The sequence below is a fragment of the Corvus kubaryi genome, unplaced genomic scaffold (genome assembly GCF_017639235.1).
Source record: "Corvus kubaryi isolate FWS band 111438036 unplaced genomic scaffold, C.kubaryi_AGA036_p1.0 37385, whole genome shotgun sequence".
NCBI classification, from domain to species: Eukaryota; Metazoa; Chordata; class Aves; order Passeriformes; family Corvidae; genus Corvus; species Corvus kubaryi.
The window spans coordinates 11,405,637-11,538,720 of NW_024581127.1; the positions used below are offsets into that span (position 1 = coordinate 11,405,637).

At 39.6% G+C, this 133,084-nt stretch overlaps 3 protein-coding genes across 5 annotated transcripts in view; 1 reads left to right on the forward strand and 2 right to left on the reverse strand.

The window, feature by feature from the left end:
• The first annotated feature begins 22,021 nt into the window (after window positions 1–22,021).
• On the forward strand, window positions 22,022–80,005 carry NECAB1 (N-terminal EF-hand calcium binding protein 1). 2 transcript variants are annotated; one of them, XM_042036403.1, is made up of 13 exons: window positions 22,022–22,425; window positions 25,587–25,611; window positions 34,607–34,715; window positions 47,458–47,483; window positions 49,811–49,908; window positions 62,492–62,574; window positions 64,461–64,573; window positions 67,907–67,983; window positions 72,130–72,183; window positions 73,603–73,715; window positions 75,521–75,598; window positions 76,660–76,751; window positions 79,637–80,005. In XM_042036403.1, the coding sequence occupies exons 1-13, from the start codon at window positions 22,216–22,218 to the stop codon at window positions 79,663–79,665; spliced, it is 1,107 nt and encodes a 368-aa protein (XP_041892337.1). In that variant the 5' UTR covers window positions 22,022–22,215; the 3' UTR covers window positions 79,666–80,005. The 2 variants fall into 2 exon arrangements, with proteins under 2 accessions (XP_041892337.1, XP_041892336.1); XM_042036402.1 differs by having other exon boundaries at window positions 22,025–22,425; window positions 62,438–62,574.
• A 4,363-nt stretch (window positions 80,006–84,368) lies between these two features.
• Window positions 84,369–94,652, reverse strand: CUNH8orf88 (chromosome unknown C8orf88 homolog). Its single transcript, XM_042036453.1, has 6 exons — window positions 94,571–94,652; window positions 92,446–92,551; window positions 91,564–91,640; window positions 89,860–89,944; window positions 86,302–86,408; window positions 84,369–84,633 (listed from the first exon to the last, which is right to left on the reverse strand). The coding sequence occupies exons 2-6, from the start codon at window positions 92,531–92,533 to the stop codon at window positions 84,595–84,597; spliced, it is 396 nt and encodes a 131-aa protein (XP_041892387.1). The 5' UTR covers window positions 92,534–92,551; window positions 94,571–94,652; the 3' UTR covers window positions 84,369–84,594.
• Window positions 94,653–109,339: 14,687 nt separating this feature from the next.
• Window positions 109,340–133,084, reverse strand: part of PIP4P2 (phosphatidylinositol-4,5-bisphosphate 4-phosphatase 2) — a 24,366-nt gene continuing 621 nt past the window's right edge. The window contains exons 1-7 of one of the 2 annotated variants that reach the window (XM_042036025.1): window positions 130,561–130,709; window positions 127,269–127,417; window positions 125,759–125,865; window positions 123,919–124,042; window positions 118,078–118,130; window positions 112,066–112,156; window positions 109,340–110,941 (exon numbers count right to left, since the gene is read on the reverse strand). In XM_042036025.1, the coding sequence (XP_041891959.1) occupies window positions 110,798–110,941; window positions 112,066–112,156; window positions 118,078–118,130; window positions 123,919–124,042; window positions 125,759–125,865; window positions 127,269–127,417; window positions 130,561–130,624 (732 nt within the window). In that variant the 5' untranslated portion in view covers window positions 130,625–130,709 and the 3' untranslated portion in view covers window positions 109,340–110,797. Of the gene's footprint in view, window positions 110,942–112,065; window positions 112,157–118,077; window positions 118,131–123,918; window positions 124,043–125,758; window positions 125,866–127,268; window positions 127,418–130,560; window positions 130,710–133,084 lie in introns of those variants that run through there. The other variant, XM_042036024.1, reaches the window with a different exon arrangement.

The window sequence follows — 133,084 nt, forward strand, 5'->3', positions numbered from 1 at the left end:
GAGGAGAGGAGAGGAGAGGAGAGGAGAGGAGAGGAGAGGAGAGGCATGAGCGTCAGGAGAAAGCCACATTGAGGGAAGCCAACCAGCCTGTTTCTAGCAGACCTTTGCTTTTAGAGGAACTCAGGACACGAGTAGACTTTCTGACTCTTCCTCCTTGCTGACATATATGGCCAGTACTGCATTAAGTCCTATCCTTTAAGATACAGATTATCACATAAACATGATTCTCCATTTTCATATTTTTTTGAATTAAATTTAAACATACACTGTACTAGCACAGCTAGTGTTGCTACCACAGTGGTTATCTTTTATTTCCTATATTTCTGCAGCAACACAAATCAAAATTAAAAGAATGAACATGACTCTAAGACAGAAGAGCCCCCTATAAAGGAAATAATCTCATCAGGCTTCTGAACTGAACTAAACAGTCCTGTTTAAGTGCAGAGGAGACCAAAATTAGTATGTGCGAGAGAGCCTGCTTATGCAGCCTCAGAAAAGGGGAGCTGCAGCAAAGGGATTATTCCTGGTGCTTACTTCAGGTATCACTTTTCAGCCTATGTAACCAAAAAATAAAATAAAAAAGAAAAAATAAAGAAAATAAGGACTGTATCATCATTTAGGTTTTATTTAAGGAATGAGAAGGGTTAAAAATAAAACAGGAAATTCTTCTTCTCTTTTTTTTTATTTCCTGAGCATTTATTAGGTAGCCAACACAGGCCAGCTCCTGGAAGAACACTTGTTTAACAATTGGACAAAAATCAAAAGATACATTTGAAGGCCATCTCTTTGGCAGCTCTCTTCAGCATGCAGTAAGGCTCCTTTAAAAATGTTACAGGGCAGTGAATCTAAAGATGCCATGTATCTTTTAGAAGAGATTTAAAGTGAAACTAATCTGCTTAGGGCCATCATGACCCCACAATAATGTATATTGTCTGTCCTCATCTCATGTTCAGAATACCAGCATGACAATCAGATTTTCCCAGAGAGCATATTATTAATCTTTGCCCTTTAGAATAAACTTTTGGTTTTAGCTGTATTGTATACAATATGAGCCCAGGATCCTGTCAAATACTCATCCTTTATGGAACTCCTACAGCCCAGCAACATGGGAGTGGGAGTCTCTTCTGAGACTGAAAAGATGTCCATTGTGATTTCCTTTAGCTCAGGAGAAGGAAAATGCTAATAACTCCAGAGAAAGAAATCCTGAACAGATTACAGGACCCTGCACTGCAGGACCCTGCAGGGACCAGCTCTGTGCTGGTTTCAGTCATGCTGTTGGATGGATGCACACACTGCAGCAGGTGAGACTCCCTCCCACTTGGCTCTGCGGGTGGAGCTCCATCAGTTCCTGAATTAGGCCACGTTCCCTCTTGGGAAAAACGTCAGGAATTAGCAACTCTAATTGCATTATCCAGAGAGATTTTGGCCATGGTGAGCAGACATAGTCATGAGCGAGACCTTGATAAAAACTATCAGTCTTTTGCCCATCTCCAGATACTTCTTAGAAAGTTTACCCACTCTAAGTAGCTATAATTTAGCAGAATTATAGCTTTGTATAGGCTGTGTAGCCTTACACAGCCAGCTTTAGGGCCAGGGACTGAAGGGAAAGGCAACAGGAATACTTAGAGCTGGAGAGCCTAAGAGAAAGAGCAGTGCAAATACAGCCATCCAATAAAAGAAGTGCTTGTGTTTATCTAGATTCTCTTGCCATTTATATTTAAAATAATCTGATTAGTTCAGGTTATTCAGCACCTGGAATGTTCCCTTTGCTGCTAGCCAAAAATAAATTATTAAGCTTTATTCTTTGTGCTAGAGAGCATTGGAAAGGGAAACCACGGAGAAAAAGACAAGAGAGTAGGCTTTTCTCTATCGGGAAATACTCAGAATACTCAGCAATGTGTTTATAATTTCTAAGTACACCTGAAGTCTACAAGAGATCAGAATTTCTGGCCCACAAACATGAGAGACTTCAGGAGCTGCTCAGTCAAAAATGATGGGAAGAACAGGTCTCACAGAAGTGCCAAAAGGTGAGGATGGCTGCACCCTGGTCATATCCTTAGCAAGGGAGAAAATGAATATTTCTGTAATTTTGCCCCTGATTAAGTATGTAGTCCTAAGGGAAATAGAGTGTCTTAATGATGTTTCCCTGCTCACAGAAGATGTTTCCATGCATAGTTCTGTTCATATTCACTGCTATGCTAGCAAATGTGCATCAAATGCCTTTCCACTAATGCTTTTTTTTTCAAAACCTCTGCCAAACCATCCAATCCATGGGTTTTTTCAGTGTTGATGGACAGTTTAAGAGACTATAAACTGTAGTTCCTGCAAGATACACACAAAAGCAAAGTGAAGAGAGGAATAAAAATCTCTTGCCTGCTTTGATGGCGAAACTGTCCATACAACAAGGAAGTATAAATTCTTTTGTTATTTTCTTTTAAGTTTCTACAGCTGCCAAATTCATCCTCTGCTAAATTTCAGTATTTCAAAAATGCAATGACTAAACTCCAAGGGGTTTTGCTGATGAATTGAAGTTCCATCCCTCTAGTTCTGAAGCTAACTTTTCCAAACCAGCATATGCAGCCCTTTTTGTATCTGGGTGTAGAAGTTCTCCCAGTCTCAACCTCAGACCTGTCTTCTGTATGTAATGATCTTTCTTCATGTTCCCTTCCTTGTCCAATCAAGAACCACTTTCATCCTTCAAATTAAAGATGGACATGTTAATTAGTACTAGTTAGATTAATATGTATCTTATAGTTAGACAAAGGACTTGTCAGTGGAACCTGGGAAGGAAGGGGGAAGGAAGAAAAGGAAAGGAGAAGAAAGAGTTTATTTATGGAAACCATTTCATAGGCACCAAGGATACCTCTGATTGCTATTTCTGAAGTACAAAACCAAAGCAAAGACTTGCATTTAGACCTATAAGTCTGACTGAAACCAGTGCAGCTGCCAAATCATTCAGCCATCTTAGGAAAATTTCACTAGGCAGTACTCTCCATTATACTGTTGTTTCCTCATGGGAGTTACATTACTCAGGAAAGTGAGCAGAAGGAAAGGGTCACTGAGTTAAGGAGAGAGAAAATCTCCAGTAAGAGGGAGAACTCAGTTCTCACTAATACAATTAACTGATATATAATTATAATGAATAAATAGTTACCATCTTGATAATTAGGTGATTGTCTAAACCTATGGCTGTAGTGTAAATGGAGATGTGCTAACCCAACTGAATTTTGTGCAAGTATCATCAGCAACTAATCATACCCTTCTTCTCTATAGGTTTGCTTGAATTTGCTTATTTTGGAAACAAAGCAAAGCTTTAACCTCATTTGTTAAAAATGTATAGGCAGCAGAACTAGCCAGTGTTTTACTCTGTCCCATGACCTACTAGTAAAGTTCCCAGAATCAGCAGATTGCCAGGTGCAGAAGTTTTGACTGGTGGCAGTATACATGACAGAAGTGACTCGTGGGTTGTAAGATTAATAATGAACCAACTAGCCCTGATGTATGTCCCAGTAATGTCTTCCAGTGGTACATATTTACCATTTTACACCAGCACATTTCTGTGAGGTGTCCTGAAGGTCACCAACATTAAACATAAGACAACACAGTCAGGTTCAGTCATCGTTTACAACACTATAGATCTAGACTGACATCAGTGTTAAGACATCAGCAAGAGAGAGAGAGATCAAGAGCACTTGGTTTTCTTCCAGAAAGACACAGAACAAAAAACATATTACCTTTCCCACAAAATTTTACTTAGGCAGAAGTGATGGAAGTATGTAGGTACTAATTCATAATCCTTGGAATTAATTTCTAAATATTACTATTGTATCCACTGAGACTCTCAAATTACCTTTGTTATAACATCATTCCAATTAGAATTTGTAGGGAAGTTCTGACTCCTTGAAAGTTTTGCTCGTTCTGAATGGGAACAAAATCAACATTTTATAGTTTCTTAAGAGACAGTTTCTAGAGGAGATGCTGTTTCAGGAAATTTGAAATGCATTACCCTAAGATAATTAACTAGTAAAGAGGTTTGAGTTTCAATCATGAAACAATTTATTCTGAAAAGGATCCAAATTAATCACACTGACATTGTTAAAATGCTTTTCAATTATTTTCATCCTAGAATTTCATGAAAAGCAATGCATTTTTCAGATAGTTCAGTTTTTAATGAAGCTTCATTTCCCAAATGAGAAATTTTCCTACAGGAAATTTCTTACCTTTTTAACTTTATCCTTTGTTTTCTATACTCTGTTCATCTGACACAGTTGTACAAATGCTGGACAGACACTTGTACCACTACCACTACCACAGTTTCTAGGTGTGAGTCTCTTACTCCATCTTTCAGAACAAAAATGTATTACAAGACAGACATTACAGCTGCATGTATATGGCATTTTATAGATGGAAGATTGTCAAACTGTTAAATATTGATACCAAACTATACTGGTAAATGCTATAAATTTACAGCACACCCCAGCTTTAATCTAGTTTTTCATGTTAGAAGTGAGTGCTGGCTAAATGAGGCCCTTCTGCTTTTAAAGAGGTGATCAGAGAGAAATGAGTAGATTAGGAAAAGAAGCTTATCTAAAAAATTAGGAGGGAGGAGTAAGGCCTGAAGTTGAAAAATACATAGACAGTATCTCAATTAACAAGAAAAAGCTTTCCAAAGAATGAATGTACTTGAAGCATGGTAAAAATATTAATTGGTTCTCTTGAGGTTAATAGGGAATTAGAGAGAGGATGGAATCGCATTGCAGACCTGTTGTGTAATTTCCCGGCCTGCTCTTGCAATTGAAGTGGATGGAGATTTGCTTCAGCTGGAAGCCCATTTTCACAAACACAAGGAAAAGAACTAAGAAATAATGCTCAGCTTTCAGGACAGGCAGGACACAGCAGGGCCAAAGGGAGTTGAAGCAAAAGATTTGTGGGTGGGAAACTGTCAGAGGTAACCACTGACAAATATTTGTCAGGCTGTTTTTTGGTTCATTCTAAAGCAACAAATGTTCTGAAGGACAGGGAAAAAAATTGTAAAACAAATACCAATACAAGAATCAAGGCTTATTGCCAGAGATTACCGACTTTTATTACTGAGCACACCGATGAAAATCTGACCTTTGGCAAGGAGACGTAATTAGGCAGTGTGCACACTACAGGCAGTGTGGCTTTCCCCCTGAAGGACAGCATGAGAAGCAGCAGCAGCTGAAGTGCTCTGGGGTTATAATGGAAAGACCAGCACATTCTGGGCATGTGTCACCTGTGTAGCAAAAAATGCCCTTTGTCCTGGAGAGAAGAAGAGGGTGCATACCCTCTGTGCAGCTCGGGAACCTCAGCAGGTCGGTGAGGCATGTAAGATCTGGCTACAGCCTCTCCAGTAGGTCCTGGGGCTTCTGCAGGTGCACCTTTGCCCTTACTCTAGACAGTCCAGAGCTGGCAGAGGAGTTATTCCCAGGCTGCAACGGGCAGTGGTAATGCTCCTTTACTAAGGGCTGCTTTAGTGTCTTTGAACTGTCTTACACATAACTTGCTTCCTTTTCAAGTGAGATCCACCTGATAAATATTTTTGTTTACCGTTCAACTGCCTTATGTTCCTCATTGTTGGCAACACAAAGCAAGAAAGGATGGTAAATCTTAGCTGTTAATTAAGGGTATGCTGAGAGTCAAGGACTCTGCCATAAATACACATTTTATTGCCACATGCAAGAAGCAGGGAACACAGTGCAGACTGTTTGAGTGTGAGCTACAAAACAGGAAGGGAGAATTTATATGTCATTCACCAGCTATCCTTAAATTCAGCACAGATTTTCCTCTAGTGCATGCCACCTCCCAGGCAGACTCCTGTTTTCCATTTCTGTCTGCTGAGCAGATAGGCAGGATAGCCACAACCAGGATGGACTATCCAATGCTTTGCAAAGTGCAAATCTAGAAGGTTTGTGGGAAGGAAGCTGGCATGGCAATAACATGACTGCAGAGGCAACTGAAGGGAGAGACTCCTGTGGACCAAGACCCTGGGGCTACGAGGATCTTGTCTGTTATAGATAAAAGAGACATCAGCTGGGCTCCTGTGAGTATTTACAAGAATAATAATAGAAGGGGAAAAATACATCTGCTACATATCTTTGTAAACTTTTTTATCTCTACAAAGGTTTCAGACATTAAAACCTCGCTCAGTCAAGAAACTGGAATTGCCTAAGAATAATCATATTGCCAAATCAAAGATCTGAGAAAAGACAAATGGGGAGATTATTAAATCTGCCATATTTGTAATTTTTTATGCATGGTATCCATCACAGGATTTCATCTTATATTCATCAAAATTAAAGCTCCCTCCTTGTAATCGCTTCTGAAAATAAATCACTTTCAACCTGAAAAAATGAAATCAGGAGCTAACTGTTGGGGAAGATGAAACAGGAAAGCCTTATAAATATGATTGCCTGACAAAAGATTTTGGGAATATGAAAACTACAGGCAACATTGAAATGAAAGCCACTTTTGAAATACCAAGTCTTAGTTACTGAACGACTGGAAAACAATGGTATGGCCAACTGAAGGTAATCCCCTCTTGATTGAACAATACCCTCTGCTTGCAGGCAGGTCCAAGGGTCAGAGCAGACCCTACTAGCTCAGCAGAAGGGGTCCAAAGAGTAGTTTTTAGAAGTTAAGATGTAACACTCTATGGTAATATAAGAACTCTTATAGGCTGTATGCAAATGCTATAGGATTTGTATCTTGTATTAGATTGGTTAGTGACAATTAGAATATTCAGTACAGAAGATGATTTATTGTATTGTAACCAGGACTTCACCATTCCATTCTATTCTCATCACTTCTTCTTCACTCTCTTTGCTCTCGCTCTCTCTTTCTCTTACCTGCTTACTCTCTTGCTCTCTTGGGCCTGCTCAGAGCTGCCAGCTGCAGCTCTGAGCAGTGCCCCTATACCCACGCCCTTTGCAATAAACCGCATGTTCCAAGATCTGACTATAGAGATCTCCGTCCGTCCCGACCGTCCGTCCGAACCACCACAAAGCTCTTACAGCTAACAGCTTTGAGTTATTAAAGATGCTGCAGTTAAACACAGAGTGCTATTCAGCAGACAGGAGTGTTCAACAGACTGTGCCAGCTTCTGCAAACACTGCCCATGTCTCTCTCTCTCTCTCTGTAAGCACTTTTCCCGCTTTAATTTGTGGTTTGTAGAAATTGATAGCCCATTAGTAGGTATCTTAAGTCATCGTCCTGTTAATAGCTTCCACGGTTTAATCAAATATACAGCAAACACTACTAACCCTTGTTAATTCCCAAATTCTTATCCATGAGAAAGGCTTAGTGTGGGCAATGCTCTTTGTGCAGATGGAGTTTGCACATGTTTGCGTTTTATTTCTGCCGCGCTCATTTAACCTGTTCACGCCCTTTGAATTGTAGGAATTGAAATACAAAATGGAGGGAAAGAAAATAAGATGAACCTGATGTGGCTGGTAAACGTCTTTCCATGCACCACAGCTTTCTAAAGACTAAACAAAATTGCTGAATGTCATCAGAGGGAAATAGGAAACTAGCTTTGCACAGCTTTAAATTTCTTGTTTTAATGACTTGTTAGGCAAGATTCAGAATTTCTGATGTGTTCCATGTCAGAAACTCAGCGGCAACTTCAAAGCAAATAAAACAAAAAAGTTATGTTATTCAAACCACCTTCATGCTGTTTCATCATATGACAATTTTTATTTTTATTTAAATATGATAAGTTCAAAATGAGTTAAAATTAATATAAGCATCATGTTTATTCTCCAAAATATAAATAATAGATGTATAAACTCTGTTTTCTAAAAAAGTAACATACATTTTCTGTCCCTTTTACATGTTAAAGTAGAGTATTTGTCAATGTCATCTTAATGTTTTACAACTTTTGTCAAGTCATTATTCACAAATATATTTGATGGTTTACTTGTTTAGTTCTGAGCAAACACTTTTATGTGGGAAGTTGGAAAGATTATTCAAACATTATTATTCTATTCAACTAATTCTGGTTGAGAGCCAGCAGAAGGCACATTTGCTGAAAATATACTGTTCTAGCACTTTAATTCAGAGAGGCTGGAGAAAATTACCTAGAGCTTTGGCTAGATAGTATTAGGCCATAATGTGAAAAATAAAATCTAAAATAAAGGAGGAGTATTTGTCTCATGGCAGCTTTTTGTCCAAAGGGGAGACCAGAGCATGCCTGCAGCCTGGGTCATTTGGCTAAAAGGTGAAAACCTTTTGGATTTTGTATTCTTTTTACAGCAAAATTGCACCAGATGAGAAGTGAAAAATAGCAGATCCATGAAAGTTAAGACAAAAGTCAGCTACTGAAAATAAAAACCTTAGAGCCATGTGCTATTCAGAGACTCCATAGAAGGGCCCACTGCAGGCAAAGCACTTGCCCCTATGGCCGGAGGGCAGCCCGTGGCTGTGCCCAAGCTGCCCAGCTGGGCAGGGGAGAGCCCTAGTTCTAGACCCTCTGCATGAGCTATTCCTGTCCTGACTTCTCCAGAGCAGCAGCATTTCCTAAGGCTGTAGCTTGTGCTGTACCTGATCTGTAGATTAATGGAGTTCAGCAACCTCAGCTGTTAATCTCCCGCTTTTCAGGAACATGATATGTATACTTATTTACACTTGCATTGCCACTCATGAATGCATAAGCAACTGTGAAGGGAACAAAAATAAAAATAAAAAATGAGACTCATGGGAACTCTGATTTCTAATTAGAAACACTGCACATCTCTTATAATTTTGGCTCACAGAAGTTAATAGAAAATGAGATCAAAGGCAGCATATGTTTACCAATGGTAGATCATGCCAGACCAAGCTTCTTTGATGTGCTGAGAGATTTGAATAGGAAATGCAGATCTCATCCATCTGAACTTCAGGAAAACATTTAATGTGCTGTCACTTGGGACCATATCTGCTAGATAAATGGTAAAGGAACTCATAAGAGAAATGGAAAAATGCATGAAGTTTGGAACAAGACAGATGACAAACTGATTCTGTTGAAAAGAAAATTGCTATACTGGAAGGAAATTAGTAGTAGAGATTCTTGTGGGTTTGTGGTGGGTTAGTCATCTTCTGTAACAGCACTTACACTGTTCCTTCCCCTTCAATTCCATAGATTCCTGAGGGATTTTCTGACCAGGTGCTCCAGAGCTGCACAGCAAATGAATGCAATACTGCCTTGGACTCTGAGCTGTGTTACCCAGCCCGTGGGAGGGCTGTGTTACCCAGCCAGTGCTGCAGGGCAGTTCCCTTCCTCCTGGGGAAATCCTCCCCTGGCCTGCAACTGTATGCTCCAGGGAGGGCTTCAGTACCTAGCAAGTGCAGGGAAGGGGGTGACTCCTACTTTCCTTGAGCATGGACACTTTCAGAAGAATTTTCAGGGCTGCACTAACACCACAAAACCTTCCGGACTCAAGTCCAATTGACAGCACTGCCAGGTCATCTTTCAACTCATTAAGAAAATAGGTTACTGTGCTGGGCAGAAACAATCAACACAGAGCTTTCATCCCTACTTTAAAATGTTATTTTTAATTGATGTTGGCATGATGTGACAAAGCAGAAGGCTGTGGTATCATTCAGGAGGATCTAGGGAACTTTAGGGCATGGAGTCAAAGCAGTGTAATGATCTTTCATCAAATATGTTGTAAGATCCTTCCCCTTGGACTTGCAATGAGATTTGTGTTACAGACTGAGAGTGCATCATCTGGGGAGATGATAAACCAGGGATTTATTTTCAAAGAAACAAAAGCACCTAGAAAGTATTGTCTGAGCTCCTGGAGCAGGTCCAGCGGAGGATGAAGATGATGAGGGGATGGGAGCACCTCACTTAGGAGGAAAGGCCTGTTCAGCCTTGAGAAGAGACAACTTAGAGGGGACCTCATCAATGTCTATCAGTCTCTGAAGGGAGGCTGTCAAGAGGATGGAGCCAGGCTCTTCTCAGTGGTGCCAAGCAATTGGACAAGAAGCAAAAGGCAGAAACTGATGCACAGGAAATTCCACTGGAGTATGAAGAAGAAATTCTTTACTGTGCAGGTGACCTTTCACCGGAATAGATTGTCCAGGAAGGTTGTGAATCTCCCTAATGGAGATATTCAAGAACCATCTGGACACAATCTGGTGCCATGTGCTTGAGCAGGGAGGTTGGACCAGGTGACCTGTTACAGTGGGGATTCTGTAACACGATGTATCAAACAAGGAGACCCGTGGAAAAGAAATATCTATGGACTGATTCTTGATAGATGTTTCAGAAATGTTTATTTCTCCAGCCGCATGGCCGGGGTCTGCCGAGGAACTGCTCAATCACGGGACCCGAGGGTCCTTGCCCGCACAGGGGAACACAAAACAACCAATGGGGAACGAGGCTGACCAGGGGCAGGGAGACCCAGTGTCTCCCCCCAGGGCCCCTCTCCCAGGGCTACATGGCAGGGGGGAAGGGACCCCGACATTTCACCCGTTTATTTTTAACAAAAGAGATTTAAAACTTAACATTGAAAACAACTGGATAAACATAACAAGAACAGTTTCAAAACAAAACAAGCCACCCTCCTGAGTCTTTAAATGTCCAAACAGATTCTCTGGAACATCTTAAGGCTGACAGAAGGGAGACAGGACTCTCCGGGCATGCTTTGTGGCAAAACTGATGCAGGAGAGGGTTTAATTTCTTCCCTCCCCCTTTTCATCCCCCCCTCAGCATCGGAGAGGAGTTGTAGGGAAAGGGAATTGTATAGGGAAGCCATGGGGTGAAAAATGGATTAGGAATAAACTGGGGGTAATAGGACACAGTGCAAAAGGGAAAGGTGGGACCGGGAAAGGGAGACTGTAGGGGGTGCCTACAATGGAGACTTTGTCTAACATGACTATGATTTTTAGCATATATACTGCCTTTTACAGAAACACCACCAGGCCCAGTGACCTCCGCTGCCTGCAACCCTTTTCTACCTTGTACAATTTTGAATTCCACCACCTCTCCATCTCCCAAGCTTGGGATGCATTTTTCAGGGTTATTCTTTTTAATAGCAGTTCTATGAACGAATGTGTCTTACTGGTTGTCACATCTTGTTATAAAACCATAATTTTATTTAACATTATACCATTTTACTATTCCTAAAACCTTAGCTACGGTGATCTTTCCCTTTTTCCTAATGGCTGCTGTTTTCTGTCTTGCTCTGCTTTTGCTTTCTCTTTCGCTTTCAGTCGCTCCCGTGTTGGAATTGTTGGGGCTGCTCGTGGCTGCGTGCTCTTCCCGGGATCGCATTCGGGGCCACGTGGGCCAGGCCGGGCTGCTCAGCTCTCTGCGCTCCACTGCTTCTGCTCTCAGCTGCGCTGCCACTTCTCTCGGCCGGGCGTTCACGGGGCTCTCTCCACCACGCGCTGCATTGGGCCAGGCAGGCTCCCGCCACGCCTCGCTCTGCTGCCGACGCTGCAGCTCGCGTGGCTCTGCCCGTGCATGGGAACTGCCTCGCTACTTCTCGCAGAGCACCCGGTGCACGTGGCTGAGGCTGCACAGTCCCTGAGGCAGGCTTCCCTTCGCCAAGACACAGCTGACATTGCTCAACAGTCTCGGTAATTAAATAATATTCACGAAAATATTCTTCCATCGGCATGTATTTTGACTCAGAAATTAACTGTGTCCAAACAGTGTTCCAAAAGTCTTTGGTAAGAATCAAATCCCAAGAAATGTAGAAAAAGTTCTTAAACAACCATGCCAGGAAGTGTTTCAGTTTCTTTTGAGCTTGAATTAAGCTAAAATTTACAAATTGTTGTTCGAGAATCTTTTCAAGTTTAAGATAAATGTCCATATGCGGCTCTGAGAGCCAAGAGTCTTTCCAAGGTTCCTCCATAGTTTAGATATGGAATAGCAAAACAAAAACAAGAAGAGGAATCCAAAGTTTCTAGGGTTTACTCACACATCAGTTGCTTAGGGATCGGGGATCATTCTGCTCACAAGTCCACCATTTGTTACAGTGGGGATTCTGTAACATGATGTATGAAACCAGGAGTCCCATGGAAAAGAAATATCTATGGACCGATTCTTGATAGATGTTTCAGAGATGTTTATTTCTCCAGCCGCATGGCCGGGGCTGTGATGAGGAACTGCTCAATCACAGGACCCGAGGGTCCTTGCCCACGCAGGGGAACACAAAACAACCAGTGGGGAACGAGGCTGAGCAGGGGCAGGGAAACCCCGTGCCTCCCCTCAGAGCCCCTCTCCCAGGGCTACATGGCAGGGGGGAAGGGACCCCGACAGCGACCCACTGTAGTACCTTCCCACCTGACACATTCTGTGATTCTGCACTAATTTTAGAAAAGAGGACGGATATGTAATGACGTTTTCCTTGTGACCCCTTTCTGAAAGGTGGCATAAAACCCTTGTTCCTTGCTTTGAAAAAGAGGAGCAAATGAGTATCAGTGCACAGAAGCAGACATGATGAGGGAACTAAGTGACACCTTCTTTTAATGAGAGAAACACTAAAAAGTTTAACTTAATTAGCTCAGCAGAATCAAAGCTGAAGGAAGAAACAATTATTCTCTGTAAAGCTATCAAGACAAAACCTCTGGGAAGGAAAAGGACTTTTAGCTGACACAGCAAGACATGAAAATAACCTGGCCATGAATATGTTTGGGCTGGAAAACGGGGGGAAATAACTACCAGGAAGCAGGGTTGTCTCCCAGTAAAGGCAAGAAAAAGCATATGCAATTTTAGGACAGCAGCTACTAAGAATGTGGAAGGACCACCTTGAACACCACCATTCTGCAGCATGAAAAACAAAACGTGTAGTCAAAAGGCATTTCTAGTTTGCAGCTGGACATATAGAAGCCAAAGGGATACCAAACTGCATGGCAGTTAAGTAAAACCACTTCTTCTCTCAATGGGATACACTGCTTTCAAAGAAGTATGTTAATGCTGGGATTAAAAGGGCAGTCCTACATCAGAACAAGCAATTCCTTGGCTCTGGGGTTATAAGTGAACTTGGAATCATACCTATCTGGCCCTTTTTGGATCCATCTGCTCCTGCTCCTAAAAGCAAAGAACAAAAAGAATGGCAAGAAGAGCACCAAGCCCACAATGAGGAACTTCAGCCAACATTCAAATCCACAGGTGAATCTGATTGCAATGGCGGAGGGTTGGTTATAAATTCTCTGTGTTGGAAAAAATGCAGGACCTTAGAGAAAAGCTTACATATAGTTTTGCTATGAATTATTGAAACTCCAGGTAGGAAATGATTGCAATTTGAAGACAAAAAGATCACTGGACATTAACACAATGGCATCCTGACATGCTTTGCTCTCTGTGCCTGCCAAACCAGTAGCCTGCAGACTTGAAGCTTTGCTTTGGGCATGTGTCTGTCTGTGAGACATCCTCTCCTTAACAGAGCAATTGGACCACTGCTTAGGGGGGTGCCACTTGAGCCATCCCCCCTTGGCTGTGGCTGATGACAAGCTGTTGCACTTCTGATTAATTTCCAAAGTAGAAAACATTACAAGCTTTGTGCAGACCACAAGATGGCACAGATGTAGTAGCTATATAGGACGGCATAAGGCAGCCCAGCATGAACAGATTAGAAATAAAAATCAACGTAGAGTATAAAATCAATTTGGCATTGGAGGGGAGTGAAAAATATCTTATTTTGGTGAAAAAACTCTAATTTCTACTCGAAGGACAGTGTTCTCTGAGCCTATAAACAACGACAATGCCGAAATCTTTTATTTACATTTAACAACTGCTTATATATTTAGAATGAAATAACTGAAAGCAGAAATTACTTTTGAACAAGGTAATCAGTTTTTTCTGAGATCTAACAGAGTCCTGTGATTTTAGATTCTTTTCAGTCAAATGGTACAATCATTATGAAACAGCTTTCTAGTGCATATTTTTTTTAAGCTGGAAAATTCTTTAATTCCAACAAACACTGTCTATCCTACAGACAATTCCATTTGCAACAATTTTCAATCTTTGAAGAGCAAAAGAGTTTGAGAACAATCCCTAATTAGATGTCAGATACCAATGACCTTTTGAAAATAGCCTCTTTATGAACCAACCACAAGGCAATGAATGCACTCCATGATACAATAAAGTTAGTGATATGGATTTATAGGTTTCAGATTCACTGAAAGCATGTCACAAGGGACTGGATGGTGCAGCTATACTGTCTCCAGGATATTTGCTTTTATTATCCCTTAACTACTGAGGACATTATTTGAGGTAAAGAGAAGCAGTCATATATCAAGAACTATGCAGGGAGGAGGAATTTCATTATATCTCTATTATGTATTTTTTAAACAGAAATTAGAAGATTTATATAATTCACCAGTGAGTTTTGCCATTTGTCTTGCAGCTGTTAAGCATCTAGCAAAACAGACTGATATTCCATGATTAATATTTCTAGGAATGTCTGCAATAAAAATATTTACTTTCTATTTACTTATGTGCTGCCATGTTTGTCAATAATTGTCACAGATGTCAGGGATTTGGAGAGGCCACTTAATGGCAGAATAATCAAAATATAAACATAAAGTCATCTAAATACTGATATATGTCCACCAGAAATATCTAGCTCTAGTCATCTAATCTATATCCAAAAAGAAGGAAAATAATAACTTCATTATTCAGGTCTGTAGAAAATCAAAATTATTCCTGATTAGCATTCAGATGAAAAACTGACTTTTCCAAATTTGCTACACTTCATCTAGGAAAACTGTTCTCTGACTTGGACAGTGAGGAGACTCACAGAACTGTATTTTTTTAAATGAGATCTGAAACTTTAATTAACAATTTTTTATTTGAGTTGACAGCCTTCCTTACGTAAGTAACTAGGAAATGCCTGTGACTGTCCTTGCTATGCCTGGGGTAATATTTATAAGGACTATCCTAGTAAGTAAGAATTTAAGTCACTGACATTCACTAATAATCATGGATACAATTTTCAAAGCAGCCTGAGGGATTTGAATACATAATGTTCTTCCTCCTCTAATTCTTTCCATACTTCTCTCATTATCACCCACTGTAATATAGTACCTGCTTCAGGACTCAATTCTTCAAATGTAGAATGCAGTTTCAGGAAGCCTGTAATCATGGGGGGACTCATTCTTCAGATTAAAATCTTTCCCAGAGAAGGAGTCCACACTTAGAGCTCTGTAGGAAAAAGAAGAAAAGGAAGTGGAAGAGGACAAGGAAATGGAAAAAGGAAAAGAAAAATGAAAAGAAACTGAAAAAGAAATGGGAAAGGGAAAGGGAAAAAAGGAGAGAAGAAATGGTGATTCATTCCCACAGCTCTCATGGTAACTGAAATGAAAAGAGTAAACTTCTTATCTCATACTGTTAGATCCTGTACTCACACCAAGTAGCATTGCTCCAGAGCTCAACAGACTGGCACCAAAGAATACAATCATTCTTTTGCTTTTATTGATATAACTCAGCATGGAAACAGATCAAGAAAATGTATAAACTGTCTGTTTATTTTTTAAATTGAGGGTAATAAAGAGTCTTTAAATTTTCTGAGAGTATACATACCCCATGTAGAAAACTCAATCTTGCAATTCCCATTGATTTTAAAGTGATTTGTACAATCAGTCTCTGAAGGCAAAACCTCTCACAGTAAAATACATAAAATGTCCCTTTGTTTTATTGCATCCTTTGATGATTGTGTTTTGGCTTTTGTAGAGCATACACATCCTAAAATCTTGTTTTCAGTTCCCTGTTTGTGTTGCAGTGAGTGACCATATTCAGAAATCATATGCATATCTGTAGAATTTCATTTTCCTGTCCCTATCTTTATAGGAAAATGCACTGATGAGCCTTCTCTTCTCCAGGCTGGACAGTCACAGCTCTTTCAGCCTCTCCAGGCCAGCTGGAGGCCAGTCACTAAGTGGTGCAGCACAGGGACCGATACTGGGACCAGTACTGCATAACGTCTTCATTAATGACAAGGATGATGGGACAGGGTGCACTCAGCAAGTTTGCAGATAATTTGTGGATCCAGGGGCTTCTAGGCATACCAGTGCTACTAAGTTCTTTGTCTAGGACCCTACAGAGTATGGCCAGGAATTTAACCTGGTTGTCTTCGGGTTGGAGTAGCACTGGGGCATTGAACCAGCCCCCACAGGTCTGGCACCAGGATAACAGCAGCATTAGTGGGATATATCCGTCCAAATCACTTACTGCTAGTCTCAATCTCAAATCCCATCTGTAAGCAGAAGTTCTCTGGGAGTATTTTAGGCAGAATTTCTCCAAAGAAGCACAATGTTCAGAAGCAGGCCAAAACTTTGACATTCGTTCCCAGAAATTATTTTAGTTTCCCGTACAGGGTTGGATAGAAATTTGGATAGAAATTTCTCCAAAGCTATGCTCTGTTTGGATTGAGGCTTTTAGTTCTGTCAATTAGCAGAAATGATTCTTTATTTCAAGTAGGCATCTATTAATTCTTATATTAAATATTGAATTATTAATTGTATTAATTATTGTTAAAATCAATAACAGATAAAATCACATCTGTCCCTCCTTTTTTTTACATTCCTTTGCATTATTCTCCTTAGCCTAGGGCTGGACATGATAACAGCTGGAGAGCAGACAGTGCTTGGCACTGAATTCTCTGGCCATATAAAATTGCTACAGACTTTTTTTAAAATAGATGGTGCCCTAATTTGCTCTTTCTGCAAGAATTCAGTTCCCCCCAAAGATCTGCAGAAAGCAAAACAGAGTCTCATCTACAGTTGTAGCAATATGATGAAAACATCAGCCAAAAAGGCCTTGAAGAGCCCTTGGCTTTCCTTGAGGTAAGAAGTACCAGGAGATGTTCCACGAGGCTGTGAGCATTGCCCAACTGGGGAGAGGGTTTTGTCTGCAGATTCTGAGCCGTCAACAAGGCTGCAAGAGATGAAATCACTGAATTGGTGTAAGCCAGGAGGTCGTTTCAGACAGCAGAATTTCAACAACTGCCAAGGACTTTCAAACTGAAAAGCAAAGAAAAGAGCTGGAATAATCCCATGAGGTACTGTTTCATGGGAGATGTATATCTGAGAATCAGCCTGGGAAAGGTGGAGAGAAAATTCTTCATTTCACTAACCCATTGGAATAATACAATTTTTCTTTTAAAAAAATTCTCAAATCCAGCTACAGAAATGAGTTTGAGATACTCTTCCCAGTAAATAAATGATCATCCAATGATCCCAGTAAATATATGATCATCCAATAAAAAATGATCTTTTTATTGGATTCATGTAATTAAATCCCAGATGAATAGAAAGGACAATGGCCTACACCTAGAAAAATATTTGGCCACCTAAAGCAGAGCCAAGGCGCTGAAGCTTTGCCAAAGTCAAACCCCTGACTCCATGTCACAGGTCTCAGACACTGTCCCAGATTGTACTGTCTATTATATGTGTCTGTGTGCTCATTTCTGGCCCAGGTGTGAGGCACAAGGCCTTTGGCCTTTTTCTTAGTGGCAGTCACAGTAACAAAATATGTTATGTATAGGTTGCCATTGGCAGCAGGGCACATAGTCATGGAAGAAACTGTAGTTATTTACACACTCCAACAAGCCTCAAGCCTTTGAATAAATAAACCAAACTCCTAAAAGTACTCTGTGGCTAATAGCCCCTTCTGAGCCCTTATAGACAGAGCCCTTAATTCCCTTAAGACTGGAATTAACTCTTTGGGGGAGAGTCTTCCCCATCTTCAGCTGTGTGGGAAACTCTTCTCCCAGGTTTGATAAACAGTTGGTGACTAAAGCTTTGCAGTACAAATGATCCCCCCTCTTAGGGGGAACGGAGCAGGGGTATATGGACTGCTCAGGACCATTGCTTGTATCTGAGCCTCACAGGTACTGTGAACTGAAACTCTCTGGGTTTAATCCAAATTAAATATGTGTCATGGTTTAGGAATGGTACTTTGCAGTTTAGTGACCCCTCCGAGACTCTCCAAAACTCCACACCTGCTCCCCTTTCCCCTTCCCGATTCAGTGGGATGACATTGAGAATTGGAGGCACAAAAGGCAAAAATCACGGGTTAAGAAGTTGTTACTGGAAAAAGAAATAAGAAAAATGAACGGTAACAGCAACAATACTAATGACAGAGGGTATAAGAAAAGAAGTGATTCACATGGGGAAAAAAAACCCAATAATAGAAAACACCGTGTTTTCTCGGAAGGAATTCCGTCTCCCTGGATGAGTGTCCCTTTCTCCTGCCCCCAGCAATGACATGAGGTGGTTTAGAATAACTTCCGTGCCCTAGCCATGTCCCCCTCCCAGCGACTGCAAAAAATTAACCCTGTCCTGGCCAGAACAAGGACATTATGAAATCATTTTAGCTGTAGACAAACAATAGCAGTTTTCTTCTACCTTTTTTCCTGGGAATGTTGCAAATACAAAGACTAAAAGTACAAAATTTTCACTGTGCTTTCGCATTGTTTTGCTTCTGACCCTTATGCTTTGATCTTTTCCTTTATTCTTTTTCTTAGACCTTATAAATAGATATCTGCCTTATCCATCCAGTCTCACAGCAGGCTTTCTCTCAACATGAGCCATAGTCTCTGCTGGATGCCCCTTTACACTCCCTCCTCCCCCTCGGCCAGGGGGTGCAAACCCAGCCTCAATAAAGCACCCTGCTGCCTCCACAAATGGCCAATTGTTTTGAGTCATTAACCACTAACATTTCAGTCTCTCACAACTGCTTTGCACTTATTTTCCTAGTGATTTAGGAAAAATGTCCAACACATGCAGACTGCATTCAGGCTCACCTTGTCAAATTTCCCGCGCTTTCACGTGTCGGAGGAAATCACTTTCAGGGATGGGACTATGCAACTACACAAATTTATTGTTTAAAATAACAAACGCATCAGTCGAGGCGTGAGATTTCACAACACCTCTGAGTAATGGCGACTAGTCACAAGATTTAGGGTTACATCGTAATTTATAACTTTCTAATCCAATAGGCACTTAAAACGACACTTTGTTTTAGATTAATGACCTATCACCTGTGGCACTTCCCACTGCAATGTAGCCATGTCTTGACCAATAACTTCTCATGTCATGTACACACAGATGTCTCTCTTATACCATCTACATTCTTAACTTAAACTATATAAAATCACACTACTATAATTTAAAACCCTCCACCAGAACACCCAGTGTACAATTTTACTTATAATTATAGGAACACAACCTTGTAATCCTTTTGCTTAAGATCTATAAATCTCTGTCAATTAAGCCAGACCTAGTCTCTTCCAGGGTTGTAAATCAAAGCCTCCTTTAATTGCAGGAGTTTCTACTCCTCTGTCTCCCACACACCTGCTGATGTTCATCCCCGCTGTCTACACTGGCTTGCCATTGAACTGCCCTGTGGCTCCAGTATGGCCTGTGTCTTGCTTTCCTTTCCACCACCAAGTGGATATGGGACCAGAGGGAAAGGAGGAGGGCAGGAAAGGCATGGGAGCAGACTCAGGCCTTGTCCCAGAAGGGATCACAATGAGGGTAAAGTGAACTCCCAGAGCTGGGAACCTTGAGGTGATTTTCATCTGATGAACTATACGTAGCCACACACTCTGGTACAGGTGGATGGCCTAATGGTTTTCCAGGAACATCAACATTCCTTTTGGGATTTTTACATCTACCCTTGCTGTCACTGGCACAGTTACCATATGGTTATAGAGGAGGACTCACTTTTTCATCATCAGAGTCCAATTCCTAGAAACACAAAGCTGTAAAGATACTGGGTCGTCACTTGGGTCAGATTAGTCCATGTGTGAGACACAAAGTGATGGGAAAATAAAGGTGGCCTCTTGCTTCCTCTGTTACTGCTCATATTACAAGCCATGGCCACAAACATACTAAATCTGAATTTTCTCTGTTTTTACTTTATGACCAAGAAAAGTTATGAGGGAGCTACTACAGGGGCAGCATTTGAGTACCCAGACCAGGGGCTGGTTTGGGGTTGGCCTACAGAGCTCCAGACCAGATGCTCAAACCATGACAAAACAACAGGTTTTGAAAGCTTCATGGAGGGGACTGTGTAATGGTAACTCAGCCCTTTGGATACGTACCAGTCAGCTCCTGCAGTGAAGAAAAAAAAGACCATAAAGCAGATCCATTCCCTTAGCCAAGTGCAAATAGTACTGCTCTTCTGCTGGAAAGGTTATATTGTGGCATAAGCACTACAAAGTGTTTTTCCTGTCAGTTAGAGGCCACACACATAGAGTGTGGAATCATGGAGTGGTTTAGTAACTTGATTAGACAGCTTGCATTTCCTTGGTAAAAAGGAACTTTTGCTGTTTGTCTATCTCTGCATCGATGGCTCTTGTAGCACATCACAGTCCATTGCACAGTAAGTGGAAGGTAGCTCTTGCTGCCAGCTTTCATTTGTTTTTCCTAGATCAGAGGGCAAAGTCATTACACACTGGCTGACCACTTCACTTCACATGAGCCAAGATGCTGGTAAAGTTGCTGATTTCTAAATAAAAGTTTAAAGATTTGACACACGGAAGGAAAAAAGCAGGCTCTTTTAGGTTTTATCCTCAGACACACACAGAACAACTTTTATTTCTTGTGATAGATGGTGAGCAGCACAGGTCTGTGGCTGCAGAGGGGAGCATGTCACGGAGTGCTGACCTTTGCTAACCTCACCTGGGCGGGTCACAAAGCCATCATCCTCCCATTGAGGCAGAACCTGTACTCCCACACCACAGGGCACTCCTCCCCTCACACACAGCTGCATTCCCCTCTCCTCACATCTTCTTGCTCAGAGACAGAGGGAGATCATTGGATGAATATGGGACCTAGTAAGATTCAGAGCTCTGGTCCTGCTTGTGGTGTTAAAATTGAGATATTACTTCAGGTAGTATTAAAGTGGTATAAAAATGATCATCAGTAAGTTTCACATATACTCTACTCACAATTCCTCATATAATAAACGTTCTATGAGACATTTTTGATTCTTATGTTTAATTTTTACCCTAAAAATACCAAGATGGCACAATTTTTTTTCTTACAATTTTGAAGGAAGATTTCTCTAGCCAAACAAAATATTCTTAGTGCATGTTAAGGCCAATCAAAAGGGAAAGGTACTGGTTCTTCATCAAAAGTTGTTTTATTCCAAGATAGAAATTAGTCAAAAAAGATCAACTTGTAAATGATTCATGTTGTTGTTATAAAAGTTAACAAAAATAAGCCCCTCTATAGTCTAAAGAAACTTTTTCTTATTTCCACTCACCCTCCTGGCTCTTGAGACAATCTTTGAAATTTTTTCTTCTTTTGTCTCTCTGTAAAAAAATATATTCCCATAGTTCCATCATAAAAATCAGATTAAATAAAAGCCGTTCAGCATTATTAAAAAGCAAAAATAGCCTGAGATGATCTTTCCATCTCTTTTTCAAGCCATCTTTATGACTTGACATAAAAATTGCTCACCCTGTGAAATGCCTTGTCTTTGCAATTGGGCAATTCTCTCCCCCCTCTCTCAGGTTTCCCTCTGAAATGTGGAAAGGGAGGTGAGAGAAGCAGGAACTCCCAAGTCACACCACGGCTGAGGCTTTTCATCCATGAAGTTGTTTTAAAACAAAAACTTCACTCTAATATTTGTTAAGAAGCATAGTATCATACACAGTAGTCAATAAATGTAGTATGTAATATATAACACCATTGTATTATATGATGCATAATTGCAATGCCACCTGCTTGGAGTGTGTGGTGGGAGCACAAAGTAAAAGCCCCTGTTACACCATGTCCGTGCAATAACTTCTTGGCACGGGTTTGAAATAGCATGGAGTGGGTTCCCCCCAGAACTGCTTTCCCTCTCCCTCACCCCAAAACCCTCTTCCTCTCCTGCCCTCATCCCGCCGAGCCCGGTCCTGCCCCATCCCACAGCTTGCTCCCTTGCAGGAACACCAGTTCTGCCCTCGATTTTTGGCCGGGCCACTTGGAGGGATATGTTATATTCAAGCATCTTACTCTCCAGCCCGATGGCTTTTGCAGAGCGCGCAGCTGCCGGCGGTCCCCGCACCGCAGCGTGGAAGCGCAGAGCCGCCCCATCAGCCCTTCGCTCTGGGGTCGTGTGGCTTTCTTGAGAAAGACCTCCCCAAACGTGACCGTGCCGAAGGGGAAGGCAGACAAGCCGACGGTGCAAACGTGGCCTGACAGCCTGCGAGACCCAAGTTTCTTTCACGGAGAGAAAGCGAGTGTCGCCACGAGCACGCTTTAGGGATGCAACAGGGTGTGTGTCCCTGCCGCCCCCGCGCAGGGAGCAGCAGCCGCGGCCGCCCCTGCTCCTGCCCTTCCTGGGGCGGGTTCCCGGGGGCAGGCGGGGCGGCTCGGCCCCCGGAGGAGCCCCGGCCCCGGGCAGGCGCTGCGGGCGGTGCTTCAGGCGGGCGGATGGCGGCGGAACGGGGAGCGGGGCTGCGCATCTTCCGCGATGTGAGTACGCGGCACCCCGGCACGGAACGCGTGCTTCCGCACAGGGCACCTGCGAGCGTCCGGGGAGGGGGCACCTGGTTTGTTATGTTTTGCCTTTTTCTCTTGTCTTTTTTTCTCTCCATCCTTCTTTTTTTCCCCTTTTATTTCCTCTTTTCTTCTTCCTTTATTTTTTTTCTTGAGCTGTTATCTCCTCCCTCTGTGGAAGGGGCTGAAGCCCAGTGAGACTGTGGCTCTTTCCCCTTTCCCCGTCCTTATCCCTTCCTTTTCCCCTTTCCCTTTTCCTTTCCCCTTCCCCTTTTGCTTCTAATGGCTGCTTGTTTGAGGGAAGCAGGTTAGTGTTTGGGGGTGGCTAGGAGAAGTTCTGGGTGAAAAGTCACCTTTCCAAATAAGTTGCTTCAAATTGTATCGTTTTAATTGGGATGGGGGAGGGGAGGCGCTTTTCACTGCAATTTCTCACCCTATAAAAGTTGTGGGGTTTTTTCACAAACCGTGCAGGCTCTTCCGATCCCATTAGACCCTGATGAATTTGAGGTGCCCGAGATCAATGTGCAGAGAATCCTGAGCCCCTCGGCCCTTTGAGGGTGAGCCCAGGGATGTGCCTTGATGTGCATCTGGTCATGCAACTCCCCAGGGGTGCTGTGCTGGACTCTCACCAAGGGCTCAGCATCTCGCAGGATGCAGCTGTAAAGTTTTTTTGTCTAAACTCGCACAGCACAGAGCATTTCTTTATTCCAAGGCAAATCCTGGTAAAAGCCAAACTCCCACCCAAAGATTTTCAAAGAATCCCCTGACCTTGGTGAGACCTACAAATCTTGAGACCAGCTCTACTACCAACTCTGATCTGCTTCAGAGCAGCTCCTGTATTCATCTGCTCATCTCCTGATTGCTCTAGCTTCCATAAGAAATCATTTAAATAAGAATTTTTGTTGAATTCTATTCTATTTCAATTCAAGTGTATACTGAAAATGCAGATTTTTTTTTTTTTTTTTTTTTTTGTCTCAGAGATACCACTTATAAGAGAAACAGGAGAATTACAGTCATAGATCACAAAAACAGAAGAGAACTCTAAGTTGCCAGGAAAGAGCTAAAAAACATTAAATGGAGCCAACTCCCCAGTTTAACTCAGCACACTGGGTTAGGAAACTGCACATGGTCAGATTATCTGATAAACTGAAAATTTTTTATTTTACTAGAGTAAAAAAAAAAAATTCAAAATAAAATTGTTTCATTTTCAGCATTTTCTTAAACCAGCATCAGGTTCATATTTATAGGAACAAACCTGTGAATAGGAGGGAGGGAGGCTGTTTCTGTGTTTCTCCTCTTATATCTGGAGGAAAACCTTAGATTCAAACCATGTCTGCCTGCTTCAAAGCAGGGACTGGACCCTGGGGCCCTGCCTGCAGTGAGTACGTTCATCTCACAGATATTTTAGATATTTGGGGTTTGTAGGTGTATGATTACCCCTCAGTGAAGTACCCCCACCTATATAAAAACTTCCCTTTAAATTACCAGGCAGCAAGAGGTTTGTTGTAAGGCTGCACAGAAAGGGCAGGCACTGAGGTCCTGATCCCACTGGGGAATAGAATTTTAGAATAATAAAATGGCTTGGGTTGGACAGGACCTTAAAGATCATCTAGTTCAAACACCCTGCCATGGGCAGGGACACCTTCCACTAGAACATGTTGCTCAGAGCTTCCTCCAACCTGGCCTTGAACACTGCCATCCACAGCCTCCCTGGGCCACCTGTACCAGTGCCTCAGCACCCATACAGTAAAGATTTTTTTCCTAACATCTAATCTAAACCTACTCTCTTTCAGTTTGAAGCCATTCCCCATTGTCCTGTCACTACATGCTCTTACAAATAATCTCTCTCCAGAGAGGGAGACCTAATGAGAGTGATATATGATTGCTAAAGCAACCTCCTCCCTGGTCTTTTGTCAGAGTCCCTCTCAAGTGTCTAAAGGATTTTAATATTTCCTGGTTTGGGGGGTGGTGATGGTGTAATGAATTAAAACAAAGTAATACAAACTTTAAATAATAAATAATAAAAATAATAAATACATAAAATAATTTTAAAATCAAAATTTTAAAACTACTTATGCAGAAACTTTTGCCACTCTTGACCCATATTTATGGGGCATTTCAATTTGATTGAAACTCCACTGCCACAGCCCTTCAAAAATCCAATCCTTATACTGAAAATTTGGAGTATGATTTATTTAAATAGGGAGGGAAATTGTCATCTTGTTAAGTATATTTCATGCTTCATGTGCTGTAAACTTGGTCCAATGCAAAGTTCTGCTTAGAGACCATCTGTGAAGTCCTGGATGTGGGTCACAACTCTGCTGGTTCCCTGCCAACCCCACCCTACAGAAAACAGTCATGAAGATGCTCCAACAGAGCTTGGCACTTGGATCCATCTTATCTGGTTTCACTCCTAGGAGCAGAGCAGTTGTGGCATGTGCTGGAGAAGCTGTTTAAATGCTACTAACATTTTAATAAACCAGAGAATGTTTCCATTGCTGTCAGATCTCAAAAATGTATGTGCCCATTTCGAAACACTTTACTGGATATTCACAGCAGCAATAGAAACTGTATTTGGAAGATTTGCTTTCTTCCTTTTCCTACATTTGTTGCAGCATTGCCTGGATGACTCCCCATTGCTGAAGCAGCCTGTGACACCAAGTCTGATCCCTTCATCCCACCCAGCTCCTCTCCTGACTTACCCTTTGCTTCCTCCACCTACATAAACCACGAGTCTTTCTCACCATCTCAGATGCTCAGCACATCCTCCCAGCCATCACTCTTGCTCTGCTTCTCTAGGCCACTTCTCTCAACCCTGAATCCAGTACCATAGAAGCCATACAGTCTCAGGCTTTGGGCCTGAACATCTTCCTTATAATCCATAAAAAAATCTAGAAAATAAAGCTGGTTCTTGTTATGGTCTTGGGTTTTAGTGCACACAGCAAAGGAGGAGCTCAAAAAAGCTCTGAGGGAAGGATGGAGACACATTAAGAACTTTAAAATTTTATGCAGCTTTGTGAAAATGTGATGTAAAGCTCAAACTATAAATGTGCACTATAAAGAGCATTGTTTGTTTTTAACCCATACAAGAAAAAATAAAAATTGATTATGTTCTCTCTGTCTCTCTTTTTATTTAGATATTAAGAAGAGCAGACAAGAATGGTAAGATTGCTCTCATGTCTTGTCCCCTCCCTTTGGAAAAAAGAATGCATCATTGATTCAGAATTTTAAGTCATGCTTTAAACATCCTGACAGAAAAACCAGCCATCCCTCATTTAATGTTTTCTGCAGGTTCAGTGCCATGTATTATGTTGTGCTCTGATCCTCCCTTCTTTAAGTACAGATCTTATGCTTTCAAAATTTGACATGTGTGTTTGATTTGCACTTTGGGTGCCTGTGGGTGTTTTCTTAGTGACACTGACTCAAGAAGGTTTGAAATACTTGTTAGTAGCTCCATCTTACTACTTTTTAAAAACACCTTAGACTACATCCAGAAATCAGACTTGTTTTTGTATTTGTTCAATGTCAATGGGAATAATTAACCCTTGAATTCAACTCATATATTTATAGCACAGAAGTCATAAGTTTTTTATTAACAAGAGAAGCATTGAACAGGGTCAAACACCCAGATCAGACAGGTTTAACCCTGACAAGTGATTCCCAGTCCAGTAAATCCTCAGAAAATAGATATCGTGTGCATTCAATAAAGAGAAGGCAAATGGATACCATTGAGAAAATCAGCGATAATAGCTTACAAGAGAAGAACTCTTGGACAGCAAGTGGTTACTGCACAGTTTGGGGGTGTAACTGAGCACGTTGAATAACTGTTTACTGTGGCTAAGAGAGAAATCTCACCTCCACAGTCCACTTCTGGTTGCTACTGCTGCCCCAGCTCACGTGCAGCAACTGGCACTTCCCACAAGACCATGGTAGGCTCCTTCTGAGAGCTCAGCAGCCACAGAATCCATCACTGTGAAAGTATTCTGTTAGTGTTTTCTTTGTTATCTCACTCAGTCAGCTTGCCAGTGGCTTGTATGGGCAGTGATGGTGCAAGCTGAATTCCAAGGTGGCATGGGGAGGAGAAGGACCTCCCCTTCAGTGGTGCATCTCTAGCTTAGTTAGCTGCCAACCACAGCCAAGCTCTGCTGGCATCCCTCTCAGAGCTTCTCATGGTGTTTGGGATAATGTGTGTATCTGCCCTGAAGACTGATGAGGGTCAGGGTGCAGGGTACCAAGCAGGACTCACCATCCCCCTGGAGTCAAAAAGGGACTCTACAGCTCTGTGTCCCTGCCCTGGACTTTGGGCTCAGGCTGTCCCTGGCCTGGTGGATCCACAGCACTTCAGTGGTTAGGAACACTTCCAGTCCTCATTTGAGTTTTCCCACAGCTCATGACTACACTGCTATGAAAATAGGGGGAACAGCTCACACAGTGACAAACTTGCTTGTTCCAGAACAATCCAAAACCATATCTGCCCCAGAGACTTTGGTCACTGGTATTCTTACCTGTATATGGTTTCTTTACAACATATTATTGGCAGAAAAGTGGCTAAGTTCAGTCACTTCAGTTCTATTAATTTAAGTCCATGAACTTGAATTATTTCAGCTCTTAGGCCTTAATTGTGTTTGCTCAACCATCAATTGCCTATGGGACTTCTACTTTGCTAATCTAGTACTGCACATGCTTGTGCCACATTGATAGGGAGATTTGTTTCAAGGCTGTAAAGTTAAGCACATTTTCAGAAAGGTTATTGGATATGTGAACACTTACTGAACATGTTTACACTGTTGTCAACATAGATTATTAGCTTTGGTTAATGACTGGTCTACTTACACTTTCCGTGTCACCTTTCTGTGCTACAGGAAACCAAGTATTGGCTTTCAATAACAAATAGTACACTACTGTCCATGACATAGCCCTGTTAAATTCTCAAATATACTTTTAATAGAACTTTCTCTGCTGTGTTCATTCCTTTTGTGAGATTAAAATACCTTCACAGAAAACGTCATCAAAAACTTTACCAGATTCTTGCTAGACAGCAAGGAAAAATTATATTAAAAAAAATGGATCAAGCAGATAAATAGGAGTATTGTATAAGGTAGCATTTTTACTATGAATTAGTGGACTGTGGGACTTCAGGTAAGCCTTCCACAGCAGCGGAAGACCACTATTCTTGCAAAGGTAATATAAAATGAGAGATCAAAAGAGCCAAGAAAAGCCACTGAACTGCTTGTACTAAAAGATGCTACAATAATTTATGACATCTGTGTTTAATTAAGACAGTTCTTTAGCAAACAGTCATGTGAAAGAAGTCATACAAATGGCTTCTTTCTTTGCCAGCCCAGGTATACAATTTGCCAGCCCACATACATCATTCTCTTACTGTCCTGTTTCTGGAAATATCAGCTGTGCAGAGATTCCATGAGAGGATCTGCTTCATAAACTCTAATTCTTATTTCATGGCTGTGCAGCTCTGCTTTTGGTGGAGCAGATCCATACTCCTCCCATAACTGAAAAGGTCATTTGATTTTTTTAAAGGGAGAACAAGGCATAGGGAAGGATTTTTAAGAACTATATGGTTCATAATATTGAAAAAAACGAAAGAAAATCCTGAGGGGAAAAAAGCAATTTCATAAAGGTGAGATGCTGCACATTGGCATTTTTGGAAAGGAGAAGTTTCAGGTCTGTATGTCAAAATGAAATTTTGGTCAGGTTTATTTTATAAAGCTCCATGTTCTCAAAGGAAAGCATGTGGATTTCACACAGAAGTAATTTGGAAAAGCTCCAGCTAAAAAGAAAAATAATTTGTTTAATTTCTGTTGCTATTTAAAACAAAATGAAATTCATTAAATTCCTCCTGAAAAGTAAAATCTTGTGCCTAGCCTGCAAGGGAGGGAGTGAAGAAAAATGGGAAACTGGAACTGCCAAATGAAGTCTTTCCTAACCAAAAAAAATTGTTACTTCCCTCATCTCACAGGCAACAGTGGTTGCCTCACATATGTGCGAATGCAGCACCTGTATGTGCTTGTCTGCATGAGGTGTATCTTTTATCTCCTGATATGCCAGGAGGGACGTGGGGCACCCCATCAGCCTTGCAGTGGCCTGCAGTCAGGTGAAATGACATCAGTTGTTGGTGAATATCACCCAGGGGCCTCTTCTGACCATGCAGCTGTGACATGTGCCCAGTTAGAATTGCCTCCTGCCAGAATCCCCTCCTCTTAGCACAGAAATGGAATTTCAAATACAAACTGCATTGCAGAAACCCAATCACAAAGAGTCTGACTGTCAAAATGGATGGGAAAAAAAAGTAATAATCTGAGAATGCAACTGTTGATCTTGCAAGAGTAAGAGTCTTCCTTCAGCAGGGTGCCTCAACACCGATGGTTCAACACAGACAAAGACAAGGAGCACCACAATATAACTAGAGAACAGTGCCCTGCCTTTGCTGGCATTATGGTAGGGATCATTTCTCTTCCCGTCCCTCTGGGGAAGACCACTGCCTTTGCCTTTTACCAGAGTCTGTCTATCATCTCCAGCTCTGGAAACATGGCATTTGAGACTCCCCTTGGCACTTTTCAGTGTGGAAACATCCATCCAGTCAGACCCGGAGGGAGTGACTCCTAGCCCTGTCCCCCAGGAGGAGGACCTCTCAGCTGTCTCTCTCCTCCACAGAATTCAAACTGGTATTTGATTATGGCCCTGTTCCAAACTTAACAGCTCCTGCCCCCAAGATCTTGGATACCTCTAAGCCCTGAGGAGGGCAACTCTAATATGACAGGTTTAGAAAAGATGGTTTGTATATAGATGCTGTCATTGATTTGCAAATACAAGTCAGCTGTTGTGATAAAGCACTGATTATAACATATGTCTTAAACATTCTTAAAGCTCCTAAGAGAAAGATATTTGAAAACATCATTGGTAATATCTGCTACAGAAGCAGACATTTTCAAAAAAACCTGAAAAGCCTGAACTGTAAGGAACACTGTAAACAGTATGCTGCAGGCAGTCAGGAATGACTGCAAACAAATGAGGGAAAATTTTAAAAACTGACTAAACAAAAGAAGACTAAAGCTCCATAGATTGACAAACCTGACTATCAAACAAGCAGCTGACTTGCAACAGAATCTTATTAATGTCAGAATCACTGCATTTTTGTCTGGTTTAATTTTTTTTCTCTGGCATTTCAAACAAGCTCTCAGTGAAATCTTCCCCCCCCCCCCCCGCCACCCTCTCCCCATATATCTTTTTTTAAATGTATTTGAACAAGAATCTGTAAAATGAAAAATAGTCAGATGAGACTAATTTTGCATTCTGTCATATGCCTTCATGTACTACCCCTGATGTCCATGATACAGAGCAGGGACACCAGACTTTTAAATGTAGAATTCTGAAACTGTATAAAATACTGTGAAAATACATGCAGTATGTTGATTACAATAATCTGAGGATTTCAGCCCAGCTCTAAAACCATGCTAACATTGGCCCAACAAAAAACTGTGGGTCATAAATAAAGGATTCTTTAAAATAAGGCAAGTGCAGCAGTAGCACCCTGTCCCTTTAACTGGTGTCAGTGACCAAAGGGATTGATTCACAGATCATATGCTTTTGAGTGGCCCGACAAGATTTCCACAGAATAACCAAAAAAGCCACTAAACTGCACCTATATGGTCATCAGGAGGAAATCTTGCAATTCCTACTCCAGAGTCAGTTTTGCAGAGATCAGAACAGGTGTTTTCCTATTCATTATTTATTGTCAGTGCCATTGCAGGATAAACACTGACTTTGCAGGCAAGTCTTCTACCATCTGTGTCAGCTCCTGAGTCTGTAGGTGAGCTCTGGAAGGTTGACAGCTGCTTCACTGCAGCAGTCCTCAGACTGTGACTTCTTAGTGGCTCTAGCTTGGATACCAGAGTGCTAGTTCATACCATGCCAGAGGACTAAGGGAATATGCCTCTGAGATGCAGGGAAAGCACCTTGGGAAAGGGAGCTCTTGAATCTTCCCTAAAGAGAGCCATCAGCGTTGGCCTGCAGGCTCTCAAGATTGCCACGTAGTGATTAATTTTTTTTTCCATGAAAGATGCTGGAGTTGTGCCAAAGCAAGGAATGCCAAGTCCCTGATTTCAGCATTTTTTATCTAGGCCAGTATCTCCTAACCTGGGGCTATAACATCCTGATATCTCATGAGGTCTTCATCTAGCCCAGAGACTGCCCCAGAAGCTCCGCTCAGTGGCAGCTGCATCAATGCACGGGCTCTCCCCTCCATAGGGACTGGCCAGACAGGTCACAGCATGACAGGGTGACCTGGCTCTTGGGGTGGCCTTCTGGAGAAAAACAGCAATGTGCAGGAATCCCTTGGAGAAGCTCTATGCACTGTGATACCCAGGTCTGAGTGGTCCAAAGTGAGCATGTTTGAGCTGTAGATTTACTGAATGTCTTTGCATAACATATTTTCTGAACAGAAGCCAGAGGACAGAAATTCTCTGAACTGTAGCATCCCTGATTTAAGCTCCCAAGTTCCTCAATAAATGGATTAGTAAGGCAAAACCCTTGCAGTGCATCCCATGAACTCTTACCACACTGCTGTTTGCTTCCTGACCATCTGGATCCACTGCAGACACCACCCTGACTCCTGTTTCAGAGCCCAGGCTCTGCCTGGGGTGGGATTCCCCATCCCACCCCCCTGGGTCCTTCAAGCATTGCAGTGCTGGACCCTGTACTCCAGATCCCCAAAAATATTTCTATAGAGATAACATAAACCCTTTCCCTGTTAGCCTTGGAATCACTTGGTTACTCGTGTGAAGCTTTTCCAGCATAACAGATGGAATAATGGCTCAAAATCCTTATTTCTGATTATATCAACATGCAGTACAGATCAGAGTCAATAAAAGCTTAGTGCATTTGCCCGCACTCTAAATCTTCACCTATGTCTGTACTTTTTCTGATGCAGCCCCTTACGACTGGGACCTAGAGGATATTATTAGCATGCTTGCTTTGGCACACTGAAATTTGTTATTTTGGCAGATCTTTCTTGATCTGATTCCAGCCTATGTGCCATGTGCCAATAAGTCATGTGGGTTTCATTTTTTTGCATCTGGTTCAGTCCACCTATGTCTGTTGTGATGTGTCTATCCATTTTCTCTGTGTATGTGGCAGTATCTTACAGCACTCAAGTAATCTGATCCAAACCTTTTACAGCAAGGGTGGACTGTCAGTTCCTTCCAAAGGACAAGTCCCACAGCAGGCCCCCAGGAGCTGGTGGGCTGGGAGGAGGACCCACGTTTGCACTGCCTTCCCACTGTCTTTGCTTCAGCCACGCAGGCGGCTGTGGCTCAAGTGAGGCACTTGAAGGCTTTAAGATCTTCAAAGGCAGATGGTTCTCAAAAAGCCATAAAGGGCTGTCACAACACCCATGAGAGATTTAGAAACTGAGCTCCCATCAAGAGTTGTGAGGGCCTGGATGGGTCTGTGTTTTGGCCCTTGGCTTTCCCATGGCTGTGGGCTTGGCTTTCCAAATCACATCCTTCTAAGGTGAAGCTCAGGATGAGCTTTAGCCAAGTGTGGTTTTCTCCTCTGATTGCCATAAACTCTTGCATGTGGCTCTTCCAAGTGCCCTAGGGCTGCCATATGAGCTCCATCTGCTGTGGCTCCTGCTATGAAAAGACTGCTTTTTAACTGCTAAGAATGGCTCACAATCCTAACAGGATTCCCAAAATAGGGGTCAGTGGAAGTTGTCCTCTAGCATTTGCTGGGATCTCTGTGAGACATCCTTCTTCTCTACATCGCTCTGACTTCCTTCACTGGCTGTAGTCTCACCATTTGCCATTGTCTTTGTGCATGCAGACTCCAAGTACGTCTGTGCCCTTGTCCATTATTCTCTTGATACCTTTTGAAACCACCTTTCGACTCAGAGAGTGTGGGCTACTTTCCTCTGTCTGATGTGCTGTTCTCTACTGAGGTAATCAGCTATCCAAAGCATGTCCTGGAGATTACTAGCGCTTCTGCAGCAGTCTGGCTGGGAGATATCACTTGGGCATTTTTTACACAGAAAAACATCTATTCAATAGACAGGTGAATTTTACTGAAATAAATGTGAGAATGCAATTGTAAACTGAAAGAAGACTCCTGTAAACCACTGTGTGAATCTATTTCTAAATTTGCAAGTGCAACGTGGGGAGATTCATTTTATTGTTTATATTTTTGTCTGCCAGCTGGGAGACAAAGGAGAACAGCGCCTGTTTATGAAGCAACCCTTCTTTTGAAAAATGTCAGAGAAAATAGACAAAAGCAAGCAAGTCTTGCAAAACAGCTTCTTAAATAAAATTGCCAAGGCAGATACAGCTGAAGGCTGATTTCTCTGATGGATGCATAGCTTCAGAGAAGTTTGCCTTTCATGACTCATCCTTCCCCTGTCACTTTGCCAGTGGAAGGATCTCTAATAGAGGTTTCTGCTCAGCTACTCTGTAGCACTTAAGCCAGATAGTGTTTATCTGGGCACTCCAAGGGCCTGAAAGTGTGCCCAGGGCAGTGGTGTAGAGGACACATGACACATCCTTTAAAATTCTATTCTTGACACTTGGGGAAAAAAGAACTGGCTAGGCAAATGTGTCTTCAAGCTAACAGCACCGGGAGCACTTGTTCAGTGTTGGGTCTGAGCTTCATCTGAGCACTGAGGAAGCACAAGGGTGGCCACCAGCGGCTGAGCCCTCGCCAGCTGCTGTGGCAAAACAGTTACACTCACACAAAATCAGATAAATGCCTTGGATAATCAGAGGTTTTCTTAGTAAAGGTAACTGTATGAAGTCTGTAAGTACCAAATGGATTCAAAAGTCCTTGTGTCTTGCCAGCAACAAGCTCAGTGATTCGTCACTCAATGTCAATAACATTCAGAATGTTACTGAGAATAAATAGCAATGAACCAAAAGGCAGTGTCTTCTCTTGGATAATAAAAATCTAAAGAAAATAGCTAAAGTACCCAATCTGTTGTTGGATCAGGGATTTTCTGGATTGAGGGAAAGCCAATGATCCTGAAGGACCGAAAAAGACTTGTTTCAGATTTTGTGTCATATTCCAGGCTGTTCTGTGGGTAAACTCATATGTTTATCTCAGGAAAGTTGCCAAAAGTCACTAGTTTCTTTAGTATGTGTATAACTTGCATGCAAGTCACCCTTCCCAGCAAATGATAAAGCTGCAGAGGTGGTTTGATTAAGCAATTGATTGTATTTGTAAGAGGCAAAGGAAGCATAGCTGTGAGAACACACACCTCAACACACTCAGTATTTGATATTCCTTCTCTGTAACCACAGCCAAATGGCAAATGTATTTAGACCCTCAGCTAGGTAATCATTGCAGTTTTGTGCCATCTTGGTTTCTGGCTCTTGTAGATCTTGACATTTTATTTTGATTGTAATGATTATCATCTCCAGCTACAATCTGTCTTTTCATATTAAACATTTCAAATTTGTTTTGTTGAAGCAGACATTTAATTTGTACAATTTTGAAACCTCTTCAAGATATCTGAGCCATATATTCAAATCAAAAAAATTATGAAATAGTAACAAATAAAAGAAGAAGGAAACTTCTCAGCTCTACTCTTCAAATCTGCCTGCTGTAGTACAGCATGTAGTCACAGGATTTAGATACTGTGTTTATAATAGATTCTTCACCACTTTGAAATTAAGCCATAATACACTGTAGATTAGTCTGATGCTTAGGACATATTAGTCTTATCCTCTACAGTTGTTTAGTGCCCTATGAGGCATTCAGTACGTTACTGACGGAAGAGGAAGGAACATGTGAACTGAAATCAGTGCTACCCAAAAAAGAGTTATGAAGTGTTAGGCTATAAAAATATTCTTTATGCTTCATGCAAAGGCTCAATCAATTTAGATAAATTATACTTAAATGTACTTAAATATACTTAAATATACTTAAATACACTTAAATATACTTAAATACAATTTAATCTTTCAAATTTCTTCTAAATAACAGGAAAATGTGAATATTTGAATTTTGTTTCCTGATTATCACCCTTGCATTTAAAATGTAAAGTTTCTACATTTAAGCTGAAGACCTAGAGGTTTTTAATACTTTCCTCTGCTACTGCATGAAGTAAACAAGAAAAAACATGAATGACATTAAGGCAATTTCATTGTTTCAGATGATGGAAAACTGTCCTTTGATGAATTCAAAGCTTACTTTGCTGACGGAGTTCTGAGTGGAGAAGAACTGCATGACCTTTTTCACACCATTGATACACACAATACTGAGTAAGTGCCCCCTTCTAACAACTCCAGTGCCTCTCTCTGTATCTGAGAATGGAAAACAGACATCAGGCTGATTTTAGGAAACAAGTTTATGTAGGAAGCTGCTTGAGGGAAGCCAGGCTGTGTCATATGGCTATAAACTGTACAAGTGAAGTGTTTTGAAAGCTCATTGAAATATTTGCATGTTCCAATAAACGTGATTTGGGTACTGAGAACAAGGGGTGGAAATTGGATGCCTTCTGTATTCCCCCACCATGGAAAGAAAAGGAGCTGGGGCCTCCTTCAGGCTTAAAGATGAATTTCTCAATTCTCAATCCCACCGAGTCATACTGAGATGAATACTTGGAGCAGATGTTGAAAAGGAAATAAAATAAATGAAGCAACTATATATAGTAAAGAGCTGAAAAAGCCATCCTCTCTGGTGGCATGGTACTTGTGCTGGGTGCTGTCCCTTGGGATATTCCTGTTATGGTTGGGTTTAACAATGCCACGGGGAAAATAAGCTGACATGATGTTCAGCAAGGAGAAGTGCAGAGTCCTGCTTCTGGGGAGGAACAACCCCAAACTTTTGTGGAAAATGGAATCAAGTTAAATGTAGTTTCATAGTAGAATTCACAAGATTTTAGAGTTTGTGCCAAAATAATGTCCTGAAGTAAGCAGAAGAAATGGTACTTATCTATTGGACTTGTGGGGAATGAAAAATATTACAGTCTTCATAAGACGATCACAGGATAGGGTGATGGAGATGAGGAGGTGGTGGAGTCACCACCCTGGAGGTATTTGGGGGATTTGGTAGTTTCGGATTAACAGTTGGACTTGATGGTTTTAGAGGTCTTTTCTAGCCCAAAAAATTGCATGATTCTATGGTTCCATGCACTAATATATCCTGGGGCCCACCCAGCTAGAAAGCAGCTTGGCAGAAAAAGATATTGGGTGAACACCAACTTGAACATGAGCTAACAATGTGCCCCAGTCGCCACAAAGGTCAATGAATGGTATGAATGACCCAGAGTAAAAAACCTCATTTGAGCCAGACTCATTTGAACAGCTTTGGACTTCCTCCTATGTACCACATATCTGCATAAGTGGTTTTATTTTACCATAATTCCATTTGGTCTGCAAGCATCCTGAGAAAGGCAGAAATTCTTGATACTAAGCAAGATTTCTAAGAAAAAAGTCAGATGGTCTACATCTATTTTTCCTTTCTTTTTATTTGTAAAGCTTTTTAATTTGTAAAATATTTTGCTTTTTATTATTAGTATTTGTACACCATTTTCTCTTGAACAGAGACTATATAGATCTGAAAAATATGTAGAAAAGTGAAGATAACATTATGTTTTTCCTCCTGGTAGAAAGGCACACCTGAAGAATTGGTGTAATTGTTGAAGGCTTCTGCTATTAACTGAAAATAGGCAATTAAACTGTCCTAGCAGACATCTGAGAGATCATTCTCACTGTCCAGAAAAAGCCTGGCAAAAACCTGGGCACAAAACACGCAGAATACATACCAAAGGGTCCAGTTTTCATGTATTTCAAGGAATGGAGCAAGTGGAAAATTAAGACAAGCTACTAAATGACCTTTTTCAACCAGAAGAAAGGGTGTTGATGGATTAGCATTTATTACAGGAGGAGGACCTAGATACAGACAAGAAAATGTACTTGAAACTTGGATTTAAAACAGCAAGAAAAAGCTTTTTGAGTGTTTTTTCATGAAGTCTTTAACTGATAAAATGCTTTAGGGTGACTTCGCAGCTGAAAAGTATTCTACAAGGCTTGATCTTTAGCAGAGGCAAATACATTTTAAAGGCTTTCCCTTAGCCCCTCTGTAAGCTTTTGAGGAACCTGTCAGCAAGATGTCACATGCCAAATATCAGATGGATATAGCAAAGAAAGACAGCTTGGACAGTATAATATGATTTCCTTGTTAGCATAGCTTTCAGAAAAAAATCACATGGAGCAGATATAATGAGGCAAAACCTTTACTCACTGGCATTTCCTGAAAAGGGCAGGTTATGTAAAATGTCTCAAATTAATGAGCTAGCTAAGAAAAATAGCAAAATGTTCATTGAACCTTGGGAAGTGTTTTAATGTAAGCATTAGGAGAATCATGTATGTATCAAACAACCCCCGAACCATCTATTCTGAGATTTTTCACTTCCAAATTATCCGAGGGAATTAATGAAAATTATGCAAGTCAGAAGTAGTTTATGGCTGGTTTTTAGGAGGGGAGGGTGAAGAATTCTGCTCACTTTTGTAGCTAGTAGGAGGAGACTTGCACAGGTTGTCTCTCTTATCCAATTAAAATGTAGACACTGTCAAACTCTGGGCAAATCTTTTATCTTCTCTCTGCTTCACTTCAATATTTACAAATTGCAGACTGTAATTCCCTATCCCAGAAATATTTTGTAAGCATTGAGATTATGCAGTGATTTACACCACACGTAAATGCCTAGGACAGATGTCTAGAGAAGCATGTCATGATGCCTTAGTTCATTTCTTGGAGTATCTCAAGATTTCATAACCAGCTTGTCACAAGAGCAGACTTTGGGTTGTTTCCACCTGCATTAAATCTCTGCCAGCATTCAAAACCTCACTGTCTGTGTGCACAAGTCTTTGTACTTTAAAGCCTGAAGATAAAAAAGGAGATGTGGCCTTGGGGTGATAGCCATGGACCACAAACTCAGGAGATTTGAATTCCCTTCTCAGCTATGCTGCAGCAATCTTTCAATAAAATATTAAAAGCATGAAAGACTTACTCTGGTTTAACACTTTTAAGGGAACTAAATTAAACAGGTATTAAACTCTGCTATTACACAGGCCCTAATGTCAGTCATGTTGAAGAGAGATTTACATTATTAACTTTTAAAAGACCAATCCAAGCTAACGCAACGTGCTTGTCACAAAGCAGACAGGCTGTGGAAGGTTGCTAAAATGAGTAATTACCATTTCCAATGTGATAACAGGGAAAATAACAGAGGGTTTCACTTCCCAGTAATTCAGGTTGTGTCTGCCTGACTACGATCTGCACCCTGGTATTTGAAGCAGTCAGGTGTTCTCTTTTTACGAAGTAAAAGAAGAGTCCATTAGTGCATAATCAGCAGGAAAAACAGATGAGTAAGAATCAGTTACTGCCACATAAAGTTTCCAAAACATAGGTTGAAGAGTTTGTTATGGCAGGATGTATTTAAATGCACAACTTGTCTAGACCCTAAAGAACATGTTATTCATTCAGAGCAGATCATTGCTTTTACTGAAAATTTGCATTGCTAAGGGTATTTCCTCAGGACATAATTTGGACATATATTTTGCAGTTCATGAAGGTACTTACATGTATACTATTTTTTCATTCTATTTTAAAAAAATCTACATTTCCTTTTTGTATCATTTGAAATATTTATATTAGATATTAATTTTCTCTGTTTCTGAATTTTGAGTTCTTTTACTCAGAGTTTGGATTACAATGCAGGAGACACCAGGCTTTTCTTTACTGATGTTTGTTATTTCTCATCTTTAGCACAGCTGCACAGGGTGTGCTTTCTAGTTGGCAGGGTGGAAAATGGCCCAAGTTCTAATGTCCAAGGCCATTTAAAGTCCAAATCAAGCAATTATGAAATACCAAGTAATACGTTTTTACTTATAATCCAATAACTAACCTTTCATGATCTGCACTGTGGGTTTTTTTGACCCAATATGAGAACACTCAGATTTGTGAAGAAGAAGGAGAAAAGATGAAGTACAAATCCACACTCAAAATCCTCCATATTGTTACACTTATATATATAATTATATCCCAGAAACCTAAATTCTCTAAACCCAGGGTTCCAACAATTAAATAAATACCACTAAAGACACAGTGTACAAATTGATTGCCTAAATTTTTTAACTTATTTTCCCTTTTCCTTTGGGTACAGCCAGAAACAAATGCATAAGACAACCAAATTAGGTGAAGTAGTGTATCCATGCAAAAAGTAATTTATTTTTCCATCTTTTAGTAGTGCTGTGATGTTTTACCTTTCTCGAAGATAAGCTTTGATTAGGCCATACAATGAGCATTCCTGACATGTTATTAGTATAAGGTGACTGCTTCAGGGGGGTAGCAGTTAACCATTCTTCTCTAAGTGAAGTTTCCAGTATCATCATTACTTCAGAGTGAAACTGAAAGCCAATTAGGCATTTGACTGCCACTGAGAGTCGCTTCTATTTGTGCTTTCCAGGATCTTGTGAAAAATTTGAGCAATCCTTATTCAAACACATACCATTAAATGGTATAAAGAAGTAGTTGTGGGGGGCCCACACTCAGATGCCCTCACTCTGCCAGTGTAAGGAAAGGCTTTGCGTTGATGCAGCAATAATCAGGTCTGGGCTGTTAGAGCCACATCTCCAGGTTCTTGTTTCCTAGCATACATTTGCTTCTATTGCAAAGCAGTGTGTTGCATTTAAAGACTCTTAAAAAAACCCCAACCAAACAAGTGTAAGCAAGAAATCAAGAGCAGTGACTTAAGCTTCAACCTGGAGTTTGTACAGTGATACTCCTCCCCTTATTCATAATGGTTTAAATGTTTTGCAGATAGCCCCAATGTAAACACACTATAAGCATCTGAGAAACATCTTAAGCTCTTTTTAAGTTATCAGGAGGCCAAGGTAGATGCCCACAGTTTCTTGAGTAGGAGCCAGGCCTCCAGAGTTAGAGTTAGACCAACGTACGTGCATGTCTGTGAGCAGGAGAGGGGCAAGGGGAAGAGCTTATCTTTGTGGGCTGATTTGACATGTGTTTGACATGACATCCATGTTATACTTCTGTACTGTCAGTTTGGACCTGGTCAGTACTTGTCCTAACACTTCAAAAACTCTCAAAGCACTCTATTTGAAATCTGAGTTAACCTTTTTGGAGGTTTGTGAGGGTGAAGGAAAGCTAGTGTGGTTCCTCACCCCTCTCTCCTCCCCCAGTCTCAGCTCCAAGCTATACAGTGCTCAGTGAAGCTCTGCAGGGCTGATGGGCACAATGGGAAGGGTGTTGGAGCAAATGCGAGTGCTGCAAAGGCACCAGAAGTCTTTCTTTGTGCTGACAAGGAGAATCATGGAGGACATGGTCTGCAGGTTGCAGTAATTTTGGAGCTGAAGTAATTTTAGAGCTGAAGACCCACATACTCTGCTGTCTCAGAGCATTCTCTTCATTAACTGATAACAAAACATCTCGCATGCAAAACAGTGTTGAAGCACAGTTGAGGTAGCTCTGCAGAAATACAGCTGTTTTGTTTACATGTGTTACTGCCTGAATAATTGTAATGAAAGTAGAGAAAGGTATAAGAAGCACAGCTCTTTTTATACATGAAGAGAAATGTGCAGGAAAAGTTTGAAATTAGTGGTTTAACAGGTGATGGCTGTTGCAACTCATTTCTTTGGTAAATTGTCTCCTATTTAATTTTAATGTCAACTCTGATGAGCTCGTGTTTCAGCAGAGCAAGAATCCTTGGCATGGTTAATGGTTTAGTGAATAAGTCTTAGCAAAAGTCATTGCAAATATAATAAACCTCTTTTTTACTCTTATCCTTTACCCTTCCCTCCCCCCAGTCATGACTTCCATAGAAATTGTTTTAGCATAATGGCATCCTCCGGGAAAAGGTGTCAGAAGATAATGAGAATATTTGGCAAAGTTACAACTAGGAGATATACAGAAGGTCTCAAGGGGATTTAGTCTGCAGCACTGCTGGAGAGTCTGCGATAAATGCTTCACTGATTACTGACTCACAGGAGTCTGTGGGGAATCAGACTTGTTTTTCTCACTTTACTCATTGGCAAAATGAAGTCCTCAGTCAGGACCCTTGTTACAAGGTAGGAGGGGTGCTAGAACTATTGAGGACCTGGGGCACAAGCAACCTCCCAAAGGTAGGGAGATCCCATTCAACCTTTGTGTGTGGCATAAGTTAAACTGAGCACAAGCCAGAGATGAGCTTGGTGAGGAGCTGAGAGCCTCAGCCACGTGCTGCACTGAGCTTATGCTGGGCATTTGGGAGAGTGTGTCATGCTGCATGCACAGCAGATGTAGGGGTGGGATGTGACACTATGGAGACACATCTACACTTGCAAACGTGTGTGTCAGCAGGGTGTCTAAGGCTCCCTCGTGGCCAGGGAAGTCACTGGCACCTAAGACATGATACTGTTCGCATGGGCTTCAGCTCAGTTGCCCAGGCATTAGGCATTTAAGATGCTCACACTTGAAAATCAGCCCAAGGTGGAAAGGAGAAGTAGTTGGGACATGGGTAGTGGAAGAAATGCTAGAGCATTTGAACCAACACTCGATGCCTGTGTTATATCAAATTCCTTCTCAGTCTCCTAGCTGGTCCATTAAACCCTCTGAGTTCCACTGAAAACACTGGGACTCCTTTGCCTGGCATGGGAGGTTGGACACCCGGCGCACACATGGACATCTACATTTAGGACTCACCCCAAAGCAAATAAACCTTCCTCCCACCTGCCCAGGTCTTCATTAGCAGAGCCCTAGTTCCTCCCGTGGGTCAAAAGAGAAGTGGTGAGATCATCTGCCCTAGCAGCAAACTCCAAAAGGTGACAGTTGGATGTTGAGAGTAAGAGGCTGGTTAGCAATCCTTGCAGTTGTGAGAACCCTTGAGCCTGGAGCCCAGTACAGCACACTGAAACTAAAATGAAAGGCATGTTTATATGGACCACAATGCTTCCTTCAAGGTTCTGCTTGTAAACATAATAATAAGTCCTCAGTAGTTTAAGGGTACTCTAAATGTACTAATTATCTCTGCCTTGGATGGTTTCCTTTTGTTTTAGTTGGAAGGCATATTTCAGCCTCATGCTATTGCTGATCTTTCACAGTTCAATACAAGTACACAGAAAAAACTAATTAACTTCTAAGTACAACAAGAAAAATAAAAAAATATTAAGAACAATATGAGATACAGACAGGATCTTTAGTTAGGTGAACTGCAGGTGAGTAAATTTTCTTTTTAAAAGGAATTTTTGAATGCAAAAATTGCAAGAGTAAAATAATATATTGGGGTTTGACCATTTTAAAAAAACTGGTTCTTTTAGATAAAATGAGAAGTTCAGGCACATGGTGCAGCATTGGCATCAGAAAGGTGTGCTTGCTAATATTTAAACATGCAATTGCAGCTATTGGCTTTAACTCTCAGATTTTTCAAGACCATAGCTATGGAAATCAGCTTGGAAATGAAGCACAGAGACAAAGGCAAGATACTGGTCAGAGTGAGATGATTACACATTTTTGTATTTCACGACTGATCAAAATGAATTCACAAAGAATGATTTACAAAATCCTGATGCTATCAGATCCTCTGGTCAGACAGACAAGCTGAAAATAGAATTTTTCTTGGAAGTTTTCCATATGAGTGGTTCTTTTTAATGGGAAATTCAGCTTTTTGCAGAAAAAAATGACAATCCCTCTCAGCAAAAAGATCAAATGGTAATGACTATTTTCATTTCCATTTTCATTTCATTACCATCAAATGGTAATGACTATTTTCATTTCACTTAACTAAATGGAGCTGATTTAAAGTGCTTCATTTCAGTTCTGCCGTAGATAACGTCAGCTCCCCTGCGGTAAGCTCGTTGCTTAATGGTAGGTGCAGTTTGGAGGTCTAGTCACTTCCATAAGGCGAGTTTCCCAGAGAACCACAAGAGTTTTAGTACCACTCAAAAACCATCTAGAGAGGTTTTACCATGACATCAGATAGCTCTGAGGGTTCTCAGATGAATCCCATCAGGCCCCACAGATTTGTAGGGATCCAGCTGAAGCAGCAGATCATGCACAATTTCAGGGTCGACCGGGAGTCAAATGTTCTTGCAGCCATGGTCCTCCAGCTCAGGACACTGGGACCTTCTTAGTCCATCATCCATGTTGAAGACAGAGGCAAAGAAAGCCTTAAATACCTCTGCCTTGTCCATGTCCCTGTCTGTGAAGTGCCCATCCTCATCCTGTAACAGGCTGTTGTTATTTCTGTGCTGCCTTTTGCCAATAATACATTTAAAGTACCTTTTAATTTTTCCACACATTTCTGGGCAGCTTCAACTCCAGTTAACCTTTGGCTGCATGAGTTCTCTCCCTACACTGGCAAGCTGCATCTCTCTATTCTTCCCATGTCCCTTGACCTTGCTAACACTAGGCATACATCTTCCTTTTCCAAAAGAAGATGCCTGTTCAGCAAAGCCAACCTTCTCCCTCATTTGCTTGATTTCTGACATTTTGGAATTGCCTGCTCCTGTGCATTTCCAAGGAGTGTAAGAAACCAAAGTAAACATTTTATTTTGTCTAAGAATAAATAATTTAATATCAGGTTTAAAAAAACCCCAACATTTTGTGACAAAACCAGAAATTGAAACATTATTGTCTCCTACGTGGTGAAAACTCTGAAATTTGCTCCCTGTGGCAGAAGAGCCACCATGATGCTGCATCTCATCACCTCATTTGGGTTTATGTCATTCAGACTCTGCGAAAAATCATAGCTCTGCAGCCCTTGTATATTGCTCTACAAATTTTAGCGTACACAACAAGTTTTAATAGAATTATTAAGCCTCTTTTAGAAACACAAAGGCTGTTATAGCTGGGATGATTAAAGTGACTTGTCAGCTATGTAGTCATCGCATCCCTGTGAATCACTGCTGAATGCAAAGGACTAGAGAGTTGTTTTTTCAGATGAGTTCTTAGTCAGGAAAAAAAACCTTTTAGTCTCTCCTTCAGTCCTGCCACAGGCAGAGCAGTAAGTTATGATTCTGAAGTTATCATTTAGCCTGGAACTAACTAGATAATTATTTAGTGAAGCAAAATATGGGATATTAAAAGATCTGTAACCCCGCTGCCCAAGTCAGAGCCCAGAGAGCCAAGCTGGCTGCTGCCTTTGAGAGCCTAGAGGGTGCACAGTCTAGGTGGATCTGGGATTGAAGAGCAGCAGTGTCCTTGGGGCAGCAGGAAGTTTGCCTCCCCAGGGACAGAAGCTTTGCCCCACTTCTTCCGCCTCTTCCTCCTCTCCCTGTTCTGTGACAAGAGGCCAACGCCTGGGCCTCTTGCAGCACTGCATCCTAGTGGAAGAAGTTTTGCCTCCACTGGTAAGCAACCTTGAACAAACCTAAACAAAAAGGTGTTGTTTGCTGTTGCAAAGGAGCTGTGAGGCAGAAAATCCTTGAAATGGAAGTGCGCACATAGGACTCCTTTGCAAAACAGCCTCTGTACTGTTGGAGCACTTATCTTATTTTGGTGACTTACAGTGAGATGGTACACAGGCTTTCTTGTTGCAAAGAGCTTACGGCTTTTTGGCTGAGATTGTCCATGCATGCCTATTCAGTTACTCTTGCATAGTTTAAGTAACACCTAATTCCTTTTACTCACAAATTATATGCTTCTACTTAACAGTAGGCGATATTAGCTTCAGACTTCCACCCCTAAAACCAATTTTAGCAAAAAGACATGCAAATTGGACTGAAAAGAGAGTTAGATCAAGCTTCTAAAATAAATCCTTCTCATATCTGAGAATGAAGAAAGATCTGAAGAAGAAAATGTTATCCTTGTCCAGCTGTAAGTCACGGCAATGATTTTCCTAAATTCAGTTAGTTCATAAAGTCTTTCTTATAGTATTGGATTCTTCAATAAAGTAACTGCTTTATATTCCAGATTTCATACTCTGTAAGATCTCATTTCCTCTTCTTATGGTCCAGGGAAAATACATAGATCATCTGCTGGTTCCTTTGCCTAGAGGTGCCTTTTGTACTGTGGAACAGTATGTGCCAGTCAGTGGATGGATCCATGGATCCACAGCAGTGGATGAGTGGAATGGCTTTAACCTTCCCTCCTCCCTGGCTTCCCCCAGCCCACGGCTAACTGTAGTGGGCAGAACAAGAGCACAGCTGCTTTGTAATTCTACATTTTGGACCACTTCCAGAGGTACCACAAATAAGCACTTTTGCCACAGTTCATTCAAGTGAATGTGCTTATTTTCCTGTCACTGACCAATGCTTATGATCAACTTTTCAGTGATCAGGACTGCTCAGTGTAATAATCCTTTAGAAATAGCTCATGTTTTTAGGTAGAGAACATTTTAGACAAAGACAGGTAGAAGAACTGCATCTAGCAGTCAGAAAGCAAATTGAGAATTATCACGCTGACATGATGTGAATGCATTTGCCTCACCCTATGCTTTGGTTGCTTATAGTTAGTGGAGGGCTGGTGCCTGGATGTGAGTCATCCAGCAAATATTGTTAATAACATGTTCAGTGTTGCCAGATTATGGGTCTAAGCAGAAGCATCCTTGGCATATGTACCCACTGAAACAGGTGCCTGCTGTAAACCTGAGTACTGAGTTACGGATACAGCCCTCTGGTGTGCACCTCACTCCTGTACCAATAAATTCTTGCCAAACTTCTTTAATTATTTCTGTAGCATCTTGCAGGGAGCTCAGAATTGTTTGTATGCAGCAAAAGAATTCCTAGGTTTATTCACAACTGTGTTTGAAGCCACATGTCATTATTTCCGGGAGAATGAAATAATCACTGACACAAAATTATAGCTTCCCTGCCTAGAACAGCATCCCCTTCAAACAGGATGCCAAGAACAATGAGACCTCCAAGGGTATTTATAACAGAAGGAAATACTGAGTATGCTACACAGAAATCCATGTTCTTTATGTCTTTATGTTCTTTATGTCTTTTCTGTGTTTTTTCACAGGCTTGCTGCACAAAATGTTTTGGATAATATTTTCTGGTTATTCAGGTGTCCAATTCTAACTGAAAATGAATTCAGCAGCTGAATACTTTTCCATTTTCACTGGTAGTCCATTTTCAGCTGTGTCACTCCTGTCAATAGGACAAACAGCATGCTGAAAACAGGGATGCTGAAAGCCTCTGAGCCCCTCCCTATGTCACTAACATGGTGTTTAGGATGTTGCAAAAGAACAGGGACCAGAAGGGATTGAAATATAAAATTTGAAAAGAGAGCATGAATTTGACTGGTTAACAGTGTGAAAGGCTGTTTTAAACACAGTTATCAAGCTGTGCATTAAATAATGCAGAAATGTATTTTACATTAAGTCATTAGGACAGATGATGTGAAGGAGCAGAAAATGTAGGGATGATGAAAAAAGAGTAGGCATTATAACAGCAAACTCCTGTCATTTAACCTCATCATATTCTGTCAAGGCTCTTTGACTCAGGCAATTTTCCAGCTTTCAGGGTTTCAGATTGCATTTAAGAGATGAACATCTGGACTGTTCCAAAATTGACTGCTGAACGGCAGAAGTGTTGGTCAGACACACTTGACCATAGATGCCATAGTGATCTGTGGTAAACAGCCTTAAGGAGCTGCAGACACTTTTTCCCACCACACACTTTGTTTACCTAAGAGTTAAGTTTCACAGCTTCAGCACCAGTTCATACAGACTCTGAATTCCTTTATACCTGCCACCAAGGTCATTGGAAAAGTCAGGTGCAAGTCTCATTTGCAGCCATCTAACTTGGCCTGTTTGAATGCAGGTAAGATCACCTTCAATTAATAAATGTTGTGTGAAAATCTCATTTACATTATCAATTAAAAGTGTTCAGAAGTTCTTATAGCCCTGAGTATGCAAGTCTGTGATACTCCAAGATCCTGCAATTTCTATCAGGTTCTCTCCCTTGTGAAATAAAAGCCAGATGTGTGGAAGTTAGCAGTGAAGAAAGTGATTTTAAGATAGCACTGTGTCATCATTTTATTAAAAGGTCAATTAAAAAATCCCTTTAAAAAGATAAGTGAAAAAATACTCAGTGCAATCAGCCGTTCAATATTCACCCCTCAGCAAGATTCAAAGAGGACATTCATGCTTTTAAGTTTCTTTAATAATCTGTTTCTTTTCCTTCTCAGAAGAAAGGCAGTATGCTAACTTTCAGTAATGAGCTGTAGGTCAAATTTTTTCCTCTTTTAACTATTAAGGCCTTACTTATGAGAGAAAATATCACTCCAAAGTTGATCAAGATGAAATCTGCTTCCAGTGAACAGGTTTAACTGAATAGAGTACTTCCCTGCATTTATGAATTTATATAATGTTGACATGGGAATATGACAGTACATCTATACTTTTCACATCACTAATTTTGCCAAAGTTAGTAGTGGTGAAATGGTCTTACATGGCCAGAAAGTCTTAGGAATTATGTGTGCTGACAGGCTATGTCTGGTTCTATCCTCCTTCTGTGTTCTTTCCCATAGAACACTATGGCACAGCAAAGATTGCAGACAGGAGAAAGTTATTGGGTTTCTTCTTCTTTAGCAAGGAAGGTCAAGATCTCTGAGCCTTGCTGTCCAGCATGACAGCCACAGAAGAGGAATACAGGCAGAAAGGTGGAGAAAAAAACCCCAAACCAAACATTTCTGGTGTTTAGATGGATTCCTGCCAGAACTGGGGCCAAATGTGTAAGGCCTGAGGAACAGTGACTGCATCATGATGCACAAAGGCTGAATTTCAAAGTGGGTTTGCAGTGAGTAGGAAGGTGCCAGTGGCAACGTGACCAGGAAGGGAGGCTGCACCTGCAGCCAGCTTTGGAAAGGCTGCAGCCTTCTGCCCCAAGGCAGCATAGCAAGGCCAGCAAGAGCCAGGCACTTGCATCTCCTGCTGCAGCCCAGGCAGGGGGGCTTCATATCCCAGTCAGGCTAATATTTGAGTTGCACTATTTACCAATGCAACAACAACAAAAAAACCATTACTAACCTCACTAACCTTCTATACTCTTATCTTTCCAGCAATCTTGACACAGAAGAGCTCTGTGGTAAGTTCTTTTTTGGGAAAGAACATAATCTATGCCTGCAGCAGCCCTGTACAAATAAACATGCCATGTGATTATTTTTTTCTGTTTAATCTTTGTAGCTCAAACAGAAAATAATTTCCACTCAGAGAACTCCTGGGAAAATGCAGATGGCTCATAATCTTTTCAGACTCTGTCATCCCCTATGTGCAGAATTTATTTCAAAAATATTTTTCCTAGTCAGTATTTCACACTCTCTGAGATTCAAGATCTGTTCTGACATAAAGATAGATAGATAGATAGATAGATAGATAGATGCTTGTATTTTATTTCCCTTTTGTGTGAGATATTTTTTCTAGTTAGTTTCTCCCTTTAACGCTTGTCATATACCCCACTAAAAGAAAATTCATTACTTTCCTCCTACTTGAGCCAGGGAGAACAGCAAGTTTGACAAGTTCTATGATCCTTTGTCACAATAAAACTCCTGCAAGGCCTAGATTTTGGCCCAATTACCTATTTCTGGACCTCATTCCAGGCTGTGAGTCATTTCCCCGACACCCTGTTTGCTCTCCAGCTTATCTTACAGCACCTGATTTAGGAGTGCTTCTTGCACCAGAAAACAATTTACAGAGAAAGGTTTCTGCAGGTTCTCACAAAAATGTCAGAAAAAAAAATCATACTTGTCAGCACCAGCCAGTTTCTGAGGGAAAGATGGTAGACTGATAAGTTTTCCAGTGGTCAACACTGTTGAAGAACTTTAAAAGCTGAAAATACCGTCGAGTTGAATACCTGCTCAGTTTCTCACCCACAGGGTGACATGGCCAAGAACCCACTAAAATACACCTCACCCTGTGGCTTATAAATATATGACAAGAGACTCATCTGAAGTGAACTGGGCTGTGACAACTTCTGGTGGTTGAGCATCTGGCCAAAATTGTATAAACCTGGCTGAGGAAGAGAGGTGGTTTTGTTCCACAAGGGATTTACTGCAGTTGATGTTGCACTGGAGGCATACAGGCTTGCTGGGCTGAGGGGGGTGTCCATCTGTTTACTGACTCTGTTTACTGCCTGTTTTGATTGAATACAGGCTGTTTCAAGTGCCTTTTAAATCTTTTAAATGTTGCCACTAGGGTGTTTCTCATCTGTGAATCTGATACTGAGTCTACTCAACGTATGTTTAAGCTTGTGATTATACAGCTCTTTCTGAGTTATATCAGTTCATCTCAGAAATTAAGCTACAAACCATCCAGGGTACTAATTCACAATACGTTTTAATTCTAAATAATTTCATTCAACCTCTCAGCAATATCAGGTCATGTTGCAGTGTTCCCGGTAACTTACATTTTCATGATTCCCCTGAGAAGCTCATGCTGACCTTTTAAAAGCCCCAAAGTGTTGCTATTCATTATTTCAAAAAGCTCCTATGTAATCTTGTTCTTCCTGTCTGCCGTTTAGATGTTGATTTTCGTGCTCTTCCAGGTGATCTGATGTCTAAATGCCTTGTTTAACACAGTGTCTAAGCTTTACCATAATTTTATTTAGTTATTTTTCACACTTTTTCCTTCCTGTGCTTCCCTCTACTGTACTTCACCACATCAACCAAATGGGAACTCGGGTCATGATTTCCCAGGTTTGCTTCCTCCTCTTGCTGTAATCCCTTGGCCTTTACATCAGTTCTTTCTGTTAAAAAGTCCTCTGCTTTGAGAAGCTACACAAGGACATCCTGCAATTTGTTATCTCCACGATTTTCATTAAAATTTCATTTGCATGCATCATATTTGTTGAAAATATCACAGCTCCTGGGACTAGAAGCTTATCTGGCCAACTCATGGTCTCTTCATTTTTCAGAAACAACTGGCCTCAACCAACCCCACCTCACAACAGCCCCCACTTGCTATTATCTCCTCTAAGGGCTTTACCAGAATTATTAATTTTCGTATCAATATAATCAAATTCACCACACACGTATGAAAACTTCATTTCCTGATTATAATTGTAGACTATTAGACTGAAAATTTAGTTTACAAAGAAGATGTAGATATTTTGGAAATAAGTTTGCATCAGCTGTCAAATTGATATGTCACATTTTTTATGAATTTGGCAGCTCATTTATTGAAAGAAAATGTTTTGAAATACTGATTTTGGTATTTTAAGTATGCCAGGAATTATTTTGCGGAGAAAGAATACAAAATTTAAAAAGAAAATGATCCTTTTCATTGTAACTCCTTTTCATTTTGTATTTAGATACCTAATAATGCCGTAACTTAGTTCCGACTTGATAAAGCTGATATTTGATGAAATATTGATTTTCAGGTCATTTGTAGGTGATGTGGGGTTTTGTCTTCTTTTAGATTATTTTTCAAAGCACCTAGGAGAATATGAAAATGTTCTAGCTGTCTTGGAAGACTTAAACATAACCATACTGAAGGCAATGGACAAAACAAAGAAAGTAAGTAAAAACTGTGAAATTTTCTTTACATTGTATATTTTGTTTGTTTGGAGTATTTCCAGTAGTTTTCTTATCTGAATTTACTAATTCATATTTAAGTTCTTCCAAATATACATGTTTGTAGCAGAATCCAGTAAGAAAAAGCTTGTCAAAATGATTGTATATGAAATCTTTAAAGACCTATCTGCAAACTATTACAGTTTGGATATAGCCAAATTTGTCTTTGTGAATGGTCTGAAGAATGTTCTTTGCATTGTTGTACAAAGAGGGTTCTACGACCCCTGCCAAGTCTGGGTAAGTATTAGCACCAACATTTGGAAATAGACCAAATTTGAAAAATTAATGTTGTGGGTTGAGTGAAACCTCCTGACCAAAGAAGAAGATTTCATTTCCCATTGAGGCATTTTAAACAAAAGCAGTGGTCACACAGCCTGCCAAGAGGAAGGGTTGGGGCTGTTTTCCACCAGCACAGCTAGGGGACCTTTACCTGGAGGGAAAGAAGATCAGTTTCTCTCCATCACGTACCTGACTGGGAATGTGGCCATGCTGCAGGACATGCTAGGCAGCCAATCCACCTGGCTCTCCATTCATTGTGGTCATAGCTGCTCCTGTGGTCAGACCACACCCCAGCTACCTGTCTGACTAAAAGTGTATCAATACATTGGGTGATCCGCTCCTCTTCCTTGGGTGAACAGTTAAATATCCCGTGCAAGGTGGAACAGCTTCAAAAGGTGAGGGAAAGCACAAACCAGGGAAGTGAACCCAGATCCTCCAAACCCAGCCACAGATCCACACCAGGCTAGTCATCAAGAACAGAAATTTCAGCCAAAATTATTCTGTGAGATCCCGTGGGGTCAAAAAACCCTGGGTGGTTTTTTCAGTCGATCAATGGAGAGATCAATGTGGAGAAAGCTGTGCTTCTTTAGTGAAGCTGTTATCTTTGGTATTTGTGTGTTTGCAGGAGTAAAGCACTCATACATCTTACATAAACTGCCAAAATAAAAACTCAAAAGTGTAGCTTATTTATTTAGAGCTTGAGCCAGGAAGCTGAATGTCTCTTCGTTCATGCTGTGCATCTTCCACTCCTAATAAAGTGAATGGGCACCGACTCACTGTCTTCTTGAGCTGGATATTAAAAAGCAACAGATTGGTTAATTTTAGCTATGCATAATTTTAAAAAATAGCCACGTGTATGAAATACTGCTGGTAAAGGGCAGGTCATCTCATAACAACTGGAAGTAAATAAACCTCATAACAACTGGAAGTAAATAAAAGACAGCATTTAAGAATTACTTCAGAAGTTAATTACAAGGAGGAGTCCCAGCAGACTAATGAGATTATAAAATGTGTATTCTGGCCTGCCACAATTTCTTTGAATTTTGTTTTCTTAACTGAAGATTCAAGCCTAAAGGGTTTTCTGTCTTTCAGGGATACTTCAGCTGACTATTTGTTAGAGATGGCAGAAATAGAGCAAGGCTAACACTGGAAAAACTCTTTTAATTCCATTTGGTAGAAACTGTGTGTGAACACAGTCAAACAAAAAAATGTGTAATCAAATATTCTGAAATAGAGCTTTCTGCCAAGGATATGCTCAACCACTACATCTTTGTATGGAATCTAAATTTTCAATTCAAAATTTGGATTATGTTCAACAGGAATTCAGTTCTCAGGAAATAGATAGGTTATGTGAACTCACTACCTGATAAATCATTGCAGTGTAAATCTTAAAATTTCTATGTTAAATAGTTCAAGTTTACTGAAGTTCTTGTCTAAAATCTGGGCTGCAGCCATCTAAAATCAGAGCTGGAGGTGCAGCAAAAGTTAGTTAGCACATTGAGATAGCATAGATAACTGATGTTCATCACCAGTGACACACAAGATGTGAGGCAGCTCCAAGCTCGAGTTGACTCATGCAGACAGGTGCTCAGAAACGGTTGGTCTGGTTTTAAATGGCCATTGACATGCATCCCAGGCAAGACTTGGGTTTCCTCTCCTAGTGCAGCATAAAACTTTGTCACCATTCTGCCACTGCAGCCACTGAGTCCCTTGAACAGTCACTGAGTAGTAACGGCATTTATTACTCTCTTCTAAGTGATGACCTAGTTGGAAAATTCACATATAGGAAAAGGGTCTGGAATTGAAGACCTACACTGTGAGACCCACCAGGAAATGGTGTATCTGCAGTGGCTGAGTCAGTTTCCAATGACCTGGACCACATTTCCAAGGACTAAATTGTCCTATTAAAAACCAAGAGTAGACTGCTGAGATTGAATCTGAACTCCACCCTGCAAAGCATGGGACTGATTACAGTCCCAGTCCTCAGAGTTGCCATGAGATTTCCATCCCCTCTGACTTTATGGACTGAAGAAAACTTGGCACCTCTATCAGTCTCTGCTAAACCTTTCCAGAGTGTGTGCCGCTTCAGATGGAGAGATCGTTCATTCTTAAATATTTAGTGGGGAAAGGAGCAACTTGGTACTTTATTGATTTATTGACATTAGAATCAGACAAAAAACCACCACTCAGTCCTTCCTATAGAAACTTCCTATCAGTTAAGGCTGCCCATACTCAGTAGTACTTTGCTCAAAAGGCAGCTGCAGAACTGGAGGCCTAGAAAAATTCTTCAGGTCCAGTTTCCAAGGAAACCCTTGAGAAGGAAGATGCGTCGGTCTTCAATGAAAAGCATGGATTGGTATGTCTGAAAAATATAAATCCCTAATCTAATCCCAGGATGCAATCCTTCAGGAATAGGCTACTTCAGCGTGGGTCCGCTTCAGGGTCATAAGTCCTGCCAGCAAACCTGCTCCAGCATGGGCTGCTCTCTCCAGGGGGCCACAGGTCTGCCCTGTGCAGACTTCCCACAGGATCACAGCATCCTTTGGGCATCCCCCTGCTCTGGTGTGAGTCTCCTCTAGGGGCTGCAGGTGAATCTCTGCTCCTGTGTGGACCTCCGTGGACTGCAGGGGCACAGCTGCCTCACCATGCTCTGCACCAGGGGTTTCAGGGGAATTCAGCTCCAGTGCCTGGAGCACCCTTGCCCCTCCTTCTGCACTGACCCTGGTGTCTGCATAGTTCTTTCTCTCACATATTCACACTCCTCTCTTCTCTGGCTGCAATTCACTTCTCTGCAGTAACTTTTTCCCTCTTCTTATATCTGTTATCCCAGAGGCAATACCAGCAGCCCTGATGGGCTCAGCCTTGGTCAGTGGCAGGTCCGACTTGGAACTGGCTGGCATTGTCTCTATCAATCATGGGGGAAGCTTCTGGCAGCTCCTCACAGAAAACATCCCTGTAGTCACTCCCTTCCCCCCTCCCCAAACCTTGCCAAACAAACTGAATACAATATCCCACCAAGAGCGACTGGAACTTGGCTTGGCTACGGACTCCTGGATATCAATCAAGATCAACCAAATTGTCCCCATCACTGCGAATGATTTCCATATGTAGATATTTTTCTCCAACAGATTAGCAGGAGCCTTGCCCCTGCAAGGCAATTTCAGCATGATTTCTCTGTACTTCATTGCCCTCTGTAGTTTGAAAGAGCTGTCAGCACAGCTTTCTTGAATTGAGGTTTTCTCCAGTCTTCCAGTCCTCTGCTATCTGAAAGTAAAACCATCATCATCTGTGGCAGAAAACGTTCCAGTGTGTTAGCAGGTTCAAGAAGCTTTGAGTTCCTTTCACTGGTCTGGGGCCAGATCCCTCCCACCAAAGCAAATTAAACAGCACCTGGGAAGAAAGACAGGAAGCCCTCGGGAGCGTAGGAACTGTTCATGCTCCATTGCTTGATGGGAGGGTGCTCAGCTAAAAATGCAGAGAAATGGATTTCTGCAGGAACATCTTTCAGCAGGGAAAAGACTGAGTTGTATTTGCAAGCAGTATATTTCAATACAAACCCCATCTAACCACAAGATGGTAGGGGAGCTACAGTCTTTCTGGTTTTGTACTGCTCCCTGTATTTTATCCTTACAGCAGGAAGGAAAAACATCTGAGGAGTTTTAGAGGGATTTGTGGCATTTGATATTTGATCATTTCTCCCCTTAGGCTGGAGAGTCTGCCTGAGTTGCTTATACTGGAGTGGTGAGGACAGATTGATCTGTGGTGCCCCTTGGTTTTCTTGCACTTGCCAAGTTAATATTTTCTGGATCAAAGTACTATTTGGATAGTTCTGTTTATTGCATTTCTTCTTCATCTTACATACAGGAAGCATTAAAAATTAAACACTCAGCAAAACTTTACAAATGCATTCTTTAGGCCTTTTTTTCTGACATTTTTATAAAGCATATTTAGTTAAATACTTAATCTTTTTTATTACCCACATGAACATAACACGTTCAGCAAGCTGCATTTTTATTACATTCTCTAGCTTGCAGTCACATATAAATACAATTAAGAAATATTTTGCAACCCACAGCTCTGAAAATAAAATCTGTCACTGAGTAATAATGTAGACAGGCAAAAATAGACCATTTGTTTAATGTGCTCAACAGCTCAGTTCTATTGCCTTGTGAATATTGAAAATCAGAAATTTAGAGATTAAAGAACATGTCTTCCCTAAGTTACCAAGCTGTAAGATTGTTGTTGTTTGTCAGCTATTTGGTAAGAACAAGTTTTGCTCTATCATTTTGATTTCTGGTATTGCTATAGTTTGTTGCAAATGCAACCTTCTGCTGGTGGTGAGCTATTCTGTACTCAATAACCTTAATAACCTCTCATTTAATCACCAAAAATCTGATTTCCATATGAAATTAAAATGGCAATATAAAAGTATTCAGGGATTTAAACAGTTATCTAAAGATATTTTAGAAGATCTGGGATAGTCAAGAATGTCCGAGGTGTCTCCACAGGCCTGACAAATAGCACTCAGGACTCTAGGAGAGCCAGGGGCAAGATGGGATCTCCTCCTGGGGCAGCAGCTGGAAACCAGGTGGGTCTCCATAGGGCACCAACTCCAGTTTAGATACTTGAATAGCTCTGAGGTCTCTGAAGGGCTTTTTTCCCAGAGGAACTGTCTCTCTGGGGAAGAGCTAGCTGGTGATGCTTACCTTGATCCAACAGTATCTTTTATCACTCATCACACCCATTTGAAGTTCAGTTTTTCATTGGCTGAAGAGAACCCCCCTCTCTTCCTGACTCCTGCCTTCAATTTCAGTGTTGGTAAAAGTCTAACCACAGCCGGCTGGTGGCCAAGTGACTGTGCCAGGGGGATTTCAGGATGGGACACACTTCCTGCTCCATGATTTCTGTGCCTGTTGGCTTTAGCCTAACCTACTAGTCTGTTGTGGAATTGACAATGGTCTTGACATAGAGAGTATCAGCTCTTAACTTACTGGAGCAACGACTGGAATTGAGACTGTTTGCAGTGGCACAATGGCAAAGTGGTGGGGACTGGGAATCATCGAGAGTAACTGTGGTAGAGCTGCTTCCTCAGGAGAGCAGCACTAAGTGCCCTTGCACTTCTTTTCCTTGCAAGTGCAGGGTCTGTTTAGCACTCACACTCACTCAGCCTGTGAGCTGTCTCAAAAGTTCCTTAAGGCCACCACAGCTGTTGTAAATGTGATCCAGTCTCCAGCAACAAAAAGCTTCATATCTGAGCTGCTACTTAGATTATATTGGTTATATTTATTGGATAGTGTATTCTCATTTCAAAAGGAAATAGTGCTATAGATTCTAAGAAAAGAAACCAAACAAACCTGAAACTGGTTTTTACAGTTAACAGTGCTAATAAAAGTGAAACTTTGATCCAGTAAGAGTGTAGCTTGACCTGATATAAAGTTGTATCTGAAGTGCAAATCCAGTGACTACAATGCAGCAACAATCTCCTGGATAGACTTGGGCAGGACTTTTGAACAGCCAATGGAAAACATTTCTTTCTTCCACAGATGAAAGCCAGAAAGTGCTTTGGCTACAGCAGTTAACACACACTTTTTCAAAGTGATGACCTCTGAGTGCACACTACTCCTGTAAATACTGAGGTACAGTTCTTCTTTTGGAGACAAAAGCACTGCAGGCTTCCATGGAAAGAAATGGCAGACAACGCAGGAAAAGAGGGATGGGACACTGCAAATTTTCTCCTTTTCAGACTCCGTAGAAGTCTGATTGTTTGCTTTGGAGGGACTTTCTTCTCTCCTTTGCAGCTCTTTTATGAAAGACACCTAATGATCTATCTGTGACAGCAGGGGACCAGACTCAGTGAACTAGCAAAATGCATTTGAGCAGTAGTTATCAAAACTGGTTTATTTAAGACAGGTTTCCACCCAGGATTTACATACACAAAACAGAAACATTAATTTTAGGATGACAACAAGACAATTTTTCAGTGGAGCTACTAAGTTCTTGAAAAGCCTCCAAGTATTTTGGGGGAAAAAAACCCCTAACTGCTTTTTACATGTTGTTTGCAAAAACATAGAAAGGAAGGTGTGTGGTGTGCAACAGCAAGATGCTGGATTAAGTGACCAACACAGTATGGCTAATTATCTGCTTCTGTGAAATAATTAATCTTTCTGCTTTGCTCAAAAAACCCCAAAGCTAAGCAAAGTCAGTGCAGCCTTATTATTACTGGAAAATTTCTTGAATAGTCTAAAAATAGGAGCCAGTAAAGTAAAAGAGAAGATTATAGGAGCTGAGAGAGTAACACAAGGCTTGAAATTTAGTTACTGATGGTGCATTTATGGTAATTATGTAAATCACTGAACTCTTGAGGGTTGATACCTATTATAAACCAGAATACTTAGATTTTTTTTTTAATTGCGTATTTGAGTAACAGTAACAGTAGCATTTATGTAAATTATATCTCAAAACAAATTAACTGGGAAGAAAGGTAAGGATATGTTGACAATAATGTTCCACAACTAACATTCTGTTTGAGCAAAAATGAAGTTTCAAATTGTTTTTTTGTTTTCACAAAAACTGTGTTAAATTAGCTGGCACCTATTTTTATGTTCGGTCAGAATTTATTAACATCTTTCACAGAATCTAGTCTTGTTCTCTATGAAATCACACTTTTTACAAGTGCACCTTTCACAGAATTAATGCAATGAATAGCTGCTGCACCAGAATAACAAGTATTTCTCAGTTTATCCTGAGTACTAATTTTCATGCACTGGCTTTGAAAATAGTTCATTTGTTCCTTTAGATTTATCGCTAATTTTTTTTTCATGTCAATCAAAAATCACAGAATCATTAAGGTTTAGAATCATTCAAATTGGAAAAAATCCTTAAATTCATCAAGTCCAACCATTAACCTCCTGACACTGCCAAATCCACTACTAAACCATGTCCCCAGGTGCCACATCTACATATCTTTTAAGTACCTCCAAGGATGATGACTCCACCACTTCCCTGAGAAGCCTGTTCCAGTCAGTAACTGAATTGACTGTCTCTCAGCTGAAGAGAGGAATGCTGGTGATAATGCTAAATATATCACCAGTTCCACCAGTTCTGCTACAAGGCAGAGAGGAACCTACAAATAAAAGCTATTTTCATCTGGGGACATTCTTAAATTATGTTTTGGAATTTTTATTTTCATTTAATTTTAAGATTGTGACTATTAGTGCAAGTCAAAACAAACTAAGATAAATTCAAAAAGCTGCAAGCAATTAATTCTGAGCAGTCATGCAAGGACTTTCCAGAGATTCACACTTTTCCTCTTCTAGCTCCTTATCAGAGTAATGAAAACTCTTGGGAACTTCTTTGATCTTTTTTGTGGAAGATTTATACCTATTGGGTCAGGAAGAGACAATGCTTAAATTTTTGCCAGTAGCAGAGAAGATGTGTTTAGTCAGAAATAAAGATAAAACAAAACGAAAACCCCCTTAATTTAGTATTCATACCTCTAAATAGAAATTACTTCCCAGCAGAAAAATAAACATTTAACTAGCCATTCTCCTCTTGATACCTATCAAAACCACCAGCAGCTTTGATGTTTTATATGTATTGTTGCAACCTTCTCCCTGGAGCAATGGCATTACACATTTCCCTGCTACCTGCTAAAATCAAACACATCCAAAACAGTTTATTGTCTCTAAGCTATGTGATGCACCTAATAGCAGTTAAATAGGAGTTATTTTTTATCCAGGCATGGATTCTGTGCATACTATTATTGCAATGCCAGTGTATTACTCCTTCAGTGGTCCCAGTACAGGAGAGTGATAGACTGTTCTGACACTATTACAAATGTGTGATGGTATTCTTTCTAATCAGCCATGGCTGCCTATTTTATTTCATTGCTGTTACATCAGCACTGCAGACAGTTAGTAGAAATTGTCACTGTTCCAATTCTGTAGATAGAATTTAAACACATAATTTATGCTAAATGTAATACTTGGATAAAACTGTAAAACTTGTTCCATATTCGAAGTTGAATCTAATAATTGGGCACATCCTGCCTTTGATCGCTCTTAAGGTGAGGATTTTGTAAAGGTTAAATTTGTGTGGAGTCACTACACTGAGCATGTCTCCATATGGCTTCTGGTGAAATTATGATTTTATTCTGATGCTGTTTTGATTTCTTCCAAAGTCTAAAGAATTAGATCTTAGGGATTTCATTTTAGTGAAGTTATTCTGACTAATTTTATATCCTCAATTTAAAGTTGTAACACAGGGCATTGTCCCACTAATTTGGGATCTGAACATACAGGGCAGGAGACATTCCATGATAAAGGGAAATTTAAATCGATTATTCCTTACTGAGTTCTACTCAGTGATAAATGTTTTTCAGTTGACTTGAAGGTATTTTCTGTAAAAATAAGCATAAATATTTTTATGAAATTATGTTTAATATGACATATAAATAGGAAACAGAAAATTGCTAAGTAATACATCAGTAAGAAGTGTCCCACTCCTTCTGCATCTCAAGGAGCTGCTATTCTGATAAATGGAGCAGCATGGTCAAGCCACCCAGGGAAGAGGGCTGAGGCTGGCACCAGAGACTGAGAGGATCAAGAGTTGCTGAATCTGTGGTAACCTTGTGATGGAGACTGCACTAGGAGATTCCTAAACCCTGCCTCCTCTGCCTTTATTAAAGGAGAACCTCTTCTGCACTTTTTAAGATAGCCTTTAGACACCTTTAAAGACCACAGTGACCTTTTCCACAGTGAAATCACTAATTATGTGTATTTTCAGTTGTATTAAACGAAATGCAAATCTTTGCTGCTCACAAAGGTCACAGTTGCCTCTTGATGAGGAAGATGTGGAAAATGACCCTCATTTATTCACAATCAGTAAAACTAACAAGCAGAACAATATGTTAACACAGACTTATTTCATCTGGACTGCCCAAACTGTGGTGCAGTGTAATGTGTACGCTAATGAACAGTAACTTACAGCTGATGAAATTCAAGAAATGGGCCATTTTTCTAGTTTATGTACAGACACCATCCATGGGTCCCATTACTGATTGATGGCACGATACACTGACAATACAAATGCTGGGCATGCCAGTCAAGCTGATTCTGTCATAATATAAACTTAATAAATTGATACAGGAGTGTTTTACCAGTGTGCCTTTAGTAAAATGCAAAATAAGGTACTTTTCGAAGGAAATACCATGGTGAAACAATACCAAAGCATGGCTACTAATTCCTCAGTGCTGAGAGCTGGGCTTGAGGTATAAATTGAATTGTAATGCACAATCTTTTTCCCTCCATGACTTAAATTATAATTATTCAGATCATTTGTATATGCTGAATACCTTCTTCCGTGATCTTTGAAGAACTTTAGAAGGACAGGTAGGAGTAGTTATCTTTCACTAGGCAGGAGTTGAAGCTGCTCAACATTGCTGTGAGCTCAGAATTGCTGGACTCAGCAATTTTTTAAAGGAAAGAGTAATAATTCGTAATTATTTGCTCAACTATGTGCATTAAGAGAGTTAAGTAATTGCACCTAGAATAGTTGTAAGCACTAATATTTGGGTAAAATATCCATAAGGAAAGATCTCTGATAACTCTAGACTCCCACAGATTATGTTAGCATCCTGCCTACCTTTCCCATCTTTACAAAAGTAGCTCTGTATATTCTGATAATGTAACTCCAAGACATATCTAAATAACACAAGGATCTTTTCTGTAGGGAAGCCTTTAAATATAGAAGTTATGGGACAGAAATATAAAGAAAAAAAGACTAAATCCCAGAGCAATGCACAAACTTGGAGTAGTTCTAATGAAAAAATCTTACTTTCAGATGCAGGAAAGCTTTTCTAGGTAACTTCTTTTCTGAAGGGTTGGAAAGCAGCAGCCTCAGACAGCAGCAAGTATTACACAGCTAATGTTTATATGATCCCCCTATCTGTGAGAGCCCACCTGAAGAGTTTTCAAAATGAAACAATGTTGATGTACATTTAAGTTGTAATTCAGCATGCCTGTATCAGATTTACCATGAGTATCAGCAGGAAGCAATATGGAGATATCTGCAATATTTTCTTTCTGGATGCTCAGAATTTTAAAACACAATTCAAAAACTTACAAGAAATGGTCAGTTCTGCAATGATTTGTTTACTTATTTCCAAGAGCAATGTCAAAATCTGAAAAAAAAATGAAAATATACCATGATTTTTTACTGAAGGGTTTCATTTACCTGTCCATGCTGCACAGATTCATACATGTTGTTCTAACATGCTAGAGAATAAAAATTTTTGGTAGTGAAATGATCTCTGTCAGGTCCACTGAAGTTTTAAATAAATTACACTGGAGACAGTTTAGAAGAAGAATAAAAAATCAGCTTTCCTATTGACAAAAAGATTAAATAATCATAAAAAGGTTGCCATAAACATTATTTATAGACTGGTGTGAGTCCCTCAGGTACGCAGACAATCTCTCATGAGCATCTATTTTTAAATTGTATCAATGAAAAATTATTTGTTGGAAAGTGACTCACAGCTGATTAATCTGAAGATAGAAGAAGTAAATGTAGAAGACACGAAGCTTCTGGCTACATAAGTAACTTCTGATGATTCATGAGTGGTTTAACACCTGAAATTTCTGTAGCAGAAGTCTTCTAACAAGACTCAATAACATATATTGTGAAAAGATTGCGCTTATTTAAGAGCAAAATGCTTTTAAAGCTATTATCTGACAATCTTTCATTTTACATTCAAATTTCGAAACATCTTGTATTTGTGCTCTGATTGCAAACACATATATGGAGAAATTCTAAGAGAAGTCTAGAAATCAGAAAGGCATTTCAGCGGCAATTCACATTGGAAAGAACATGGAAGAGCTTAAAAATGCCAAAACTGCTCACATGGGTTCTCGGATAGTGTAGGAGGCAATGCCATTGAAGTGACAGGTCTTTTTTAAAGCTTGGACATAGGGGACTATCATCCCTCTTCAGGTGTGGAGATTAAAGAAATCTTTCATTGAAGGCACCTTATATTTATGAAACTATTTCAGATGGAATTGTACCCAAACGTTTTCAAGATCAGCTGAGTGAGGAGCCAACAAATTCATTGTTTAAGAGATGTAAATCTGTTTTCTTTCTCTGTTCCTGATGTGACCTCAACACAGTAAGCAGAGGCTCTAGGGGTCTGCTCTATCCTCCCTATTACATTTATTAATGAGAAAACAAGAAAGAAGGTGTTTATATTATTGTAAAGGTCACCCCCTCACAAAGCATTACCTACTGCAGAACCACTGAATCACAGAATCAATAATGGGTGTGGAAGGGACCACGGTGGGTTTTTTGCAGATCTGGACTTGCCAGAAACATCAAATTTTACTCCAGCCATGGAAATATGATTTATTTGGCCAGGGAGACAGCAGGCATAAAAATTTATTCCTGAAATTATCTACACAAAAAAAGCATAGATATTTTTGGATACATACAATACATTGGGAATGTCATTATTCAAAGAACCACTACAGATTGCTAAGTATAGGTGCAAACTTTTATAATAACCAAACTTCTAGCTCAAATAACATTTAGATGCATTTGATGAAATTGTGAAATAGACAGAAATATGGTTTCAAAAATAATTAAACAAATTAAAGGAACAAAAATCAGTAAGAGATCAGTAAGACTGTTAAATTCAGAAGGCAACCTCTCTTGCACAAACATCCCTTCAGCCAACTGCTAGTGGGGTTTTTCAGGGAAGTATCCTGAGCATGTGCCCTGCTCAAAGACTATTCCCATAATCACTGTCTGAGACAGGCCAGTGGGCTTGATAAACATCTTTTCACAAGAGTGCATCTGAATTAAAACTTTAAATTCAATTCTGCAGCTGTCAATCTTATTTTGGCTTTTCCACACTTCAGAAGTAATGTGGTGCTGCCATCAACTGGACTTAAAGATGCAAAGAAAAGGGTCTTTTTGAGTAGAAACTGTGTTGTGTCAGTGTGTACTTGGGAGTTGTGTCTACACCTGGAAATTCAGAGGTCTTTTTGTCCGTAAACAAAGGTTTCTTGTGTGGTTTACATGTGTAAACATGGAGACATCCAACCTGCTTCCTTTCTGAATGAAGTCTGAACCTCCCCTTGCGTATTTCTAACCTAGTAAGCAAAGCCTGATATTTTCGGGGTTTTTTTCATGTAATTCTTAGGACTATCAGGAAGCTTCCAATTTGGAGCAGTTTGTGACTCGCTTTCTTTTGAAGGAGACGCTGAACCAGTTGCAATCCCTCCAGAGCTCCCTGGAATGTGCCATGGAAACCACAGAGGAGCAGACCCGGCAGGAGAGGTGAGCAAACCCTTCAGATGCAGGGAAGGGAGTGAGGAGTGAGGTCACTGAGAACCTCCAAGACCACTTTACATTTCACCCAGAAATCTGATATAGGGAATAACAGGAGAAATAAGGGTACACTTTTTATTCCATATAGGAACCCACTAATAGGAATTTTCCTGAAATTTAATGCATATGATCCTGTGGTGGGCTGCATGTAGGACAATCATTTTGGTACACACTAGGCTCTGCTGACTTCCTTTTAAATCCCTGGAGAGTTTAATATCAAATGTAGAAACCAGACCACTGCAATATAAAGAGCTCTGAAATTACTATAATGACTGTCTGTTTTGTTTGGTTTTTCCAGCTTTATGGTTTTGTTTTCATTTCTGGTTGCACAATGGTCTTCATGTTAAAAGAAGAAATAGCCAGGCTTTTGTTTGTCACAGCTTCTTCCTAGAATATTGGGCCATAGTCTTGGTTAACAGCTAGCTCTATAAACTCTCAGTCACCTGGGTAGCCTTTATCCATCCAAGGGGTTTAGCTGAATTTAGTACAATGATCTCAGTGATGAGGATTTGTAGATTCAAGGATCAAAATATTTTTGAAAAGTAACTTGTCTATATGTATTTTTTTCCTCAGTATGCTATTGTTAAAGATTATAGGGAAAGCAAAATACAAACTGTTGTGTTTCATGGACAAAGAAGATCTTAAGACCTTTCTGTTGGAAATGCCATTTTCTTGTTTTTCTGTTGGAAATGTCATTTTCTTGTTTGTTTTGCTGTTGGGTTTGAGATCTCTGAAGTACAGGAGTAATACCCTGTGGTTTTGTGCCAGCATCTTGACTGTAGGAATCAAGCAGGTTTTGGAAGTCTGAGGGTGCACCGACCATGCACAGTATTTTTGTACCTCTTGACAGTTCCTTTGCAGTCATGCTACGAAACTCCTGTGAATGAAGAATGATTACTTAGGTCAGATCACAATCATATCATGGACACTGATCTTGAGATTTGTCTCCCTAAAAGATTTACGTTTTTGCCAGCTTAAGCCTCTTCTTTTTTAATATTAACTTCTTTAATGACCTAACCAAATGTTATGGTTTGGTCAAATTTAGAAATATATCCTCTGAGAGAAGGCACAACCACCGCCCACCCCCCTTACCCCCCACCAGGTTTGGGAAAAATAAATTTTCCTCGAAGGAAATTGAAAGAGATAAAAACTATTTATTTAACAAACACACGGGAAAAGAATAATAATGCTAAATAATAAAATCTCTCTCTGTGGAGAAAAAGCCTGGAAAAGTGTTAGAGTCCTCCCTTTGGTCTCCTCAGAGCTGGGGCTTGGCCCAGAGCCCGGCCCTCTGTGCCCAGTGGAAAGTTCTCCTGATGTGCTCTGATATTGAAGCAGTCCTGTAGAAAAGGGAGAAAATCCGAAATTCCCATGAAGGAAAAAATTTCAACTCTCAGTCTGTCTCTGGAGAAAAAGAAACTGAAAAACTGCCCAAAATCTGACTGGAAAAAAAACCTGCAAGCTGGGTGCTTCCTCACTCCCCTGCTGCAGCTGGAAAAAAAAGTCGTTATCTCTGTGTGATCTTGAACAAGCTGCAAACTGCTTTGAATAAGTTTTGCTCAGTTTTTCCTTCCTCCTCTCAGACTCAGTTTAAAGGTATAGAAAGGCACCAGAATTAATTTCTGGGCATAGGGCAGCGATATGGGATACACATCATAAAGTCACCCCAAGACACCAAATAAGAGTGAAAATCCAGAAAATAATTCAGTGCTCTCAATAGGTATTTCTTTTTTGTTGAATTCAAAAGGGAACATAGAAGCACATTTTTTGAGAACAGAGAGAGAAGAGCTCTCCTACATATTTTTCCTTAAGAAGTCTCCTGTGTTTCTGTGCAGAAAAGATCCAACAAAACCAGAAGTGTTCTCAATTCAGTGGCCAGGAAAACGCTTAGCTCGAAGGCTTCAGAGGAACAACAGCCTGTCATCAAATTATCCTCATTCTAGCACAGGTATGGTATTTCACATTTTAAAGATATTTAAAATGTGCTTACATTCATGCACAGAAAAAGATGCACATGTCTTACAAAAATTTAATTTTAACATCTAACTAAATCAGATACTTTACTGGCAGAAGACAATTTCAATTTAATACAGAAGATATTAACTCAAAACTGAGGAAACTGAGGAAAATCAATGCATACCCATAGATCTGAAATTATAAAATATAAAAACATAATTGTAGGCCAAACTGTGTATTTTGTATTGCTCCAACACTTTTTAGGCAATCTTTATTGCCTGCAGATTTGAATGAAAAGGTGAAGGCTATAACTTATATACAACCCTGAGTCTCTGCCATGACTCACATCCCAGCTGAGGGGAATAAATAAGAAACAGAAAGAGAAAATACAAAACCTGAAAGAAAAGAATATTTCATTTAAGATAACACAAAAAAAGTCTGAAGCAGAATTGTGCTTTGGAAAATGATAGAAAATTATTTGCTTTGGTAAATGGGATTCTTTGGAAGGAGTGACATTAAGCATGAGGCTGCAGTGAAGACATCTCCATGCTTAGTGCTGTGTCCCAGAATCAAGGCATGAAGATGACTGAAATAACAAAACGTGATGGGTCTAGCTTACTTCTTGACTAGTCACTGCTTGCAGCCACGTGCTGACCTCTTCCTTTTAAACCCTCTCCTGAGGACCTTTCTGTCACTCACATTCATGACTCACTCCCTTTCATTCACCAAATGATGCTGCTCATTGAGAGCAGTGATGCAGGATGATGGTCAGTCTCTTGTGAGTTCATGTTGTTCCTAACAAGGAAAGTCACAGAGCCTTGTAGCTGCACTCCTAATTCAGAAGGAACCCAAGCAAATGCAAGCTCTACCAAATCCATTCACTGCATTGGTGTAATCTCAAAGAGCTAACATTTACTTCCACAGCTCTACTAATAGCTGACAGCTGTCCACTCTCCTGCACAAGATTTGTGTTTGTCTTGGCACTTGGTCTTCCTGCTTACCCCCTGCTGCCCGCATGCATAGTAACACTGTGGTGTGTGTATGCACTCGAGGCTCAGGCCAGCATTTCTTCAGCCTGTGTACTTGTTCAGGTATAACCACACCCTGCCTCCTCTAGAGATCACAGCTGTGGAATGTTCTCAGCATTAGGATTTCTTTGTTTGGTCAAAACACATGCAAGTGCCACAAGAACTCTCAGCTGGAAAATGAGCAGGTTAATGAATGTGCATAACAAGAGCATTTATTGAAAAATCTCCAGTTTCTGATAAACAACCCTTCTCTCTCCTTTGAGCTATCACTTATGTACACATTTACATGGTGGGTGATGTCAGGAACTGCTTTATTAGTGCACGTTTTTTTCCTAGAGTATTGTGCTTTTCATTTGGCAGACAATTTTCAGGAGACTTTAGCAAAGCAAAACTTTCCAGAGACTTTAGAGGGACTCACAGAATCACAGAACATCCTGAGTTGGAAGGCACTCATAAGGATCATCAAAGTCCAGCTCCTGGCCCTGTACAGCACCGTTCCCAAGACTTACACCATGTGCCTGAGAGCATTGTCCAAATGCTTCTTGAAATCCTGGTGCTGTGACCACTTCCCTCGGGAGCCTGTTTCAGTGCCCAACCATCCTCCGGGTGAAGAATTTTTTCCTAATATCCAACTTAATCCTCCCCTGACACAGCTTGATGCCATTCCCTTGGGTCCTGTCACTCGTCACTCTCACTGGAGAGAAGAGACGGATTCCTGTCCCTCCTCTTCCCCTTGATGCCTTAAGAGGCCTCCTAGACACAGAGACTAGACAGGAGTAAGGGAATAAAAGTAGGTATTTATTTGAAAGGCCTTCAAAGGTACCCCCTGGGGGCCAGAGGCTATTGCCAAGATAGATAACAGGTCAGGAGTTCTTCACACTTTTATAGGTTTGGTTCATTTGCATATCAGGGTTAATTCTCCAATTAAAGCTTTAGTTTAATGGTGTAATTCCCCTCAGCTTGCCCCCCTTTAGAGGCTCTTTGGTTTATACTTTTTGGGCCTAGGACGGTTTGGGTGTCCTTGAAGAGCAGGACCAGAGAGGCTTTGTTATGTCTACCTAGCATGAGAGAGCAGAAGTTAACAGGCTACAGGAAACTTCAGAATTACACACTAAGAAGTACAGGATTTGAAAAATATAAAAGTTAAAACCTAAGGCATCACCCTCATGAGGAAGTTGTAGACTACAATGAGGTCTCCCCTCAGTTTCCTCTTCTCCAGGCTGAACAAACCAAGTGACCTCAGCCACTCCTCATACGGCTTCCCCTCAAGGCCCTTCACCATCTTCATAGCCCAGATGCTTGTGCCTTTCTAGTGATGTCTTATCCTTGGTCCTAAAATTAAGAGCCAGACGTGGTTAAGGGATAAAGGGTTTTTACCTTGGGATTTAATAAGAATCCTTACGGTGCAACAATTAGTCAAGATGGAATGCACACACACGGTGGATTGCGTGTACAATTTTATAGACCTTGTGAATTAGCATATTTAACAGAGATGCCCCCCAGTGAGAGGCTTGAATGGAGTGACATCTCACTATGCTAAATTATTCCCCCCCAGATGGGCCTAATTCTAGTTTACAGGATATGTTCTAGAGGGGCCTTAGTTTCTTAAGATAGAGTAAGGCTTTCTGGCCTCCAACTGTGAGGCCTTTAGGATGTTTGGTCTTCTGCTCTAGAAGAATACTGGGACTATGCTAAGATGTCAGACCTAAAGAATTACAAGTATGCATGCTAAGGGTACTGAGAATACATAAAAGGTATATAAAAAGAAAAGGCAAAAAATCATCATGGCATCACTGGAACACGATCTTCTAGCTCCACCCTTGCTATATGACATCAGATCGGGTTGGATGGGGCCTGAGCAATCTGATCTAGTGGAAGGTTCCCTGCCCATGGCAGGGGATTTGAAACTAGATAATCTTTATGGTCCCTTCCAACCCAAACCATTCTAAGATTCTATGATCTGGTCACTACACAGGCAGGAATAGACCTGCAGTAGAGATGAAGATTTTTCTTCGGTTATCAGTATGATTTCAAAAGCACTGGCATTAATCTAGAATGTAATTTTCATTCTGTATGAATTTCTATTGTATTTTAAACAGAAGGAAAATCATTCATAGAGTCAGATCATGCTTTCCTTTAGTTTCACCTAAATGAACATTGAACTAGTTGCAGCACAATCTTTGAGAAGCAAAATAAATTGCATGCTAAACCTTTTTTTAATATAAAATACAGGATTACACTATGGATGAGCAATTTAGTAACATTTTATAAATGTTTATCATTTATCTTTTCCAAAGGTTGGATTGAGGAAGACAGCCAATGGGTGATCCAGATAAACAGACTCCAGAAGCTAATTGATAGACTGGAAAAGAAGGTGTGTGGGCTTTTTCACCTGTTTCTTCTTTCACTTTCAGTAAAGCAATCCTTAAAACACAAATGTTTTCAATGCCCCAGCTGCAACATTACCTAAGAGAGCTAACACTCATTAAATTACTACATTTTTCTTCCACCTTCCTTTTTCCTATTCATGACATGGCTTTTCCATGCTTCCTTTCCCTCTCCCATCACCACAGATTAAACTTTTCATAAAGATATGAAAAGTTGCATTGTTCTATGACTGGAGGATGTTAATGTATTTAATTATGCTTGTTCAGGGGAACATGCTACAACCTTCCCCTTTTAGCATCTGATATTTTCCTCTTCCTCTCCAAACATTCCCGTGAAAGCTTGACAGAAAGTTTTGTTTCCTCCTTTCCCATCAGAGAATACTCATTTATAAAGATTAAACCACTTTCCTTGTCAGTACAGTTAAACCAAAATCTGATGCAAATCCTGCCTGGGAGCTGGCTGTACCACCTCCCAGAACCCAGAAACCACCCGTGGTTTCCACACCAAAGCAGAGCCCTCCAGGAGTCTGACATATGACCCATCTGATGCAACAATGCCAGGGCTTCCCAGTACTTGTAAAATCCTGAGCCACATCTGTCAGTACAGAAAATATCTATTCCTCTTAATTGTTATTGAGACCTGATTGCTACCCTGGTGTTCAAAAGTTGTCTTATAATCTGTGTGTGATGACTTCATTTTTTTTGGAGAAGAAAGAACAGGAGGGGAAAAAGCAAGGTTATAAATTCCTGGGCTGTTCTCTGCATTAAGTTTCCCTATTGAAGGACAGACAGACAATTTCAGGTAGGCGCTAAGGGAGTGGCTGAATTCAGTGGATTTTGCGACCCAGGGTATTTCTTCCTCCTTGTCTACTAGAGGTGAGGTTTTAGGCTGAAGTGCTCTCAGACTCAGGAGTAGCTCCCATCCCAGTGCAGCTGATGTTGTTCCTCCCCACAGGTCAGTGCTCACCAGCAGCGAGACTGTACCTGTACTCCAAAGACACTGGCATGGGTCTCTTCACCAGCACTCACAGGGACATGAAACAGCCTGATCCCATTCTTTCTTTCTAGCTGATTGGGATATTCCCCCATGAATATTATCATCTAGTATTTGTGGCTGGACCCATACCCTTTACCCAGGCACTGGCTCAAACCTTGGCTCATGGCAGAAAAATGTCTTCTGTTACTCCACCACTAGTCCAACTTGAGTTCAGTAGCAAGTTACACACATAGAAAATAGTCAAGTAAGGGATTTAACAAAAAAAAACCAAACCAATAAATGGTGGTGACTTGGCACAGCGGTCAGCAAGAGAAGCATACTGACCTTTCCCTGCTGTTGCTCCCTCCCAAATGAAAAAACTGCCCTTAATTACTTTTCCCGTTTGGTCTCAGTTTGGTATTTCTGTTATCTCAGCTTTATTACTGATTAGCTGCGTATGGTCACGTGACGCCAGCACGATTGGCTTTGCTCCAAAAGGAGCCCAGTATTCCCTTAGGTTATCCCTGCAGCCTGACAGTCTCTTGCATCACTTCTCCTTCACCAGCTGTGAAATTCAGCCATTCCTTGTGGCACTGTCCATGACTTCTGTCAGCTTCTTACTCTGTTCCTTGCCATGCTCTGCAGCACTTCATGCTCTGCTCGGTCCAGCAAGCTCTGGCCAGGGAATACCCATGAGCCTCTATCCAGCTGCTTCCTCCCAGAGGTCATTTCTTCATGGGAAAGGCAATTACACAGCAGTTGCCACATTAATAACATTTTAGTAGCAGCTTGATTTTTTCTAAATAGATATAAATTGGATTTTGAAATGTCAAAGTCTATCACAAATGATTAGTCTGGCTTTACTCCCCACCCTGCTTTGGAAACAGCAGCTCACTGTCCTGCCACAGTTGCCACCTGACATGGACTGATGTCAAAAGAAAACATTTAAAAGAATGTTACTTAAAAAAGAAATATACCTGGCATACAGCAATAATGCAGTGTAAATGTTACAGAAAGCAGCCAAACATTTTGTGGTAAATAAACTAACAACAAGGATGTTATAAAATGATCAAATCTTCTACAGATAAACAACAGAGAACCTCAGCCTGAAAAGTGCCAAAGGGATACAGTGGCAGGGCATATACCTCCCATAATTACCTCCCTGTCAATATAAAACTTGATTAATAAACCATAGCAATTAGATAAGTCCAATTTTTCCAGTAGACAACCTATTTATATCCACCTTTGCCTAACTTTGCAGCTGCTTGATTTTGTATCTCACAGCCACATCTGACTGTGAGAGGCATTAAATACCAGCTGCCTTTCAGCAGCTACGAACAGCCCCTCTTTCTGACTTTGCCCTGAAACAGATTAGAAAGGATTGCATAATCATGCTAAAGGGAAATTTCCAGAATCCACCCCTTCTCAGCTGAGGTGGGGTAGGATTGCAGAGGCATTTTAAAGCCCCAGCTCTGAGCTGCATAAGTTTTTATTTCCAGGCTGCACGGTACTGGGCTGGCAGGACCTCTGTTCTGCACACCAGGCTACTTCCATCAGGCTCAAAAGCCAAGCCACCCAGTGCAGGAGCCCTCTTTCCTCAGAGACGGGGACCATGTGCCAGTGCTCACATGCTCCAAGGCCACACAGGCTGGCTGTGCAGACTCACCCCATCTGTGCAGGCACGCTCTGCCTAATGACATAACACTACTGAAGAACTACTAGAGATTATTTTTAACTCCTAGAGGGGGCTAGCAAGTTATGAGTCAGTGTTCCTACCGGAATACTACCTGGTGAAGGGTAGATTTAGCGTTGTCTAAGTCTTCTGCTGTGTTCTGTCAAAGGGGAATTTGACCATGAATCAGTCCTGTAATTTGTCTATTTTCACTCAAATTCTAAATTTACATATACTGGCAAAGAAAAGAATTATTCTCTTGTTACCTGTAGAGAAACTTAGCAGTACAACTTGAGTCATTACTTTCCTCTCTTTTTCCATATGTTTCCCAAGAAAAAAATAGCAGGGAAAGTATAGAACTACACATTTTTCCCTCAGTTTTTTTATCTGAAGTGTCTGCACTGACCATAAAGCTGGCTGCCTTTCCCTTCATACACACCTTTCATGCCTTTCTATCCACATTCTGCAGAAGATGTACAACTACACAGCAGTTTCTGAATACTTCACTCCTGCCTTGCTCTGCCACCTGCTGCTGGTGGAGGTCCTCTGTTCATTTGAACTCTACCTGCACATCTCTTGCTGGCTTTTCAGCAAGTACAGCATCTGTGCTGGCAGAACAGCTGCTACCTGAGGTTAATCAATCCTTACCCACGCTGGGAGCGGAAGAAAATTTTTCTCTTTGCTACACAAGAGCTGTGTTCAGTGAGAAGCGAAGCACCACTAAGAAAGAGTGTGTTTTGCTTCAGCTGCTTATTGCAAATCAATCTGCTTTTCTTTTCAGGCATATGGGTGTTTTTCAGAATATCATAATGACACTGGGTTAGGAAGTACTGCATGTGCCTGGAGAGTAAAGAATGATTTTTTGCGCTCTGCTGGTTGGTGTTTGAGTGAATCACTGATTCCTGATGTGCACATCCAGTTTGTGTACCAGGTGTACTCACAGACACATCTCTTTGCTGCTGCCCAGCCTGTCCTCACAGCAAGGGCAGCAGTTCAGAAACCTGACTTGGACCATCATGCACATCTCTTTCAGTGCTAGAAAACAGCCCCCTGCAACCATAGAGTCCCTGTAGGGGAATTTCTTCTGTGTAAAGTTTTATGATTGCACAATAGTGGCTGATAGCTCATTTCAAATTACCCTTCTTGCTCTCCACAGTCTGTGTGACAATTTGAGAGGATGTCTGTCTTTTCTCAATTAAATCCAACATACATTTGGGAACAAGCAGATTTGTTAAAATGAAAAATCACCTGCCAAGCACTATAAATAAAACTTTACAAGTCAGCCTGGGCTGGAATTAACCACTGAGGCATGCAAGATCTTGTAAGCAACATTTCTGTTTGATTTAGAACTAATAAAGAAGGGATTTAACTTCTTGAGGTAGAGCAGAATCTAGTTATTGGAATAGTTTGTTAAAAATGTAAGAGCAGAACACAGCTGTAGTATTGACTCCTACAATTTCTATTTTCTTTTTAATTGCCTCACAGGATCTAAAGCTTGAGCCACTTGAAGAGGAAGTTTTGGAAGAAAATGCAAGATCTGTAAGTACTTTTCAAGATAATGATTTTGACATTGGATTTGAAACACTAGGCATTGAGACCGCATCTGGTCTCTTCTGTTAAAAAATAATTTTAAAAATCTTTATCCTCACTTTTTCCAGTAATCACAGTTAGCAGAATACACTGTGCAAAAGGGAACAGAACAAAACTTAGAATATGTGGGCAAAACTTTTATACTAATTTTTTGCATTGCTTTCAAAGGATAGAGTGAGCCAAAACTTTAACACACATAAGGAGAAAAATGTGTCATTAATAAGATTTATCCAATGTTTATGGGGTGGTGGCTTCTCTGCTCCAAATGCTGCATGCATACTTTAAACCCTTGTTTTACAGCCTCCTTCCCTCCAAAAACTGCTGTAGGAAATCTTATGAGGAAAAATGAAAGAGTATCTAGTGCTAACCAGTAATCAACATTACAACCTACAAAACCAAAACTGTGACCAGAAATAAACTTACTGTTAAACAAGTTTATGTCCCAAGATTGATACACTAGCATTCCTAAATTCACGGCTTTGAACCTAAAAAATGCAAATCAAATGCAAGTGAAAAGATTATTTCATAACAGGAGTTGCATTAGATTTTTTTTTAAATGAGATTATGCATTATTGCTACACAGACTGCTTATAATCCATGATATAACAGTATTCATAATCAAAGCAGAAACAAGTCAAAAACCTGTATAAGACATTAAGTTGTACTCATTAAGAAGAACATAGTGTTCCTTTAAATATTCCATTAGTGAAGTTGACAAGCTTCAGTAGATGAATCAATAAATTAACTATTTGAAAGAGCTAAATGATAATTATATTAATTCAGGATAAATAGGTCTTCTGTACTACTGACTGTTTCCATAGTCCTGTTTATAAAGACTTTTCATTTCCTGCAGAATTGTGGAGGGAAGACCCCCTCTCTATCCATCACTTAACATGGGCTATCTTAGGCCTCTCACTCACCTGAGGTTCAGGGCTCTAAAAGGTAAAAAACTATGAAAGCACCTCAATTAAAGCAACAATGCATCCAGTGCAGATTGTGGGGATATGCTCTTATCCCAAACCTCACACCTGCTGGCATACATTCATCCAAGGAAACTCACTGACTTTATTACTGAACATCTTAAGGACCAGCCTTTGTTTTGCCCTCTTCTGAAAAGACTCTCATCACGAGTTTGGACAACTCTTCTTCTCTGAAGTGGACGCTCATGCCTAGACATAAAAACCATGCTTTCTAACAATGCATTTCTAATTCTCCACTCCAGACAGGGACTTCAAACTTCAAGGGAACTTTTGTGCATTTTCTTTGATGATTGTGGTTTGTATTGTTTCATGATAGACTTTTCTGAGTTTAAAGTACAAGGAATTCAGAGGAAGATATGGCAGTAATAGTGTAATGGTTTTGTATCAGCACATAATGATCGTTCAGCATCAAATGTCTGTGATAGAAGAAAAAGTGGAGGAATTCCGTCTTGCCCTGAAGCAGTATGTGGAATCTGCTTCTGCTCAAGGTGGCTGCTTGCAGTAAGTACAATGTTATTGTCCCTGGGCTGAAGGAAGGAATGTAGTCTTTTTTCTTTAATAAGATAATAATAATAATTCTTGGATTATTTATGAAGAGAACCTATAACTCCTTTCTTGGTGGGTTATGTGTGTGTGTAAGAGCTTTTCAAAGACAGCTAGAACTAGAAAGAGATGTCAGAATGTGCAGATTTTAGGTACTATCACAAAATGACAGTACAGGCTATCCCAAAGATGCTAAACAATCTTTTCAGGCTTGTTAGCTCTGCAGGTCATCAAGTCATGACTTCTGGAAGCTCCTAGGCTGAGACTCTTTGTTGGAAAACTCATTTGCCATCCTTCATTTGTGCTCACCTGGCAATGGAGCAACTTATCAACTTGTTTGCCAGTTCTCTGCTTGGAAGCTTTCAGAATCTTCCCTTTAGGCTGTCATTGTAGCATTTTAATTCATAAGAAAGAATTGGAAAAATTAAAAAGCAAATTTGTCAATGAAACTGTGTTTCTACTTTGCTCCTTTTAGAATTAAATAAAACATTAGAGCTGGGTTAAGAATAAATTTTAGCGGCTTACCACTGTACTTAATTTCTGAATTTAACATAGTGGAGAGATCTACTATCATACATCCTACAGACCATTATGAAAAACATATTTTTGTAATGTGTACACAATACTGCATCTTTCTTTATATTCAAGGGCTTCGAAGACTGCCTATCACATCTCTAATTTATGAGTCTTGTTACTATGAGATTATCACATTTAGGATTTTATCAGTAGTGTTCACATAGACCAGAAAAACTAAGTTAAGCTGGAAGAAGAGTGATCTTTCTGCAGTGGTAAAGGCAGACTGATGAGGAAAATAAAATTTTCTTGTTGGCCAAGAGATGGGAAAAAAACCCCATGAGAAGCCCTCCCAGCCCCCTCCCAGAAATGAACATCCAGCAAAACACTGTAGTGACTGCAGACTTGTCAGGGAAGAGAGATTACATGACTTCAGAATGCAACTCAACAAATGGTGGCACAAAGTTCCTTTCTCACCCAAGTTTACAGGCATTTGGTAAGTCTGTAATGCCACCTAACGAATGGGTTTTGCTGTAGCTATAATTGACAGTGACTTGTTTATTCCAACAGCTTTTGATATTTTTGCTATTTTACCGTGCACTTTCACATACAGCAGGAGAAAACCAATAAATCATAAAACATTGCTGACCACATTATGAAGCATAAGCTGAGACCAGTTTTCAAGCGCATCCTTAGTGAGATCAGCAATCTCACATGTGGGCACACTGACAAATCTGTATATATACTTTCTGTGCCATTTATTGAAACACCAATTTGAGTACCCAAGTGCATAAGTGCCCTACATGCTATAAAGCTTTTATGCACAGGATAATAAGCAGGATGATTCTGTGTAGAGGATCAAGAGATATTCTGTGGGTCATTTTTCCCCCTTGAGAAACTGTTCCTTGAATAACTTATGAAAAGTAACTAGTACCCAAAATATTATTTTAAAGGTGTATCTGCAGCAGATATCAGCCTATCTGGCAATACTAACTAATAAAAATAAATACACAAGGATTTATTTTCTAAAAGCTCACATAATTTGCAGTATATGATCACTATGATAATATAACTTTGTTAAGTTTATTACTTGGGTTGTTTTTTGGGTTTGGTTTTGTTGTTTTGTTCTGTGGGGGTTTTTTTCAAAAATCACTGCATTTATTCCTAATCATAAGCAGTTAGGAATAAAATGTATATGTCAAATAACTTTATTGCGTTTCATTAAATTAGTTCTACTGTGAAATTTTTAGTGTTTCCATACAGAAGTTTCCAACTAATTTCCGCTTCATTGTTTATGAGTTCTGGGAAAACAGCAATGCCTGGAATAGGTAAGTTTTGGTGGCATTTTCAGGGTTTTGGTGGCGAGTATTGTTTTTTGGGTTGGTTGTTTTTTTTTTTTTTTTTGGTAATACATAAAGTTTTGAAGTTTAGAAATCAATTGTGTAGAAAGACTGAGTACAAATTACTTTAAATACTGCTAACTGATCTTTTGATAAATATATCACAATTAATACTTCAGAACAATACTTCAGTTGCTAAAGACTTGAATATACTGAAACATAAATAAAAATGCCAGAAAGAAAAAGGTGATTCAAAACAGAAAAAGTCTGAAAGTGAGTAGATAAAGATATAGCATCAGACAGATGTTAGTTCATCGCCGACAGAAAACCAGGAAGACAGCAATATTAACAGAGTTTCACAGTAAAGAAGAAAAAAAAGACCCAATTATTGAAACAAGAGATGTGCCACCCCACAGCACACTTCAGCATGCAAGTAGTTATGGGGAACTCTCCCAAAACTTCCCAATCCACATCACAGGAACTCATCTGACAGACTCCCAGTGTCTCTTTTTGGGCCCAAAATAGAAGTTATAGTGACTAAATATCCTACCAGATGAATTTTAGTCTCTGGCAGGCAGATGACTAAGAAATTGAGACAAAAAGATAATCTACATTTAGTTAAAAAAAACTCAGACAAACCAACCCTATGATCCTAAATCTGTAGACAGAACTCGTGCTTAGGGAGATGGAGAAGTCTCTTGAAACTTTGTTGCTTTCCTTTCAAACCAAAGCCCAGTTTTACTGGGTTTCCGGTCACAAAGACTCAAGAACACTGGTAACACACGTCAGCATCGTACTGGGTCACAACCAAGAGATGAGCATCAGAGTGACAGCGAGCTGCACAGAAAAAAACTGTGTTTAATATAACATGCAAGAACTTCATAGCTTATCTGGTCTCCTCTCCCACAATAACGTAGGTTTTGAAGCACAGAATCTCTGTTACAGCATTAACTGTAATTAATTAACTTAGCAGTAACTTCTAATGCTCGTTTAAAAAATTGAGCTCCTTTAAAAAACCTGTTACTTTTTTTTTTTTTACAATTATTTAGCCACCTTCAAATGAATTACAGCAAGGCATTCCAAAGAAGTAATGTGGATTTCTTGGAAGCTCCAGAGCTCATCACAACAATGCTAGTCCCTGGTAAATATCAACTTTTCACATTTTTTTGTTTGTTCCTTATGAAAGGTTTTATTATATTAGTGTGTTCCATATGCAAGACCATTGCATAATATCATCCTTAGTCAGATCTGCTTTGGTAAAGTATAGAGGAGAAAGGGACTCAAAATGTTTTTATTTTAACTACAGAAATATAAAATGCATCAGCAAGGAGAAGACCCACAGTGCTTTATTTTACATACTGTGAAGTTACACTAACATACACTATTTGAGAAAATATCTAGAATAAACAATACTATTTGTGAATGGTAAAATAGACCCTGTTTAAGCTTTTCAAGGAAAAAAAAATGCTTTCTGATTAAGACTTCAACTTATTCCTACTTACATTGACTGAAGGGAGCCTTAATTACCAATAACTGATATTTACTAACCAACTTGTTGTACATACTTCCTGCTATGTTAAAAAAAGCAAGGTGGTAAAGATTCAGATTATTATTCCTAATACAAACCAATGAGCATGTAACATCTTTCTCCCAGAAAAAAGAGTTAAAAGGCACAGTGCAGGATGAAGCAAAGAAAGCATCAGTCCCATATTTACAGAGAGAGGAGAGCAATTTTGGTGGTTTTTTTTTATTTTAAGGAACACAAATCTATTACAACGAAGCCCTAATTTCCTGTATGTCTGGGTACAGACTATATTTAAAATAATAAAACCTCACTTAGTAGAAAAATAAATGTAGTCCTGTACCCAGGATTTCTCCTTAAAAGAAACTGGCCGAGACATCTTCAGACCTCATGAGCCTGATCTGGACACAAAATTACATGCCAGGGATCCCTGCAGAATCAGAAGATTGCAGTTAATGAACCAAGAATCTCTGTAAATCTTGTATCTTACTGGGATATTGCTGGATTTAAGACAAACTTGACTGTAGCAAACAATGAAGCCTTTCCCCAAAATTCTTTGCGTCCAAGAGACTGCACATGATCCACCAGTGTTCCAGGGTAGTTTTCTCATGGGTAAAGTACAATTAACATAAAATAAAATGTAAATGTAACTTTTAAATGCCTAAATATGGAAGTGTCTGAAATTGGATTCCAGCTACACATTAAAGCATTTACTCTGCCTGCTAAGAAAGATTTCAGTCTGCAGCACTCTATCTGGCAGACAGCTGCCATAGAAACAGCATTTCTCACTGTGTACTCCTTGCTGGGGTGGGGGGACCAATGGGAATTAATGCACTCACAGCTCTTCGTACAATTTTATACATTACCTGTAATTTAGAAATCTGTGCACTGATTTGAACTCTGTTTCATGGAAATATGATTTGTATAGATCATCCCACAACTGATCTATATAAATCATCTATGTCTTTGAAAGACAGTAAATGTTCTTGAAGTATAAAATGATGGCTGCAATACACTGCAGTACACTTTAGAAAAGAATTTTAGACACCGTAAAGTGACATCACTGTAAAATCAGAAGAAAAAACCCCCAAACCTGTCTGCAATTAGAACACAAGATAGGCTCTATTTTAAGAGCAAATTTACCTTGGATGAGAAACTTCCAAACTTCCTCTACACATCTGGGTAGCTAAGAACTGAATCAATTGCAAATTGTAATCTGAATCTGATTCGATCAAAGTTTACAACCCAAAAGTCTTTACCAATTAAGTAAAATTAATAAGGATACACTTATGTGGCCAAGAATGATTCAGGAAGACAAGTTTTCAAGACTGTTTGGTCCAGTATTATCCTAAAGAGAATTAATTTCCCGTCGGTTAATAAGAACCACAACCTATTACAACCACTCATACACCTGTTAACTCACCCAGTTGCTTCAGCCAATCTACCAGGGTGGCATGAATCACTCAGTTCACCTTCAGTGAATATCTCATTTTTACACAAGATCTGGACTTGAGGACTCCTGAGAACCTTTGAGCGAAGAAAACATAAGCTAAGGGGAAACCATTGAACAATTATAACACTATAACCCATGAGAAATAAATAGTTAAATTCGCATTTTTGGGGGCTGAAATTCATTAATCCACTGATGTTTCAGAGACTACTAGGCTCATAGCCTGAATTCAGGTAAGACTCTTGAGTATTTTCTCATCACGTTTCTTCATGAATAACAATTTTCATTAAAATAGCATTAATGGCAGCATTTATGGATACATACACAAGAAACAAGTTCTGTAATGAATTTCTGTAGTGTGAAACCTATGGAGCCGAGAGCACCCATCTCCCATCTCTGGCATCTCAGATCCAGTCACAATTCCTTTCCTTCCTTCCCATCTCTCTCCATAAATCTTGTGGTTCCTCTCTGCATAAGGCTCCATTTCAAAAGGCCAAAGGCAAACAAACACAAATTGGTTTCACCCCAGCACTGTCTATAATCTGGTGATTACAGAACTTTTTATGGGAATGACATTTTACAAGTTCATCAATTCTCTTACTTTCGAGGACAAAATGCTATTAATTCCTAGAGCTGTGTTAAAAAACCACCAGATCAGAATAATGTCACAAGGAAAGCAAGTCATTAAAGGTAACACAACCAGGGAACAGAGTGCTCAGCTTAAAAACTGACACAGCAGCACAGGATTGAGGATTTATGTGGTTTGCACTTGGGTATCTGGGTGCTTAAATCTATGCAACTGCACCTATGACACGTTAATGCTTCTTTTGATGTTATCAAAAGGAGATATAACGCTTGTGATAAAGCCATCTTCCCACCACTTATACTCATCTCTCCCTGTATTCTGAGCACTTTTTCTCACCAGTATTAGCTGCATATATTAAACTAATCTTTCTTTATATATGTTATAGGTATTTTATTTAGGATTTTTACCAGAGGTCAAAGAAGAAATGCCCTTTATGTTAACAAATAAATAAATTCTGCTCTCTTTCAGCATCGTGGTGGGTCCTCAATAACGACTAGAAGCTGTGGTTCCAAGTAATGTTAATGTATTGTCTTTTGTTACACTATCATTCATATTGCAGCGTACAGGTGCATTTATGATGTGATAATGTTCGTTATTATGGATGGGATCTTTTCCACTCGATCCATTTTAAAATCTGGAAAACTGCGTATTCATTACCTTCTCCTCTTGTGACTAGTTCAGTGAAATGAAGCATTCTAAAAACTGAAATAAGACAACATGATAAACTATTTATTTTGTATATACAGTCCAAACTGTCACAGAAAAGTATGTCTTGAATGTATGACTAAATATTTGTGAAAAGTTTTATTATTGCATTAATAAATAATCATTACTTAATGCTGCTGTGGTCTCCTTTTACAAAACTAGTATGAATCTGAACACACATTTTCATACATGTCTGCAGAGAAGCTAAGTCCTTAATGAAAAGAATAAACATAGGGACAACTCTTTGTGCTAATACAGAACTTAGCCCAGGATATTTTCTGCTCAAAACAAGACAAGGCAGTACTATCTTCTCTTAATGGACTCTAGCCTTTACCCTCACAAGAGGAAACATACCTGCCTGTCTGTTGTCATTATAGATCCCCAGACTTGACATTTCACAACCTCTATGGCCTGACCACTCAGAAAATACTTTCTTTACATCTCTGGCAGGCTCCTGTAGAGAAACTGCTGTTACAGCATAAATAGCCATAAACCTTGAGCTTGTTTGGAGGTTCTAGCAGGGGAGCAGGGCTACTGTATACCCTTGACTGATGAACAACACCATCTCTGTGGGGGAGATCACCCTCTTCTACCAGTGTGCAGCTTTGGTAGGGACGTGCACGGCGCCTTGAGGGAGGAAGGGGACACCCACCTAGCCAGCCAGGTCAGCTCAATCAATCTGGCCATTATAGGGTGACAGATGTTGTGGCCAGACTGCCCTCATGTCCAGGGGCCTGCGGGTCCTGGTCCATGGCAAGATGAATATGAGTCAGCAGTGCCCTGGCAGGCAGGAGGGCCAACCGTGTCCTGGGGTACATCAGGCACAGCATCACCAGCTGGGCAAGGGAGGGGATTGTCCTGCTCTGCTCTGCACTGGGGCAGCCTCACCTCAAGTGCTGGGGACAGTTTGGGGCACAACAATATAAAAGAGATATAAAGCTATTAGAGAGTGTCCCAAAGGAGGACCATGAGGATGATGAAGGGCCTACAGGGGAAGCTGTACAAGGAGTGGCTGAGGTGACTTGGTCTGTTCAGCCTGGAGGAGACTGAGGGGAGACCTCATTGCAGTCTGCAACTTCCTCATGAGGGTTAGAGGAGATGCAGACGCTGATCTCTTCTCTCTGGTGACCAGTGACAAGACCCAAGGGAATGGCATCAAGCTGTATGAGGGGAGATTGAGGTTAGGCATTAAGAAAAGGTTCTTCACCTGGAGGGTGGTTGAACACTGGAACAGGGAAATGGTCATAGCACCAGCCTGACAGAGTTCAAGCAGTGTTTGGACAATGGTCTCAGGCACACGGTGTTAGTCTTAGCATATCCTGTGCAGGGCCAGGAGTTGGACATTGATGACCTTTGTGGGTCCCTTCTAACTCAGGATATCCTATGATTCTGTAGACCTGGAAGTAGCAATACTTGCTTCCCCAAAAAGTCATGATGCTCCCCCCGGCATCTGAGGTGTGTACTCCAGCCCAAGAATGGGCAAGCAACCACTGTAACCTCACACCTGCTGGTTGACAAGCTCTACATGCTACATGACCCAAAAGTAACTTAAAAGTCATGTTCAATGAAACACCTTCTTGTAGTATTATTTCTAGTATTATGTCTTCTCAAAAAAATTACCATATGTAATTGAAAGGGGGCAGTTTAGACTACAAACAAGCAGAATTCACTGCAGTTAAGGTCCTGTATTCCAGAAATCATGACAAGATCTGAATTCAAGATTAAGAAAGGCATCACATTTATGTTCCTGCATGCAACCAAGGCAATTCGGCTCTTATTTATCAGTAGAGTTCTGAGGCAAGTTAGTTGCCTAAACAAAGGCACCTAGCACATGAGATACTGTAGAGGACACCAACTGGTCTCCAGCTCCCAGCTGAGGAAGACATGTGTTACAGGTAGTTTGTCATTTATGCCAGGCCCATGCAGCATGTGGACTGGAATTCCAGATGAGCCCCGGATGAGACAGGTGCCTACCTTTAAGCAACTGAATCAAGCCCTTTGCCAATAAAGTTCATGAGGCCTCACTTCTCCACACAAATGTGGATGTCAGAGAGGGATACATGCCCATCTTAATTTATGTGCCCACGTTAGAGACAAATCTCACGTTTATATCTCTCACAGTAACTCAGTGAAAGTGAATGCTTTTAATACTGAAGTCCACGGCTTTCCTGTATTGACATGATCCAGCTACCAATCTGTCCATTTTTAAAAGGACACTGAAATTACCCTCACAAATGACATCAGTATAAGTTTAAAGGTTTCTTTTCTTTATCAAAGTAAATCTACTTATACTCCTGAACAACTGGCTGCTGTTTTTCCTATGCCAAGATGTCAGTCTAGTGTAAAGCATGAGGGTTTTTTGTCACTACTGACCTACCAACAAAGGAAATCCAGCAACATGTGACAAGATTCAGGGAAAATCCTTAAGCGAAAAATGACACACTCACTAAGGTTTGTAACACTTTTCCTTTTCACAAAAAAAAAAAAAAAATTTCTTAAAATAACCTGCTTTAGAACTTCATGTCAATTAGGTGCTGGAAGGGTGAAAAAAGTTGTAGCAGGTCATATGTCCTTATAAGAGTTACTAATCTTTGTATATTTACCAGTTTACTGGTTTATTTATAAACACTTTTATGAATCATACACAAAAAGAAGTTTGAGAAGTTTCACTTAGGAGTTTTGAGAGCTACACACAGAAACTGTCTTGGACACATACTGGGAAAAAAGATCCATATGACCCACTCTAAGAAACTCCCACTGATTAAAACCTAACTAATGAAAAGATTTATTTGCATCATTCAGGAAAAGAAACCTAGCGCCTATCAAATGCAACTTGACAGATGTTTGCATCACTGCAAACATGTCATTTAGCACATTCCCATTTAGCTTTCATTACCATTTGTGACAGAGGGTAAAAATTGCCCGCAGTACCCAAATTATATTATTATAGGTCTAAATACACATTTAGAAGCTAATTATATTCATACAAAATACTTATTATTGATGCCTGTCAACTGACAGATGCTTGCAGGAAATGAACATGTCTTGGTTTGAAAGACAGGTGTCTGCTAAGGAAGGCAGGAGCCCCCCTTGGAATGGCAGATGCAACCCCCTTCCCTCCGAGTTATTATAATTTTGAAATCAAGGGGCTTTTAGGCAAAGACATGGGAAATAGGAATAACAGTTCTTTACTATTATATATCTATATGTGTATAACCAGTCAAACAAACAGCAATAACTGTGGCAGTAACAGCGAACAATCACAAACCCAGTCCCAGCCTTCTCGGCTGTCGGGCCCTTTCCCCTCGGGTGCAGTTCCGCTCGCAGCCGGCAGGGGCGCTGGCGGCTCCCGGTGAGCAGGGCAGGTGCAATGGTTCCCCCGCGGCTGCAGGGGGCGCTCCGGAGCGAGCTCGGGGAGCACGCGGCACCGGTGCCCTGGGATCCCGGGAAGGGATGGGACAAAGGCTTCACAAACCCCTGGGCAGCTGATCCCGGTGTCCGGCCGGACCCTTGGGAACGGCAGGGACGAGCACAAATTCCCGGTGGCAGACGAGATGTATCCACACGGGGAACCCCCGGAGGCCTGGGCAGGCAGGGCGAGCAGGGCTACAATGCAGCGAAGGCTCGAAGCAACGGCAGGGGCAGGGCGGCCACAGCCCAGCTCCCAGCGGGGCGGGGAAGATGGGCTGGGGATCCCAGGGTTTCTCTGGCAGAAGGAAAAGCAGCCAAAGAAAGCAGCCTCCCTCTCTGTCCAAATGCCGGAGACCGACTGCTCACACACCCAGGTGAAACAAAGAGCAGCCAGCTCTTTTGTTTTTCTTAAATACCCAGCCATTTGTCCCCCTAGCAACATGTATGGGCAAAATTCCTTTAACAAAAAAAAAAACCCAGAAGAGCTCCTAAAACCCCAACAGAACCACTACTTTCCACTTCCCTATTGGATACCATACTCATTTAAGGGAAAAAGAGAATTAACTGTGCATTGGTACACCCATTTACCTGTATAAGACATATGATTGAAATCTGTCTTGTTCCTCAGTTTTTCCCCATTACTTTCACTTTTCACATTCAAGAACACAAGACAATTATTTACAAAGAACTTTAAGGAATGCAATGCATAGGCAGGTCTCCTGTTTTGATCTGTGATGAGAAAAGATTTCTCGTGTTAGTGGAACTAACAAGAGACTTCATACCTTTAAAGAAGGTATGTGTATCCACAAAACATTAAGGAATATCTTGTGTCAAGATGAAGATTTCAAATTAAGAAGAAACAAGTCAAGTTTTGCCAAAAAAACCTCAAAAACTAGAGGAGTAGATACCCTAAGACATCTGTTATTTGACACAGCCAGTATTTGTTGTTCCACCTTTACTTCTAAGGAAGGGAGTTGAGAGAAAGCAAGAAGTCCCAGTCAAGTATTGTTTTAGAATTTATGGTCAGGCAAAATATATGGCTACATAACACAAACAATTCAATGACAAAAATCTGCCACACCAATATATGAAATTTATTTATTTTCACTTCAATCATATTACCATTTCAGGCTTTACAAATGAAAGGTTTGTCTCTTAAAGCATTTAGGCAATTACAGCAAGAAACAGGCATTTTCATAGGTTTCCCAGGGTCATCCTTCCATCTGCAGGCACCCAAGTACCCAAATCTTGAAGACCTACATCAAATGTAGCTCTCTCATTGATGGATTTCTGATCTTCCAAACAACATGTCACTTCTTGCAGATGTCAATGAAAGGTTTATTCTTCACCTGTAAGAGAAACCAAACCTCAAATTACTTCAGTTATAACAGAGCACTTAAAGTGTTCATTTGGGTCTGCTTGCAACTCTTTTCTACTCCATGTACATTTCACAATTTGTTTTGGGATTTTTTTAATGGCAAACAGCGCTATTTTCATTAATCATAGAGACTTAATCTAAAATTTTCCTAGAAGACTGTGTCAACACAGTAACTGTTCAAATGCTGAGCTATGTATTGGTAGCCCTGATCCCCACATCTAAAAAAAAACCCCCAGTATCCTTCGGGACAAATGCAGTCCACAGTCCACCAACTGTAACAACTGCATCTGCCTTGTACAAGTCCCTCTAGGAAGTTTTCTTCATCTGAAAATACAACTTTTACTCATAAATGGGCACATAGTTCAGCAGCGGCTTCAAATATTCAGAACTTGGAAAGTCTTAAGATAGGCATGAACTGTCTGAATACTCAATTCAGCGGCAAACTGTTGAAAACCACCTGCTCCAAAATACAATACTGTAGGATTGTCTGTTTGTCATTAGAAATTTATTCGCAGGCCACCTTCTGCCACTTTTAAGCATCATTCATTTAATTTACACATGCATCTCATCAATCCCTCTGGTTTCTGTGCAGTAAAATGGATGATGAGATGAGTCAACACACTGGAATTTTGGCTGAATTAGCCAAAATTCAGCAGGGATTTCTGCAGGGACCCTCCTTTTTCCTAGGAATGTAAACATGTGAAAGCATACAGATTATCAAAATCTGTCCCCCTTACAAACACAGGTGGTGGGAGAGGGGGGTAAATTAGGAAATTAAGGAGCTGAAACTTCCCAATCTGAAAGCAGGTTTTCAAATAAATAAAGCTTTCATCTTGAGGACAAATAGAAAGACATAAAATGTCAGAACCAGGGAAAGCTGATTATGGTCATGTATTACTTAATTTTTGTTTTTTTGAAGGGCAGAAATTCTAAAAGCTTAAAAATGCCTCCAAATGTGGCCAACACAGTAATCATGTGGACATACTTTACCATAAGAGGAATCCTATTTCTAGCAGAACTATATCCCCATGGTCTCAAAAGCAACCTAGTATGTAGCCTAACTTAATAAGATAATGTTTACACAGAAGATTTTCCCACACTTGGGGTTTGGAATGTGATCCAGTAGATGTTTTCTCCTAGCATGTGAAATATTTGAGGATTATTTCATCACAAACATTAAGGTAGTAAACATGGATATCCTTCACATTCATCATTCATTTCTATTAATTTCTCCCCAAAATCAAAGATAATGATAATACAAACTGCATTGAGCTCATTAATGGCTTTGTAGTGGACACTGATGCATGGACAACTAAAACACTGGATTAAGACTTTTACCAAGATGTAAGTGTATCAAGATTGTTCTCTTTTATTTTGAAAACATGGAAAGATAACTGATATTTTTCCTGAAAACAAATTAAAACCCCTTTCCCTTTAAGTGGTACTAACCAGGGTAAGATGTCAAATACCAAGTGGAGAAGTTACATACAGAAGTTGTGCTGAACTGCACAATCTGTTCTTTGAAATTTTTACCAAGTTGGCAGGCTAGTTTGAAGGAAAATGTTCCCTCTCAAGTGGCTTATCAAAACCTCCATGGATGATTTTATAACTTCACTTAATACAAAAAAATTGTACTTACTGTTTTTTCAAGTACGATTGGATGATCAGGAAGAAACTCTGGCTTCTTCTGAGAGAGAGAAACATTTGAAAGCTTCAGAAGGAAATCTCTGCTGTATTGGATTCTTTCTGTGAATATACAAAATCACTAAGTTCAACATCTTGTTTAAGGGATTAAGATTGGGAATTCAGAAAAATTATTTGGTTACTTATAGAATAGTAGAAATGCTACATGTGGTATATAAAAATCAGTTTTAAAAACAGGAGTAATTTAAGTCTTATCTTGCATCAGGAAAATCTGAAGTAAATTACAGAGCATTTCACTTTGTTTCAAACCGACACAGTAAATCAAGAGAAAAGAAGAAAAAAAGTGAATCCAACCTTACACCAGACAGACTCCCGTATCTTGTTCTAATTAACAGAAACACCACAAACTAGTCTTGAAACCCACAAGAAAATCTGTTTATAACTCACTCCAAAGTGGCATGTATTTCTAGGGGAGAGATAACAAAAACCATGTGTCTCTTTTCTTGGAGTTAATAAGTTAAATGTCTTTTAACACCTAAAAGTAATTACGAGATCTGCTGCACGTAAATGGCAAACATACTAATAGCAGTGAAATAGTTATGAGGGGTTATGCTGAACCAACAAGAGCCAGGGCTTTTGCTCAGAACATGCAGGCTTCTCATTCAAGTTTACAGCACTATCTCTACTGTGGCATAGATTTGGATACAGTATCTCTAGCAATGCCTGTATTTTAAAGTATTTAAAATATTGATATTCTCAAACAAGAGCAGAAGCAAGAAGAAAGGAATTAGGCAAAGAAAGAACAAACTTCATCTCTGGTCCTTGATGACAAAGAAGTTTATTCCTTTAGGAATTACGGGCTTCCTGCAAGATTGTTACACTGTCACCTGATGGACAACAGTTTTTGTTTCTCAGACTGTAGGATGTTGACAAGAAAGAAGCTGATGTCAACTACGACACTAATTTTTTCCTGCCTTTGAACACAAACGACTGCAGTAACTGGTGAACCTATGGCAGGGCTTGTGGGTAACTTTGAAAAGAACAGTTTAAAGAATATGAGCATACTTGAAAACTTAACGGCTTGTTTTTCCTCCCCTTGATTAAAAACCTATGGAGATGATGACTTCTGTAAGGCCTTTGACATGGTCCCCCACAAAAGCCTTCTCTCCAAATTGGAGATATATGGATTAGATGTTCATTGGATGAGGAACGGGTTGGACAGTTGCATCTGATCTCATGTTGGAACAAGTCCAGAGGAGAGTCCCTAAGTTGATCACAGGGTTGGAACACTACTCCTATGAAGACAGGCTTAGATAGTTGGGGTTGTTCAGCATGGAGAAGAAAAGGCTCTTGGGAGACTTTTGGGTAGCCTTCCAGTACTTAGTGGTGGCCTACAAGAAGGCTAGAGAGGGATTTTTCAGAGGCATGTAGTGATAGGAAAAGGGGGAATGGCCTTAAGCTGAGGGACAGCAGGCTTAGGTTAGATATGAAGAAAAAATTCTTTACTATGAGGATGCTGAGGCACTGGAAAAAGCTACACAGAGAAGCTATGAATGCCCCCTCCCTGGGAGTGTTCATCATCATGCTGGGTGGGGCTTTGAGTAACATGGTCTAGTGGCAGGTATCCCCATGGCAGGGGGTTAGAACGTGATGACCTTTTAATCCTCTACTACCCAAACCATCCTAAGATCCAAAGAGTAGTGGTCGTGTCTGGATGTAGATAAGTGAGTGATGAGTCGTGTCCCTCAGCATTTCATATTTGGACCAGTACTGTTGAATATCTTTATCAATGACAGACAGTAGGATCAACGGCACCCTCAGCAAATTTACAGATGACACCAACCTGAGTGGTGCAGTTGACACACCTGAAGGACAGGATGCCATCCAGAGACACCTGGAAAAGCTCAAGAAGTGGGGCCATGGGAACCCCATGCTGCACTTAAGAACTGCTGAGACAGATAACTGAAAGCACAGTATGACTGAAGAGATATCAAATGGAAATTATTATCTAGAGCTTTAAGTACAGCTGAACATAAAGAGAGTTCTAGAAGAATTTTTACCATGCAAGGAAAAAAAAGAAGAAAACAAAAGACTTATTTATAAGCAGTAGCTGAATAGAAGGACCTCTAAAGTTGTGTTACGGTGAAGGAAAAGATTACAACAATCAGCAAACCAACAAAAGCCCTTTGAAAACAAATGTGAGAAAAAGTTTGACATTGTGGAGAATTGTGGAGTAGACTCAGGGAGGCATCACAGAGAAATTAACCACTGAAAAAGATCCAAAGTGATGGCTTATACAAGAGATGAGGATCTGATGAGAAGCCATTTAAGGTCTTGTAGAAGAAAACAATCTCTACCCACCACACGCAGAAACAATAAGAAAGTATCAGAAAGCCACCACCAAACACATAGAACTTGACATGTCTGACATCTAACGAGATCCAAAGAACAGAACTCTATTATATTTATCAAGATAAAGAAGAAATGAACCTGAACCTGAAAGGGAATACATAAAAGACTTATTTTCAAGTCAGTAACACATGACAGAACAGAACTACCGCTCAAGAACCTGAGAGATGGCAACCTCAGACTGACAAAAATACAAAAAACTCAATAAAACTTAGTAGAATTCTTTCAATTTTTGAGTACTAAGAGCAACAGAACAAAGCACATCTTCAGAGATTACTTAAGGATTGGAGATTACAGATGGATGCCACAGACAAAAGATGGAAGACACAGACAAAAGAAATTGTCTCAATAACCTGCGTCACTGATGCAGTTTCTGGGACATGTTTAAGAATGAAGAATCAGGTAGGAAGCAGGGCAGAGAAGTACCGTGAGAATTCGTTTGAAACCTGAGATTATCCCTTAATGAAAAAAAAAGGAGTAAAATTTGAACTTGGTTAAACTAGCAATACTCTATGAGTACAGTGGCAGTCAGTACAGAGAAAAAAGCATAAGGAGCAAACCTTAAGGACAGTACTGACACAAAAATAAACCAGGATTAATCATAAAAAAAATTAATTCATATCTAACCACCCAAATACTGTTATTTCAGAACCACCACAGAAGAGCAGGACAAGGAAGCCAAAATGTTGAGCTCTTAACCTGATTACATTCAATAGTCTGTATGCCACAACTAAGCCCTGCAGCAGGCTAAGGGACGCAACTCAAATCTGTACTTCTACACACAAAGGCACCTATACAAACCCAGGATTTTGTGTGAAAAAATTTTTATGTTTGGGGTCTTTTTTTTGGGGGGGTTGGTTGGGTTTTTTTGTTTGTTTTGTTGGGTTTCTTTGCATTTTTTTAAGACAGTTACATCCCTATATGCAAGCAATTCTACCAGTGGAAATTTTCCACCTCAGTCATAGTCAACTTTTACATCTTCTCTAGAGTGTTATGTGAAAACCAGAAAAATTTCATATTGCTCTGCAAACTCAATGCACTGGCTGATAAGAAAAAATAAAATACATCCCACATCGCTTCAAAGTTCAGGTGTCCTCCATCTAGAAAGTACAAACCTGACACAGCTCCCCATGCAATATTTTACCTTTTTTTGCTCCTGATTCATGTTGTTTTGGTTGACAGAGCATCACAGTTTGAGTTAAGATCTTCACTTCTGTCATTTCAGATGACTACAATAGGAAGGAAAGTTATGAAGCTAATCACCTTTAAGTGTATTAAAAAAAGGATACATGTTTCTTAGTTAAAAGTAACAGTTGTAGCACAGTTTAATTTGAACCTGTAGAATGTTACTCTTGATTACATACAGTAAAGGAATAGCTCAATAAAACAATACAGGTGAACATATTTGAGAGACATTTTTTACACAGAATTTTACAGTGCTATTGCTAGTTTTTAGAAAGAACACAGTTATCCCCTCCTTTTCCATTATCCCACCTAGAACACAGCCATAAGCTGCTACATTCAGGAATACCAAAAGCAGGAACGACTCTCCTTAAGACCAAAGGATGGACTTGGATTCTCCCACTTAGCGAAAACATTTGCTTCATAAGCATCAAGACCCAGTATCCAGAGTATAATGCCAAGTTTTTTCCAGCTGCCAAAACCTTGAAGAGTGTTTTGGAAAGTCGGAAAGCAGTTTATCCTCATCAGTTTGTCTTAGCTCTGAAAAAGCTCTACAGGTTTAGTTGAGGTATCTTAACATCACTCTGAGTCAGATGGGAAGGGGGCAAGAACTGAAAACTGCTCATCAAGCAGGGGTGGATAGGGCACTACTCAGATGGCATTTGGGGAACCCATGAAACAGTTCATGGTCAAAAGTATTATTAAAAAGTCTTTTCCGTATACTATGTTAAAGAAAAAGTTTTAAAAAATATAAAAAATACAGCTATACCTCAAACAAATGCAATATGCAGCTACATGTAGCTAAATACTGATGAAACTGAGTATTACAACACTGATGACGAGAGGCTTATTTAAAAGGAAGTAGTTTGTTCTTCTGAGTAATTACTGCTCAAGAGACAAGTGTAAGTGTTAATTTCCCTATGATGGATCAAAGATAGGCTCCCAGGAACTTGAGTTGTTTTGTTTTTTTTTTAAAGTCAAAGGCATCTTGCAGAAGCTTAACACAATAAAGAAGGACTACAGGATTACTAAAACTCTTAAAAAAAAAAAAAGTAAAAATTTAGGAGCCAGCATTTGTTCTAACAAAACCTCTATCAACGCTCTGAAAAAACATTCAAATCAGAATCAACAGAAAATCAAGCTCAGGCTATGCAACATGAAGCATTCCAATTAGAAGACTTCATTTTCCAGCAAACAGCTACAACCAATTTCAAGTCTGAAGGACATATCCATACCATGTACAAACCCAAGCACTTCTAGCAATAAAGTTTTATGTTTGCTGTCTGAAATGAATTTGTGCATGTGGTAGCAACAAAAGAATCCTGATGTTATTATTTACACATAATAAGCAAAGACAGAATAAATGCATTCTAAGTTTAAAAGAGCTGACTTAAATTCAGTGAAGACTAAAGAAATGCCACATAGACTTTCGTAAGAATCGTAAATTCCTAAGCTGCATTTTTCAGCTATTAGTGCATGCAAATACCAGGGAAAGGCATTCCTGAAACTCCCTGAAACTCATCACTCTTTTCAACAGTTCTGACACTGCTGGTTTAAAACATTCAGAGTCAAGGACACTCCTAGCTGGAAATAGTTTTAATTTGGTTACATAGCAGATCAGCTGACCTCCAATTTATAAATAATTATATATTCACTCAATACTCACCCAGTTAACCTTACTCTGCAAACATACTTCAGTGCTGCTGGGTAATTCAGTCCGAATGTTTAATGCAATGGGTGATGCTGGTGAACATAAAACATTAAGAAAAAATAATTTCAATAGACTCCACAGTATTATTTTGTGATACTTGCCCCAAGAACATTCCTTGGTGCACAGAGATTTTATGGGCATTTATTCACAACTTAAAAGCTCTACATCACCACATGACCCCTTTTCCATTTTTCCATAAATTTTATACAAAGTAAAAACTTATGATGTCACTTAGCTTCAGTCCACATCAGCACAGCTGATGATTCTCTGGTCACCAGAAATTTCTAACTTAACCATAAGAACAACTAGAATACTGCAATATCTAGGATTTTAATCAATAGGGATTTAAAATTAAAACCAAAATATTCACACCTGACATAAATACTGAATGATTTTTTTTATAAAAGTTTTTTGGGTTTTTTGTTTTGAACTTGTATGAAAGCTAGATAAGAACAATGCAGTGTAGTGTACTGTACTTGCAATAAAACCTAAATAATCTATTTGTTAAATTATGTATATTTTATGTTTTCAATAGAGTTAACTACCCCAAGAAACCCAAATTTAACAGAGAAGCCTGATCCAGCTTTCTGAAGCCAGATTTCAGATGCCAAGCTAGAAGATCAGTACCCAAGAGTTCTGCACAAACCTAATATAGTTTAAATTCAGATTTTATCACAGAGATGATGTACTAAATTCAACACACAGCAAGATATTTATCCACTGTAGTATAACAAAGTAACTTCAAAACAAAACAAAACAAGACACGCATCCTTGTTACTTCCCTAAAAATAACCCAAACTTTGGTAAAGTGAACTGCACCTTAGCCATGCTACTCACCTTGTTTAGAAGACAGTTGATGCACAGGTCGTGCTGGCTGAAGGGATTTACTAATAAACTTTTTTGCTTCTGTAACATTTTGAAACATCGCACTTCAAAAAAGCAGCTGAAATCATTAGCATTCAGTTTCACATATGGATGTTAAGCAGGAACAATCTACCTACTCCCTGTTAGTTGCATTTGACAAGGCAATATTATATCTGGGCAGGAAAAAGCAGAAAGGTCTGATGCATACTTTTTTTTTAGATGATTGAATATGCTGGATAAAATTTGCATGAAGACAGAATCAGACACCTCTCTCATTTTTCCCTTCCAATTGAGCTACCCTAGCTTCTTCTCAAGATTTTTTCCCTGTATGTCTATGTATATATTTGGAGAAAGGAGATGGGGATGTGATGAAAACAAGGGGGTTTCTAACATTTTGGTTCAATGGGTTTTTATTTAATTAACATCAGCATACCCCTTATCAATCTGTTGTCTGCACAGGAGTTCCTTACATATCTACATAAACTTACAGGACTTTTTTTTAATACCTACTTTAGTTAAATTTAAACATTTTTGTATCTTCCCACTCAGTTTAGCCACTATAGAAGCAACAAAAACTGCTAAGGTTGTGCTGTGCTGGAAAATCTCACGCTTTAAGAAAGCAATCAGTTTGAAAATGTTGATTTGTAATATTTGTATCTTAATGTATCTCCTTCCCATTCTCATCTCTTTTGTAAACTGGGAGATTTTATGATTTGAAGGAATTTCAGCTTCTTTCATAGAAAAAGAATACCAGAAAGAACAACCAACACAATAAAAATTATACTGATTTTTTTTTCTCTAAGAAAGTTTACAAGAAAATAATTGTTATAGCAAAAAAATTCAAGAAATAATCATGACTGTAAGAGTTACAATTACATTGTCCATTTTCAGCATGAAACAGGAAAAGAGAAGCTAGGCTATTAGACCCAGTATCACACCCCACTTTAGTTGGCCTTTGTGTCATAGTAAGAAAACTTACAATCATCTGAGAATTTACTACACTATAATTTTTTGAACACTTGGTCAAGTAACAATTTTCCAACATACGAAGTCTGAGCCCACTCAGGTCTAGAAACCAACTGTTTAATGGTCTGAATTAGAACAACTTAACTAAGCTAGGAAAAAAAAATCTGGTTTGATTCTTTGATTTTCCTATCCGCTTATCTTAAAAAAAGGAAGACTTCAAAGCTGTAGTCAAAAGCAGCAATGAAAATTCCTGTAGCTGAATTAAGTAAGACTACAGATGTGGATGACGTATTTCATTTTACCCAGATTAGGAATGCTTGTATCAATCACACATCCTAGATACTGAATATCCACAGAAAGCAATGCAGTAATAATACATATTTGCATCAGAAGAGTGAAAAAAAACGCCAACAAACAGTCAAGTTTTCTTTCATGCCCTGACTAGAAATGATATGCATGCTTTTTAGGCTGGCTAGCTTCCAGAATGCAGCACACCTGTATTTTTTTGTAGTGTTCTGACAACAAAAACAAGTTTCGTGGTGACAGCAAAACAACACATTTTGCCCCTCTTCCCTCGCCCTCCCCCAGGAAGAGGCTAGAAAAGATCTCAACAAGTTGCCTAGCCCAACCTCCTCAATTAATAGAGTATTCTTTCTGATCAGTATCAAGGAAAGTGAAGAAAGATTAGTTTTAATACCTAAGAAATAAACTGCTTCCATGAAAGACTACTGCAGTAGGGGAATTCCCCCTTACAAGGCCACACTTCCTCTTTGGGGTCATTCCCGTGGGAGACCTGCCCAGCAGAACGGAAGCTTTCTGGCTCCAGCTAACAGGCCTAGCAGCAGTTCTGTAGCTTTCGTGTCTTAACAAGCTGGACATTGACAGCAACCATCTTACGAGAGCCCATCTGAAGTGTTTGGAAGGCTTTTTCCTAAATGTGTGAAGGGGATTTGATGCTATTTTCGTGAAAAATCCCCACGAGTAACGGGAAACTGACCGGCCTCTCGCCCGAAATAGCCCCGCACTCGGAACCCCACAGCCCCCAGGAAACAAAACCTCCCTCCGCTGCCCTGCCCCTCGCCCTCTCCACAGCCTCCGTGCCCTCCTTTGGGCCGGGGGATGCCCAGCCCACCTCCAGCCGCCGGCAGCGCCCCTGCCCCGCGATCCCGCTGCCCGTGGGTCCCGGTCCGTCCCTCAGCGCCGGTCGGGCGGGGCGGTCTTCGCGCGGCGGCTCGGCCGCGGCCGCGTGCCGGGCGGGGCCGTTCAACGTCGCGCCGCGGGCCGGGCACGGCCGGGCGGCTCCGCGGGGCTGCCCCGCCGCTTCCCGCCGCTTCCCGCGGTCCCTTGGGATTCAGGGAAGCGGTGCACGCCTGAGAGGTGCCCTACGAGGCCCTGCCAAGGAGCAGGAGAGGCGAGATGAGGTGCTGCTGCCCAGCTCCCTCTCGGGTTAGACCTGAGAGGGACTGGAAACAGATGAAGATGGTGTCCTCTGTCCCACAAGGGGAGTCATGTTCCGTCAGGGCCTTACAGTGGAAACTGGGAGAAATAAGCGACTTTTGAACACAACTTTGAGGCCTCTACAGCTAACCTCATCCAGAAAGAAAAGGGCAATCCACAGGCCTTGGAAAGCTGTCAGTGAATTGGAAAACTGCCCTTGCCAATCTGCCCCATGGCACCAGGCAGGAGGGACCAGAGAACAGCCTCTAGCTTCTCAGTTACAGAAGTGATGGCATCCTTCATGGTTTGGAAATACAAATTTTTTCTCATTTTTTCTCACAACATGTAATCAACAAAAACAATGGGCATGCCCTGCTAACTCCCAGAGGAGCAGACTAAAGTTCCCTCATGTTAGTTTGCTGGACTTCACCTTACTTAAAAGTATACAACGTTAATTAAAAGTCCTTAAGTTTTTGTTGATTTTTTTTTTAACATATATATTTCATATCACCTACTAAGAACTCCAGAGGTTCAGAATAGGAAGGTAACACTAAGTACATAATTACATAAATCTCAAGTACTGAATTATTAATATCCACTGTTAGGATTTATACTCCTGGCTAGATGATAAAGACTGTTTTATTTTTTCCATCATGCAGCTTGGCTCTTCTTTGCTGCAGTCTCGGATTTTTATTAACTTAGGTACTTAGAGAAGAATACTGTCCCAGAAATAGCAGCTATTATCTACAGATGTCACCCTCCTACAGTCTTCTCTCCTAACTCATCATGTTCCACTTGGTTTCCTGAACTGTTCACGCATGATGCGCTATCAACCTTCTCTTTGCAGGCACTGATGCAGCACATCTGCATACTCACTAACCCATTTGCTGCTGTTTAAGGTCTGATTTAAAGTAATTTCTCCCACGTGAATTAGTTTATACTCAGACATGTCCTGTTTCTTCTGACCCACCATCTATTCTCATGAGATTGTCATGTGAAACAGTTGCTCTCCTATTCTTACCAACCATTCCCTTAGCTACATCACAACTAATTATCAATTATTAATATGTAAGTGCACATAAATATTAAATGTCTCTGGCTGTTACTCCAGAACTGTTACTGATGGGAAAGTCAATGGGGCAACTAAGATAAGGGTATGGTTTTTCATGGAGCTGTTGTGCTTTTTGAAAGAAGTGTGCCAGGTGCAAACCAGATTCACACAAGATCAACACTACCCTTCTTGACATATTTAAATGGTATCACATACAGATGTAGAAGTACATGTTCTTCCAGTATTCTTACAGATTTAAATATGCTAAGGATGAACTAAACAGTAAAACCCTCACTTGTGTTTTCACAGGTGCTGTAAACTGGGCTGCTGCTTTTGATCTGTAAGGCAAGGAGAAGGGGCAAGAACAGAAATAGGGCAAAAAAAAAAGAGAGCGTGCCAGGTATTTTGAAAGCTTGTTGCTTCTGGGCCTGCTGGGAAGATGGGAATATTTGGGCTGGTAATGGCTGTTTTCCGAGGCGCTGACCATCCCAGCAGGAACAGTTCTCACCTCACACGCTGCTGCCCATGAGTTGGCAATGCCAGCAGAGCACGAGGCCGCTGTCCAGTGCCTGGCGTAAGGAGCGCTGGACTGCAGCCATTTCACAGATCCCAGCAACCTGCTCTCCTAAGCAACTTTGCCTGTGCCTACAGAGAATTGTGCTCCTGACTGGGAAATGAAAACATAAAGCAGAAAAAACAGTTCGCTTATCAATTGTCTCCCAGTTTTCTGGTGCTGGCAATTACACTGCTGGAAATTTCTACTTCATTTTGTGGGTATTGTTTATGTTCTTACATTAAATGATGATAATCTAGTGTTCTCTCAAATACCTGATATATACAATAATTAATTTGAAGGGCCAATTACAGGTTTAGCCAAGAGAGATTTACTATATGTTGCCAAATATAAATATTAAAGGATTTTGTAGCTGTGTGAACAAAATGCTTATATGTAGGAAAAAAAACATCCCAAAACCGACTGGTTTTTCTATTGGGTGAACTAATCAGGGAAATTATTTCTTTTTAACATACTGATTGTGCTCCACAAGGCTGTAGATTGCAGGAAGTGACACAGTCGCACTTGCTCCCTGTACTAGATACGATTCAGGAAAGCAGAAAACATTTAATAAAGACAGTATCAACATTGCACGTGTAAAAATGAGCAATTGCACATCTAAATGAGCGTGTAATTGTAATTGCACGTGCTTTTAGTTTTGTAATGGATGGCACTTAACAGCAAAGTAATGACTTTGTGCTGAAATGAAGGGACTTTTGGGTCAGCCTGAGGGCAGACTTGTAGCTGCAAGTTTAAAAAGCCATTTTCAGTGTAATTTGATATTCAGTTGTGCAGCCAAATGTAAGCTGTCTGTTTGCATATATAATTGTGGTTTATTTAGCAGTACTTTTTTGGGAGACACTTTTTTTTTCTTAAAGCCACACTCAAAGTAATTTAATCACAAAGCAATTTAAAAAAAAAAAAGCATTATTTCCAATGTCGTGTCCCTTATTAAGTCAGTCAACAGAAAAAACACCGTAAATGTACATGTAAATATATTGTGCACACACAGAATGTTATAGTTTTATTTTTGTGACGTGGCTACTTTCAGCTGAACTAGTAACTTGCCCTGGGGGGGCAGCCTAGGGAAAGAACATAAAAGCTCTTTCACCTGCTGACTGTTCCTGAAATTGAGCTACTTAATATATTGAGGTTCATTTTTCAATAGAGTTAAGAATTCAGAATATTAATCATGAGTATTAATCTTGTTCTTTCTGACTACAGAAACTGTTGAATTAGAAGTGGGAAGCTATTGCTGTATTTAGTGCTTACCATCTGTAACCAGAGGAATGTTTATGATCAGCATATAATACTATATAAAATAATACATCAAATATATTTTCTCCACATACAAAAATTCTTTCAAGTCTGTCAACTGTCACACTTCTCAAACTAGGATTTTGTATTTTCCTTTAAAATTAATTTTCTGGTAACATTAATTGTAACAGATTCTCAATATTTTTCTTTTAATTTCTGATTTATTTAAATGTGGAGAAAAAAATCTCAACAACATGGATCAAAAGCACTGTGTAAGTACGAAAAAATCCCTAAATGACAGATAAAATTATTTTATAAATAAAATGTATATCAAAACTAAACATTCATTATTTTGGGGGAGGTCTGCCTTGTTCATCTCTATCGCTGAGGGATGGCAGTACTGAATTGCAGAGGTTAATTACTGCACCTGAACTGAAGGTGCATTCCGGAGGCACTGAATATTCTCAGTAAGTGCAGACACTGAACATCAGCATTTCAAGTGACCTTAGTTTGCAGGCTCTGAAACAACAGCTGCATATCCTGCTTCTTGACAGGGATCCCAGAAGCCACAGGCAGGAGGATTAAAAGGCAGAAAGGCCCATGAAACCTGTGGGCTCTGCTGTGTAGAGTCCAGAGTAGCTGGGCAGCAGGGTGTGTGCTTACTGCCTGGTCCAGCACTGGCACTGCACATTTCTCAGTGTTGCTCTTTTGTTTTGATACACAAAATGATGTCTCTGTTGAAGAATTAGCCTGTGGGGAGCACAGCTCAGATGCAGAGCTTGAGTTTGCTACATGATTCATTGGATACTGGAAGGAGGTGCCATGGGACAGTTGATGCCTAGAGACTGAAAACTGATAGACTGCAGCTAATAGCTTGATGAACTAACTTTGTATCTAAAGGAGGGTATCAGAAAGTATAAAGGTATCTGCTGTTTGCTTTTTTTTTTTTTTACATTAAAAAAAGCATAAGGTAAAGAAGTTAGGAAAGATTTGTGGTTCTGCTTAGAATCAATCAATAAAAATTCATCTATCATTATTTGTGACAAACTCATAATCTGTACACACACACTTAGTAGTAGATAGATTAAACAACAAAACAAAAGACAAAAAAAACCCCCACACATACAGTTCTCTTGTGTGGTTTTAGATATTCACAGGGAAAGAGACTCACACATTTAATAAGTAATAACAGTCCTGTAAGAGTTCATTTTACTTTGGGAGAACTGAAATTCTGAAATCAAGGCTTAATAGATTTAATGAAAGTTTGCACTTCTTTTTTTCTGGGCCAGAATTTCACCTGTTATTTGTATAGATTCCTTTACTCTGAATTCTTACATCTGATGCATCTATCATAGCTGAATTACAAGACCTTTATATATGCTGGAGTTAGTTTCTGAATCTGAAAAAAAAACTTCAAGAGAAATCAGTTCATGCTTCAATGCAATGAAGAATTCTGCCTTCCAGTATTTCAGTCATGAGAGTTGGGTTTAGTTCTTAGGCTGATTGAGATTGTTGTCATAGCTTTTAATACCATGAGTATATATAGAGTTGTATTACTAAGACACTGCTACCTTTAGACTCAGACTCAATCAGCATGATTCAGCAAATGGCACCAAAACCTGTACTGATAAATAAAGATGCAGTAGAATGTGGACAGAATAGTCAGGACCAAGAGCATTAACAGCCATAAAAAAGAGATCAAAGTTTGGAATGTGAGATAAGAAAACATGTATCAACTGTGCAAAAGAGTAGTGATTATAAAAAATACACACATTAAAACTATGCATTCATGCTTCTTTGGATTGAGATAATTGTTTGCGTCATAGCTGTAACACGGTCATCCAAATTGTTGACAATTTTAGTTTACATGCCAAATAGGAAATATAATTTTAAGCTAATACAGCTGTAGTGTGTTCAGATGTATATATATGCATGAGATTAAGAATGACCTAATTGAAAAGCAATCCTTTGTAAATTAATCCATTTTTATGCACCCTGGGAAATAAGATTTGCTTTTCACCTTGAAATATATTGTAAAATTACTAAATGCATATTGCTAACTATTGGAATGGAATAATTATGACCTTATTTAGCTTTTGCTAGATGTGAGGTATGGCTGATTTATAAGGAATCAGAATAAAGTTCCTTACTTATATTGCTATTTAAATTTTTATTTATTTACATGAGAGAGAATAATATTTCTATAGCTTTTAAGTTAGTACCTGTCTTACATCAATTCACTGTTCTTCTAGGTAGTGAATACCTAGTAGCTTGCAAAGATGAACTAAGAAGATAGCAGTCAGTGTAACTTTAGTGCCTATTTGATCTTTCTGCATTACAAAATACATCATCTCCATTTCACAAGAGGCAGGGGATAAGCCTTAGTCTTGTCCTAAAACAGAGTTTGGAGCATACACCTACCCCCTGTACAGAGATAATCTGGCTGCTGTGTGTGCTGCCGAAGACAGTGCGAATGTAAGAAAGAACAAAATTCTGTGCTTCACTTCACTGTGTGGAACTGATCTCTTGCCATGTGAGCTAGCATGAGAGAACCAAGATAGTGCATTGAAGGAATCTGAGAAATAGCAGTTCAGAGGAGTGCAGAACAAAGGCAGCAAGTTTTGTCTGTCTGCTTAGCAGCTGCTTTTTCTCTGCCAGAAACAGCAGTTTCACAGACTTAGGGAAGTAACTCCTGCCTGTGCAGAGACTCCTTGTGATAGAAACTAATTGCCAGAAGCAGGAGAGGTGTGGCAAGAGAACACTTGCACTGGGGCGCACTAAGGGAAAATGAATGCATTGTATGCCTTGGCTTGGCATTGCCTACTGTGGATCATCCTGCTAAAAGAAGCCAGAAACTGTACAGTTTATGCTCCAATTCACCCATTGTTTACTTACTCTCAGCTATCTAAGCTTGCCACTTCATTGTGGCAGTGGACCCATCAAATTTTGGCTGGTTTGTATCTCAGGTTGTTCTGGCCAGGAAGGCTTTTTCTCACCCAAATGCTCTTGATCAGTTACTGTGTGTCTCATAAAGGCAGGGAAAAAGCAAAGGTCATCAAACAGCAAATGAAAAGAAGTAACAGCAGCAAGTCAGAAACGAAAGAATTGTTGCTGTCATTAACCAAACATAGGAATAATTAAAAAACCCCAAGCACCCAAACAAAAATACGCACAAAAAAGCAAAAATAATACCTAAAAATTCTATTTTGGAACTGAACCCCTATAACTACACCAGGAATAAACATTAATTTGATTTTCTGAATATGCAAAAGTTTTTTTTTCTTGTAAGAATTGAGAAAAGTAATTCACGGCTTGTAAAATGAACAGTTGAAGTGTTTGATGTTTGTGAGAATAAGTACACATCATGGCCCCCTAAATGCCAAAAAACTAAAGGATTTTACCTTCATCTTACTAAAAATAAAAAAGAAACATCAAAAAATCAGATCAAGTTCTCCTTTCCTTGTAGGAAATACTGTTTGTTGGTTTGTCTCTGAGCATAAGGTTGCAGAGACATTTTGCCCCATAAGGCAGGTACAGGTGTTCCTTTGTTTTAATTAATAAATCTTACTTTCTGGGGCTTTACAAATATTACATTAATAATATGTCTTGGTCTGGATTAAATTTATACCAGTACATCATATTTATCTATTTTTTATACCACAGCTTATACTAGAAGTTTTTTTAAAATGTATTTTTATGGAGCTTTAATCTGGATTTAGTGTTTATCATATGAGTGTAGTGCAAGAAATGTGCAAAAAAATTGTCTGTTTATATAAACTGTGTAATAAAAAGACATTTTCCCTCAAAGTTTGTAAATATAAAAAAATATTTTTAAACAAGTATTTAACTTTTCATGCTTTTAACTGCCACTGCCAATCAAACTCAGCATTTATGAAAAAACTGTACTTTTCTGGAGTAATCTTTTAAATAACATATTAATTGCAGTTTAATCAACAAATTTAACCCATTTTGAGATTTATTTAGTTTTTAATCCAAAGGTTTTAATTAGGCACAAGAGCATTGAGGAAGTTGAGATTTTGAGGGAGTCTTCTCAGTCATTCTTCAGACAAGTCTATCACTAGGATACCAGTTTCAACGAGGAATCATCATGTGAGCTGCTGTGACCCTCTCCACCTGTCCCACCTTCTCCACCCAGGAAAGTTAAACAGGGCTGTCAGTATCCCACTGAACACTAGGCATGTGCTGCCCTGGATCAGGAATTTGTTCACTGTTACCTCACCCCTGGAAAGTGACTTCAGGGACTCCACAGTGGTATCCATCACTTTCAGCAATACCATTTTTAGCAGGAGAAGTAATCTGAACTTGATGTCCTGAATCCAAGCAAGGTTAGCATTGTTGAAACTACATTATATAGTTGTACTAAACAGAAAATGTTCTATCACTCTAGTCAGAGTGTCAGAAAAAGAAATTGTTATATTCATTGAAGCATATACTCCTCATCAATTTAGAAAATATTGTAAACTTAAAAGAATGACAGAGATTCCATAAATAATAATGGAATAGGAAACTTAGGGTTCAGTCTGCTCACATAAATATCTCATTAAATCAACTCATGCCAAGGGTTTCCTTCAAGCCAAGATTAGGATCTCCTGTTACTTGAAAATTCCATTCAAGTTTTCCAGCTCAGCCAGCCTGTGTGCTTACAGGTGTGAGACCAAAAGCAGTTAATCCTAGTAGGGAAGTAAATAAAATTTCACAAATAAAAACATAGGAATTGTAAAATTTCTCATTATCTTCTTTCTCTGCCTACTCTCAGAAATCAAATCAGTATTACCAACACTTAATGCTGTATTAAAATACATGAGCTGCCGTGGGCATAACAACATTCTGCATTGTGTGATGGTATTGCTGTCCTGCTCCTGTCACTGTAGTAAGGGCTGGCTGCTGTGACAGCCAGGCTGCCTCTCTCCAGTAGGGAAGGGCAGTGTCCCACCCCAGCAGTGCCTCGCCGCCTGTGTGTGACAAACACTGCTGTCCCCATGTGCAGCCACGCATCACAGTGAGCTCTCCACACTCTTGCCCTTCTCTGTCTTCTTAATGCTAAAGCATGGGAAAAATCAATAGTTTTCAAGCTTTCACTTTGGATTTCAAAAAAATAAATAATTTTTTTTTTCAATTCAATTGCACTAGTTTTTTTAAACTAAATTGAAACAGAACGGCTGCAGAGTGGTTGTGTTCTGTATTAATGACAGTTTAAAATCACTATGTTTAACAGATTTCATTTTCTGCTTTCTACTTTAAAAGAAAGATGAAGAAGAAAGGTTTATTCTCACTAATTATTACTTTGTTAAACTGGAAAAAAGCATTCTTGTTAAGCTTTCTGCTACAGATTTAATATCAGATCTAGATAGTATCTTATTGATACTATCTAGAAGGCTGATATGATACTATCTAGAAATGGCCATTTCTGCCTTTGTAAAATAAATTATGTTTGTACATCAGGGGTCTTATTATCAATAATAGCTGCTACATTATGTTTTCCAGATTTGGAAAGAAAAACACATATTTAAGGTTGTGTCTTCTTTTCACTGTTAACACAAACAAAAGGTGTTATTTGCTGCAAGCCTCCCAGTCCATGGAATCCATTCCCTCTGATACTGGTGACAGGACATTTTAAACAAAACTGGATGAGGACTAGAAATGAGGATTTGAATGATTTTTCAGGAAACCTACAGCCTCTGTCCAGTTCAGCAATATGCAAATGAGACTACTGTAGTGTTTTTCTAATCAGCATAAAATCTGTGAATTTGGGGCCAATTTGGTTTTCCTGTTAACACTGTATAAGACAGTAGATGCTTACAGTGACAAGTGTCCCATCACCTTTTTGGGGATTGTAAAGAAAGCTGACTGCAAACCAGCTTAGAAAGAGATTAATGCATAACAATTATGAGAAACTTTTGTGTGTGTGCGCATCTGTATGAGAGCTGCATCTCTGAGGAAAAACTAAGCCATTTCGTAGCAGGCTCTGATTTGGTTTTTTGAGGCTTTTTTTTATACTGTGCATGCATTTTTAACCATTCCTCTTAGCTCCTTTAGCTCCCTAGTGTCCAGTTTAGACAATCTAAATTTAGCATTAAATACAGCAGCTTTGTGACATTTACTCATTTATAATTTAAAAACCTACAAAAAGTAAGATCGCCCTTGTAGTTCTTGTTTTAGTCCACATGGGGTGATTTAACCCACATATGGTTTATGTGGGCTCCCCCTTTTCCTGGAACACAGAGGCTCTCTCTGGATGCTGTCAAGCTCATGACATTTCTGCCAGAGTCCCTCAGTCACACAGGACAGTGCTGATGGAGGGAACTTGTGGGGAAGTGTGCTCTTAACCACAAAGAGGAATAATGTCTTAATCACAAAAAGGAATGCTTTGCTCTACAGGTCTTCCAGCTTCCATGATCTGATACAAGGTAGGCTGAAGCAGGCAGCATTGGTGTCAAAGAGGAAGACCAGAAGACCAGCTCATAACCCAGGTTCTCTCCATCCTCATCCTATTGCTGCCAAGTCAGGTGGATAATGATCCATAGACAATGGAGTACTGAAAGCATCTTCACAAGGGTGCTGCAATCCTTCATGGACTAGATACTGTGCCAAAAGGCATACCATGCCACACACACACAGACAAACGTAGCAGTCTGCATAAAGGTTGGTTTAAGCAGAATTTAGTGTCATTAATAAATTATTAGGTGTTTCCTAATAGTGTTTTCCTCTGTGTGATTCCATAGTGTGATTTCCTCTGTTTCGATTCCTTGGTTTGATTCTCATGGATTGTGTTTCCTGCTTCAGTTTTGTTATCACTCACTATTCCCCTCTATGCTCCTTCTTCATCCTGACACTCCCTGTTACTTTATTTTCCTCCTTCATGTTGCCCAATTGCCAACAAAATAGCCTGCAATACTGGGGGAGGTGGTCCTTTCTTCTTTCAGATATGATAGAAGGAGGAATTACAGGAAAGTCATGTGTATTTCCTGTACCTCCAGAATAAAGGCACCAATTTAACCAGTTCAGAGGAAACAGATATACAGTACAAAACAGATATTCTGAAGTTTTTAGCTGACTACTTCTAACAAATGTCTACTGAGAGCACACATTTTTCCTAAGTCTTGTAACTCAGCCATATTTCAGATCACTTTGCAGGGGAGTTAAAAACAGCAGCTTGATCTTACCAAACTGCTCCAAAGCAGAGTGCAGGGATAGCTGAAATTGTATAGAGCTATATGGTTTTATATAAGCATAAACAGTTTTTCTCTGTTCTCATTCCTGGCAAAACAGTACTATTTGAACTGGAACTGCACAGAAAATACACATGAGACTTTTGGGATGGAAAATTTTGATCTAAAAGATTAATATCTAGCATTATAAGCATCAAAGAGACAACTAAAGCTCAGAGAATGGAAATATTAGGCAAGGTAAATATTTTTTAAAGCATGCTTTCTAGTTCATTGACCTGTCCATCAAAATAACAATAGTGTGCATTTATGTTGAAAGGAATGCAAAGTATTGTTTTCTTACTCCTAAATAAGAAAGGTGCACAAACTACAAACAGCACTAGACTTTTTTAGCCCTTTTCCACACTGATTAGAGACAAGTATTTTTGATGGGGGAGAAAAACCCAAAACCCAGCGAATGCCAGTTTGTCAGACTCAGATTTCTGAAGGAAGACTCCTTGGGTGACTACATTTTCACTGAAGAAGAACTGAAGCCAGAGAACTCTTGTGAAAATTTCTTGTGTCTGCTGGTTCATCTGGCTGGTGGCTGTTTGGGGTTCCTTGCCATACAACCTGCTCAGGGCATAGGCTCCAAGCTTGTAGAGCTTCTTGGGAGATGTGTTACACCTTTTAAATTACTGGTGAACAGAAATTTTGTATTAAAGATTCATATCTTGAAGACACTTCTATGTTTTATCTCTCTGATATAGTTAGAAATTATGTTCAGTATGTTGTAAAAGCATTCCTTAAATAGGCAAGGATTTGGTATACTTCATAAGTTTAACTTGAGAAACTGGCAGATACAACACACAGTGGTATCAGTTACAGATATAAAATTTAAAAATATGCAAAGAAAAATATGAGAATCACATTACAAAATTAAAGAAGACCCAATATACTTCAATAACACTACACAGACAAGCCATATTAAAATAAAATTCTCTACCTATTTCCTATCTAGGCAACTTTGCTAATTTTTTAACAAATTGAAAGCAAGACAAGAAAGATATTATACATGCGTAAGAGACTTCATTAATGGACAATGAAGATTTAAAGATTGCTTTGGAAATACTAAAAATTCACTCTGATCCTTCTATGAGGGTAAAGTGCTGTATGTTATTCAGCCTGTCAGCAAATCCTTACACAATTTAACTCAAATCAGTCCTGAAATTCCGTCAGCCAAATCATTTTCCCAAGGAAATATTGCAAAAAAAATAAGCAGCATGCCCTCAGAGGTGTTTTCTAACCTCAGTCTCTTATTCCCTTCCAATTGTTTGGGGTGGTTTTAGACATTAAGTAATGCACATAAATCTAAGTAAGCTGGAACTATAACCATGTCATTACAAGTTCATATAAATTCATGCCAAAGAGCTACTTGCTCATTATTTACTTTGAAATTGTTGTTTCTCCATTACATGATATGCTGTAATTGGATAAAATGCTAATATGCAACTGTCCATATGACCCTATGCATCTCATCAAGCTTTATTGTTTAGCCAAGTGTTCCTTGACCCACTTGATAATCATTTTACTAAGTCATTGCAATGACATACATCTTGTCATCTAGATTAATTTCCAGTCCATAGTCCTGTTACTTTTGTTCACAAGATTTAGCTGAACACACTTCTTTCAAATGAACTCTTAAGAAGAACCATAAAACCCAAGTTTTAAACAGGTTATACAGGTCCAGATCCAAAGTCTGTTACAGTCACGTCCTTTTTTTTTTTTTTTCCCCCCAAAACCAGACAACATTAATGCCTATAACTGAATATAAAAGCAGAGAAAGTGGTACAAGGATACCTTCCTGGTAGACTCCCCCAGATTCCAGTGAAGTGTAACATGATGAGTTGCTAGCTAATCAGGCTAACAAGTAGCTTTATTGTTCTAAAATAGAAGCCCTTTTGTGGTTAAAGTTGTAGTAAACTGAGCCTAGATATTCTTTTCTTGTTGGCTTAAATATCCATAACAAAAATCTTGCAAATAACTTAAATCGGATTAAGTTCCTCTCTCCCCTCTCCTTCATGAACTCCATCCAGCCTTTTGCTCCTTCACATTCATGCAATCTGCTGCAGGTCGCCAGTACCCATAAAATCACGGAAAGAAATCTGAATTAAGGAGGCACTTTCAAAATTATTTTCAAGCAGGGTATTGTCCTGCAGTGATGTGTGTACAGTGCAGTTGCTCACACTCCTTCAGTATAACTCTGCTGCTGAGCCCTGGGATAGGCACAGTTGGAAGACTGAGGAAGGGGGACAATTTAATCTGGCTACTGAGACATAAATGGTTTGTAACGCCCCTGTAAAGCAACTAATTTTTAGTATGAAGGGGGATTTAATATAGTAAGAGCCCAGCTTTCAAATACTACACATTATACTAAATATTACAGATAGAATTTTCTATTCCAAGTAATTTAGTGATACTCATTTCTCCAACACTGATCTATTTTTCCACAACAGATTTTTTGAAAGGTAAAGCTCAGTCCCTGGTACTGTTAATCCAAATGACACATAAGGAATTAAGTAGGAAAACAGGATGAATCAAATTAATGCAGTCACCCAACTTGCTTTCAGTTTTTAACAGCTGGAATTATAATAGATAAACAACATACTAACTTGACAAACATTAAGTATTTCCAAAAAGCTGGTATGCATGGCTTGCCACATCTTCCCAGTTTGATAATCAGTATATTTGAATAATTTTACTGATGTGTTTCTCAAGCTTGCTTAGAAGGACATTTCAAAGATATTTTTGGAGTGCATACTTCATTCAGTATGGAATTTTTGCTGTTGGAAAAGGCAGTGGGATAGATCTAACATGGCAAATAGTCTTGCTGCTTTTCACCTATTTATTATTCAAGTCCTTAAAGTTAGTTACAAAGATTTTCTAGCACTTCATCTGAAGCTGCTGCTCCAGCATTCCCTCTGTTTATAAAAGCATACACTGAAAGACAACATCCATTTCTCAGCAATAACCACTAATGACTCTACAGCTGCTCCAGCATCTTCTCCAAGCACTTCATGCTGAATTTCTTATCAGGCTGATTTGAAAGATCTAGCTTCTTTCAACATGCTGCTTGTGACTAAGATCTTCTGATAACCTAATATTCAGAAACACTACCCTCTTGGCCCCATAAGACAACATATCAACAAATAAAATCAGTAAATGACTTCTTCATCAGTAGGTTTACACTTATAAAATTAAACACAGTTTAAGGTCTGAAGTGTTTCCTAGTCAAGGACACACAGTTTGCATAAAAGCTCTTTGGTGGAATGGAGTGGAAGGAGAGCAGGGAAGGGGGGAACTAAAACCTCAAAGTGCAAAGGTCCTTAATCGTGAATTTGAATAACTCCTTCCCATACCGAACACAAAAATAATACCTTAAGGAAAAAGGGCCATGAAAGTCACCAAAAACAATGGGTGATTATAAAACCTGAAAGTTGTTCTAGTGGTCCATATACACAGGACAGGATTTTTTTTTTTTTAAATTTAAAGTTCAGAGAAGTTTATTGGATTGATATGGAGTTCAGAAGAGAGTATCTCGACTGTCTGCAAACAAGCCTGCTTCATAAATGGCCCCATCCATTTGAGTCTCTTGTAAAGACCCATCAGATTCTACCATTCAATTTCTTAGCTGGGGAAAAGATCACAATTCTATGTACCCAGCAATGGTTGAAATGTAGTAACATTTTACAGAAATAACTACCGTGTTTTACTTTGCAAAAGGAAGTAGTAGCAAACATTGTGCTAGTACTCTGTTCCAGAAGAAATAAGTTACTTTGTCCATGTATCATCCTTTCTGCTGGACACGATTGAGATGAAAAAGGAGAAACACAAGACAGGAAATAAAGTACAGTTTAATGCAGGGGAGAAAAGTACTAATTCCTTTGATTCATTAAAATAACATTATACCCAGACCCCTCCCACTGACACCCTCACTAAAGTTACAAAAGCAGTGGATGATTTTCTGTACAGCCCCAGCCTACTTCATTTCACAATGTGGAGCGCAGGCAATACTTTGAAACACAAAGTAGCAGAAAGAGTATTCATAGGTTCAAATGAAAAGTGATTACAGCAAATTCCAACAGTAAAGGAATGTAAAAAGCACTAGGAAAAGAAGGGAGTATATTAATCCATCAATAAGCCATTGACTAAAGAATATATAATCCCAACAGTGATTTCATCCCTTATTTACTTCCTCATTCTTCCTAAAACATCAAGCTAATAGCAACTTATTATTGCCCTCTTATATTCCTGAGGCTGCCATTTGGTAGAAATGCAGAGCTCACCTTTGGTGTACAATACCTTTGTGGTTGCTGTATCATACTAGGAAATTCATCCACTTAGGCTTTTTTTTTTACATATAAATAACAAAATATATTTAAGTTTGAATAATAATCTTTATTTCTTTATTAGTTTATTTGTAAAAGGTACATTGTAATCCTGAGCTACTGCTTTTATACATTTAGCATCATACAAAGACAGATCATTTACAGTTTGATCATTTACATTTATTGTGCTCCAAAATCCTTATCCGAATATCATTTTGACTTAGCAGGAACATAGATAATTTAAATTACATGTATCCCTGAAACATCCATATTAATTTACCCATCTGACCCCAATATCTAAATTACTACAGTTGTCTAAATCACTCAGGACATTCCTTCTGAATTTAGCAAAAACTTGTTTAAAATTATAAAGATGGGCAGTGCAAGAACTGGTCCCTCAATCCTTTGTGAATACATCATTAGAAAAAACTTTCTGTTTCCGTATTCTCTTGGCAAGTCAGTGCTAAATTGACAAGATGTACTTTGATGAAATGGTCCAAGTAATAGTTGACTCATTTCCTTATTACAGCAGTTAATGAGAATTTACAGTGTCTCCCTTTGCAGTGACCAGTGTCATAACTCTCCCAAGCAGGGAAAATCTGATGCCATCAGAGGAAAGTAAGAGGCAACCCATCACCATCTTATTGTCATCTACATGACACTGAAGTATTACAAACCAAGTCATATGAAATGCTTCCCTTAGACCCTGTAAAGGAACTTGTAAGAATAACCAGAGTTAAGTTCCATAATCCGAGCATGGCTTTTAGGATTTGCCAGTTTAAAAAAAAAAAAAAAACCGAAACAACAAAAAAACAGAACAAACCAAAACCTCAGTCCCAGGATCCTTGAGGAGAAAGCATTTATCCTAACTGAAATCCAATCCTGGATAAATGGAAATTTAACTAGACTATCAAAATAGCATCTCTCTACCTGAAAATCTCCAAGCATACAGTGTTTACAAATGTCTCTCTAGCAACAGTGTCAGTCTTTTAAACACGCACGACTTTCATTTCCTGAATAAGGTCACTATGATCTTAGGCAAAAGATGCAGTAAAGCAGTTCAAGCAAAATGCTTATTGCTTAGGTTTTAAAGCAAGCCACTTGAATATAGTTTTAGTTAAAATGTTAAGTACAAATGTGAAGCTACTGTAGAAACACTTATAAACACTCTTGCTTTTGAATTCTTACGATCATCTAGAAAAATGGCAGACAGATTTTAACATAACAAAGGAAATGTAAAACTTAATACTGTCTGTTGAAATAAAATTCAACGCCTATAAAGACAGAGTTATGAACATGTAAACACAGCTTTAGTATTCAGAGCTAGGGAATCTAGCAGCAAAACAAACTATTTGCATATTATGTAGTGCAATGAACATTTGTTCTTAGAGACCCCCAGTCTTTAAACTACTTTGAACAGAATGGAATCCTTACAGGAAAGGTTTAAAAGTGTCCAAGATGTAATATCCAGAACTACTAGATGTTCATCTATAATCTAACAATTTCTCTATGCAAAACTGTGCTCTGGATAGCTGACTTTAATGGCTCCCCAGTAGCAGGCTCGAATGAGGCAGATTAAACCTAAGAGATAAGCAACAGCCCAAGAAACATATGTTGCGTGAAATCGCCTGGCGAAATCTTGTGTACCGACCTAAAAAGAGAAAAGAGTAGTGTCAAACGTACAGCACTATCTGTTTTTCAGGGAAGAACAAGTTATATTAAGGAGAAGCATTTCAGCACCTTTTCAACTCTGATAAGGGTAAATTGGGTATTTTATTGGCTTAATTTTACATAACCACAGGATAATTGAGCTTGAAAGGGAGATCAGGAGACCTTCTAGTGCCAACTCCCCAGTCAAAGCAGGGTCAACTCTAGGGTGGATTTTAACCCAGTTAGACCCCAAGTAACTCCAAGGATGGAGGCTACACAAGCCTCTGGACAAACCTCATGGAGAAATGTTTTCAAATAATTTTCAAATTCAGTAAGGTCATTAAAAAAAGGAAAATAAATCTGTCTCTCACTGTTTTTATTTCTGGCTGGTTTTTTTCTATTAGAGAACCTGGAAAATCCTTCATAACTCATTTAGGCTCACACATAAACAATTATTCAAGTTAAAATGCAAGTTAGAGGCATAATGAGAATTACACCTATGAATTCACTGGACATATTTCCTTGCATGAACTTTTCTGGGATTCCCAGGTAGAAAGCTGGCTCTAGTAACCCATATGAGATACTGGTAAGCCAGATAGCTTTCCACATAACAGAGTAACTACAAGGTGAGCCTTTTAATTTGTAAATAGCTTATTAACTGGTTTTACTCCTTACAGTTTGTACAAATTACAAAGACACACATATTTTAGCACTTGGAATCCCATTCACTGCAGTGGAACTTATATTTCTGGCTATACAGCAACATGTATTTCTGGAAACCTGGAAGTTTTGAGAGCTCTAGCAAGAGCAAGATGTTCCAGTATTTCTACAGTGAAGTGAACCATTTTTCATAAAACTGCAGTTTTTAGAGATGAAGAGTCAAATTTAACATCAGAAAGAAGAGATTCTCGAAGTGTCAGAATACCTTTTTTTTACAAAAAAAATTACATTTTTCTGGCTAACTCAGATGATTAAGTCCACAGTTTTAATAGATATGACAAAAACCACATCAATTTAGGAAGTTTTACGCAAATGCTGGGGAAAGAATAGCTGGTCAACTAAGAGCTCCTTTGAACATGGACACCCCTGCACACAGTTGCAAGTTTATCATGGGACATCACTCACAGTTAATCCAACACCAATGAAGATGCATATCATTCCAATTGTGATATATGCACAGCAGCGCCTCCGTGGCAGCGCACTTCCAACAGAAGAACTGTTAGAAAATAAATGGTATTGTAAATTAAAAGCAAACAAAAAATTCCAAACCAAACAGATAAAACACCACAAAAACCACCCCTACCATCAACAGTAACTATTTTAAAGGGGAACTATCAGTGATTATCTAGTACCTAAAAATCTAGGTGCTTACAAGAAAGAGAATGGTGCCACACCCACAGTTTGAGTGCCTACCTTCTGTACCCACAGTGCGCCCCAGTAATTGTCTTGGATAGCCTTTGGATGGCAAAGCTCAAGTTTGCTTTTCAGCTTCCATGTTGGTTGAAAAACAAGCTTTTGACTTTTAGTACATCAGCATATGGCTTCAATACTTCACCGCATCTAAGAAACTGAAAATAACTTCTACCACCCCTACATGTCATTAATAACAACCTTCACTATCCATTTCCTGGATATTCAGTACTGTTCAGTGGCTAAACTGCTCTGAAGATAAATACAAATCATTTTAGTCACAGACATGTAATTTTTTTCCATGTTCAACATCTCCAAATACTGAAATTCTTCATGCCGTTAAGTCAGTATTAGCAACTTGAAGAACATGACAAGTTCTTCTTACTTTCCAATTTTTTTCTGAGTTCTACTACAATTTACATGAGCTGCACAAATCACTTCTGACAACCAAGGTAAATAAATCCCCTGGAAGTTCTGTCACTCATCATCTAGGCTATGAACTCCAGGACAGACAGCTCTGTCTCTACCTGCTGCATCAAGCTATTACAATGCTTCACTCAAACAGAATATAAAATGCAAATAAAACATTACATTATTTACTACAGGTTAGGAAAATTATTCCAGAAGCTCAGCATTGTTTAGCAAATACATCTTCAGTCACACATTTGCAATCACATACAGCTTACTAATGAAGGAAATAGGAACATGATTTAAGTCCACTGAAACACAGTTAAAAGGACTAGAGAGGCAGAAGTGCTTTTATAAAACATGTATTACCTATCTTAGAGGTGCTTTGAAGCATGCTATCATTAGTTAAGTACTTCAGACCTTTCTGGGAGATCAACGCACCTTTGGAAATAGTGTAATGCTTTCACTCTGTGTTTAAGGATGCAAGAGAAAGTTGTTTTCACCTCAAGATAGTTCAACATATTCAAGATAAATGCATAATAGAAGAAAGTATGGCTAAATTATTGAAGTAGTACATGTGTCATATGACTGACCAAATTTCTGGCTCCAGTTAATTAACCACATAGCAAGGCCTCATATGCTTAGCATGTGACTAAAATTTTTTAAGCATTTGTCTTAGAAAGCCTTCAAATAGATTTCTTTAAGCAGCTTTACTTCAACATTATTTCTTTACAAGGAATTTCTAAAATGTTCCAAGAAAAAAAAAAAAAAAAAACAACAAACAAACACCACCACAGTCCTCAAGCTAACACACAGAGCTTCATCTTTCAAGGCAAGAGTTGAATAAAGTAACTACTCACAAGCCATTTTCAGAGGAGCTGGAAAAGTCCCCAAAACAGTACTGCTCATTAGCTTCCATGGGGAAATGACTTCCTTAGCAAAACCTCACAATACACAGTGAAATGGGACACTGGAGGGTGCTTGGGGTATGATTAGGGTAAGAGAATTCCCACTTGGGCAAATAATGGTATCTTACCCTCTCACACCTCCACACACTCCCTCAAAAGCCACTCTACAGCCATTCCAGAAAAGGGATATGTTGTTCAATTCCAAGTTACATGAGTTAAAAATAATAAAACCAAATAGTAGTTTTACAAAAGGGGAAAAGGGAAGAGACTGAGCTTGCCAGAGTGACCTTAGGTTACTCCTCTGCAGGATTTCATGGCTATGTACTCAAAGTTAATTCTATTACAGAGCTGGATACCCATAAGATAAGCTGGTAAAAGTGTCGTGTTCAATACACCTAAAACATACATGATATTTACTGTGCTGTGTATTGCACGCAGAGACAAAGCTCATTCTGGGAAAGAGACTTTCAGTTTCAGATCTGACTTACAGTTTTGTTTTTGTAATCATAACATTGCAGGTGCTATGTGTATTTTCCATCCATATTTCTCTCAAGCTGTGTCTCCTCCTATCCAGTAAAAAAGGCTGGGGGAGAAACCATCCACTCAAATACCACAAAATGGAAATGTTAAGAATGTCTCAATTTAGCTGCCTTTCTCTTTCCACAGAAAGCAATGATTAAATAAAGATATTAAAGTTTATACAGTCACATAACAGACCTAGGAGTTCCAATAAATCATAATTCATTTTTCCATCACCTCCCAACAGTGATACTAGCCACCGGCCCACTCTAGATAGTGAAGCTTCCCTCTACCCACCCCAAATTACAAATAAAAACCCCAAACTAACTTAGAATAAAGAAAGCTGAAACTCTACCCCAAAAACCTACCAACTGTGACAACTTTGACAAGCACATCTGGCAATATTAAAAATGGGATCAAAAGAACTTTTTCATATCACAGAAGCAACCAATTAGTTCCATTGTGGGAATACGAGGGAACTCTCTACAGAGCTATCTAGAAAGCAGCAGTTCCTTCTTCCTGAGCTGCTGCTGAGGAAGTAAAGGCACCTGCCAGACCTTTGGGCAGCAGCAGCAGCAGCAGATATAAAAGATACCACATCCAATAAAGCATCGGATAGTAATTAGAAGAGGGGAAAATCGCCACACGGGACAAAGGCTACAAAAGAAGTAGCACAGGAAGGAATGCTGGGCCTCTTGTGCTCCAAATAATAGGAATTATGACCAGGATTTCAGACGTGCTTTTAAGAAGGTTTTTAAGAGGAAAATTAAAATGCTAATATTTTGAAGCTGAATAGCACTGTTGAAATTAGCCTCCAAAGTATTGATGGGGTTCCAACATCTCTCTCTTTCCTAGAAGTCCTTTATGGGGCAAAGGTGTTATAAATTCATTCAGGTTCATAGTTTTAGAAGACCTTAAAAAGTAAAAGAGATAGGTTCTAAAAGAAAAAAATATGTATTTTTGACATTCTGAAATAATAACTTGTACCATTCAATTCTCTTTCTAGTAACTGAATTCATGATCCTGAATTTTCTAGATGATTTAATATACATCTTGAGAAAGAGAACAGCAAACAAAAAACCACTTCCTGCTTCTTCTCCACCATTAAATGAGAAAAATACTGGAAGCTTTCTCTAAATCTCTCACTCTTGGAAAACAAGCTGAAAAACATCTGGTATTTCAAAATACAGAAGAACACTAAATCAGCAAAAAGAAACAGTTTCTCCCCCATTCCCAGGTGTCACTATAAAATAAAACTGTATCATGACAATTTCCTCATTAGCTACATTTGGTTTCCCAATGCAGTGGATAACATGCAAGGAAGGGCCTGTGTCAGGCAGAGCCACTACGCATCAGTTAGGCGTCTGCAAACAATTTACCTATACAGACAGGACAGGTTTATAGGCCACTTCCAAAGAGATTTGGTCATTTACCAAATAAGGACTTAATTCTCTACATCTCTACATCTACAATTAATTTCCTACATTTCCCAAGTTATTTTGCAAGACAAAACAAGTGTGTCACAAAACAAAGTTGTATCGCAATGGTAGCACATAGATGGGATTAAAAACAAACAAGATCCTATTTCCCCCTACATTCAGATATGAGAGGTTTAAGTACCATGAGGCATGATGGCTTTATTTCTCCCTGAACACTGTTTCATTATTAACCTTTTCATGTAATAACTTCTGATCTCTCCTGCAGTTTTAGAAGGCATTTTTAATATAAAGATCTAGTACCCATCAACCAAATGGAAGGTCATAAACAATTTGCAGAGATTCACTGCACTTTTAAAAACATTTGAAACAAAATTATGAAAAATACTTGAGAATCTACAAGTCTCCGCCGATGTCTCCTTGAAAAGCTTGCTGTCGCAGTGATTCAAGGTACCCTTTGCCTTAATCTACACTATCCTTTTTTCAGTGACAATCATCAACTGAACCAACAGAAGGAATGAACAGTTCTACATTTGGCTACTCAGCTACTCATGAAAGAAGTTTTGCATTAATAAGATGAAACCCTACATTCCCTTCTAACTACTTGGCTATGATGACCTCTGACAAAGTCCTGATAGAAAGCAGGTCACCACAGTTATTTATTCCATCATCATGACTCAAAGTTCTGTCTCACCTGTGCTGTGCCCTAAATCCATGTATTAGAAATGTCTATGCTGCTGGAAGTGCAGAACTCCCAGCCATCACATATCAAGTGTGGGAAAGCACCAAGCAACTCATTCAAAGCTAAATTACAATATTCCACAGTTTGCATCCTCAGCCCAAGGACAGACTTGCCCACTTGTTAAAATTTGTTTTGCCTTCTGCAATACAGCTGCCATGCAAGCTGTAATTATCACAAATTGCACTGCAGAGAGGCTCCCGCTTTCCTACATACAGATAGCATGCTTTGCACTCTATGGAAGAAAATACCATGAAAACCTTTAAGTTCGGCTGGAATTTAAATCAGAAGCAACATTAATCAACAGAAGACAGACCAAAAGATCACATGCTGTGACTTTTAACTGTTGCTTGGAGCATGGTTTATTTTGCTGCTGCTATTGTTGGGGTTGATTTCTTTTGTTTGGTTTTTACTGTTTGTTTTGGTGTTTAAGGTTAAACAACAAATAATACTGACCTAAGGAGAGTCAAGAGAAAAGCCAAGGTCAGCTAACAAGGCTGACATAAAATGTAAAACACAGTTGCAATTAGCTTTAAACCAAACAGCAAAACTCCAACCCCTCCCCAAGGACTGAACGGACTTAATGTGCCAGTACAAACACCCCTGCAAAGCAGCATCTCCTCAAGACTGAGTTTATTTACCCTAAGGAAATTAGCACATATCCACAACTCCACACCGGGTTGGTTACACCACTGAGGTTAAACACAGCACTAGACTGACTTCTCTATCAAATACTCCAACAAAAAGACTTCAACCAGTGTTGAAGGCCAGGCCATGCCCACACCTACAGTACATTTATCCTAAGCCTTCTGCTTCCTAAGGGACCTACTAGTTTTCCTACAACATGCAACGCAGCTGAGGTTCTCCGTTCCCAGTGGAAAACACATTTGCGCCTTTAACTGGAAGTCACACTTGACTGTCAAAGGAAGACAAATATTTAAATAAATCAGCAGGACATGAAAGTCTCTGAAGTAGTATTTATGTCTTATTTCACATCCTGTGGCTGAGATTCCATACAAATTTAAAGTATGTTAGTAGTGCAACAATTCAAATTAAGAATTCCTGAGCTCAGATAAGAGAGGTCAAACAAATACGCAAAAGGAGAAAAAAAACCAACCAAAACCAAAAAGACTCTTATAGATCTTGTATTTTAATTTTTCTTGTTCTTGTTGAAGTAATAACAAATGAATAGACCAGTTATTCCACAGTAATTCATAAACATTAAACAAGCTAATGCATTAAGATGCTTAATACAAGTTAGTTGCTTAATACAATACAAGTTGTTGAGTTTATAGTATCAGTAAACCCTCTTTCAAATTAAGACAAGATTACTTCCTTTCCTCCTTTTACAATAAAACAATTCAAGTTCTACCTTTAAAGATGACATCTGATTACTGCTGTATGAAGAGGTAAAATTTCAAGGACATAAAATGTTAATTTTAGCAACCCATTCTTGTCTATAGTTAGCTACTTATATTTGCCGCTGTCAATTCAATCAGAGCATTTTCATAAATGCAGGTTGGATTTGTCAGAGTTATTGATTTCTACACAAAGAATGGAGAATTCACGTGCACACAAGATCTGCTTTAGCCTTGAACTTCAGATAAACATGAAAAAACAATCAGCACAGCCAATGCATTTTACTCCAAAGACCTTTACAGAAGAAACACTGGCTGCTTCACAGTAATTTGTATAACCTTGCCTTCAGAGAACTTACATTTTTTTGCAGTGTGGGCATTTTGCTAGCGTGTTAAACCTCAGTTCCATCCACTGTAAAAAGAAAAAAAGAAAAAGGTTGAAAAAACTGACCTGAGAAAACGGTTGTGCACTTAATGTCAAATGTCACTATGAAAATATTTTGCTTCTCAGACTTTCTTTGACTTGTTTCTTGTTTTATTCTAGAAATAGGATGCCCTTTCATCAGTGGAAACATCAGATTGGTATTCCCATGTGAACATTTCCCATGACTTGCCTTAGTATTATAGAATTTTCTTGATGTAATGTGGTTGCATCCACAGGCATAGTATGGGCAACATTATAATATTAATAGGTTTTCTTATCTTACTTAAAGACTACGAATATACCCTGAATCAAAATAAGTGTGTTTTCTTTGGCACAATTACAGATAGAAGTATTTTCCAATCTTTTCCCAACCCTTGCATCATTTGTGAAAACTAAGTTATGGGTGCACAGAAAGATTAGTTAAAGAACATTTTAGAATGGAGGTATCACGTATTATATCAAGGAAATAGCACTATTGGCTACTTTACACAACTGCTTAAAAGGTGATATGTAAAATTGTCCATGGTCACCACCTTCCATGCTCAGACTAAAACCTATGTGGGAAATAGCCTTAGTGAAAGCAATGCCTGGAACTAACTCAACCAGGGGATACACAGTGATATACTCACTTAAAAACAACAGGTTCTGTTAAATTTCATTCTGTGATAACCTTAGTATTAAACAAGCATTTTAAACACGCTTGTCTTGATCAAATGAGTAAGGTTATTTTTCTTCTCCTTGTAAGCAGTTATTTTGTAACTGCAGCTCTCTTCTGTTGCCTTTCTCAACTGGAGGTTAGTTGGAAGTTTTTTTGGTGAACTACAGTTTTTGTTTCCTCTCCCTTCTGGATTTATGCAGAAGTCACACTGCAAGTTAATAGCAGGGGAAGAAGCCACAGTGCAGATCACCAATGCCTCCATTAGGACCTGTCTTATCTCCATGAGAAATCTGAAAGCTGGCCTGCTGAAGTGAACAGTGTTATAACTGCTACAACCACAAATCAAAATCAGAGCCCATCCTTGCATGGAAGGAAAGCAGCACCAACCTACAGCAAGCACCACTTAAAAGCTGAGAAGAAAGTTATGATTTTATGAGTAAAGAAACGTGTCTTCTCATGCCTTGTCAGTATGAAGAGATTTTGCTGTGAGCAAGGTTTCAAACCATGGTATTCATAGAGCATTTTCCTACCTCTTGAACATCTCCCTCAGTTTTATTTACTTGGGGATAAATGTCCACTAAAAAGAAATCCATCTTTTTTTTCCTTGTTCTGAAATATCCATTTACACATTTACAGAACAGCTATGTAACTGGTATTATTTGCTTACAAAACTTGACCAAACTGATTTAGCCGAGTTTTATTTTATTCCTTAATAAAACTTCTGTAATACTCCCCATCCAAGCAAAGCATTTTAAGAGCATTAATTCTACTTCCACATTCCTGGCAGAGGAGCAAGTTAAGTATTTTTCTGCATCCCTTTCAAAAACCTACTCAATTTCCCTTAGTTCTACACAGTGAAAGTGGGATAAGATGCAGTTGTCAGTACTGGGGATGGAGAGAGGCCTCACCAGAGCAGTTATTTCAGCTTTTTAAACTGCAGTTCCAGAAATAAAAGGGAGTCTAATTCCAGGATCTATATTTTATCTATTTGTAATTCAACTTCACTTCCATACACCAGTTTCACTTCTATATCACAGTGTAGGCAACTGCATTTCTTTAGTTACTCATTAACAATCTTTCCAGGGTTTTAAAATTTCTAATAATTAGACTAAATTATTAATGGCTACTCAAAGGTATTTGGGCTGTAAATACTGATGGAAAAAAGAGGCAGCAATAGTCTGTTTTCATTGAGAGTTACATGGAAATAACAGAAGCAGTAACTGTTATGATGCCTTTTACACAGACCAGATGTGTAGAAAAAGAGCAAAATTGTGACAAGACATTCAAACTACACTAATTCAAATCATATTAGCATGGTGAGGAAAGGTTATGTGCATGTACACTCTAAATCATGCTTAAGCTGGCATTTTTTACCCATATTCCAAAGTGCTTTAAAGTACCCAATATTGACTCATGTTGTTAAGAAGTTACAGTTACATGAAATTTAGCTCTCTGCTGAGAATACAATGATTTTTTAAATTGAAGCAATAATACAGCCCAAATTCCTGGTTAGATATACTGAAACACAGGTGAACAGATGAGGAATCCAGAGCTCTTCAGTGTTTCAACTGTGGACAAAAGTAGACATCCATCAAAGGAATTACTAGAAGAACAGTCAAATATTTTCCTTCTGAGACTAAAATAGTTCTCAGTGCATTCAACACAAGACAGTGAAAAAAAAAAACCAACCAAAAAAAAGACATATGCACATAAATACATACACAGTCCCACATACAGCTGCTTCTGCAAAACAAGCTTCCCCTCCACTCCCCTCTGGTCTTTTGGGAAAGCAAAATACTTCTGCAAACTAAAACATGTCTCAGTTTTCTGAAAAAAATGGGTTTTCTATTCAATTATTTCATAAGAAGTAATTTTTGTATTTGATTAGTTAAAAAAAAAAAAAAATTGACAAAGCACAAGTGACAAGGCACAGTGCTCAGCCTACAGCCTGTGGCTTTCATAGCTTGCTCCTAGCTTCTAGTCCTTGAGGTCCCTCTGAAAACAGGAGAGTAGCAAAAAGATGGCAGAGAGGGGGAGGACACAGGGACAGCCCTCCCTTGTCCCCCCATTTCCAAAGGCAACTCAGCCTCTGACAGCCACAGACCACTGCAGGCAGAGGCCCCTCAGGGAGGGACAGCAGGGAATGACCCGCTGCTGGCAGAAACAGTAACTTCACAGCCCAAGTCCAAAAGCTCTCAAAACAGCCCAAACCAGATCAAACTCATATTTAGCAACACAGTTAAACCCTCCTCCTGCCCTCCTTTTCTATTCTACCCCTTTTTCCACTTGTCAAGTCCAAATCTGCCAGAAACAGTAGAAACCTTAACACAGAAAGAACTTACACCAGGTTACCAAGGGAAAAAAATAAATCTGATTAACAAGATGTGAAGTACTGATAGTTTGGCTACAATTTTACATCAGTACTAAGCCATTCTTCCAGCTAAGACAGAGAAACTTTAAGGCACTCCATAGCAAGGAGCATGCTTTTCATAATTTGTGAAAAACATCCCCCCACATGCAGAGGCAAGCAAAGCACAGCCCCCACAGTTATGTTTTCAAATGGAAAAAAAAAACCAAACCAAAACAAACCCAACTTGGAAAGGTGGTGAACAAGCTGATACTCTTAAAAGAACACAGAACATGACAATTTGACTTTTCCATCCCAGGGATTCTAGCTTTGCTTATTTTTTTTATTTTTTTAACTGCCGAGTAAAGTAAAAGGGATAGCCTACTGAGTTGCTGAGAGATGCATCCAGCACTACGTATTTTCTTCACACAAGGAGATATCGAAAGGCAGAAATACTTACTCAGAAACTGAGTTTCCAGGCTGGCTAAAATGCTTTTTTGTTGCTTCTCTGCTCATTCTCAAATCCAAGCAATTTCCTGATTTTTCTTAACTAAAAATTTTATTTTCAGAATCTCAGACCTAATTACAGAAAAAGTGGAAGCAAAAGATTGGTGGGAAAGCTGTGTAACATGAGGAAAAAAGAGCTTGTTTCTTGATAACTCAGCATAAAAAAATAGCAAGCTTCCAATTTCTAATGGTTCAGAGAGTTTCTTATGAAGGGACAAATTGGTCTTATCCTGGCAGATAGGACTACGAAGTTCTAAACGTTGCAGTTCCCTAAAGCAACCAGAAGATATGAAGTCACATGCACAAATCCCAAACTAGAAAACTTAGCCTTTTAAGGCATAATCTAGTAGTTATGGGCAAAATCAGCCTTTATTGATTTGGTTTTACTCCCTTATGTTCACCTGAAGTAGTTCATAGCTCAAACTACAAAGTTAATTTGGACTGTACTTACACAAATAAATAGAGGATAAAGACAAGTAAAACTCCCATGCTTGTGAAAGTCCCTAAAGATCAGCCAAAAAAAAGGCAAACAGAAAACCCGCTTCAGCTATCATCAGTTTCAGACTACTGTCCTTCAGCAAGGGTTTTAAGAAATAATATATTTTTTAATATATAAGCAGAATTAGTAGATAGAATGTTTCTTGAGCATCTCTCTAACTGCTTTCCTGTTAGCACACTACTTGTAAATTCATCATCATAGTTTCTCTTCGGAAAAAATAAAGAAGAAAGAAGCGTAAGGGCCATCTCCTGCTCCCTGCACTCATCACCTACTACAACAGTTAAGACATCACAGCACACCTGTCCTGGATTCAGCTGGGAGTACTAATTTTCTTCTTAATATCTGGTACAGTGCTCTGTTTTGGATTCAGTAACAATGTTGGTAACAAGCTAAGGTTTTAGTTGTTGCTAAGTAGTGTTTACCCTGAGTCAAGGACTTTTCAGTTTCCCATGCTCTGCCAGCAAAGAGCTGCACAAGAAGCTGAGAGAGAGCACTGCCAAGACAGCTCAGCTGAGCTGGCCAAAGGGATATTCTATACCATACCAGAGAACATTATGTTTGGTACACAAACTGGGGGGAGTTGGCTGGGAGATGCTGATTGCCGGCTGGGCCAGCAGGTAGCGAGCAACTGTATTGAGCACCACTTGTTTCTCATGGGTTTTATTCCTCTCTCTCTGTTTTCATTACTATTACTATTGTTATTATCACCATTAGCAGTATTTTTCTTTTTGTTTCAGTCACTAAATTGTTTTTATCTCAATGCAGAAGTTGTACCTTTTTTCCAGTTCTCCCCACCGCCGGGGCAGGGGGACTGGGTGGTGTTTGCAGTGAGCAAGCAGCTGCGTGGTACTGAGGTGCTGGCTGGGGTTAAGCCATGAAAGCACCTCACTGATCCATAAACCTGAAGACTTGAAGGCACAAGCCTATTTCATTACAGAGCCTATCACAAGCGAATCCTTCTCTCTCTGCTGGTACAAGCCAACATGGAGTGGCATCCCCTAAGCTTCCTTTTTCCTTGCACAACATGCACTTGAGTATTCTCTGATCTTTATGAGTCTTATAATCCTTTGTTTCAGGAATGTGCCACCTCTCTTGTGACTGTTACCTTTAACTGTACCCCTTACCTAGCCATTTCCTGCAACTCACAAACCTGACAGATTCAAGCACAGCTGGATGATGAAGCTAAAGCTAGCTTACTTGTGTACTGCAATCAAAATTCAAGTGTGGCAGCACCTTGCCCATTTAGAAGGCTACAGTGAGTTCAACAGCAGAAGAGTATTCGTGCATCCTTCCACTTCAAAAATGGGATAAACTGTCACTCTCGCATTTAAACCAAAATCCCCAGTTCTCCAACAACCTACAGATATGCCAATGGCAAGTGCCATAACCAACAGCTTTCAGGGGCTCATACAGCAATGACAGAACTGCTCTCTTGGCCCCTGCAGAACACAGCCACCACTACAAGCTGCAACAGAACCTGGAAGTCCAGCTTCCTTTTCCAGCACTGTCCACTCTCACATCACTAACCAGTAAGACAGACTTTGGGCTTTATCTATCCATGCACAGAAAGACTGTTAAAGGTTTTCTTGAAACACATATAAAGATAACGAAATGCAGCCATACATCCATAACAATGAGTACAGAAGAAGTTTTGGTTCCTCAATAATGCCAGACAGTGAGGCAATATACTCTTAAAACTGCTTACAACAAACAGCTTGAGGGATAGCACGGTGAGGCAAGAAGGAGAATCTGATGCTTTACTTACAAGGAATGTATTTCCACAGTGCCCACACACCACTCTAGTTCCATCTGGTTGAACTGGCAAGGCAGGTTGAGCTGGCTGCTCTTCTGGAATCAGCATTACTGGACCAAGAGTAATGATGCGTCTACTGTGTTGAGAACATTAGATACACATGTAATTAAGCTACCAAAAGAGAAGGACGATGCGTTTAAGCAATTAGCTCAGTCACTACCAAATATTCTTACACTTTTAAACTATAATCTACTTGTTGAACAGCTGATGCACCCAGTTTTGGTCTCTCTCCAAAGTGTTTTCAGTTTTAAAAATATTCTCTTTCCCTCTAAGATCAGCCATACAAGCCTAAACCCTATAGAGATCAAAGACTTGCAAGCATGTGACAGACAAATGAAAACTTAATACCCAGGCTGAGCAAGCCCGAGAACTGAAATGTACACACCCATGTGAAACATGTAGAAAGAGTAAGGATCTTCCATAACCTAGTTCTCCTTCCCACACTACTAACAACCACATCAATATAAGAGGCATATCCACATTTTGCACAGTAAAGATTCCTTTCAAATTGAGTAAACTAAAAAAGAAAACCACCCTAGGTTGACTAAACGCAATCAATTTACTTTAAAAGTTTCTAAGTATTTGCTTTTATGTTCAATGGGTTTCCAATTTAATGATACAATTTGTGAGTCCAAAATGACAGTACCCAAATTAACCAACTAGAAACAGAATGAGGATGAGACTTCTTAGAACAAAAAAAGTGAAGGGGAAAATTAAAGCAACATTTAACTTTTAATCTCTCTCCACCTACAACCAAAATTTTATTCTGAATGGCTTTCCTTCGATCCAGAGTCTTCCATTTAGGGCATGCTCCCAACTCTCTCCTTCAAAGTACACCAATTTTGTTCAGTTTCTAGCAAGACAAATACATAGACTATCTTAGGGAAACAGCTTGGATGTATGCTTTTGAGATTATTTTAATAAAATTAAGGAGCTTCTGATTTAGTTTAGTTACCAGCCATGTAATACTATAACTGAACTATCCCATGAACATTTTTGCACTCTGAGAAAATGTTTTGAATGTTTTCAAGTCCTCCCCAACAGAGCATTAGTGAAAAAGAGTAATTGCCACAAGTCTCAAACTATGTTGCAAAACCAGAGCAGCCAACAGACTGGTGATTTGGGTACTTGGTGGGGTAGAGCTCCCACTCACACATCTGCAGGCTCAGCCTTCCTCTCCACTTCTCTTAGAGCTGCACCACTTACAATCAAACTCCTCCTACCTCTGGAGTCTTTAACACCTTAAGCCCAAAGGTAAGAACAACCACTATGGCAATCACAATTGCTTCTTTTATAAGCAGTGTGTACATTAAAGTTGAGAGGAGAATGAAAACTCAGCATAACTAAGAAGGAGACCAGGACTGAAGCCACCCTACTGCTCCGTTTCCCATTTTGCTCTGAATCCCTACTCTGAACTTAGCAAAGTGAGTATCCTGTGTGTTTACAATAACTAAATCTCCAAGAAATTATGAATGTTAAGTCACAGAAACAAGAAGTGGATTTTCTTCTGTTGTTCTTTACATTAGTTTTGACTTACAAAGTAGCTAAAATGGGACACACACATCTGAGACTAAAAAAAGAAACTTTTTTCCTCTTTAAAGTTAATCTTAAAAAAAAATATTCAAAATGGACATTGGCACTACCTGTGTCTGTAGCAGTTCAGTAATGCTCTGTAAGAGTCCATGTAAAGAGACCAAGGCTTGAACTTCTTTTAGTTTTAAATACTCAACACAAAGACAACAGTTGCTTTAAAGAAAACTATCTCAAGGCACTGAGAGTATTTTATTCTTACCAGTTTGGTCTTGGACAGCCTATTTTCCGAGATGTATCCTTACAGATAAGGAGACAGTTACATTGACATCTAACATACTTCTTCCCTGAAGGAGGGTTTTTGATTGGCTAAACAAAAGAAAAAACAAAGAACCACAACCACCAGAGAACACACATCAGAAGTCATAGCAATTCACTTTTTTCCACATAACAGGATGACAAAGCAGAACAACTTCAGTGAAAAGTTCTTGCTAACAGAGAAATACACTTCCTCTTACAGAGGAAACTTCAGAGTCAACAAAAAAAACTTCTAGTTTTGTTTCTTAAGAAGTGAAAATTTCCTTATTAAAACAATCAAATTCTGCAAACTCACAGAAAAAAACATCTGTATTTTAGCAATGACAATTCAAGGCTTCAGTTCAGTTATTTTTTTAAATGTGAGCTTAAATAGTAATATATTAAAAAAAAAATTAAAAAAAAACCCCAAACCACAACCACCCAAAACCAGTCAAAACACCAAACAACCTTTCTTGCCTGGTACAATGGCTTTATTCAACAGTGAAAGGATCACAGTCTGTTTCTTGGTCACTAAGAGAATATGTAGGCATCACTGAACTGCAATCTTGTTTTAAACTGTACTGAAATTATCCTTCTCCAATCTGGGAGTCAAGTTTCAATGTCCCTTTCATACAGCAAATCAAAAGGTGCACAATGCTTTGTTTGGCTTGAAACATTATATATGGGACAGGAAAGTGACTATCACTGGCAGGTTCTCTACTCTCACTTTTAAGTGGAAAAAAAATTTCCTGCAGTTTCAAGGTTTCTTGTTTTCTGGACATAATTTACAGTTCTTTTCATATAATAAATATATAATAAATCCATATAATAAATCTAATCCAGTGTTTTTCATACAAATGCTTGCAGTAGCTGTGGAGCACTGCAGTATCACATCCCAAAACTAAAACTGACAGGAGGAGAAAAAAAAAAAAATAGAAGCAGGAGGCCAAAGAGTGAAGACTTCCGTTAAGAGGAAAACAAACAAATAGGTCTGTGTTCACTGGAAAAGAACCTAGGACTTAAACATTTCAAAGTTGTTTTATTGTGGTCTGTTACAAGCTAACCAAGTGACTGAATAGTAGTTCAGGAGAAAGGCATTCATCCAGGCAGAGGTGCAGGTTAGTTACTTTGCTTCTCCCACTCTCAGAATAACTCAATTCTGCATTTCTCTTCATCCCATCAAAACCAATTTCATCCTTCTTTACAGAAGAGTAATTACTGAAATGACATCTTTGCTTTTGGTCCTCCTTGGAAGGAGACATCCTGCACAGCCAGCTCGACTGCGTGAACATTTATTCTAACTGCTTATGACCATCCTTGTGCCAATATGCCTCGAGCTTGCATGCCAGCCACACTGGCAGTCAGCTGGGCTGACTGTCCTTTTCCCTAGGGATAGCAGGAAGGGACCCGCCCTGTCCAGCTGAGGACATGCATTCTACCCCCACAAAAAGAAAAATGCTAAAAATCCATTTTACCGTAGCTTCATTGCAGACCGTGCACTTAACCACATGTTGGTGCAGCTTGCCATCCAAATTGATCAGTGACTGGCACACACGGCAGTTTATCACAGGAACACCGCTGGCATCTGGGCTTGCAATGGCAGTGTACGGAGGAGGAAGCTCTGCTGCAAGAGACAAGGAAATCTCAGCTGAAAAACCAGAGGATCCTAAAACACTTCCAGCAAATATCATCTCTAGCAGTCACAGCCTCAAAAAAGGAAAAAACCCACACACCCCAAAATTCAGTGTTTATACTAAACACAGAACAAACCTAAGTTTGCTTGCCCCTTCTCCACAACTTCTGTGTAGCCAAGCATCACCCACAGCTGTAGGTAAAGCAAACCAGCAACACAAACACACAGTAAATCACCCCAGAAATGTGGATCCAACAACACTTATCTGTGTAGCTTTATTTTCACATCAACTTTTTGCAGTCTTTAGAGAATACACAGAGAAAAAACACTAAAAACCCCCAAACCTACTACAGATTAGTAGCAACCAGAGACTGGCTTTTGAAGAAAAAGACCCCAGAAAATAAAACAAGACACAGGTAGGCAGAGTCATAAACAGTGTTCACAAATATCTAAAAAGTCTGAAATACAAACAAGTGTTTATTGTATCTTAGCAAATACTACAGGTAAAAACACAGAAAAGTTCTGTTAAGAAAACAGGTGTCGGATAGGAAGCGGCATGAAATGCTTCCTTTTTGAGTACAACATCAGCAAATTTATGCTGCCTTGAGAAAAAAACCCAAAGTCTCCAAGTTTCTGCTTTTAAGGGTTTCAGATATCAGGAGCCAAAGTACCAATGCACAAGAAGGTATTTAGCTACTTTGGAGAGGCTAACACAAGGAAGGCTTTAGTGGCCTCAGGCCTCCATGGAAGAGCAGATTTCAGGCTCCAGCTTTGTCAGTCTTGAGCCCACAAAAAAACAGGGAGCAAACACTGAAGGTCCTCTGAGGCTTAAGAAGCCATGGAATGAAAATCAACACAGTGATCTCTCACAAGCTTATCACCACAATTCTTTGGCATATTATAGCACTGACTTTTATTTCATCAAGAAGTTCAGGGCTTTTCAGGTAAGCAAATAAAGAACAGGCATATTCAGTAGTTCATATTTACCCTTTTAAATACTAGTAGTTTGAAATGCTCTGCAGCCTTGGGCTTCAATACGTTTTTTAAAAATTACATCCAAGCAGCTAACAAACTCTTCAGAGAAGCAGTGAGAGATCAGCCTACTCCCCGTTTACCAACAGCATTGAGCAGAGCAGTATCTGCTGGAGGGTGGTGAGGGAAATCACAGGCTGTTATCAAAGCTGACAAGCCCGAGTATTAAATTTAAACCTGTAAGAAAGCACTCATCCACTCCTTCACTCTGTCTTGAAGTGAATGTCATAAGCTGGAGGGATACAAGAAACCCTGTCTGCCCTTCAGATCCAAAAGTCATCACACACCTTTGAAGCAGCATTGCTGTCCATCATGCTCTATCTCTCTTTGCTACTTGGTCTACATATGACCCAGACCTGTGCTTGATTTTTAACTCACAGAGGGAGCAGGAAAAAGATGAATACCTTGAGAGTCTCAGAATCACATCCAATATACTTGAATTATTTCAGATCAGAAACAAAATTAACTTATATGCAGCAATGCAGTTCTGAATTCATGACACAAACTGATGCTCCATTTCTTGAGCAAGTCAACTTCACACGTCAGCTCTGATACACTGGTTACAGTTTCAAAGCAAATTATCAGGTAGCAGTACTGTTATTTCTTCTGAGGAAATACATTCTGAAAAAATGCAGCATCCAGAAAAAAAAAATTAAGTAACAGTATTTTGCAGTACTGTGATACCCTATTTTAAGTAAGGCTGCCACATGCAGGACATGGGACATTACAAGACATTAAAAAACAAATGCACACAAGACAAAATCCCAACCCACACATTTTGGTAGAAACAAGCTCAAGCCTACTAGAGCACTCCAGAAACCAGGTTAGAGACTTGGATGATGGGGACAGCAGTGTCTTAACCACAATGGCAAAGTCAAGGCTGCTGCAAGGGGGTTTTGGCAGTCAGCAGGCTGCTTAACTGCTCCTGCAGTGAGCAGCTGACGCTTTCTGGCTAGGGGAACAGGCAGCCAGAAAACAAAAGGCATGTTCAAAAGGCTAAATACCAAACTCTCTGTCAAGACACCTCGACAGTTCGCTCCCAGCTTGAAGGTTGCTTTTCTGAAAAGCAACAATTGTTTTACAAAAGTTCTTGACTTTGTCCTCTCCATATAAAGTGTGACTTCCTCAATTCTGTGAGCTGGGAACAGGGTAGCTGTACTAAGGCAAACAGTATCTTTAAGGGTACCAGAAAGTGAAGAAACACACAGCCGCCAGCATTTCAGCTTTCCACGATCCTGGAACACTTCAAAAATTGACAACCATACCTTCTAGACATTTATAATTTTCTATACCCTATTTCCGAGTGATAACTCCTAGGAGTTTGAAAGCTGGTTAACTGAGGTGCGTGAGCCCCTACACACAGTGCCAGCCACTTCTCCAGCCTCATACTGGAGCTGCTTGGCTTCCAGGTAAGCAGCCTCGCTGTTCCTGTCCTGCTGGCTCAGCAAATATCAGATAGCAAGCGAATAATGGCTGCTTTTCAGAGCCGTGCTGCAGCAAATAACATTTGCTATGGAGCAGAAAAGCATGAGGTATCTTGGCACTGCAACCTTCATGCTTAAAGAAAACATGCATTTTGAAGAGCTCCAAAAAACAAACCAGCAAAAGCCACCAAAATTAAATGTAAAGAAGAGTATATTGGGGGAGGGTGAGGGGTGGGGGATGACGAAAAGGAAAATAAAGACATTGTGTCAGAGTTAGCTGGTCATTACCCCTTAATAAAAAGGTTTCAAAGCACATTAGCATACCTTTTTTTTAGTGTGACTTTTTTTTTTTTTTTTGGACAGCTTGAATTTCAGGCTAACTATAATATCTAAAACCAGTTCATAAAGGTCTGTCATGTTGGACATGACTGGGTGGTAGGCAAGCTTCACATACACACCAGGAGAGATTTAATGAGATACTGAATTCCCTTCTGCTGACACACCAGTGTACAGCTGTATTATCAATTTTTCTTAAAAAAACAACAACAAAAAAATCCAAACCAAAAAAAACTCCCACAAAAACAACAATGGGAAAAAACCCAACAAAACAACAACAAAAAAACCAAACCAAAAAAACCTAACAGCAATTAGTTCAGCAAGATTAGCAAAGTGCCCTACCATGCAGTACATCTGACTTCCTCCTCACCCCCACAGGATAGCGATGCAATGGCAGATATCCCATTTGCAACCTGAGAAATTCCTTGTGGTGCTTGTGCACTTTCCTCCCTTGGTAGTTGAAGGGTGGAAACCACAGAGAACCACTTGCAGCTTGCCTGGGTCAAACAGAAATGAGTTTGTTTTATTTGATTAAAAAAAAAATCCTTTATCATTACCTGGGAGGGGGTGGGTAAGGGAAAACGTTAAATGATTGATGTCAGAGATAAGTTGTTAAGAACTAAGAATGCCCGGATAAAGCAAAAAAAAATCTAAAAGAAACAAACAAAAAAAGCACTGACTAATCACCTTACTACAGGGAACAGAACTGATAGTCCCACCCTTTGTGTTCTGAAAAGTTTGTTACATACTGTGGCCTGCATCCACACTGAAAACGTTTTTTCTTGCTTGCTTCCATCATCAAGAACAAACACTGAGCCATTACCAGGATTCAACCATCCACCAGTTAACACAGGAAAGGATCAGCTGGGTCTCAGCTGCAGCTCAAGGGAAGAGAAGGCTACCTTCAAACTATGGTCTCTCTAACCTAAAGTTCAGGGTGACATATTGGGCACAGTAGATAATTACAGGGATAAACCTATTAATGTACATTCAGGTGGTAGTTTTGACACAAAGAGCTTCCTCCTTCCTCTGCCACTCCACACTATCCAGGTGATGTTAATCAAGGAAGCTCTGCAGAAGGAGTTTGCTTTGGAAACAAACCAAATTTTTCCACAAGAATGCTTCTTCCCTCAAAGTCTAGCCTTGTGCTAGGGAGAGAGATAAAGACTGCCAGTTAGCTAAAAAGGATGTTTAGCTTCCACAGATCCTTTCACTAAGGAAAGCTGACGGAGCAAGGGAAGTACAGCTACTGGGCCTATGTCACAGCTCTGGAAACTTCTGATCAGAGTAGTTCTGAAGTGCTACCTAGTATGTTTGCTCATGGACCCATCAAACAAGAGATATTCAACACCTAAGAAAGCTCTGTGTTGGTTCCTCCTCACTTTTGAGAGCAAGCCATTTATCTCAAGCACCACACCCCATCGTAAGTGCCCAACCAGTTATCACAAGTAACAGATGCCCATTGAAGACACAGGAGGACAATGAGCTACCAACTGAAACGGGCATTTAGAGTCCAGCTTGTTTCCAGGTCATGAGTTTTATCCTGGGTTCAAACAAGAGTCACTAATCTAATGCATTTTCATTATTTTTAAATTTATAAAGGCTTAAAAAAAAGTACAAGAAAGAAAAAGATTGAAATGTATGCAAAAGTAATGGTTACAGTATAAGGATCACTAAGAATAAAAACATCAAACACCAGAATGTAAGCTAAGGTGGGTATATGGATTTATTTTTTTTTCACTTAGGGGATGATGCCAATACTATACAAATTGATTGCAAATAAGCCCCAAATAAAAACTAAAGCCTCCAACCTCTGCTATATTTTAGGCCAATATTCCTTTGTCCAGTTCAAATCAAAGTAAACAATCAACACAAACTACAGGCCTAACCGAAATACATTTTCACATCAAGACAAAAAGGACTAGCTTTCCACGAGTTCAAATATTATTCAGAACAGACAGATGCTCACTCATTCGAGTTACATGCATGTCATGAATCTATACAGTTAATAGAAATTATTAAGAAAGGACCAACACACTGGAGCTATTGAGATAAGAACTGTAATCTGACATTTTAAAGGGTACTGCTGGCAAAGCTACTCTAATCTTATTTAGTCTTCATTCCTTCAGCTTTCTCCACACCTCAGTTTCTCCTCTAAAACGGTTAACTGAAAAAAAACCAAGGGAAAAAAAACCCTACTAATGTACTTTGATAACATCCTAATTTATATTTTCTAAGTAATTTTTTTTCACCTACTTATTAAATCAGTGAGTATTGATCAACAAGATGATTTTTCCTAAATCTGTGCAAGAAAGATAATACCATATAATTATGCCAAGACTACAGATTTGTAACCGCAGTATCGGACTTGCTTTAAAAATAAAGCCAAAACCAGCTATGGCCTTGAAACGCGTTTGCAAGGACATCCTGGTGGTTTTGGACTTCAGCTACCACATTGCACTGAGTCCCTTCGTTATTTCAGTGCGACTGCCAGGACAGGCGCTGACCACACCTGGGCACCTCTGGGCAGTGACGCTGCGATGGCCACCGGCGATGGCGACCTGCGCGCTGGGCTCCGCTGAGCTCCTGCGCTGTGCCCCTCCCGCAGCTGCCTGTGCTCATCTGAGCTGCTCTCCGCTCCGGATCTTCCACCTAATCCTGCTCCTAATTAATGGGGAAACCCAAGTCCAACAATTACCATGCAAGCTGCGGCATGCGAGCGAGTTATAATAAGCAGACCGGTTCGGGCTTGTTCTGCCCCTGCAAACAATTATTTTACTTTCTTCTATTTTTCCTCCTGAGCCGCTCAGGCCGGAGCGCGGCGGGGAGCACGGCCTGCACCCGGCACGGAGCGGCGTTACCTGTT

What these genes read in the sequence shown, in the direction of transcription:
- NECAB1 (XM_042036402.1), top strand. Translation starts at nt 22,216, where the DNA reads ATGCAACAGGGTGTGTGTCCCTGCCGCCCCCGCGCAGGGAGCAGCAGC. An exon ending in AAGAAGAGCAGACAAGAATG is followed by an intron (nt 25,612 to 34,606) that starts GTAAGATTGCTC and finishes TCATTGTTTCAG; the next exon opens with ATGATGGAAAACTGTCCTTT. An exon ending in TGACACAGAAGAGCTCTGTG is followed by an intron (nt 47,484 to 49,810) that starts GTAAGTTCTTTT and finishes GTCTTCTTTTAG; the next exon opens with ATTATTTTTCAAAGCACCTA.
- CUNH8orf88 (XM_042036453.1), bottom strand. Translation starts at nt 92,533, where the DNA reads ATGTTTCAAAATGTTACAGAAGCAAAAAAGTTTATTAGTAAATCCCTT. An exon ending in TCAACTGTCTTCTAAACAAG is followed by an intron (nt 91,641 to 92,445) that starts GTGAGTAGCATG and finishes TATGTTCACCAG; the next exon opens with CATCACCCATTGCATTAAAC. An exon ending in TGCAGAGTAAGGTTAACTGG is followed by an intron (nt 89,945 to 91,563) that starts GTGAGTATTGAG and finishes TTCCTATTGTAG; the next exon opens with TCATCTGAAATGACAGAAGT.